At 40.9% G+C, this 144,179-nt stretch overlaps 1 protein-coding gene across 8 annotated transcripts; it reads left to right on the forward strand.

Moving 5' to 3' along the window:
* Nucleotides 1-31,611: 31,611 nt before the first annotated feature.
* On the forward strand, nt 31,612-105,574 carry AGFG1 (ArfGAP with FG repeats 1). 8 transcript variants are annotated; one of them, XM_030327233.1, is made up of 14 exons: nt 31,612-31,793; nt 49,756-49,849; nt 75,252-75,367; nt 78,608-78,770; nt 79,776-79,929; nt 87,623-87,742; nt 89,942-90,151; nt 91,702-91,882; nt 94,935-95,014; nt 95,225-95,317; nt 100,311-100,358; nt 102,189-102,347; nt 103,527-103,618; nt 104,214-105,574. In XM_030327233.1, exons 1-14 carry the CDS (start codon nt 31,627-31,629, stop codon nt 104,271-104,273), a joined length of 1,737 nt encoding a protein of 578 aa, XP_030183093.1. In that variant the 5' UTR covers nt 31,612-31,626; the 3' UTR covers nt 104,274-105,574. The 8 variants fall into 8 exon arrangements, with proteins under 8 accessions (XP_030183093.1, XP_030183094.1, XP_030183097.1 ...); XM_030327234.1 differs by having other exon boundaries at nt 103,533-103,618; XM_030327237.1 differs by having other exon boundaries at nt 91,765-91,882.
* The last annotated feature ends 38,605 nt before the right edge of the window (nt 105,575-144,179 follow it).

Here is a 144,179-nt window from a genome sequence, read left to right on the forward strand (position 1 = left end):
AGGGCTTGAACTCATGAACTGCAGTGTCTTGACCTAAGCTAAAATCAAGAGTCAGATGTTTAACCGACTGAGCCTCCCAGGTGCCCCCAAAACGAACAACATTTTGAAAAAAAAATCAGCTCTATTAATTGAGGTATAGTTACAAACGATGAAGTTCATGCATTTACGTTTGATGAACTTTGACAAATCATTTGTGTAATCATTGTAACCACCATGACAGTTAAGATATGAAACATTTACAGCCTATAGGTTCTCTCATTTCCATCTAAGAGTAAGTTGCAGACACAATGATTTTTTAAAACTATTTTATAATGTTTATTTTTGGGAGAGAGAGAGTGTGTGTGAGCAGGGGAGAGGCAGAGAGAGAGGGAGACACAGAATCCCAAGCAGGCTCCAGGCTCTGAGCTGTCAGCACAGAGCCCAACTTGGGGCTTGAACTCATGAACCATGAGATCATGGCTTGAGCCAAAGTTGGATGCTTAATTGACTGAGCCACCAAGACACCTCTGATGATCTTTTATTTCCTAAATATTTGTTTACATTTCCTTAAAACATGTATTATCTTGCATGACCATACGACAATGATCAAAATCAGGGAATTAACACTGAATCAATGTTATTATCTTATCTACAGACCTTATTAACTTTGTCAGTTGTCCCCACAATGTCTTATTTTATAGCAAAACAATGTGAAATTTGAATACAGTCATCTTCCTGTTTGGGGGGGGGGGAGGGCAAAGGGAGGGGGAGAGAGAGAATCTAAAGCAGTCTCCATGCCCAGCACAGAGCCTAATGGAGGTCTTGATCTCAGGACTGTGAGATCATGACCTGAGCTGATGTTTAACCAACTGAGCCACCCAGGCATCCCTGCATCCAGTCGTCTTGTCTCTTCCGTCTCCTGTGATCTGAGACATTTCCCCGAGCCTTTCTTTCTCGTGACATTGGTATTTTTGAAGAGTGCAGGTCAGTTATTTTGCAGACTGCCCCTTCACTCAGGTGGTTTGGTGTTTCCTCACGACTAGATTCAGGTTACACACTCTGAGTGGGGATACCACAGGAGTGACGCCAGGTTCTCAGACCATCCTAGCAGGAGCACGTGCTGTTGATTCGCCCCATTGTTGCAACGTTAATTCGGGTCATTTGGTGAAGGTGGGGTCTGCCACATTTGTCCACTGTAAAGTAACTGGTTTGCCCTTCATAATTCAAAAATACTTGAGGAGGAATATTCCTTGAGGTCCACCATATGATGATTCAGCACCCTATCCTCATGAACACTCTTCTCTGAAAACAGTACAATCTCAGCTGGGCAGAGTCCATGCAATGGAAGTTGTTCTTTGCTAAACTGTTGGTTGCTCCCTACCACCTGGGGAAAGGAGACGATTTAAACAATGTTTTAAAGCTGGCATCAGGAATTTATCTTTGCAAAAAAATATTCTAGGGTCTACCTGAGGTTCTGAGGACTGGTCTTCAACCTTAGCATCCACTGCAGTTGGCCGTTAGCATGGATGTTTTGATAACTCAGTCTTCAAGGGTTAACTCAACCACGATGATACTTGTGCTTAGAAAGTCAGGAAAGCTTGGGGTGCCTGCTGGCTCAGTTGGTTGGGTGTCCAACTTCGACTCAGGTCACAATTTCACAGTTTGTGAGTTCGAGCCCCGCGTCGGGTTCTGTGCTGACAGCTCGGAGCCTGGAGCCTGTTTCGGATTCTGTCTCTCCCTCTCTCTCTGCCCCTCCCCCACTCACACTCTGTCTCTCTCTCTCTCAAGAATAAATAAACATTAAAAAAAAAGTCAGGAAAGCTTATATATTTTAGTAGGAATTTCAGCAATTGATGTTAAAAGTGCTGAAAAAAAAATTCCCATTTCCTATTTAAACTTGAATAAAAACTTTCCACTCAGTCAAGATTCTCTAGCATGTAAGAAACTGTTTCATCTTTGACAAATATATTCCTAATACATAGTATTTGTTCCACACTTAAGTTTTTTATGCCTTTTCACATATATGTGAGACTGCATTAATGGATCATTAGATTTTTAACCACAATGATTTCCCTTGTCATTTAACCTTTGGGGTTAACTGTTTTTATTTTTATTTTTTTATGTTTATTTATTTTTGAGAGAGAGGGAGAGAGAGCATGAGCAGGGGAGGGGCAGAGAGAGAGGGAGACACAGAATCCAAAGCAGGCTCCAGGCTCTGAGCTGTCAGCACAGAGCCCGACGCGGGGCTCGAACTCACAAACCGCGAGATCATGACCCGAGCTGAAGTTGGACACTCAGCCGACTGAGCCACCCAGGCGCCCCTGGGTTAACTGTTTTTAAATGAACATTCCTGGCATCAAATCATGTGGTAATTAATGGGCAGGAATTATGTTCATTCTCTAAAATCATCTTCTACAACATTTATTTTGTTATTTCTTTATAAGAAGTGTGGGAAAATGTACTACACATGCTTCTCAAACTAGGTTGTTACCACTTTAACAAAAAACAAAACGTCCCGATTCTAAATGCTTACTCATCGCCCGCCCGCCCGGGAAGGCTTTTACAGCTTTACATTAACAGAAGCGCTGCTCCCCCCCCCCCCCCCCCCCAGTTTCAGATGCCTTCATTTTGTTTTGTTAAATAAGAAATGAAGACTTGACAGGATATCCGTCTGAGCATTAAGCATGACTGAGAGTCTATAGCTTCCTGTTCGTTTACATCCACTGACAGATTAGGAGAAGGAGAGAAAAATTTTCTTTCTCGAACAAAATCAGGTGTGGAGAACAGAGAAGCAGCAGTGAATTTGGTGGGGGAAGGGCATGCCTGGATGCTTATTTGGTATTCTCACCCTTCATGCCCTTCCCTGACTCCCACATTGGCTATGAATTACTCTGCCCTTGGCACTTCCCCATGGCCTTGACCAACCCACCATTGTCCTATGACCATACTTAGCCCCCACTACATGGAGAACTCTAATTCTTATTTGTGCGTAGGACCCCCAGATAGGTTCCTGAGACATGTCAGACAGTTGAGTGGACGACTGAATGCTTCAGAGGTTGGATTAATATCATATAATATTTTAGAAGCAGAAAGAGAGTTAAAATCATTTAGCACAATGCAATTTTTAATGGGAGAAGAAAGCAACTCCATGTATTTAAATGACCTGCCAATGTCACCAACTATTTATTATTTTTTTAATTTTTTAAAAATGTTTTTTATTATTTACTTTTGAGAGCAGAGAGAGTGAGAGTAAGAGGGAGAGGGGGGGAGAGAGAGGGAGACACAGAATCCAAAGCAGCTCCAGGGGCTCGAAGTCACAAGCTGTGAGATCATGACCTGAGCCGAAGTCAGACACTTAACCAACTGAGCCACCCAGGTGCCCCGCGTCACCAACTGTTTAGATGATAAAACACCATTAGGACTCATTTGGTACTTCTTCTTTCTCTTTTTCTTTTTTTAAAGTTCATTTTTATTTATTTTGAGAGAGAGATAGAGAGCAAGCGGGGGAGGGGCAGAGAGAGAGGGAGACAAACTCCACAGTCAGTCCAGAGCCTGACGCAGAGCTCCAACTCAAGAACCGTGAGACCTTGACCTGAGTCAGAATCAAGAGTCGGACACTTAATTGACTGAGCCACCCAGGCACCCCAACATCTGGTACTTTTTCCCAAGCAGTATGCATAAGTAAATTTGATTCTTACAGGACTGAGCAAAAACAAATTAGAGAGATTGTAGAGACTAGTCTCCCCATGTTCTTTACCTAGTGGTGATATAGCTAAGGTCCCTGGAAAAATTCACCTTTTGAGAATAACAGCCCTGAAGGTGACAGATAACCTCTGTCAACCTTGGTGTCCAAGCACTGTTTTCCTCGGGGTCATCTGGAACCTGCTTCATCTGAATGCCATTTTCCATTTTAGAATCTAATGCATGGATGACTCCCTGGCCATGTTGTTTCTGAATCTTTGTTCTCAATAATGTCTCCACTTGGAATGCATTCTACCTATTGATAATTTTCTGAGACATGGATACATCTGAAAATTTTTAAATGTTGAGTAAATAAGAAAGTCGTAGGGGCGCCTGGGTGGCGCAGTCGGTTGAGCGTCCGACTTCAGCCAGGTCACGATCTCGCGGTCCGTGAGTTCGAGCCCCGCGTCGGGCTCTGGGCTGACGGCTCGGAGCCTGGAGCCTGTTTCCGATTCTGTGTCTCCCTCTGTCTCTCTGCCCCTCCCCCGTTCATGCTCTGTCTCTCTCTGTCCCACAAATAAATAAACGTTGGAAAAAAAAAAAAATTTAAAAAAAAAAAAAAAAAAGAAAGTCGTAGAAGGATGGAGTATAGTATACAACAGCACTCAAATAACTTTTTTCTCTACTTTTTAGTTACATACGATAAAATACACGCTTTTGGGTGTACTGTTCTGTGGGTTTTGACAAATTCATACAGTTATGTTACTTCTACTACAATCAAGACACAGAAGAATTTCATCTCACAGCCTCTCTAAATTTGCTTCTGCTCCCTCTTGGTAGTCAAATCTCACCCTACTCCCCCCAAGATCCCTCCACGCTCTGGCAACCACTGACATATAAGTTGTCACTATAGCCTTCTCCAGAATGTCCTATCAATGGAATCATAGAGAATGTAACCTATTAAGACTGGCTTTCCTCACTCAACATAATGCCCTTGAGATGCTCCAAGTTGCTGCACGTATCAAGTTATTTTTTCATTGTTAGGTAGTGTTCCACCGCGTGGATAGATATTGTTCTGTTTACCCATCCCCCAGTTGAGAGGCTTTTAGGCTATTTTCAGTTTTTGACAAGTATAAGTAAAGCTGGGGTTAGACATTTGCACACAAGTTTTTGTGTGAACATAGATTTTCATTTCTCTTAGGCAACAGCACAGAAGAAGGATTACTGGGCTGTATAGTAAGTATGTATTTAACTTTATAGGAAACTGTTACAGCAGTTTCCCTGTCTAGGGAGTTCTAGTGGTGCCACATCCTCGCCGGCACGTGGCATTGTGAGGCTTTGAATTCTAGTCGTTTGAATAGCTATAGTAATATTTCACTGTGGCTTAATTAGAGGTTTTTTCTTTTTTTTTTTTAATTTTTTTTAACGTTTATTTATTTTTGAGACAGAGAGAGACAGAGCATGAATGGGGGAGGGGCAGAGAGAGAGGGAGACACAGAATCAGAAGCAGGCTTCAGGCTCTGAGCCAGCAGCTCAGAGCCCGACGCGGGGCTCGAACTCACGGACCGCGAGATGGTGACCTGAGCTGAAGTCGGACGCTTAACCGACTGAGCCACCCAGGCGCCCCAATTAGAGGTTTTTTCTAATTACTAACAATTTGAACATCTTTTCAAGTGATTATTTGCCATTAGTATATCTTCTCTTGTGAAGTATTTTCCCAATGTTTTGCCCATTAAAAAAAAAAAAAACTAGATTGTTTTCTTACTGTTGAATTTTGAGAGTTCTTTATATAGTCTATATAAAAATCCTTGTCAGATGTGCAGTTTGCAAACACTTTCTCTTTTTTCCTTTTTTTTTTTTTTCATTCTCTTAAAGGTATCTTCTGCAGAGCAAAAACTTTTAACATTGATGAAGTCTAATTGATCACTTTTTTCTTCTATGGATCACTACTATTTGCATCATATCTAAGAACACTCTGACTAACCTATATTGTTCTCAAAAAGTCTTATAGCTTTATATGTTATATTTAGATCTATGACCTATTTTGGATTTGTTTTTGTAGAAGATGGGACATGTAAATGTTTAAACCACAAAAATACCACTAGGTAAACAAAAAATAAATGTGATAGACGGGGTAGGAGAGAAGACCACGGAACTGAGTAGAATTTACAAAGAAGTGTTCAACATGAACCATAACATTTTATTTCCATAAAAATAATGAATCTTGGAGTTACAGGTACATGTGATTTTCCCAATTTCTTTAGCCTAAGTACAATTATAATACCTGGGCATTATATGTAAAACAAACATAAGACTCTGCGGGTGCCTGGGTGGCTCAGTTGCTTGAGCATCTGACTCTTGGTTTTGGCTCAGGTCATGATCTCACTTTTGGTGAGTTCAAGCCCTTCATCAGGCTCACTGCTGTCAGCATAGAGTTGGCTTCAGATCCTCTATCCCCTCTCTCTCTGCCCCTCCATTGCTCAGGCTCTCTCTCTCAAAACTAAATAAACATTAAAACAAATTTCTAAAAATTAAAGCAAAACAAAACACAAAATTAAGACTCTGAAAGTTTGGAGAGAAGGCAGACTGGCTAGGAGCCTCAGGTCTCCAAGAAGGACATAGTGCTAAATCTCTGGGTTTTCTTTCTGTCCCATATATATTCCAGAGAAATCCACAATTGTATCTGGAGACTTCAACACTCTGCTCAACTATTGTTAGCACAACTTAATAGAAAATTGGCCATGGGGGAAGCCTGGGTGGCTCAGTTAAGCATCCAACTCTTGATTTTGGCTCAGGTCAGAATCTTGTGGCTCATGAGTTAGAGCTTCAGGTATGGTGTGGAACCTGCTTGGGATTCTCTTTCCCTCTCTCTCTGCCCCTCCCCTGCTCTCTCTCTCTCTCTCTCTCTCTCTCTCTCTCTCTCTCAAAATAAATAAATAAATGTTTTAAAAAATGAACTGTTTAAAAAAGAAAGAAAGAAAGAAAAGAAAATCAGCAATGGTGTAGAATTCAACACTAATAACCAACAAGATTTCACTGGTATTTATAGAACCCTCCACCTAATAACTTCAGAATACACATTTTTTCCCAAGTACCAATGGAACATATACCAAAATAGATCAGATCCTGGACCACAAAAGAGAGCTCAAAACATTTAAGAGAATTGAAATCGTACAGTGTGTTTTCCAACCACAGTGGAATCAAACTAGAAATCAAACATGGAAAGATAACATGAAAATCTCTAAATATTTGTAAATGAAACCACTGTGAAATGTCTTAAAGGAAATAAAAAGTTACATTGGCCTTAATCAAAATAGAAATAATATAACATAAGAACATTTGTCCTGGTGAGGATTATATGATTTTCTATGTAGAAAATCCCAAGAGAAAAACAAATCAATCATCAATCTATCAATCATTTCCTAGAAGTAATAAGTGTATTTAGCAAGGTCATAGGATACAAGACAAACTTACCACAATCAATTGCATTTCTATATAGTAACAATGAACATGTGGATACTGAGATTAAAAATATAATACCATTCACAAGTGCTTTAAAAAATGAATTACTCAGGTGTAAATCTAATAAAACATGTATAGGACTTGTATGTGGAAAATTACACGATGTCGATGAAAGAAATCATAGACGATCTACTTCTTTGAGAGTCACAGTGTGTGTGTGGATTCAATACTTGACATAATGATGATGTCAATTATCCCCAAATTTACATGCAGTTTTAACATAATTCCTATCAAAATCCCAGCAAGGGTTTTTGAAGATTTAGGGAAGATTTATATTGAGATGTATACAGAAATGTGGCCCCTGGGTGGCTCAGTTGGTTAAGTGTTTGACCACTCAGCTCAGGTCACGATCTCACGGTTTGTGGGTTTGAGCCTTGCACAGGGCTCTGTGCTGACAGCTTGGAGCCTGGAGCCTGCTTCGGATTCTGTGTCTCCCTTTCTCTCTGCCCCTCCCCTGCTTGTGCTCTGTTTCTCTCTGTCTCTCAAAAATAAACAAACGTTCAAATTTTTGTTTACACGGAAAGGGGAAGGAAGCAGAATAGCTGGAACAATTTAAAAAAAAAAGAATAAAGTGGGAGTAAGTAGCCTACCTGATTTAAAAACTTACGGTACAGCTACAGTCATCAAGATCGTGCGGTGTTGGTGGAAGGGTACACTTGTAGATCAATGGAACAGAATAAAGAACCCAGAGATATGCCCACTTTATGTTCGATAAGAGTGCAAAACAGTTCAATGGAAGAAATACAGCCTTTTCAACACATGGTGCTGAAACACTGAGACATCCACAGGCAACAATATGAATGCCAACCTAAGTCTCAAGCCTTATAAAAATTAACCCAAAGTTGGGGCCCCTGGGTGGTTCAGTCGGTTGAACATCTGACTTTTGACTTGGGCTCAGGTTGTGTTCCCAGGGTTGTGGGATTAAGCCTCACGTTGGGCTCCATGTTGAGTATGGAGCCTGCTTGGGATTCTCTCTCTCTCTCTCTCTCTCTCTCTCTCTCTCTCTCTCTCGATGCTTAACCCTTTTCCCCACGCTCACACTTTCTCTCCTTCTCTAAAATTAAAAATTAAAAAAAAAAAATTAACCCAAAGTGGATCATGGATCTAGTTTAAAATGTAAAGCCAAAGAACTTTTTGAAGAAAACGTAGGAGACACTCTAAAGGATCTAGAGTTAGGCAAAGAGTGCTTAAACTTGACGATAAAAACTCAGTCCCTAAAAGAAAAAATTAATAGATTGGACTTCATAAAATGAAGAATTCTTTCTCTGCAAAAGAACCTGTTGAAAGGAAGAAAAGAAAATCTACGGAGTGAGAGAAAATCTTTTCAAACCACATACCGGACAAAGAACTAGCACATAGTAGGGGTACCTGGATCAGTCGGCTAAGTGGCCGACTCTTGATTTCAGCTCAGGTCATCATCTCCTGCTCCGTGCGTTCAAGCCCCACTGCACTGTCAGTGCAGAGCCCGCCTGGGATTCTCTCTCTCTCCCTCTCTCTCTGCTCCTCCCCCTACTTGTGCTCTCTATCTCTAAAAATAAATGAATAAACAAACAAACCAAAAAAAAGAACTAGCATATTGTATATATAAAGAGGTCTCAAAACTCAACAGTGAAGCAAACATAAAACAAGCCAATTAAGGAAAAAGCAAATGACATGAAGGGACATTTCACCTAAGAGGATATACAGATGGCAAATAAGCATATAAAAAGATATTCACCATCAGCAGTCATTGGTGCATTGCAAATCAAAACCCCAAGGAGGTATCGTTAAATACCCGCCAGACTAGCTCAACTACAAAGTAGTGACAACATAAGATGCTGGCAAGGATGCAGAGTAACTTGAGCACTCATCAAACTACTGGTGGAAATCTCAGATGGCACAGACTTTCGGGAATAGAGTTTGGCAGTTTCTTAAAAAATTATAAGCGCAACTATTACAACCCAGTGACTGCACTCCTGTGCCTTCATCCCAAAGAAATAAAGGCTTACGTTCACACAAAAACCTGCACAGGAATGTTTGTAGCAATAATTATGATAATGGTTATTAATGATGGCCCAGAACTGGAAACAATCCAGATGTCCGTCGATGGATAACAAGCTGAGAAATCTGTGCACCACGGAAGACTATTCAGCAACAATGACAAAAGAACTACTAGCACACAGAACGGCTTGGATGAATCTCCTGGGAGTTAAGCCGAGTGAAAAGCAAATTCGGAAAGGTCACGTAGGTATGGTTCCATTTACATAACGTTCGGGACACGAGGAAAGTATGGAAATGGAGAACAGATTAGTGGTTTCCAGGTTTTCAGGAGAGGTCATAACGGGAAAGATGTTTAGTGTGGTCATAACAGGGCACCATCAGGGATCTTTGGGGCAATGGAAACGTTCTGTGTCTTGACTATATCAATGTCAGCGTCTTAGCTGTGACATTGTAGTATAGTTTTGCAAGATGTCGTCATTGGGTGAAACTGGGTAAAGATTACATCTCTCATATTTTGCAGAACTGCATGTGAATCTACAATTATCTCAAGATAAAAAGTTTCATTAGAAAAGTGGGTCTGAAGCAAAAGTGGCAACATGTTAGTATTTATTAAAATAGTACATGAGTGCGTATTATATAATTTTCCGTGTTTTTCATGTTCAAAGCTCCTTTATTTGAAAAAAAAAAAACAACACTTCAAGACTCAGGTCAAATGTCACCTCTACTCAAGGCTACTGTCAGTTAGAATTACATTAATTGCTCTTTCTCCAAGGCTCTATGGGGATAGAATCAGAATGAGAGCATCTTATGTCTAGCCCTGGCGATTCATCTTTCTTTACACCCCTTCTTAGCCCTGGATTTAGTCCAGTGCCTTGAATATGTTATTCTTACTGATACTGTTGTTATTATTATGCATTTAGCTGTGTTCCAGGGTTCTGGATTAGTAGGAAAGAAAAAAAAAAACCCACATAGTTTGAGTCTTCATTCGATAAAGAAAACAAAACAGGCCAAAACAAATCCAATAGAAGTTGTACACAAATTCAAAGAAACCGTAAGGTACTGCAGAGTACTCGCAGTGTGCTTTGTTTTTCACAGCAGCTACTTTGCCCGAGAGGACAAAATATGGTTTGTGGGGTGGAAATTCTGTTTTTGTTCCTTTGCTGCTGGCTTCTCTATCTTTGTATCATTCCGAATGCTTTCGGTGTCAAGCAGCAGACGTTGAACTTAACGGGCTTAAACAGCAAGTAGCTGTCTTGGCCCACAGGACTGGGGAGCTGGTGCGGTGTGGTCAAGGTGGCCGAATCTACAACTGTAGTTCTAGTTCCCCAGGCTCTGCCGTCTTTGTGGGCTGCCTTCATTTGTAGGCCAACACTGAGAAGTTCTGGGTCTTGTATTCACCGTGATGATGACTGGAGAGAGAGGAGAAAGATCTTGTTGTCTTCTCAGACAGAGAAGCCTTAAGGGGGGCTCTCCCCTCACCTGGGTTGCTCACTGGCCCTTTGCTGAACCAGCTGCTGACAGCAGGGTTGAGATTCTGAACATATCAACCAGGCTCTCTGCCCATGCCGGGCTCCTGAGGACCTAAGTATTGTCTTGAGCAAAACTGGGGTTTAGGAGGGGCGATGGAAGCTATTTCCCTATCAACCCTCAGTCAGGTGGCATTTATGCCTCTCTCTTGCTGCAGATTTACTGTTTTATTTATTTTTTAATGTTTATTCATTTCTGAGAGAAAGAGGTGAGGGAGGGGCAGAGAGAGAGAGAGAGGGACAGAGGATCCGAAGCAGACTCTGGGCTGACAGCAGCGAGCCAGGTGTGGGGCTCAAGCTCATGAACTGTGAGATCAAGACCTGAGCTGAAGTCAGATGTTCAACCGACTGAGCCACCCAGGTGCTTTAACTTGGTTTTATTTCTATTGGTACCAACGGTTCTGGACTGATTTGAATTTAAGAGAAGGGAGGAACTTTCTTCCACATGTGTTCTGTCCATGAGGATATATGTTAAAAGGCCCCAGGCTAGGGCCAGATGGGGCAGGTTACCCACTAACCATTCCAAGGAGGGATTCCCCAGGCTTGGGGAGAGATGACTCAGGCGGACCCAGGTAGAGCTCTGATTCCATGTGAATAGACAGCCAGAGAATGCCTGGCAGGTGGCAGGCAGCCAGGAATCTGTCACCAGGTGGCAGTCCCTTAGTGGCTTGGGTGAAGTTGGTGAGTTTCCCTAAGAGCAGACTGGAGGCCAGAATGACTGTACGAAGAGCCTTGGGGGCAGGCTCAGATACAGTAGTGTGTTTCTGGTATGTGTTTAAAAGCACAAAGGTTCAAGGTATGTCCGGGGGGAACAGGAAACTAGCCAGGAAGATGGCTGGGAAAACGATGCATTCCTGCTTTAGGATTTAAAGGGAATAGTTAGGGTCCTGCCTCTTGAAGTAACAAGATACTCAAGGTCTATGTGTCCGCTAATGAACATCCCAGTTCCACACGGTCTCCTTCGATTAGCAGGATGATGTTACTTTCAGGCTCCACTGCGTTTCACTACATGAAGCCCTTTTTGTAATTAAAGAAAAACAGCTACAACATTCCAAGTCAACTTGGGAACTTGGGTTAAGAGCAGATAGAGAGAGAACTCACTGAAGGCTGGAGACAATGTTATTTAAAGCCTTCCGTTAATATTAAGAGATTATTTTCTCCAAATATCTCTCTCACTTATTTGAAGTAGCTTGAGTTATATATCCCAGGGACTGGCCTGGTAAAGGCTTAGTGGCGATATAAAACACTGTGAGTTCTGGAAATAAAAAACAAAAACAAAAACGAAAACAAAAACAAACAAAAACAGAGAGAGAGAGGGAGAGAGAGAAAAGGAGTTGGGACACAGAAAAAAAAATCATTTTTTCTCTCTTCTCTCTGAAAATTTCTAGGAGAACACACGAGGAACTAGTAAGTGCCTCTTTCTGAGCAGTGGGGCTGGAGGTGGGGCAGGTAGGGAAGGGCAGGGTAGGGGCAGGTTGCTTTCACTACCGCTTTGTGAGATAGGCATTTTTTCATTCACCATGAGCTGAAATGACTATTGCAATTTGTAGAAAATAAGTAAATCAGAAAGAAAGGAACAGAGCTTATTAAGTGTATTCTGAGTTTATGGAGAAAGTTAGGACTGGATTTTTCAATTCTTAGTTCTGTTATGACCCTCCTATTGTCTTCCCTGTAAAGAATTCATGTTTGAAGTATCCTGGGCGGCCTCATTCAGTAGAGGAGGAATGTAAGCAACTGATTTTAATAACAATAAAGGGCTAAGATTCTAGACTGTATCCTTTGTAAAGATGCTTCACGCACTAAATATCACCAGGATGTCTCCGCTAAGCCTTAGCTGCACGATTGTCATAAATACCCCAGGAAATGCCCAAGGATCAGACACAGTTCATTAGGAAATGTAACAGAGTTGTAACTGAACGCTAGTGACAGATTTTAATTCAGCTTAGCCCAATAGTGCAGAAAAGTCCACCCTTGATTCTGTTTGGGGCAGGGGAGGGGACAGAATGTCATAACCAAGGCACAATTTCAAGGAAAGAATGACTCCTTAATGGGTTACTGAGTAAATGTTTTTAATGTCTCCCGTGGGCACATACTATTCTGCTACCGGCATCAAAGAGTTAAACAAAATTCCTTGTATTTCACAAGGATTTGCAAGGGATCTGGCTTGCTTCTCACACTTCCAAAACATCTGAGCTAACCTGGAATTTGTAACAGCTCTTTGGTCTTTGAAAATATAAACTCAGATTCCCCAGACAAGAAACTCAAAGCAAGCAAAAATATTGACAAGCTAGTGTATTTCTAATACTGCTTACCTTTTTGATGCTAGTGTTTTAGTAACTGTTCATAAGGTAAATTGTTTTACCTGTTATTTCCCCCTTTAGAATGTCACTGACATCTACATTACATTGAAATCTACACTGCAGATGAGAACAAGGCCAGGGCTAAATTCCACAGAAAGCTGGAGACCCAAGAGCCAACCAGGAACCTTTGGGCAGCCAACGTCCTTTCAAACCTGGAGACACCAAACTTTTAGTTATCTTTCTACTTTCCTTTTATTTCATCTTTCCTTCCCTTATTCTACCGCTCCCTTCTCTCTTCTCTTCTCTTTTCCTTTCTTTACTTCCTAAAAAAGAATGAAGGCTGGATATGATTTGGGGTGAGGGCAGGTGATACAGTGTCTGTGGAATACTCTTGAGATATTTGTTTGCTACCGAAGGGTTGTCACTTAAGGTTTGACTTTGAAGATCTACCCTGCCTGTCAAAACTTCTGTTTGAAGAATACATAGAAACAAAAATATAAGTTTCTGATTAACAATAGGACTCTAATGATTTAGGCAAGTATGAGGGTTTCTTTTTCTTTACATCTCTTTAATGTCAGTTACTTGATCTGGAGTCCTATGAAATTCAATTCGTCTACTGCTAGAAACAGTCTACCTCTTGAAATAACTAGAAAAGGTGCCTTTGTTTCTCTGTATGATTTTTCATACTTGCTGAGGTTGGGACTAAGAACCAGAGTTAGTAGGAAACTAAATAGTTTATTTCAGAATAACGTGTGCTCCTTGGAGCCACGTAACCAAGGAATTGGCTTTGCTTGGGGCTGAGTGAACAGTTAGACAACAGGCAAAAAAGCTTAGGAAAAAAGCCTAAACCAGTTTTTCAACCTTGGCAATAATGACATTTGAGGCCAGATAATCCTTTGTGGTAGTGTTGGGGCGGTAGAGGAGGGCCCATGCAATGTAGGATGTTTAGCGACATCCCTGGCCTCTACCCAATAGATGGCCGAAGTGCCTTCCCCTCCCCCAAGATGCGACAACGGAAAAAAAAATTTCTCTAAATATTGCCAAATGTCTCCTGGGGGACACAATTGCGCCCCCCCCCCCCAAGAACCACTAACCTAATTCAGCAGTGGAACTGTTTTATGGACAATCTCTGGGAGTCATTTTGGAAATTTAAAATAATTAAAAACTGTAGCAGAGTAAAACTGTACACGCCTCTTCATTTTCCTTGGTCATTTGCCTAAGGTGACCTGTCACAGCCTCTCCCAGGGGACACAGACCCGCGCCAGGAATGGGTTTTGATGACCTAATAGATCTTTTCCTGTCTCGGTATTCTGGCTAATGACAGCATAATCAATGTGCTGATGCTGAAAACATGCTGAAGAAACAATGGGAACAGAGTCAAATTCCCCTGAAGAAAGATTTTTCTTTTTTGTCTTTTTTTTTTTTTTTTTAGTAGCCTGGGCCAAACACAACATTGCATGGTACATTTTTCAGAAGGCAGAAATCATCAGAGATTCTAGGCAAAGTGAAAAGTCGGCCCTTTTATTGTGGTTCTGTCCGGCCCATATCTGTACGTAGATAGAGCTAAGATATAGTGGCAAAAGCAGAAATCTTGAAATATGTAACCAGGTGGCTTAAAATTCACAGCCAAATCTATATATTCAATTTGGCAGGAAAACACCTTCTTTCCTTTTTTGGGAGAGATATCACACTATGCCTCCCAGATTCTGCTGAATTATGAAATGCAGAAATTGAGACGCAGGGACAAAAAAGAAACCACTTTTCCCCTACTTTTCTTCTTTCCTTTTTTTTTTTTTCCCATTATAGTGTTCACAGATATAAGAAAAGTTGATTCAACACATCTGGATTGTGAAATCAAGCACGAGGCATGATGTGTCAGTCCAAGTATTGCGTACTTTAATGTTCGATTGAACGCTGAAAATCAAGCAGCTGCCTTCCTTAGCAAGCTCTGGGAAGGGAGCGTGGGTTTTGCTATCTTCTCTGTAGCTTGCAGAACTTTTCATGTTGTACAAACCAAGGACAGGTCTTTTGTTGTAAAAGTTAAACATGATTCCATGAAATGTTTCCTAGGGGGGTGCCTAGCCAACCGTCTACACCACTCATGTAGCTTGAAGTGCCTGGAAACTTCTTCTGCTAGGAGAGGTAAGGGGGTGGTCAGACAAGGGACTGGCTAACTGATGAGAATTTCACTTCATTGAAAATCGTTATTATTTTTTTTTTTTGAGAGAGAGAGGGCACAAGTGAGAGAGGGGCAGAGAGAGGGAGAGAATCCCACAAGGGGATAGAGAGAGAGAGAGAGAGAAAGAGAGAGAGAGGGAGAGAGAGAGAGAAAAGCGGGGCTCACCTGATGTGGGACTCGAACCCACAAACCATGAGATCATGACCTGAAATGAAGTCAGATGGTTAACAACTGAGCCACCCAGGCACCCTCAATTCATTGAAAATTATTAATGTTTTCTAAATCTCAATAACAGAATTTGCCATTAAAAGCCTGACCTTCAAGCATCCTACACTATGAACAAATGAGATTCTCCATTCTCTGTCTGCCTCCTGCGTTTTCCCACTTCTAGCTTTAACCCTGGTTGTTTCCTTTGTCTGGGATGGTCTTTTTCCCCGGGGCCAAGTGCCCTCCAAACCCTGCCCATCTCAACTGCCACCTCCTCTGTGGAGTGTTCTGTCCCTCATCCTTTGAGACCAAGGAAGTCATGCCTTCCTTTGAGCTGCCTTAGCACATTATCTCCCTACTCCTGTGACACTTTGCCCTTCCAGCAAAAGATCTGTCTCTGGTTCCTTGCTCTATTTCTCATACCATGTGGCTTAGGGCACTGTATTCGGGAGATAACATGTTAAATATATGACCCTTTAGATACCTATCCATGTCTGATATTTGTTTGATTCTAAGTGTGTCTGTCTAGAGGTCAAGATAATGGGGTCAGGCTCCCCTGTAACACCATCGGTTGAAGAAACACAAATATGGGTTTTAGTTCAACTTGCTGGACTCATGTTGCAATTGTTCCCTGTGCAAACATGTGTAAGCGTTTTTGCTACCATTCTGTCTACAGATCTGTGATGAACAAACTCCCTAGTAAACACGGGCTGCTTCTTGAAATGGGGCATGTTCCTGAACACACACCATTCTTTTTCCTTCTCTGTTGTATAACACGCCAACGTGCTCATTCATATTTAGAAATAGAAAAACAATTATGTCACCTAATCCAATCCCTTTTCAGGGATGCCACTGTAGGACAGAGGTTGAAATGATCCCATGCCTGACCTTTCTCAAAGATGAGAAGGAATGTTCTAGAAGTGAATTCTTACGAATGAGGAAGGACGATGTTTAGAGTTCCTAAACCCATTGGCTTGTTATTTATATAAATCGATATTTGGATTAAAGGAACTATTTGAGCTGAATAATTCTCACCACGGAGTGAGAATTAGATTTCTTTAACTTGGCCTGGCTCTGAGTTTCTCTGTCTTCCTCCTTTGGAAGAACTGAACGCTGGCAAAATAGTTTCACGTTTTCTGCCAACTTGTGGTCATTGACGCTTTTGCGGTATTTGAGATTCGCACAAAATTTATTCTGTCTCCGAATATTGTGCGGTTGGTTGGGTCTCAGATGGTACTGGGGACAAGGTAATGGTGTTCTGGTGGGCAAAGTCCTGGTTCTGCCACTATTGGCGACTGGTTTGGGGAAAGGCAGTTAACCTCTCCTACCTCCAGTCCCCTGTTTGGGAAGGGACAACAATAACAATGCAAGCGAGCGTGCGTCGTAAAGTTGTTCAGTGCTCTGTGAGTGCCAATTCGGGTATCACCAGACCCTGCTTTCCACACATACATCCATCCCAACACCTTCTCCCCATGCGCAACAGGCATAGCGAGCGAGAGGTCCTGACCTTGCCTTTGGAGGGCATTTAATCTAAAACTGAAGTTGAGGAGACGGGTGAGTTTGGTCACGTTTGCTTTGTGAAGCTGGAAAAGCAGCTTATCTTTTGTGAGTCATGGTTTCTTCCACTGAAAAGAAAAGTAGTAACACCGACTTTTCGGAAACAAATTAAGACCGTACACACGAAGTATCGATCGAACCAGAGAGGGTGAATGGAGAACTCAGGATCTTCCTCTCCTGGGAAGAAGCCCTGTAAAGAGGAGAAAGAGGCACGGTCAGAAAGAAATGGTGTGTGATGAAAAAACTTAGGGATGAAAGGGCCAGAGGGACAAGGGTTGGCACAGTGGCCACAGACAGGTCTCAGAGAATGGCCTGGCATTGAGCCTGTTGACACCTGCTGACTTTGAAGGCAGCAAGAAGGAGGCCTCCAGGTTTTTCAGATCCAGGCCAGACTTAAACACAGGGCCTGGGTTTTCTTAGGAGGCTATCTTGGCTAAGAAACCAGGGTTACCCCCTTCTCTGTCCATGAAATGCTGCTAACCTTGGATTTACACCAGCGACTCACCTAAAAAGCTTTCTTTAGTCACCTCTCGTCAAGTCTTAGCAATTACATGTACTTTTTTAAAAGGTTAGGCTTGCAATTTTGTTAGGCCCGCACAGTAGGATGCCGTTGGGTTCGTGCTGAAGTAGTCACGTCGGCATCTAGATTGTGAAAAGTACTTCGGCAAAGTACATTGAAGGAAACAAGGAAGGCCCGTCAAACTTTAAAACCCAAACTGCTACAAAAATGTACATTTTCCTTAAGAAGCATAAAATCTCTGAGTAAATCTAGTTTGTAACGCGATTTTGTATGAGATTACCCCCCCCAAATTCAGAGCTTTATGGACACGATCTCATTGGGCCTCGAGTGTCGGGCTTTCTTTTAAATAGAATCATGATGTCTTTATATACCCCAATATTGCTGGCATATAGATTCAAGGTTGCTTCCTCTGCAGAAGTTAATTGGATGGGACGATGGTTATTCACTGTTAATCCATTACCCAACCTTAGTGTTACCCTTGGGCCTGGCGTTTCATTAACAGTCCAGAGAGCATGTCTCACTAAGGCTTTTTGGCTCATCACATGAGCTCACCTCTGCAAACTTAGAGACACTGAAAGGTAGCGCGCATAAATTATTCCATCATTCAACCACAAAAGCAGGTTCCTTCGGGCAAAATATTTATGACTTTTAAGTCACTTCCTTGTACGCACATTTCTGCTTCCCATCCAATGAAGCCAAACCTGACGTTCTGTTAGAGTGATCTAGGCAACACTTTGTTTTTTGCCCCAAAGACCCAAAGATCGGCTGGGAACGTCTTTAGTTAAAATAAATAAATAAATAAATAAATAAATAAATAAATAAATAAATAAATAAAATAAAAATAATAATAATACTGTAAAAACGACTTTCTGGAAATTGTATGTTTTTCCTCCTATCAAGATATGTAAATACCACCAGTGAGTAATATGCGAAGGACAGTAATAAACGCCATCATTTGCATTCAGCCTTTCTACCATGTTGATTTTTCCCTCTGTTTCCTTACTTCAACAACTGGTGGGGATGTTTTTGCAACTAATCAATACTCATCCCAGAACAAAGGCCTTATTCACTCATTTGTTTATTCATTCAACCCTTTATGCATCAAATATATATATATATATATATATATATATATATATATATATACATGTATGCACATAAATATATTTAAAGTTTATTTACTTATTTTGAAAGAGAGAGACAGAGAGCAGGGGAGGGCTCAAGAGAGGGAGAGACAAAATCCCAAGCAGGCTCTGTGCAGTCAGTGAAGAGCCTGAGGCGGGGCTTGAACTCAAAACTCACAAACTGTGAGATCATGACCTGAGACGAGATTAAGAGTCAGATGCTGGGGCGTCTGGGTGGCTCACTCGGTTAAGCGTCCGACTTCTGCTCAGGTCACGAACTCGCGGTTCGTGAGTTTGAGCCCTGCATCAGGCTCTGTGCCAACAGCTCAGATCCTGGAACCTGCTTTGGATTCTGTGTCTCCCTGTCTCTCTGTTCCTCCCTCTCTCCCTCTCTCTCAAAAATAAACATGAAAAACACCCAGGTGCTCCTATGCATCAAATATTAATTGAGAACTTCTTAAGTGCCTAGCACTGTTTAGGGCACTTGAAATACATTCGTGAAAAAGAAAATTAGTAAAAAAGATGCCCGCCCTCTTGGAGCGTACATTCTCATGGGAGATCGTTGCATAGTAAACAGTAAACAGAGTAGTAAGAAGTGCTCTGGGAAAAGTAAAATTAAAAATAAAAACAAAAAGGAGAGGAGGGAGGGGAGGGCTAATGTGGATGGTGTGCAGGTTAAACTGGGCTATCAGGAGAGGCCCCGTAGAGAAGCGTGGGAGACGGGCAAGCAGTATCCAGTCTAAAGCAGAGTGAGGGCCCCAGGGAGGAGCCTGGTGTCTTTCTGATGTAGGCAAGAAGGTCAGAGAGGCTGGGGCAGAGAAGACAGAGAGGAGGAGCCTTGGGGACAGGAGGACAGAGCTGGGGATGGGGGGCAGGCAACACGGGATTTTGAGTGGCAAGGGGACATGATCTGGCTTAAAGCTTAAAAAGACCCCTCTAGCATTTGGTTGAAAATGGACAGTGGACGAAGGTGAACATAGAAGCAGGAAGACCAAACCATTTGTTAAACAGAAATCCCAACAGACAGCATGAAAACCTCTTCGATTTGCATCTTTGATTTGATTTTAAACCAGATTTTGAACTAGAAGGCAAAAGACACAGCACCCCTTCCGGCTCGGCCCCTCTCTTGCCCACCCGTCTCTTACAGGAAAACGTGGCCGCCCTCCTCAACACGGGCTGCAGCGTTCCTAGCACGTGGCTTCTTCCACTGTGGCGAGCACGACATTTAGGCTAACTTGGTAGCTCCCTTTGGGGGCAGTACAGTTATGCCACAGAAGACAAATCATCAGTCAAGGGGCACTCAGGCAAACATAGGGTTGGAAAGTTCCAGAAATAGTTCTGGAATGCTTGGTGATGCAAGCAAAGAACAGAATCAAGAAGGGGAGGGGGGGCCTCCCCTGAGCTGTACGGTCAACATTATCTAAGCTGTTAGTGGGTTAGACTGCTGGTTTTCTTTGATATTTCGAGTGGCAAGACGTAAAATACCATACCGTTCCTTACTCTGTCATTGCCTTTGAATTTCATGAGGCAACTTAGACTTGTGTCAGTCTATTTTTTTCTTTTTATTTATTTTAAAAATAATTTATTCTTTTTAGTAATCTCTACACCCAACGTGGGACTCATGACCCTGAATTCAAGAGTCATATGATCTTCCGACTGAGCCAGCCAGGAACCCCTATTTTTTAAAATATCTAACATTAAGGATGTCATCCAGATTGGCGGGGGGCGGGCAAGGAAATCATTGTTACAAAAGAAGGTACCAAAAATTAAGACACAAGACTTAGGAGCAATAATGACGTTGGACGTGAAACTTCTGAAGAATTGTCTTCGTAACCTACGTAAACATAAGGAAGTCAGCAAGAATTCTTAGGGCTCTCTTCACTGTTTCACATGACTGAGAATGTAGGAGCACAGCTATTAGAAGAAGTCCCAGGAGAGATCACTGCCCTAGAAAGGGAGGTCTCTGGGCCTCTGCTGAACCGGGTAAAGCCATCAGGAAGTTTAAATGGGACCACAGGGAAATATCTGCTCGCGAGGGACGGGAAACCGTGTCGGAAGGTCATTTAGCCATAGAATGGCAAATAGGTTGCAGACCTCATTGCCTCCTGGGAGTAACTTCTGGAGTGCTGAGTGGTGAAGGATTCTGAGGCCACCCCTGGTACTGATTTGGACACGGTACCGCGTGGACCAACGATGCCTGCCCCAGGCAAAGGGAGTGGGAATGGTGTACATGGACCACGTGTTTATCATTCCTGACTCACTGGTCCTCTTGCCTTCATATTTGTCTACAGTTTAATCATCTTAGGGGCGCCTTGGTGGCCCAGTCAGTTAAGCATCCCGCTCTTGATTTCGGCTCGGGTTGTGATCTCACGACTCATGGGGATTGAGCCCCTTGTCAGGCTCCACACGGGGCGTGGAGCCTTCTTGGGATTCTCTCTCTCCCTCCCTCTGCCCCTCTCCTGCTCATGCTCTCTCTCTCTCTCCTCTCTCTCCCAAAATAAATAAATAAATATGAAAAAATTGAAAAGAATAAATCAGCTTAGAAAGATGAGGTGCTATTCTATTTTTAAGAGGTTTGCAGAGGACATTATATAAACTTCTTTCAGAAATGGAAATGCAGAGATTGTTACTTAAAATAAATTCTCCTCGCATTATCCAGGCTTTTGTTGCTCTGATGTCAAGTTCTTTTCCTTTGTTTTGGCCTTGGTGGACAGTGGAAAAGTGCTCTGTCATGGGAACCCACCGTGGTGTCCGGTCTCCACGTGCACCTATGGTGGAGACCTTGGACTCTCCCGCTGCTCTAACCATCGGCCACCTTCAGTCCAGGGTTTCCCTTCCCTCGGTGCCCTCTTTCCCACCTTTGTCACCCCTGCTGGCAAACTGGGCTCTTCAGACCGAGACAGAGAGAGCCTCAGGGAGACGGCATGTCATGGATAATCTGCACTCTTTGACTGGCTCTGCCCACAGATCCCTTTCAGGCCTTTTTTGCTTTCTCTCTCAGAGCCTGCTCTTCCCCGTCTGTAAAACAAGGCAGATTTCAACCTAGGCACAAGGACCGACCTGAGATTATAGTTTGTATGTTCGGTGCACAGTTCGGGGATGGCGGCTTCTATCAGATTCTCAAAAGGAACTGTCACTCCCACATTGTTAAGAGTCACATGCATAGGCGATTTCTAACATTCTTGCCATCTGAAACCTGGCATGTGAAAATCCCTTTTCCTGTATGGATCACTGTGTCTCATGCTCACAGCTGCAGGATGGGGCAAAGCACTCTCCCATTTCTTACAGAGAATGGACCCATCTTAATACTAAAGGACCTATATTAATCAAATTTGCAGAAAATGACTAAGGTAGACCAAAAATGTAGCCTGTGTGAGAAAGAGGAACTAGCGTTGTTAAAATGACCCTGAAAGCCCATAAGTTATGAAAAAGGACACATTGTTCTAGAGGATTCCAGTGTCTTCTAAAGGTCGTCAACCAGAGGCAACGTTCACGGGAGACAGGAGATGGTCCTTGAAGGACCCGGCAAGAGGCAGCGGCCGCCGATCCTCTCCTGGCCGTGGTCCGGGGGAACTTTGGTTTTACTGACTGTGTTTGTTTTTAGGGCTGTTAGTTTCACACACTAGGTAGCTGAAAACAACTGGAATTTATTCGCTCACAGTTCTAGAGGCTTGGAGCCCAAAATCAAGGTGTCAGCAGGGCCACGCTCCCTCTGCAGGCTCTAGGGAAGGATCCTTTCTTGCTTCGTGCAGTTTCTGGCCGTCCTGACAGCATCACTCTGATCTCTGCCTCCTCTGTCACATGGCCTCCTCCCTGTGCGTCTTCGTGTGTCCTCTCGTCTTCTTATAAGGGCACCAGTCACTGGCTTTAGGGTCCACTCTAAATCAGGATGATTTCATCTTGACCTCCTCAACTAATCGCATCTTCTTAGATCCTACTTCTAAATAGGATCACGCCTGAGGTTCCAGGTGAATGGAGGATGCGATTTAACCCCCCACGCCAGCATTGTTGGAAATTTTTCTACAAACTGAGCTTGTACTCGTGGGGTACTTAGGATAGAAAAAACCAAAATGAAACAACAACAAAAAAGAGTGCATATGTATACACACACACATGAGATTTGCTCTCTGACTCTGGCTGAATTGCAGGTGAGGTGGTTGATGGGAAGAGAGGAGAATAGAATAATAATAATACCTAACACTTGTAGAGTGCTTACTATTGGCCAGATACTGTTTTAAGTGCTTTTGCATATTATATCACTTAATCTTCATAGCGATCTTGTACAGCGGGGGAGAGTATCATTCCCAATTTACAGGTGGGAAAACTGAGGCACAGAAAAGTTAAGTTACTTGCTCAAGCTCCAGGGGAAAATCCAGGATTGGAACCCAGAAAGTCTGACTCGGAAACTGTGCTTACAACTGCCCCCCTGTACTGTTTCTTCGTGTGTGCAAGGCACACATAGGAAATGTAGGTCTGATTCAAGAAGCTCCTCACCACTTCCTAAACACATGCAGACACACATACTCTCCCTCCCCCTCCAAAGAAAACAGTAATAAATGAGCACGTAGCTTCTCTGGTTAGATGTGTTTGCAGCATTTAAACTGCAGAATCCATTGAACCAGGGGCAGTCAGACACATACTCGGGACAGATGAAAGCTAGTATGGACTGGGTAAAATACAGCTGTTCCTGCACATCACCGATGGCCTGGCAGGTTCCTCAGACCGCGGGTGGTTTCAACCAACCAGAATGTGACATCGCACTGGTCCAACAGTAGCCACACATCCAGGGCGGGGTTCACTTTTAGCAGCTTCTAGCAAATTGCTGCTACTCTGCACTTGTGGTCGACCTGGTGCCTCACAAGCCAAAACACAGAGGGAAGAAAAGGGAGTCGAGGGAAGAAAAGGGGAGTCGGTAGGCCTATTTAAAATAAGAATGACTGCAGTGCTTATATAAATGCCAGGTGCTGTGCGGAGTATCTCGCCTCCTGCAATCCTTACCACAACCTTCTGAATCATCCATAGCCCCAGGGCTGGGATGGTGACTAATAATACAGTGGTAGGTTATCCTGATGATAAAAATGGCTATGGGCTTGTTCCTGTAAACTTCCTCCAGGGGCTGTCCCACCTCCAAAGTGGACTCAGCTCTATGGTGCTGTGCACATTCAGTGAGGACAAATCTGTCCAGCAACAATTACCCAAATGAAGACTAAGGACGTTTTCACTGTTGCCGTCGGAGCTCGTGTGTGTGTGTGTGTGTGTGTGTGTGTGTGTGTGTGTGTGTGGCTTTTCAGGTAATTTTTCTTATCTAAATAACTTCTTGAGAGGAAACAGGTCCTTCAAGTGTGCAGCCTGGAGCTCTGGGCAAAGGAGGCAGCCTCGGAAAGCAGAAACCTCAGGCTAAACCAGCCCAGTTATGGCCCCCGGGTGCTTGTACCCTCAGAGGCTAAATCAAGACCAGGAAAGCATACATACAGCCTGACTTCTGCTCTCCTGTGGGATCGTGCTTGGTTGATCAGAGCATCCCACAGACAGTGCAGTGCTCACCATGGAGGGTATTAAATCATGGGCTCTGGAGGCAAACGCCAAGCTGCAAATCTCACTCAGCTCCATCACTTTCCAGCCGTGTGACCTTGGCAAAGTCCTCAACTCGGGAGCCTTAGTTTCTTCATCTGTAAAATGGGCACAGGAATAAAACATACCACCAAAGGCTGGTGTGAGGCCGAATGGAGTTACCCTGCGGCATGTGCCCTGCAAGGGGCTTGGGGCTCAGGGCCAGGAAATGTTAGTCATCGTTACTGGGATATCAGCAGTGGAGTTCTGTGCGTTGCTTCCCTTCTCCAGATGAAGTGTGGTGGTGACGTGGTTCCACTGGGCTCCGTTCACCTCCTGTTGTATAAGGAGCCATTACCCACCTGCCAGCATTAGGTGAGAAAAAGAAAAGGAAGAGGAGTCTTTGCAGAGACCCACCTTTTTTTTTTTCTAAGTTTATTCATTTATTGTTTCTGAGAGAGAGGGAGAGAAAGAGAGTGAGTGGGGGAGGGGCAGAGAGACAGGGAGACACAGAATCCGAAACAGGCTCCAGGGTCCGAGCTGTCAGCACAGAGCCCGATGTGGGGTTCGAACTCACGGACCGCGAGATCATGACCTGAGCCGAAGTCGGGCGTTTAACCGACTGAGCCACCCAGGCGCCCCCAGCAAGACCCACTTTTAAAAATGTCTGCGTCTGACCCCTTCAAAACAGAGGGCGGATGGGGAGGGTCTATCTTCCTTTTCTGTAAGTCCCACAGGCCTTGCTGGTATTTCTTTCCCGACAACAAGAGCAGGTTTCTCTCCCCACAGGGGCCCCTTTCTTTCCCCTGAACCAGAAGGGAAGGTCCCCTTTCTCTCCCCAGTAACGGGCAAGAACAACGTCCCATTGACAACGTGAATGGAGCGTCTCTTACCCTGAGACTCTTCCTGCTGCAGAGGCAGAGGGACCTTTGCTCTCTGGCTTGGCTTCCCAAGACCATGATTCCAGTTCTCTGGAGGCGACCAGGGCAGGGCAGTTCAGGATGTCTGATTCCGGCCCAATCCGACCAAGGAAGGGAAACCGCCCAGTTGCCCAGTCTCCACAACAGGCCATTTTACAGGCACGCCATGACTTCCGACGCGTGCAAGTTCTAGAAATTTCCCTGTGACACCTGCCTCTGGGCCTGCCTGCCCTGACCACCCGGTAACATCCCCTCCTTCCACACCACCTTCCCTTGCCCTGCTTCATTTTCTGTCAGAGCGCTTAGCGTCACCCGGTCCATTTCCACGAACATGTTTATGGTTTGTTCTCCCTCCTGTGGGAACACAAGTTCCAGGCGAGTAGGGACTCTGTCTCGTTCATTGCCGAATCCCTAGTGTCTGGCAGAGAGTAGGTGCTCGGTGGATATTTATTGAATGAACGGATGAATGAAGTCCGAAAGGTATTTTTGCATTCCCTCTCCAATCCAGTAAATGCCTGATAAATGGGTAACTGAAGTCTAGTTGCAATTGTCCTGGGCTTCCAGAACGGCCTGCGCTTGGAGCGGTCAACCACCTGGCATGATCCTTTTATGGCCTGGCAAACTAGAGACGCAGCTTATGACCTGATCCCTGCTCTCTGAGCAGACAGAATTCAGCTGCTGAGACCAAACTCACAAAGGACAGAGTAAAGTGAACCCCAGCAGAAGAGAAGGTCTTCAACAGCTGGGACAGCTGCTGGGGGTGGCGAGGGGGGGCAGGTCTGCCACCTGTTTATCCTGGCACCTGTAGGGAGGAGGAAGCCAGGTGACTGCCTAGTACTGAGGGACTAGGGTCCTTCAGCTGTCTAGTTTCTCGCAGCTCTCTGCAGTCTACCCAGAAACCACACCAATGTTTCCAGGAAGTATGCACTACGTGTCGTCTATAGGTTCCAACGCCCCGCCTGCCGTCTTCTTTTTCTCTCTCACTGCTTCTTGCAAATTAAAAAGTGAATCAGAAAGCAATGTTAAAAATAATCAAACCACAGCTAAAGGAAGGTGCTATCAACAGAAGAAAGGCGGGGGGAAAAAACCCGAGGTGAGTATTATTCCGCTGTGCTTTGAACACAGGCCCTGTGATTATTCATTCTGTGAAACCCCTCCGCGGCGGGGGGCCCAGGGGAATTAATGGGGCCACAATTACTTGCCTTTTGCATTACTTAAACGGGCCATAAAAATTAGCATTGGTTTCTGTGGCCACCAGCTGGAAAAAGTCAAGAGGAGGCAAGCTGTCAATAAAAAGGAAAACCCACTGCTCCAGTTTTCCCAGATTGTAGACGCTCACTGTCATCAGGTAACTCCTCTTATAATGAAAGTCAGCTTGGAGCATCAGGAGGTCCTGATGGAAAGATAGGAGGACCCTAAGGATGTAGAATCGAGGCTCTCCAGCCCGAAACTGGGTGCCAGAGGGAGGACAAAGAGCTTCTGAAAGGTCAGCTCTCCAAGTTGGGGGCTGGGCAGAGACCTTGGCACTCACCTCGGGGAGGGTTCCTGCCACATCCACGTTTTCAAGGCTCCCCGTAGATTAAAACATGACAAGCCATCAAAATGGGGCCACGAAGACTGTGGTGTGTTTAAAAATAATTATACTTAACAAATCAGGCCTTTTAATACGCAAGCAAACCAAGGAAACAAGATGGCGGTGCTATTCGCAAGGCAAATCCAGGACTCACTCCAAGCAGGAATTCGGGGTGTGCCGCAGGGGGCCAGGATGGGCATGGGACACGCGTGCGCGTCTGGCAAGAACTTCTTTCTATTCTGTCGCTGGGTCACCTTGACCCCGGGGCTAATTCAGTTAGCGATTATTGTCAAGTCTAAATCTGAGTTCTTCCTGAATGGGAATCCCTCTCCTCTCCTCACTCAGATGCTCTGGGCCACGAATCCACTGCCTGTTCTCCCACGGTATTTGCCACTGCTTGTCCTGCTTTGTGTCAGGGAGGGCAGTTGAGGGGCCTCCTCTCTGGGTCTCGCTTGCAGGTGCTGAGGGTGGGGTGGCCTGGCTCCTTGGGGCCTCTCCAGGACATTTTCTCTGAGTCACCCTTGGGGATAAGATAGGCTTGAGCTGGTTTTAGGTTCCTCCCCTCCGAGGTTTGATTTCGGAAATTTGCAAGTTCTTTAACAACACTGTGGTAGCTTTGACAGAACTGGAATCATTCCGGGAGCCAACGCAGCAGACAACAATGAACAGAACCCTGAACCCATGGCGTAGGATTGAAGGGAGCTTTCTTCTCTGCCTCCTCACTGCTGCGTTGATTTATTCATTCAACCAGTATTTACTGAGTCCCTTCCAAGACCAGGCTCCATATTCAGGAGGAGTGATTGTGAGGAAACACAGACCTAGCCCCTTCCTGGTGAAGCTCGCCACATAGTACGGGTCTAGGGACCCTAATTGAAAATCACAAAGCATTGTAAATAGCCACGGCAACAAGTGCTCTAAAGCAGAGGCATGTGTTACTATGAGCACCTATTACGGGGTCTAGCTTAGTTAGGCAGGACAGGGAAGGATCTCTGAAAACCCAGACATTGAGCTGGATCTGAGGGATGAGAAGGGAAAGAGAAGGAAGTCCTTTTTTGGAAGCAACAGTGCATGTGCAAAGGTCCTGAGGTGGGACAGAAGAGAATATAAGGCCCCGAGAAGGAAGTGGGGCTGGAGCAGTGTGGCAGAGACTTAAGGTGGTTCCCCGGGGCACACTGGAGCTGTGGCAGGGTGTGGAGACCTAGCATGGCCTGCGGGAAGGAGGCCCCTTTCAAGGAGCTTCTGGGCCTCCCAGATTTTCTTTCAGCCTTAGAGCAATGGGACGTCACTGAAAGGTTTTAAGCAGGGGGAGGAGTCTGGGGAGGCCTGAATCGCATTAGCATTTTGAAAAATCACTCTGGGGGCGCCTGGGTGGCGCAGTCGGTTAAGCGTCCGACTTCAGCCAGGTCACGATCTCGCAGTCTGTGAGTTCGAGCCCCACGTCGGGCTCTGGGCTGATGGCTCAGAGCCTGGAGCCTGTTTCCGATTCTGTGTCTCCCTCTCTCTCTGCCCCTCCCCCGTTCATGCTCTGTCTCTCTCTGTCCCAAAAATAAATAAACGTTGAAAAAAAAAAATTAAAAAAAAAAAAAAAAAGAAAAATCACTCTGGCTGCAGCTTTAACATCTCTGAAGGTAATTTCTGCTTCAGAAGCAGGGTCAATATTCAGTTACGGGAAGCAGAAGGTGGTGTGGCATAGCCCAGTCTGGGTTTGAATCCCAGCTTCTTGCTTCATTTCCAGCGTGGCCTTGGGCAGGCCAGCATTTCAGAGCCTCAATTTCCTCAATAAAATGGAGATAATAATACCTCCTTCCGCGTTGTTATGAGGGATAAGGAAATTTAAGTAAATAGTCTGGCCTGACATGCGGCAAACTTCCCTTGGGATCTTTTAAAAGTGGAAACCTGCGTGGATGTGACACAGAATACGAAAAGGCCAAAATTCAGCCCATCATATGGACTTGCAACTTTACTTGGAGAAAATATTTCGGACTTCAACTTCACCTTCCATCCAGATGGATGGTCTGGAAACACCTTCTCCTGCTCCTTTGAACAATGAGATAGCGAAACAACCACTTATTAAACTGTTTGTAGAAAGGTGCTGCAGCCACGCCTTGTGACTCTGACATTTATCGGATGATAAACCATAGAAAGATGAAGCAAGCCATTGGCTGTGGGTTAAGTGCATTTGTTGGTGATGAATAACAGTCTGCTGGGTGTCATATTTGGCCAAAGTGACGCTGGTAAGTAAGCCTCTGTTTTGATCAATCCACGCTTGGGCATTCTGGTGCTGTCATCTCCCAACCAGCCCAGGCCCTGCTGTGATGGCACTCCAGATGACCTTAAGTCAACAGTCTTGGTCGGAAACACTCAAGGGCCAACTTTCAGAGGCTCTTGCCGGCCGGTGATGAGACTACGTGAACACCCAGGATATGAAATATATCAACTGTGCTCCAATTCTCGAGTTGGTAATGACATTGACAAAAATACCAATCGCACACAAAAATATTGATCACCGTTGCAAGGCGATAGGAAACCAATATATTATTTTGAACATCTGTGTATAAAGGACAGGAATCAAACATTGATCCTTTGTGACATAAACTGTGCCAGATACTAGCTGAAATCTTCCAGCTGACACACGGAGAAGGAATGACAGAGTTAGATTATCACCACTGTGTAACCCTTAACGTATGAATGAATCTAGACATTAATCATCAATGGCTGCTAACATCATAAAAAGATAGAAAGGACAGCCCTCCCTCCCTCCCTGCATTATGTGCCTCCTGATGGAAGAACACAAACAAAATTTTGCCAACAATAACAAAAAAACAGAACTGGAAACAAGTGAACTAGACCCAACCATAAATTTTTAGGAAATAGAGAGGGTAGAGGTGTTAAATAACAAAGCTTATTAGAAAGGGCGCGCCAAAGGGCCCAGTTCCTAAAAAAAAGGAATTACAAGGAAAAAAGGAGATAGAGGGGAAACCCACAGGCCGTGCAACCCATATATGACCCAATGGCAATGTGGGGATTAAAATAAACTATAAAAATCTTTTAAAAATATCAATGAGAACCTTGAACACCTGACGGGCTATTGCATGATTTTAAGGAATTATCATTAACTTTTTAGGTGTGCTAATGCTATTGTGGTTAGGTTTAAAAAAAAAGAAAGTTGCTATTTTGTTTTTTAGCAACCCAAATTAAAATACGTGCAGATGAATAGTGTATGTCTGGAATTTGCTTCAAAATAACAGGAGGAGAGAATGGGAAGATGAGGGCAGAAAGCACATTAGCCATGAGCTCGTGATTACTGAATGTGGGCCCCAGACTCATGGGACTTTGATATTTTCCTTAACAGAAAGTTAAAAAAAATTCCATTGACCGATCCAAAACCTGTTGATCACTTTAATATCTAGCTATTATTAACAGTATTATATTAACATGAAGTCTCACCTGTGCGATGCATCCAGGCACTTTCATGGGAGGTCTGGGGGCTGGTGGGTTCTAGTCTTACTCTCCCATTCAGGAGCTGAGTGATTTTGGAACTTCACTTCTCTGGGTCTCCCTGTACTCCTTCAGGAACCGAGGAGCAGGGGTGATTTCTAACATCCTGCGGGCTGTGTGCTTAGAGGGACAAAGAGATTTGGGTCCTACAGTCTGACTGTCTGGGTTGGAATCCCAGTTTCCCATTTGTATCCTACGGTAAATTTGCTTAATGCCCCAGAGCTTTAAAGATGGAAAGAACAATAATACTTACCCCAAAGGGATCCTGTGAAGATTAAATGAGATACTGAATGCATTCATTCCATGAACGTTGGGCACTTTGCTCCCAGCTCTGGGAAGGGGGGGGGTGGGTGGAGTAGTGAAGAAAAGGCTGGGGCCAGGCTGTTTGGAGCCCAATGGGAGGTCCCAGACGACACCCAGTAAACACTAAATAAGAAGCAGGACTTCAAACAGCTACAACTATGAAGAAAACCCAAAACAGCGATTTCATGGAAGGCTGCTTTCAGGGAGGTGGGTGGCAACATTAAACGGGTAGGTTGGGCTGAGGAAGGTTGCCTGCCTTACAGGCATAAATCAATTGATTACATCTCTCTCGACCACGGTTCCACATTTGGCGATGTCTGAGGATTTTTGGTGGCCGCAACTGGGGGTGGGGTTGAGGGGGCGTTCTGACATCTAATGGATAAAAGGCTAGGGACGCTGTTCAATATTCTCCAATGCAATAAGACCGCCGCCTCACCAAAACATTATCAAATGCAAAATGTGAATAGTGACAAGGCCGAGAAACCCGAATATAGAGCGGACAGCAGGGTAAGGGTCCTGGGTCAGAAGGCAGCTTGCGGTGTCTGGGGTACAAACGGAAAGCCAGCGTGGTGGAGGAAACCAGGATGGGGAGAGAGGCAGGTTGGGGTAGCTGAGGGAGCACCTTTTGGAGCACGGTGAGGAAGTTGGAATTATCCCCAAAGCAGTCGGCAGCCCCTGGGAGAGTTTTGAGCGGGGGAGGAAGTTAACTCAGGTAATAATGCGCTTAGCACATACAAGCTCTCTAATAACTACAGTCCATCGCTACCATCACCTGCGTATCTTTGCTACTTTGCCCCGGCCCAACTCCAGGCCTCTGCGCGGCCGCAGTAACTAACTCCTCCTGGCCAGCAGAGGGCGCCGGCCGCCACTTGGCCTCCGGCCGCCCGGGGCGGGCCTCCTCTTGCCGTCCCCCTTCCTCCTCTTTTCCCCTCAGGAGAAGTCGGGAAGGTGGCGGCGGCGGCGGCGGCGACGGCGGTTGTCCCGGCCGGGCCGGTTGGTGTGGCCCGTCAGCCCGCGCTCCGCAGCGTCCGCGCCGCGCCCAGCGCAGTCGAGTCGAACCGAGGCGGCCAGGTCCGGCGCGGGCGGCGCGCGCTGACGGAGGGCGGCGGCCGCGGCCAGGGCGGCCCGTGGGACCGCGGGCCCCCGGCGCAGCGCCGCCCGGCTCCCGCTCCCGGCCCTGCCGGCCTCCTCCCTCGGCGCCGCGGCCATGGCGGCCAGCGCGAAGCGGAAGCAGGAGGAGAAGCACCTGAAGATGCTGCGGGACATGACCGGCCTCCCGCACAACCGAAAGTGCTTCGACTGCGACCAGCGCGGCCCCACCTACGTGAACATGACGGTCGGCTCCTTCGTCTGTACCTCCTGCTCCGGCAGCCTGTGAGTGCCGGGCCGCCGGGCCGCCGAGCGGGGGTGGGCCCTTCCCCGGGGCTGGGGGCGGGGGGAGCGGGGGCGCCGGGCGGCGCGGGAGGCCGGCGGGGGCGCCCGCTTGGGCCGGCGGTTGGGGCGCGGGCTGGCGGGGAGGGGCGCGGCGGAGGCCGTGGGGCGGGATGCGCTCGGCCCCGGCCGCCGGGCTGGGGATGCGCGCTTTCGGTTTCTCGGGCCGAGGGTCCCGGCCCGGGGCAGCCTTCGTGGGTGGGGCGTGGGCGAAGGTGGGGTCAGGAGGGGGCGCCCGGGGCGAGCATCTCTGCGCCCCGCGGAGCCGGCGCCGTCTCCCTCGGGCCTCTGCTCTCCGGGGCGCTGACCCGATGGGGCTGAAGGGGAAAGACCGGAGGAGGCTGGGGAGGGCCGTGCGGGTCTTTTGTGTGGCCCGCTTGGCGGCGGCCGGGGCGCGGAGATCCCCGGCGAGGCACCTGCCGGGCGCCCGCAGAGAGGGGGTGGGGGTGGGGGGGAGAAGCTAGGGTGGGAAAGAGCAGGGACGCTTAGGCTGGGCTTCCTCCCCCCCTCCCCCCGCTCCCCGGGTCGAGAGAACCTAGGTCACTGGGAGAAAAGCAGGCACTTAGGCGGAGTAGCAGGATTAAAATGTCTTGGTGGCAGAGATGTGAATCCCAAGGGAAGAAGTTCGAGAGGCTTAATTGCGAGAGAGGGAGGCAGAGAAGCAGATGGGAGGTGGTGGGGTTTTAGTTTTATGGTCCAAAGAGAGTCTTGAGTTTGGGGGAAGTTTGAATGCAAATAAGGTACCGACTAGAAGCTGTGTCATGGTATCTGGAAGACTTGTCTATCAGTGTCAGTATCTGGCTGTATACAGACGAGAGAGGGGACGACAGCATTTTGTTGGAAAAACGGAGACTACCTCTTGAATTGTTTGGGGTGGTTTGTATTTGTTCTTCTTCGCTTCATTAAGCTTTATTTTGATAAGGTTTTTGTTACTGTGAAATTTCCTTTGGAAAGTTTGCAGATGATTGTGGAACTGCCGAGCTGCTTTTGGGTACTAATTATCTTGGCAAAGTGGTGGTCACTAAATACTCTTAAAACCTTTGTTGTACCAAAACATCCACTTGAGTTCTTCATTGGTAGCATTCCTTCAAGTAGAGTAATTTGGACCCCATCCCCCCCCCAAAAAAAACACCTTGTAAGATTAATACCGAGGCAAAGTGTATAATAGATGAGAAAACTCATGTTTAGAAAATGCAGGACGTGCCTAGCAGCCCACAATTCGCTTTTTTTCCCCCTTGGGCAACAAGATGTTATTAGCCTTCCATGATGTTAATTCTTCAACAGACATTTATTGGGTGCCTACTGTGTTTTGTGTGAAGCCTTGGGGTGTGCTGATGAATACAGCAAAACCACTGTGCTTTTGGTGCTTACGCTGTAGGGGAGATGGTAATATAAGTAAATGAGAGAAATGTCAGGGGTAAGTATGCTAAAATGTATGTGATAGGAGAGACCTTGTTTGAAACGTTACTATTTATTTTTAATTTTTGTTTTTAAAAAAATTTTTAATGTTTATTTTGAGAGAGAGACAGAGTGTGAGCAGGGGAGGGGCAGAGAGAGAGAGAGAGAGAGAGAGAGAGAGAGAGAGAGACCCAGAATCTGAGAACCCGTGTATCGTAAGATCTTGAACTGAGCTGCAGTCAGATGCTTGCTTAACCAACTGAGCCACCCAGGTGCCCCGAAAGGTTACTCTTAGATTGTAGTCAGAGAAGCACTCTAAGAAGTTGGTAAACAGTAATATTATTGAATTACACAGAATTGTAGAGCTGGGTGGTATCTAGAAGAAAGTCTGGTTCACACTTCGCGTTTACAGATAAAGTTAAGTGACCTGTATTGGGCAACTTTGGTTCTAAAATGAAGGCCCACAGTCTGGTGATTTAAATGTATTTGGTTTCTCTTATGTGCATAATGTAAGTATGTTCTGCTTTTACTAAGCACGAGATCGTTTGGTACATGGGAAATATTTGGTTTGGAAAAAAAATGTCTATATTTACTGTTTTGAATTTCTGACATTTCTCTGTAGTCCTTCATAAGTATAGCAGGGCAACATTTAGTCTAGGCAGCAAATGTTTAAGATCAACAAATATTTACAGATTTCTTCCTAAAAGCCCACATTTCAGAAACATTCTATGTAGAAGGATATCTCACTATGCTGACAATTGCTTATTTTAAGGAATTTAATCTGTGATAGATAGGACTTTATATCTCCATTCGCAGGTGATTCTGCATATATTTATTGCTCACTTGGTCTGTGTCACATACATTATGGGAGGCAGTGGTGTTACTTGGAGCCTACTGTCTTTAAGGCGCTTGTATTCTAACTGTGTAAACGTAGTGATGATATGTTGTAATATTTCCTTTCTCTAAAAACTATTCATGAAATATGTAAATGGATAGAGAAAGCTTCACAGAAGATTTGATTTCTGAACAAAGACTCTTAAAGGCAAGATCCATGTGGCTGGCTGCTTCATGGTGTTGAAAGAACAAGTACTTGTGAGCTAGATAAACCTGATCTTGAATCCTGGCGCCATTTATTACCTGTGTGGTATTGAGAATGTCACTCAGTCTCCTTGAGTTTGAATTTTCTCATCTGTGAATAGTGAGAGTAAAGTTTACCTTGTAGATTTTGGATGTAGATTAGTCTTCAGTGTTAGAGATAACCTGTTTAACATCTCACTTGATGCCTGGTACATAGTAGCTGCCCGGTAGATAGGAGGGATTAACGTGGGGGAAAAGCCATTCCGTGAGTGGCAAACAGTATGTGAAAGACATTGAAATGAGAAGCACCCTTATAAAAATCTATCAGTTTGGATTCTTCAGATGTGACTCAAAACCTTTGTTCTGAAGGGAGACTTTTTCCAGGGGCTCGATGATGTTGCCTAGATTTCTCTCAACCAAAGTTGGCTGCTCCCAGCCGCTGCAGCTGGGTACTGCCTTAATTCCCGTCAGTGTCCCAGCTTTTCCAGAAGTTCTGCCATTCACTCGGGCATGTAGCTACCTTGAACTGGTGCCCTCATTGGACTCACTATCCACAGTGACTTCACTGGGACAACAAGGGTCCCCAAATAGAGTCGTCACATCAGAAATCTGGGATTCTTGGGAAGGAAAGAAGAGATGCGGGATCTGATGGCTACTGCAGAAATATTGAAGGGACAGTAGCTCCTAAGGATTTCTGTCCTTGAAAAGCAATGATAAAGGAAAATCATTTGAGGAGAATAAAATAGCTATTGAGTTTAATAATTATTACATGTTTGCTATGTAGGTGACATGGTATATTTGGAAGAATACGAATTTTGAAATCAGATTCCGACACTGCCACTAGCTTTGTGACTTAGGGCAAGGTATTAAGCAAGGCGACTGTGTGCACGTTGTCCTGGATCCTTTGGGAAACCTTGATGTGCCTAGAAAATGCTGATACGCAGTAAATGGTATCTACTGTCATGAATTCTAAATTTTAGAGGTTAGTCACATACCCTTTATTATTCATTTAGTGGCATCTTTGTTTACACAAATTGAATAAGCATCTTATTGTTTATATTGCTAGACCCTCAGAATCTTTTCTTTCCTGATGATTGTCATATACCTGTTTGATGCTCATTCAGAGTATTTGACAATTCAAATTGTGAAACTTTAAATGTAGATGGTTATACTATTTATTACTGAGCTAGAATGGGGGTATTGTAACAGATTGATTTGTCACTTTCTTTCTGTTCCTACCTACAGAAATAATTAAAATTATGAGTGGACACTCCATTACAGCCAACAGTCAAACATTGCCTTCATGTTAAGGAACTTTTAGTTGATTTAAAGACTAGTTTTAGACCAAATTGGGGTGGCTGGGTAGCTTAGTTTAGCGTCCGGCTTCAGCCCAGGTCAGGCATGATCTCAAGGCTTGTGAGTTCAAGCCCCACATCAGGCTCTTTGCGATCAGCACAGAGCCTGCTTCGGATCCTCTCTCTCCCTCTGCCCCTTCCCTGCTCATGAGCTTTCTCTCTCAAAAAAAAAAAAAAAAAAAAAAATTAAAAAATTTGGGGGTGCCTGGGTGGCTCAGTTGGTTAAGCAACTTGAGCTCAGGTCATGATCTCACGGTTTGTGAATTTGAGCCCTGCACCAGGCTCTGTGCTGACAGCTCGGAGCCTGGAGCCTGCTTCAGATTCTGTGTCTTCCTCTCTTCTTTGCCCCTCCCCTGCTCATGTGCTCTCTCTCTCTCTCTCTCAAATATAAAATAAAACAAAAATTAAAAAGACTAGTTTTAGACCAAATTATTTAATATTGGCATAATCAGTAAATAAGAATTGTTCGTCTTTAAAAAGTAATTCATGTTTTTCAAAAGGGTTTAGATAAGATAAAAAATAACATTTGAGAAATACTCTGTCCCTTCTAATACCAGCTATTTTATGTGGACAGTGTATTTAAAATGGGAATTTCAATAGGTGTATACATGTAGCCTGATACTAACTTATACTTTATTAATTTTGTGTGCATTTTGACTCATGGTGAATATTTTAAAGTTAGATGAAAAGGCATCTAGTTTGTTTTTATACAATTATTAGCATTAGAGTGGATTGCAATCAAATAGTCTTTTGGAGCTCTGTTTATAATAGTCAGGATCTTACGAGATTACAGTGGGCAGTGATTTATATCTTTAATTCCTTTTCCATTTTTTTAGTACTCTAATGTGGCTGTATTCAATGAGATGTTTTGAAAATTTAGGACAATTTCAAATTAGTGTAAGTGGGAAGACCATGAGATACTTAAATTATGAAGGACACGATGTTTTTAAGCAAATATTCATTAGGTTCCCAGCACTAGTACATGTGTTGGGGATACAATTCAAGTATTTGTTGAAATAGAAAATGTAATAATAATAATAATTATTAGTAACATTTATGGAGTGCTAGCTGTGTGTCAGGCAGGATTCTAGTAACAACATGAGGAAAGTACTGTTAACGTTTATCATTTATTGAGAGCTGTTTAATATAATAACTGGGTAATCCAGTTGGCATGGTATTTGGTAAATATATAGTTTAATTGAAGATTATGTAAATAATGACACGTGAATTGTTTCGACTACAAATTGTAAAATTAGCATACATTCTTTTTTTTCTAAAATATTTTAATGTTTATTTTTGAGAGAGAGAGAGAGACACACACAGAGCATGAGTGGAGGAGGGGCAGAGAGAGAGGGAGACACAGAATCCAAAGCAGGCTCCAGGCTCTGAGCTGTCAGCACAGAGCCTGACGTGGGGCTCAAACTCACAAACTGCGAGATCATGACCTGAGCCGAAGTTGGAAGCTTAACCAACTGAGACACTCAGGCGTCCCTAGCATACGTTCTTAGTGCTTTGTTGTGATACTTTGGTTGATGATGGGATCCAGAACTAATGCTGAGTCCACGCTAGCAAATGTATAAAGGTTTCCCATGGATTATTGTAAACTGTTTTGAACTCTATATTTTGGGGATTTAAATGGTAGATTTTAACTTCGTTGGATTTTAAAAGCAGGACAGTTTATGGATGTATCATGCATTTTTACTTCATAGCTATGCTTTTCAAAAAAACTTAAAGGAACTTAGTTGCAAATGTGTTTTCCCAACTTTGAATTTTGTTCAGAAACTGCTGTTGTGTATTGTGAGTGTAATGGGAATATGGTGCTGTTTTGAATTTGGCCTATCTACACTGCCATGAATGAATTCTCTTACTATTTTCTATACCTGAATTGTAATGAAAACTTCCTATCCTATGCATTTAGGATTGATAGTGATTAGATTCATTAAAAATCAATTATGTATGTATGTGTGCATATGTATATATGTTTTTATATACTTAGTTTTTTTTAATGTATAATTGTTAATTTGTCAGAGTTTTTTGTAACACCTAGACTTTTCTTTGAATGTGGTTCCACTGACTAGATTCTTTATCCCTTTGCTATAACCCAGACTCACATTGTGTTGTTTACAGTATTTAGAATTTTTTTTTTTAATGTTTACTTTTGAGAGAGAACACAAGCGGGGAAGGGGCAGAGAGAAGGAGACACAGAATCCGAGGCAGGCTCCAGGCTCTGAGCTGTCAGCACAGAGCCCCATGCGGGGCTCGAACCCACGAACCGTGAGATCATGACCTGAGCCGAAGTCAGACGCTTAACCGACTGAGCCACCCAGGCGCCCCACAATAACTTAGAATTTTAAGTTGCTTTTAAAGCAAGTTGAGTGCGGGATTGTTCTCGATCTTCAGTCTTTTACAATTCTTGTCTACAGTTAAACAACAAGTTTTCATAGTGACTCAATTAAGTCTCCAAAATACTTTGTTTTTATGGAAACAATTCTCATGTGTCGTTATTTTACATAATCTTTAATTAAACTGTATATTTACCAATTACTGTGCCAACTGTATTACCAAGTTGTTATATTAAACGGCTCTTGATAAAACATGAAACTCAGTTGGAAGGAGCAGGAGAGAGCCGGCCTCCTTGCTGGGAATGTTTGTTGTGCAATAGGCATTTGCTGTAGGTAGGTTGTTCAGCAGGGAGGAGAAACATGGATTCCTCCAACAAATTGATGAAGGGGGGCTGTTCTGTAGTTTTGTGAGCATCTTCTGTCCTGGGAAAACTCATAAGCATATATGGTATGGTGGCATCCTATTTTCACCCTTTTCTAGACGACGTGCATAATGCTCATATTCTTGAGAAAGTCCTGTGGAGATAATCAGAACTAGGTGCCGTTACTCTTCCCATTGATCCCCTGACTTCTTAATGTATTTCCCACTTTACACAGTCAGAGTGGTAATTGGTTAGGAATACCCACCGTGGATTCCTCTAAGGTGTATAAAAAAAAGGTAAATCACTCATAACCTGGAGTAATTAGTAGCAGGTTCCTTGTGACATCCTTTACAGGCCCACACCTGAGAACTCTTGTCTTAAGAGTTGGATGATTGGATGTGATTAGAAGGAAATTCATAACTTGCTTTACGGTAGCGATGGGAAGCTTGTTTGAGTTGTTCGAAATATGAGGAATGACAGTTTTTTTTAAGTTGGAACATATTTTTTCAGACTCCTGAGTAAGATGTAGTCTCCTTTTGATTGGAACCATACTGTTTCAGAGAGAGGGAAGTCATAAATACACCTTGCTTTTATTCTGGTTGCTTCTTTTAAGAGGTACATTAACTGCAGCATGCTCTAAGGAATTTTACCAGGATGATAAGCAGATTTAAAACTGCAGGAACCAGAAGTAAAGACGGGTGGGTTGGGGAGCTGTATATATGGTCACTGTCTTTGAGTAATTTTAAGGCCTGTATGTGGAAGAGGTAATAAATTTATTCTCTGGGAGGAAATGGGAGACGTGTATGGAAGTTATAGAGAAGCATACATGTTTACAAAAGGAAGAGAGAAGTTTTTTGTAATTGTCAGATTCTAAGAATTCTGTTCTTCCACCATGTTTTGTTAAACTGTGCTAGCTCTTTGATGGGGAGAGTATTAAAATCACTACAACTAATAATGTGGGAAAACATGAAAACTCTTCCTTGTTTCTGTCTTCAAAGCTTTCTCTCCTACACAGTGAATTTTGGTAGTTCTAAAACAGTTGTGTTCAGTAGGTACGTCTATAAAAAGATCGCTAGTGTCTAGTAGAGAGACTTGATACCTTTGAAATTTAAAAAATTCCTCAAACTTTTTCATCAAAGAAAACAACCTGTAAATTGTATGTCAGTTAAACTTGGCTTTGAAGAGCAAGGGCTCTTTGTATCGATTCTTTTTTTATGTTTCATTTTTAATTCGGTTTTAATGTTTATCTAAAGAATACGTGCACATAATGTAAAAAGGGAAAGGCTTATAACGAACAAGTCACCTGTTCCCTTCCTCCATTTCAGATTGTCCTAGACCGTGACTGTGAACTCTTGTCTCTGCCCTCCTTCTGTGTTTATCTTAGTATTTCTAACTAACATAGTTACAGCTATTGGGAGGTTTTTTTTTTTTCTAGTGTTGGCTTTATATATTCACTTCTCTGCTGTACAAAGAGGAAATAAGGATTTGGTCCTCAGCACTTCTCTCTCCCTTTACATCTACTGTTTCTACCTCTTCCATATAATGTTATCACCGTTGTTGGGTAAATCATTATTTAGTGTTTGCCTTGTTGCAAGTATGTACGTATTCTCAGGTGAGACCTATAGTATATTACTACTATTATTTTCTTGCTTATACAAACTTTTCCCTGAAGTTTGTAATTGTTTAGTTCTCTTCATTTGTTTTCCATGTATGTATCATTAATATATCCCCAGATAAATAATATCTGGCTGAGGCATAAAACTTCTTTCAATATGATCAGACGCATCAGGTACCTTTTTTTTTTTTTATTGATAAATCTTTTCTGGGCACTTCTGTCATCTTCTGGCCTGGTCATGCTTCTCTCTAGACCTACTATGCAGTGGTCATCCTGGGACTTTTCTTCTGCCTTCATTTTGGAAATTTCTTTTTCATGTTTAACCTGTGTTAGACCCTCTGTTTCCAGGAGCCCACATCTTCATTAGCCTCCTGATAAAGATCAGTGGGAGATAGTTTTGGGAGCTGTATGACTGTAAATGTCTTATTCTGCCATCATTTTTAAATTAATCGTTTGTCCCCATTCATAAGGGTGGAAATACTTTATCCTTGCAGTTTGAAGGCATTGCTTAATTGTTCAGATCCTCAGTATTGATGTTAGGAATTAGGAAGTCTTATGGTATTCTTCGTATTCATCAGTAGACTGATGCAGCCTGCTGATTCTTCGTGTCCCATTTTCCCCCTCCCTCTTTGGGAGTATATGTGATCTTTTTTTCTCTTCTCTTCTTCTTTTTTTAATCCCTGCTGTTCTGAACCGTACATTGAAGTATTTTGGTCAGGTCTTTTGTTCATTATTTTAGCCATTCTTTTGGACTCGTTGGTTTGGAAATCATGCTTTTTTAGTTCAGAGGTATTTTCTCCAAAATTGTTGTTGGTGACTGAAAAAGAGCCTGGCTGCCATTTTTCTAGGATCCAAGTTGAGGAAGAAGACTAGAGGCACATAATCTATCATTCAGTTTGTAGAAATCCCCAGTTTAGTCCCTGGTTTTTAGCATGGTACCTAATAGCAGTCCTTAGTCTATTTGGATAGTCTCTGCAGATTAAATTTTCCTTCAGACTTCTGCCTAGGGCCTGGTAGGGGTAGTCTTGTGGCTGTAGTGGAACTGGGAGTTTATTTTTGACCCTATGTAATCCCCAGCCCCACCCCCGCCAGCCTGCCTGCGATTCCTTTTGTGAATCTTTAAGGGGTTCTATAGTGGGAATGAGCTTCTAGTTGGCTTCTCTCTGAAGGAGATTCTGTTTTGCTTTTCTTGATTCTGCAAAGTCAGTTACTGCTGTTATATTCACTTTTTATCTTCCAAATTCTGTTATTAGAGAACTATCGTATACTTTTGGCCTCCTTTATTCTCTGTTCCTCTGTCTCTTTGTGAGTTAATACCATTTTATTCCTTTGCTTTCATTTCGGTGAGGTTTGGAGAGGTTTGTGAAGACATTCTTGGGTTTTGTCCACTTTTAACTGGATACCTTAATTAGGTTTAAATTGTTACTTGAGTATTATTTTTTTAGATGTTTTGCATAAGTGTTACAAGTACCTTTTACAGACTGTATTTGTGACTTTCACCCCCCCCCCGGTAAAAAAAAAAAAAACAGGTGTGGTTTACATCGTGTGTGTGTGTGTGTGTGTGTGTGTGTGTGTGTGTGTGTTTTCAGTATTTTTAAGTTGGGTTCTGGATAGACTAATATTTTGGAATATCCAGTACATGTTAGTGCCTTGGCATCCACAGTTTGTAGAATCTCGATAACCTGTTAAAGTTGTCTTCCATCTGCTGTAGATTTTAAAGGTATAATTTTTTTGATATGAAACATTATTTATATGTAATATTTTTACTACATAACTAGGATTGGGATAGATCTAAATGTCATATTAACTTTATTACTTTATATCAATATTAGCAACTGCATAAGTTTCCACAGGCTATTAAAATATTTTAACCAGCTTTTCCCCCAGGGGGAGAAAAACAATTAATAAAACTGAATAAGTGTTCCTATTCACCCAGCACACATTGTTATTTGAGTTGAACAAATGGCAATTTGCAAGATTGTTTGAGGCATAGTTAAGAGCAGCATACTGGTGGACATACGGAATGAGTCACACCATCTGGTTACAGTCATACCTGGGTGGTGGTCGTTAAAACTAAAGCTCCTGGGGATCTGCATATGACTTAATTATACTGTGAAAACATATTGGGCTCCACCAGTAGGTGACTGGAACTTCTTGAAACCAATTAACTGGCAAACATGCTTTCAAAATATCAATACTGCTGTTATTAAATGAGTCATTACCTAATTTTTTTTTTTGCACTAAATTGGAGACTTAAAATGTGTATTTTAGGATTTGCAATGGGTGGTACTTCAATATTGGCACTATAAAAATAATGTGGCTTACTTGCTCAACACTTTCATCCAGTAGTTATGACTAATATCATTACAGTAAAATGTTTTATAAACACTGAATTCACATGACAGCTAGACTGGGCTTAGCAAAAAAGGGAAGTGGCAGCAGCTTTCACAAATCTACCTTTAAAGTGACTAGATAAATAATTCAGTTTTGATCAGATTTCATTCATTTAAATGATCAAACTTGGTAAGTAGAGAAGAAGGTAGGTCCACTAATGAGAAAAAATTTATTTTAATTAGTGTAAAAGTTGTGGTTACCGTGAAGAGTAACACGGAATTAGGACTATGGTGTTTTATTTAAGTTAGTGCACATCACTGTTAACACTTTTGGTGTGAGTCTTAACGTAAGGGTAGATTCCTGTCACTACTGCCACAATCAGCACACGGGGCTGTTCCACCATCCCCAAGACTCTTCTTAACCCTTCTCTGTTCCTAACCCCTGCCAGCTGCCTGTAGTTCTCCCAACACTGATTTTTCTTTCCGATAATGTCAGGTAAATTGTATCATAAGTACATAACTTTGTCAGATTGTCTTGTCTTCGTCACTCAGCATCGTACCTTTAAGATTAATCCAAGGTAGTTACATATTCCAGTAGTTCGTTTCTCCTGATTGCTGGTTAGTATTCCATTGCTGGGTAAATAAAAGTGGGATTGCTAGGTCATTTGGAAAGTGTATGTTTAATTTTTTTTTTTTAAATGACAGTTTTTCTTTTGATTTTCCCTTTTTAAAAAAAAAATGTTTATTTTGAGAGAGAGAATGGCAGTGTGAGTTGGGGAGAGGGACAGGGGGAGAGAGAGTCTTAAGCGAGCTCCATGCTAAGTGTGGATCCCGAGGTGGGGCTCGATCCTATGACCCTGGGATCATGACCTGAGCAGAAATCATGTGTCAGACACTCAACTGACTGAACCACCCAGGGGCCCCCAATTTTCCCTTTATACTATTTGGGAAGCTGTGAATTCCATGTACTTTTATGGTCATCATTGAAATTTTGTTCTCCATACTGACATTCTAGAGTTAATTTTAACCTTCCCCTAATAACTTAACAAGGTCTTTGAAAATACAGAGTACCCTCACATAAGGGGTATTGTTGATGAGATGTTAAATTTGTCTCTGTTCCACCTCATAAATCAGGTGTGGTTTTTGTGTTTTTGGTTTGTTTTTTTTTTTTTTTTGAGATTTACCTACGTGTTTACCAGTATCTTTGCATCTCAGGATCTTCCTGGCATCATTCTTCTTTTTAAAGTGTATACAATATGCATTTCTTCAGTGAGAATCTCCTGGGGGGTAAACTCTTGGTTTTTGTTTATGTGAAAATACTATTATTTTGGTCTTATACTTCAGAGATAGTTTTACTGGGTTCACAACTTATTTTTTCTCACTACTTAAAGATAATGTTTGTTGTCTTTGGTTTCCATTGAGAAGTCTACTTTCAGCCAGATTTTATCTTGACCTTTTCTTTCAGACTGCTTTTAAGATTTTCTATTTTTGAAATTTAAACAAAATGTTTCTAAGTGTGTATTTTATTTATCTTGTTTCTGATGAGCTGTAATTCCTATATTTGTAGATGCATGCCTTTTATTGGATCTGAAAAATCTCAGCCATTATCTCTTCTAATATCCCTTCTCCTTATTTTTTCGATGTTCTCTTTCAAAAGTTAAGAGTATTGATTAGATATGTCAGACCTCCTCGTATCCCTTTTTTTCCTTTTTGTCTTTTTTTCTGTCTCCCTGTATGTCTGTGCTGCTTTCTGGGTGGTTTGTTTCCTGTCTTCTAATTCACTAGTTTTATTCTTTGGTGTATCTCATCTCTCTACCTGCTTTGTTGAGTTTTTAGTTTCTACATTTATAATTTTTCATTTCTAAAAGTTCTGACTTTTAAGTTGCTTGGTTATTCTGGTAACTACACGTATCTTGTTTATTTTTATGCCATCTTTTATTTATTTTGATGTTTCTTATATACTGTATTTATTTTCTGTTTTGTATTTGATCACTCCAGTATCTAAAGTCTTCGGGAGAGGAGGTATAAACATGTCATTTCTTACCGACAAGCTTAGTGGTATGTTTTGTTGTGTGATGATTTTTATTGTAACCTCATAGTTTATTGAGCTTAATATTTCCAAATACCGATAGTATAAATTGGAAGTGCATTGCTCCTGAGAGGATTTGCATATTCTTCTGCTGGGACCCTGGGATACTACACCTGGAAACAGTTTTATTTCTCTGCCAGGGTCTTGAGTTTAACAGGTCTGTCTCCGTTTCAGCTCTCTCATCTGGCCATAGCTCTTGTTGATTGGTGTTTGCCTTCTGAGCAACACTGCATTTTGTGTATGACATGGGTCACTTTTCTGGTTTCAGCTCAATTTTTAATTTTTTTTTGCCTTTTTTTGCCTTTTGGAAGGAATTCTTAGAGATTTTCTTTCCTTTCTAGAAAGCTCAACAATGGATTAACAGTTAGGGTTTTGTTTGTTTGTTTGTTTTTGTTTTGTAACTTATAGAGTATCTATCATATTTTAGCAGAGGAGACTTTTCAGAATATCCGGTCTGCCATACTATTAGAAGTAGAAATTGGATGAGATTAAATATGCAAAGTGTCGGGGCGCCTGGGTGGCGCAGTCGGTTAAGCGTCCGACTTCAGCCAGGTCACGATCTCGCGGTCCGTGAGTTCGAGCCCCGCGTCAGGCTCTGGGCTGACAGCTCAGAGCCTGGAGCCTGTTTCGGATTCTGTGTCTCCCTCTCTCTCTGCCCCTCCCCCGTTCATGCTCTGTCTCTCTCTGTCCCAAAAATAAATAAACGTTGAAAAAATAAATAAATAAATAAATAAATATGCAAAGTGTCAGTATAGGTACTTTATAAATATTAATTTCACTGTGCCTTATTTAACTTTTATTTTACCACCAATTTTGTCAGCATGCTTGACATAATAAAGTTGTTTTTTTGTTTTTTTGTTTTTTATTTTTTTGGTTTTTTAAATTTTTTTTGGTGGATACTTTCCACAGTCTTTTCTAATTTAAATTTAATATATAATATACACATTTTAAACTGCTATATTTATTTTGTTACTTATCACTTCATAGGAAAAAGTATTCATTTCTATTTTCTGTTTTTCTGAAAATATGATGTTAAGGGAAGATTTAACTTTGTTGTTGTATATGGGGGAGAATGTCTTATGGAAGATTAAACCTGTAGGGGTGCCTGGGTGGCTCAGCCGGCTAAGCGTCCAACTTCGGCTTAGGTCATGATCTCACAGCTCGTGAGTTCAAGGCCCGCGTCGGGCTCTGTGCTGTTAGCTTGGAGCCTGGAGCCTGCTTCAGATTGTGCCTCCCTCTCTCTGCTCCTCCCACACTCGTGCCATGTCTCTGTCTCTCAAAAGTAAATAAACATTAAAAAAAAAAAAAAGATTAAACCTGTAGAAATTGATACTCAATAAAGATCCAAAGAAATTCCAGTAATTTCTTTTGCTTGGTAATTAACATTTGGCATATGTAGAGCAGTGATTCTCAACTGGAGGCATTTTGTGCATTAGGGGAGTTTTGGCAATGTCTGGAAACATTTTTCATTGTCCCTTGTGGTTTGAGGATGTACTGATATTCAGTGGGTAGAGGTTGGAGATGCTGCAATCCTACAATGCACAGAACAGCCCCCTCACAATAGTTACCTGGCCCCAAATGTCAATAGTGCGAAAGTCGAGAAAACCTGGACTTAGAGAAATAAAGTGAAGATAAGGTGTTAATGCTGGTGGTATATTTGGGAGGAAAGGCTTTCCAGGCTTTTTTTTCTTTTTTCTTTTTTTAGAAAAACTGAAAGAAAGCCTTAGGAACACTGTTTTCTCCTTCCCATATTTTCTTTCTCTAATTCTTAAGCACTGGCATTCACATCTATACAGCAAGGACTCAGAGTCCAAACTTTTTGACTACTGCTACTAATCAGTTGGACTCTCTCATTATTTCTTGCTGTTTTTTTCCCCTATTATAGAATAATACATATTCATTGTGGAAAACTTGGAGAGAATAGGAAATTATAAATAGAAAAAAAATCATCCTATCATTTATATGCAAGGACTGTTAACATTTGGGGGTATTTGGTTTGTCTGTTTTCTTTGTAGATAGATTTTGTGTAGTTCTGAGAATACTATGTAAGTTTCATCTTAAAAAATTAAAACATAACCATAAGTATGAATAATGTTTAGTGTTATTGTTATTTATGTAACCACTTCCCTTTGATATTGTAGTGTTTCTGATGTTTTCTTATTATGAATAATGTTTGATGAACATCTTGTACGTAATTAGTTAGCTGTGTTTCAAATTCCTTCTTTAGAATAGATACTTAAAGGGTACTTATGGGTCAAAAGGTGTGAGTGAGGTTCTTGCTAACAAATTGGTGAATTTATCCTACCATAGTGTATGAGACCACCTGTTTTCATTTTGGACTTAATCACTTTTTTTAACCAAACTATTACATTAAAAAAATTGTTTTTAATGTTTATTCTTTTTTTTTTTTTTTTTTTTTTTTTTTTTTTTTGTGAGAGAAAGAGAGACAGAGTGTAAGTGGAGGAGGGTCAGAGAGGGAGGAAGACACAGAATCTGAAGTAGGCTCCAGGTTCTGACCTGTCAGCACAGAACCCCTCGCGGAGCTTGAACTCATGAACCGCGAGATTACGACTTGAGCCCATGTCAGACGCTTAACTGCCTCAGCCACCTAGGCACCGCTAACCAAACTATTTTATAAGCCTTTAATATCTATACGAAGCTTTTGGAGGCCAAAAGGGGAAAATCATTGTATATCCTTGCATTGAGACTAGAGTTAATCTGCCTGAGTCAATGGAATATAAAAGAGCAATTAGAGAAATCAACATGAACACGTGTAAAGTTTCCTTGGAGCGACTCAATTTATGTAATTATTGTGGCCTCGCAAAATTGTATCTTCTAGTTGTGCAAATTAACTCCTATTTTAAATGCACTGAGTCAGCTCACTTAAAGAAGTCCTAGAGTAAGTGTTGTTAAGTAGAAAAAAAATGTCCTTTCATAGTTTGGTTATGAGTTCATTGTGGTTGTATTTGTTTCATAAGTTCAAAATTTTGTCACTTATTTAAGTAAAAGGAATGCCTTCTTCATGCATAAACCGACCCTGTGATACCATAGGGTCTTGAGATCTGGGAATGAATTAGCTATACACTGTACTGTCATGAGATTACGTCTGTAAAATAGAACTAAAAACGAGCTTTAGAAAGAAAAAAGAATCGGGTTTCCACATTTAATGAGTTGAGAAATACAGGAGTATAATTCTTGAAAATTTTCTTATCCAAAGCATACCCCCTGGTAAGCAGTGTTTGACACTTCCTCATTAGGAAATTATTCCTTTGCCTTTTCCTTTTTTAAAAAGGATACTGTAAGGGAGGTGGAAAGGTGAAGGGTTGACTGGAGCAAGGACGGAGGTATTAGCAAATAAGGGGAGACCAAGTTGCTAAGTGAGAGGGAAGGAGTTGTGGAACTTAAGAGAACAGTAAGTTAATTTGTTCTTAAATTATTTTGAACAAGGTGGGATGTAAATACACATCGTAAGTTAACACGCTTCCCTGAAAATGGTGAATCTAGTCTTGTTCTCATAATACAGATGAATCGGAAAACAAAGCGTATTGCTTTACATGAATAATGACTTTCCTACATTTTCACTTTTGGAAATTTAGGAGATGTTTTTAAACCCTTAATTTGTGATTACACATTTACTTGAAACTAATTCATACTGTAGTTGTTTCTTCATTAGTTAAGTTTGAAAGTTTTACAAGGATGAAATTGCTGTGTTCAATTTCTCCTACTGTGCAGTCCTTATTTCTGTATCTTATGACTTAACCAAGAGCTAGAAGTAAACGAATTAGTTTAAAACTTAAAAACAGCAACAATACCCAACTTAACGTTTCCCCAACTTCAAAACATGAAACCTAAAGTGCTCTGTCGTAATTCAAAGCATGATTTGAAAGATGTGCCATCTATCTCTGACTGTTCTGTCAGGGAGCGAGAAGGAGCAGGACGTGAAAATTGAGGAGCATCTGTTAATTCTGAGTTCCTTACTGTTTTGGCTTATAATATTGTGAATTTGTAGGGTTGTTGTATAATATTTAATTATTCGGAATGTTTCCAGGTTACTTTTGAAAGACTTCTGGCTCATATATTATTTTACATCTTTGTTAAATCTCTCAGTATAGGAGTCTGCAAGATGACTGTGATAAATTATGTAAAAATATGGGGCGCCTGGGTGGCGCAGTCGGTTAAGCGTCCGACTTCAGCCAGGTCACGATCTCGCGGTCCGTGAGTTCGAGCCCCGCGTCGGGCTCTGGGCTGACGGCTCGGAGCCTGGAGCCTGTTTCCGATTCTGTGTCTCCCTCTCTCTCTGCCGCTCCGCCGTTCATGCTCTGTCTCTCTCTGTCCCAAAAATAAATAAACGTTGAAAAAAAAATTAAAAAAAAATTATGTAAAAATATTAATAATCTGCTCTAGACCCTGGGTTCCAAATGAGGCCTTTACCGGAGGACATGACTCAAACGTAATTAGATGAAACTTTGCATAGATTACTTGTTACTTTGCATAGATTATTTAACCCTTATTTTTGTGGGTTGAGTAGGTCACTTTGGGCAAAATGTAAATAGTTTTTATTCTTCTTTGAGTGCATTTCTATTCAGTTTTTTAAGTGCATTGTAAACATCAAGAAGCGCAGAGATAAAGTCCTTTTAAGGCCACCTATGCAGAAAAGACTTTAAGGTTGTAAAAGAACTTAACAGGCATTTTTAATCTTGAGTCCAGGCATTTCTTGAGTCCCTTTATGTCTCTTTGGTTTCGTCTTGAATGCTTACTGCCTTCTGAGATGATTGAAAATATCCTTTTATTATAAATTTTTGTTTGAATTGATGGGAGAGGTGGGACTTCATTCTTACAGGTTAATCATTTCCAGTTTTCTTGGGTTAGTTTTCAGTTTTCAAATCAGCCTCAAGCTTAAAGGTAGTAGCTATTTGATTAGAATATTTGTATAGCTCCAGACCTCTAACAAACCATTGTCATTTTCTTAGGAAATGTGAAAATATTTAAATGATTAATTGCTTTTTGAATTTTTACCATAGAGCTCTTACGTAGTCCTGTCCTTCCATTAGAAACACACTAAAGCAACTTTTGTATTTCCAAGAAGCTCATGTATTACAGGTACTATGTATTCCTAATTAGATAGTTACCTGAATTTATCTTTAAATATATTATTTAGTGTGAATCTGACTTATCTTGACATATCTATTGTGGAGATTAATAATAAAATAATTTTTAAATACTTTTAGTTTATGGAGTGAACTGTTCTACGTTTAAATGCACTAATTAAACATGTTTTACATTGATGTGTAATTTTTAAGATATAGTAACTTTGTAAAATATTTTATCTTCTAGGAGAGGGTTAAATCCACCACACAGGGTGAAATCTATCTCCATGACAACATTCACACAACAGGAAATTGAATTTCTGCAGAAACATGGAAATGAAGTAAGTGTTTTTACAATTTTTAACTTTCTTGTTGGCAGTCGTTTTAATAAGGTTTAATAAGTTGTTTAGAACGGTGGATTTCACTGTGGAGGGGTGCCTGAGTGGTTCTTGTCGGTTAAGTGTCTGACTTCGGCTCAGGTCATGATCTCAGGGTTCGTGAGTTTGAGCCCCGCATCGGGCTCTCTGCTGTCAGCAGACACCCTGCTTCACATTATTTGTTCCCCTCTCTCTCTGACCGTCCCCCGTGCTCGCTCGCTCTCTTTCTCTCCAAAATAAACAAACATTAAAAAATAAAAGATGGTGGATTTCACTGTTTAAAAAGTTATTTTCACACAAAAATAACTTTTAGTAATGTACTCATTTAGTACTCATTTAGTAATGTACTTAGAATTAATATCTACTGCAAAAATACCTTTATCCTGAGGTGAAACATGTATCTAAAGTTCATCAGTGTTGAATGTAAAAGCCATTTTTGGAAGACATCTAGTATGGGGGTAATTGTTAGTGTTTACTTTAAAAGACCAAAAGAGTAAACTTTTGTTAGGCCATTGTGTAATCAGCTTTTGCTTGAGGTCCCCTCCTACATTTTTATTATATGTTGAACTTTGTGTTGAGCAGGTGCTGGGTAGGGAGGAGGCTGGCAGTGCTGGGGGAGAGCCCAGCACGAAGGGGAGCCCAAGAAGAACTTGGAGAGGAGCTGTTTCATTCTAAGTCTGTTTTAATGGGCTTCCAGCAATGCCATTCTGTTTTGTTTGCTTTCTTGTTTTTAGTTCTATGTTTTTACCATGTGTTCATGAAAGTGGTGATCTGGCATTGAAAAAACTATAAAATTGACCCCAAAAATTATTTCATTACTTCATGGAAAGGAAATAATTACTTTAGTTACCCTATTCTGTCTGCATATTTTTGATATAAGAGACAGAAAAAAGTTGTTTTAGTATTTTATTCATTTTAATTGTTCACCCTCAGGATATATGTAGGCATTTTTACTTGCCTCTCTTTCTTCCTTAAGCAAGTAATATCTTAAACTTGCTTGCCTACTTGTTTCGCACATCTGATTTTGGCTCTAAAACGGCAAAGAGGTATAAATTCAAGATTATGAGATATTTTTAAACGCATGATTCAGAGAAGTGAGCAGACTTTGAAGTCTCCCAAATTTTGCTGATAAAAAATTATTTTGTGGAATCAAGTTTCAGACTGACGTGGGAAAATCTAAAGCTAGGAGAAAGGGCAGAAGATTTGTAATGACAGTACAGAATAGTATATTTACTGATTAAAATATAATTTGAATTGTTTATATAAAGTTTGGGATTAAACTAGCAGTGCAAACTTTTAATTACACTCTTAGAATGTTGGCCTAGTATGGAAAATTTTGGATATCTGAAATAGGGAGTCAGAAATAAAATATTATTGTTCTTAGATGAAAAATCTAATGATCATAGGTAACGTCAGAGAAATAGAACTAAAAAGGTGACAGTCTATTGGAGAGGCTAGGTAAAAACATCTGCACCTGTCAGTAAGTAGCTAAGGTTAGGTGAAGATCGGCCTCAAAATACAAGATTGATTGTGATAAGAACATTCAACATAAGATCTCCTCTCTGAAAACAATTTTAAGTGTCAATACAGTATTCTCACCTGTAGCCATAGTGTTGTACATTAGATCTCTGGAACTTACTCATCTTGTATGAATGAACTTTATACCCACTGCATAGCAGCTCCCCATTTCCCTTCCCAGCTCCTGTCAACTGCCATTCTACTTTTTGCTTCAGTGAGTTTGACTGTTTTAGATGCCTCATGTGAGTAGAATCATACGGTATTTGTCCTTCTGTGACTGGCTTATTTCACTTAGCATAGTGTCCTCAAAGTTCACCCATGTTGTTGAATATGGCAGTTTTTAAGATGGACATCAAAATAAATTCAGAATATAGGCAAGGAAACAATTTTAGGCAACTCATATCAAAAAGTGGAAACAGGGATGCCTCGGTGGTTCAGTTGGTTAAGCGTCCAACTTCGGCTCAGGTCATGATCTCGCGGTTCGTGAGTTTGAGCCCCACGTCGGGCTCTGTGCGTACAGCTCAGAGCCTGCTTCGGATTCTGTGTCTCCCTCTCTCTCTGCCCCTCCCCCACTCACAATCTGACCCTCTCTGTCTCAAAAAAAAAAATTGAAGAAAAAAGTAGAAACAAAATATGAATGTTAGAGATGACTGGAATGGGTTCATGGATTTTAAATCCCGAAAAGAGCCATGCGGACTGACTGATAGGCCACTTAAAGCCCTTGCCAGGGCAGTCACCGTGCGAGGTGCTGTGGGTGTGCGAGGTGCTGTGGGTGCAGTTATGGGTGTGTCTCAGAGGCTTAGCTGACATAGAGCTTACAGTGTAGTTGGAGAGGCAGATATGTAACAGTTATAGCATATGTTAGATAACTAATGACAAGAATAAGAAGGATCAGAAATAATCTGGAAGGACAGATTCAAACTGGGTGAAAAGGAAAGAATTGGGAAGATCTCATAGAGGTAAAACATTTAGGACCTGAGCTGGCAGGAAAAGAGATTTGTTCGTTTTTAAGTTTATTTCTTTCTTTATTTTTAAGTGATCTTGACACCCGATGTGGGGCTTGAACTTATGACTCTAAGATCAGAAGTTGCATGCTCTTTTGACTGAGCAAACCAGGCGCCCTGTGGCAGGAAAAGATATTGAAGGCAGAGCAAACACATTGCACAAAGAGAAAGGGAAATTTACTATAGTTCGTACTGTTAGAAAATATACCAACCTTTTAAATACTTGTTAAGGAAGAGACACATAGTTTCTTGTGTCCCTAAGAACATCTTAGAATCAAAGTCTTGGGCTAGGTATATTTAATTCTTACTAATATTAACAGTATCTGTGTTCTTAAAAACTTAAGAGGTGCTTACTTAGAAGGTAAGGATTGATACTATAAAGTGCAGGATGGTCAGCACAGCCTAGCAAAAACTTGATAGACTTCCAAGCGCAGGTGCTCTATTATCACTTTATCTTATGTAAACATTTAAATATTAAGTTTAACATGCATAGAGAAAGCATGCAAATGTTAATTTTTCATTTTAAAACATGTTGCCATATTCCAGCTGTGTGTCACTGTGTTTGAGGACCATCCTCAATCACATATATTTTGGATTAAAAAGGCCCTGCCCGTCTTAACGTAATGTGCATGAAGGGGTCATACCTGAGGATGAGTGTTTCATCAGTTAAAAGAGAGTATATTGACTGGCGGCGGTCCTGGGGTCTCCTCCCTCCCGGGGTTAGTGTTCTGAGGGTCAGTTAGCTGGTCCTGATTGGAGGGTGCAGGCTTACGCAGGTAAGCACGGTGGTTGCTGAATGACTCAGCAACCCGTGTGTTGAACAGAATTCACCTACATTGCACATGCTTTCAGTGTTCCTCCAGACATTTCTATGTGGGAAAACCTGTTTACAGTCATCTGAGTGTATAACTTCAATCTGTTGTAATGCTTGCATTACAGTTGTGAACAGCTTGCCAAAGGAAGTCATGCTGCCAAATTCAGGATAAAGAGTAGGAGGGGACTGCCAAGTTACAGGGCAGAGGGCACGGATTCAGGGAATCCGTTTTATTCACCATCAGCGCAGTGGCCTAACACATGTGCATCTCTAGGGAAGATTTCGCTTTTCATTCAGACCCGTGTTAAGAATTGTTCATTGGTTTTGGAAAATCACAGAACTGATGGCAGCACCACTTACAGTATTTGAGTGATTAATAAAGTTCATCTGTCTTGGTCTGCGAGCTGTGGTAAGCAAATACTGTTATTACCGTTTATAAATGTGTATCAAGGACATGCTTAATATTTATTACATTATATCATTAGCTTCTACGGATGTGGTTTACGAAGTACTTGAACATTACTTTAGTGTTCTGAGACTCCTGCGGAGCAGATGTGTATGTTATTATCTTATAGAACATAATGTGCCAGATGTCAGTACAATATTTTTCAGCAAAGCACCTTGTATTTATTATTTGCAGAAATACTTTTGACATTTTTTTCAGAAGTAAAGTGTTTTACAAAAAATTTCTATATACTGTATTTACCTAGTAGCACTTTTCTATCATGATGTTAACTTAAAAAAAAATCTTTAGTTGCTTCCTCCATATGTCCTCTTTTGTGATATTGTGGGTAATTTATGGTCCTCTAGCTGAGGGAATTTCACTACTGGGTTAAATCCTGATTATCAAAGTTAATGGAAGCAGGGCTGGTGATCAGTGCTCTAGAAATTCAATAAAAAGAAAATGTATTAGTAATTTTATTTTGAAACATCAGTTTTTCTTTTCTAGGAGCAAATTAACTCTCCTTAATTTTGTTTTAGGCCTGAGAATAAAAGAGTCACTATTGATGCTCCACAGGCACATACAGTCTACATGTAGAAATAAAATCATTTAATAGACAATATTTGATTATTTTTATGCTAGATTATAAAAATAACCCCCAAAACAAACTACTGCTTTAAGAAAGAAAAAAAAAAAACCAAACTTTCTAAAACAATTGGCCCATAAAGTAAGGTGCTCTTTTCTCTCTGTTCACATTTATGATGGATTCGTTTTTCATTTATGGTGCTCTTTTCTCTCTGTTCACATTTATGATGGATTCGTTTTTCGTTTTTTTTTTTTAAATTTTTTTTAACGTTTTTTTATTTTTGGGACAGAGAGAGAGCATGAATGGGGGAGGGGCAGAGAGAGAGGGAGACACAGAATCGGAAACAGGCTCCAGGCTCTGAGCCATCAGCCCAGAGCCTGACGCGGGACTCGAACTCACGGACCGCGAGATCGTGACCTGGCTGAAGTCGGACGCTTAACCGACTGCGCCACCCAGGCGCCCCTTGTTTTTCATTTTTAAGAGAGATTTATTAATCACCTGCTGTGTACCAAGGACTGTCCTTGGGTGCTAGAGATAGAGTGACAAGCAAAAGCAGACAGGACTTGCCCTCATGTAAAGCTTGGAGTTTAGTGGGGGGAGACAGACAACAAAAATCATTTTTTGCCAATTCCATTTTGGTTTAAGACAGAGAGGGCTTCAGTGGTAGTTGTAGATGCTCTGGGAGTGTGGAGATGAGGATTTTTCAGGACGTTATACTTATGATTAAATAGGCCTTAGTTTATGAGATAAGCTATTGAGAGTTTTTGGGCAATTAAATTGCATCTTTGGGAGAGATTGGGGCCATTTATAACAGGAAACAAACACTGTCACACAAAAAATATTTTTGTTTCTAAAAAAATTTTAAATTCCAAATTCACATGCTCGGACAGTTTTTCTGGAATATCCAGTTATCATTTTATGATACGTTGTGTGTACTCAGTCTACTATGGGTTAAACAGGACACCTCGTGTCCTGTAAACTAAATAAGTGATGGTGATTCTCCACACAGACTCGTGGACTCTGAAAAGTGGAAAGCCAATATCACAAAGAGTTTATGGGACGTTATCAGAGTAAAGACCGTGAACTTTTTTTTTTTTTAATTTTTTTTTTTTTAACGTTTATTTATTTTTGAGACAGAGACAGACCATGAACGGGGGAGGGTCAGAGAGAGGGAGACACAGAATCTGAAACAGGCTCCAGGCTCTGAGCTGTCAACACAGAGCCCGATGCGGGGCTCGAACTCACGGACCGCAAGATTGTGACCTGAGCCAAAGTCGGCCGCTTAACCGACTGAGCCACCCAGGCGCCCCAAGACCGTGAACTTCTGAATGAATCGTGAATCAGTGTGTGAAGATACCATGTCGTTTCAAAGTGTTGTAGTCATTTCTTTAAAGTTTTGCTAAACGCTAAGCGGTCTTAACCCAAACTGTAACTCTCTAGGGAAATAGATTAAATTTCATCTGGATTTGTTAAATACTTCTTGAAGTGCAGTGGTCTTGTGCAGAAAGAATGGGCTTTGGACTCGGCAGGCTGAGAACGTTGGACAGGATGCCTCTGAGACTCCATTTCTACCAACTGTAAAATAGTGACAGTACAATCTTTATATAGAAAGGCTAAAATACTTTGAACTTGAGCAATCTGCGAAAGTTCCGAGTGTAGTTCTTGTTGGATAATGTAGGTATTCAGATGTTTATTGAATCAGAATCTAAGGTAGTAGAAGTTACAAGGGAAGGATTATCAATATGTATTTTTGTTCCTTATTAGAGGGATTTTTTTAGTTTTTATAATGTACAAAAGTGTCATTTACATTAATGTTTGGGTTATGTATTTAAATTCTTGGGACATTTTAATTTTTATGCTGATCTTAAATAGCAGCAACAATTGGCTGTGATTTTAATAACAGCATATTAAATGTCATGATTGAGTAGAGCTAAGTTACAAACTCAGTACTCCAGGATCTAGAATTAACCTTGTTGCTTTTAGCAAGGTTGGCAAACTGTTTCTGTAAAGGACCAGTAAATATTGTAGGCTTTGTGGGCCACCTACATACAGTCTCTGTTGCATATCCTTGTTTGAATAGAGCATTTTTGAAATAATCCTTTAAACAGCTGTAAAAACCATTGTTAGAGCAGGGGCAGTGCAAGAACAGGCCAGTGGCCCAATTTGATCTGCAGGTGGTTGGTTGAAGACCCCTGGTCTGTGGCATTCCAGAGTTTTCAGTTCTCAATATAAATCCTTTTATAACCTTCCTAGTTAATCTTTTTCTTGCTTCATTTCCAGCAGAAATGTTTAAACTGTAGTGATCTCTGTTTTGTTTTCCATATATGCTGTCCGTATTCCAGTTTTCTTGCCATTTTGCTCATGATGTTGTATTTATTGTGAATCTTTTTTTAAGATTCACATTTTTACTCCCCTATCAAATTTTTACTCTCCTGTGAAGTCTTCCAGGAGTATTGGAGCTGACAGGGACTATATAAACCCCCCACTCATACTTCAAAAAAAATTTATATTTATATTTAATTTATATGTATGTGTGTGCATATGTGTATATATATGTGTATATGTACATATATATACACACACACACCATGGCATTCACTCTAAGATATTGCACTATATATATATATATTTTTTTTTTTTTTTTATTTCATAGTTTCTTCTGTATTGGTTTTACTATCCTCAAAACATTGTAGACATTTCTATATCGTATCTTACATACTTTTTCATTACACTTATAGCGGTGAGAGTGTACAAGAATATATATCCAAGGGAGTTTGAGACTTTGGATCCATGTGAATTTCATCCAAATTACTTTTAGTAGTTGTTAAAATTTTTTCTTATTTATTTATTTATGTATTTATGTATTTATGTATTTAGTGTGTGTGTGTGTGTGTGTGTGAGAGAGAGAGAGAGAGAGAGAGAGAGAGAGAGAGCTCTCCAGAGATTCTGACTGTGAATGTATGGTAAGTATGGTGAGGTGAAGGGGTGTCTGTTTGCATTTTTAGCCAGAACCCCATTGTGATTCTGAAGCTGAGGGCTACAGGCTACCATTTGAGAAAACCACTATAGCAGCTAAAGGCTCCAGACTAAGACTCAAAATAATTTGTGGTCTTGTCACTTTGGGCAAACTACTTTTCCCTGAGTTTCATTTTCCTTTGTAATCTGTGAGAAGTACCTGTCTTGTGCCTTTGATGTGAACATATTGTAGCATGGTCTTTTTGAATGGTGACTGAAAACCCAGATTGTTGTAAAGGAGCTAGGTGCTAATTTGTAACGAATGCTCTGAGCGTTTAACTTTTTCTTTTGCACTGGTATCTTAGGTCACGTTGTTTACTTCCTTCTAGCTTATTTGCCTCAGCCATTGTAGCTTCCTCTCACCTCTCAGCTATTTTGTTTCTTTTTTCCTGTTAGTGAGTTACCATTTTAAAAACTTACTTGGATCTAATTGAAAATAGAAATTGTCAGTCTTTTTTGTTCCTTTTATAACTTCTTCTTATGGAGATATTCATATATCTATACAAGCACATAGAATAATATAACAAACTTCCACCCATTCATGGTCTTCTTGTCCCTTCTTTATACATATCTATATAGATATTTTAAGTGTATTTATTTTGAGAGAGACATTGTGAGTGTGGAAGGTGGAGAGAGAGGGAGAGAAAGAGAGAGAGAATCCCAAGCAGGCTCCACACTGTCCATGCAAAGCCCAGTGTGGAGCTCAAACCCACAAAGCCATGAGATCATGACCTGAGCCAAAACCAAGAGTCGAACGCTTAACCAACTGAGCCATCCAGGCACTACCCCCGCTTTATTTTTTGAAGCAAATCTTAAGACATACAATTTTATCTGTAAATTCATCAACTAATGTTATCTCTGAAAAACAAGGGCTTTAAAAAATACATAATCGCAATACAATTTTCATGTCCATAAAAATTCGTAATCTAGTTAGCAATGTTCAGTTTTCTTTCATTTCCTAAGTTTCATTTCTTTTCCTTAATGGTTTGTTTGAATCAAGATGCAAGTAAGCTCCACTTACTTGCTGTGAGTGGTTAATATGGGTTTTGAAACTGTACCTGCTGATAAATGGTCAGAAGCTAGATGATCACAGTCTTACCAGGCAACTTCTTGGACTGTATCGCTTGGATTGTGGGATAGAGGCCAGGTTTGCATCAGGAGAGTTGGGGCTTCAGATCACTGGGGCTGGATGCCCTGTAGTCCGGGGTAAGTCCTGGCCATCTTAAGTCTCTGGGAAGCCTGACAGCTCAGATGACTTTAGACCTAGCAGTCAAACATGCTGCACAAGTGCCCTGTGGTGCACATCTGCGTTCTAGTCCTCCACCTGTGTCTCTTGTGCTTCCGCATCAGCTGCTACTCAGGCTGCTCACGATTGGTGTTGAGTCTTACCAGAGCAGGAAGTCTGCTTGGCTTCTAGGACAGCACCTGGCATTCATCTTGGCAACGGAGGATGCCATCTGGTTGTGGGGTGCTTTATGAACTGGTAAGAAGAAAGCTGAAACAGGCTCTGGGCCCATGGATTTTTGAGGAGTTGGTGATGACATCGAAGAGTTCTTGGTTCTGTTTCCGGAAATTAAAGCCATCCTGCACAGGCAGTATCAGCTTTGGGTAGGAGTAAGCAAAGGCCACACCCAGCAAGAACTTCTTACAGATTTAGATGATGTCTTGTCAGTCTTCTGCTGGACTATGGGCTCCACCAGCTCCCCAAGGAAAACCTCATACCAGTCTGTGATTCTGGGATCTTTGCAAGGATGGGGTGGTGGTGAGCAGTTACCTTCTGTTGCAGCTGCTGCTGTAGGTCTCACTGCAGGCAAGGGGGGGGTCTCTGGTAGTGTGAGTGGCTTGCAGGTTGACCTACATGCTGCACTGTCTCTCAGAACCCCTTTTCATGGATGCCCATGGCAGCATCGTCTCAAAGCCATGGCACGATGGCCAGATCTGCCTGTCTTCTGCCCCCTCCACCTCCCAACTTATTTATTTATTTATTTATTTATTTATTTATTTATTTATGTATTTATGTATGTATTTATGTATGTATGTATGTATGTATTTATTTATTTATTTATTTTTGAGAGAGAGAGACAGCGAGATAGAGTACGAGTGGGGGAGGAACAGAGAGAGAGGGAGACACAGAGTCCGAAGCGGGATCCAAGCTCTGAGCTGTCAGCATAGAGCCCAATGCGGGGCTTGAACTCACAGGTGTGAGATCATGACCTGAGCCGAAGTCGGACGTTTAACCGACTGAGCCACCCAGGCGCCCCCCCCCAACTTTCTATTATGAAACATTCAAATATACATAAAAGTTGAAAAATTGTGCAGGTATGGTAAACATTGTGCTGTGTTTGCTTTCACACATGTCTGTGTATCCATCCATTAGTTAATTCCACTTAATGTTTCTTACGCTTCAAAGTAAGCCGCAAACATTAGTTCACATCACCCCTTAAATCCTCAGGAGATCATTAATTCGAATTCAGTATTTGTTAAAAATTGAAGTATAATTGACATAGACGGAAATGTAACAATCTTACCTTGGGAAGAGTTTTGATAAATGCATCCCCTTTGGTAACCCAAAGCTCTGCAAAGATAAAGCACATTGACATTTCTTCTTACTTAATGTCTCCCCTCTCCAGAGGCAACCACTGTTTTGATTTTTATTTGTATTTAATAAAGTGTGCTTTTTGCATAAGACTTCTTGTGAGAGTTATGCATGTGGATACATGTAGTTTGTTCCTTTTTTATTACCTAGGACTGTTCTATGAATATATCAGAATTTGTTCATTTTTCTTCGTAAGACTGGTTTAGTGAGTATTTTCTTTCAGTCTGTGGCTTTCTCATTTATTTTCTTAGTGTTTTTTTTTTTTTTTTTTTGACCAGCCAAAATTTGTCTTTTTTGATGAATTTTATCAGTTTTTAGTTTTATAGTTTCTTCTTTCTCGGCTCTAAAGAAATCTCTGCCTACTGTCATCATCACAATCTCATTTTATTTTAGAAGCTTTGAAAGCTTTAGCTTTTACATCTACATCTATGATCAGTCTCAAATTAATTTTAGTATATGGTGTGCTGGAGGTTGAGGTTCGTATTTTTCTGTGAATATATACAGTTGTTCCAGCTCCATTTGGTAAAAACACTTTCCTCAATGGATTACTTTGGAACCGTTGTCAAATACGAAATGACCATGTAAGTACGAGTATGTTTCAGGGCTCTTTGTTCAGTTTCATTCATTCATTCATTGCCCTTTATGCCAGTAGCATACCGTCTTGAAGTCAGTCTTGAGGTCAGGGAGTGCAAGTCCTCCAATTTCCCTTCTCTTTGAAGATTCCTCTCCATATTGTATATCAGGAGTTGGCAAACTGTGTACCTGCTCCCTGCCCGCCCCTTTCACTCCCCGCGCCAGCCAGATTTGGCCTGTTGCCTGTTTTTAAAAGTCCCACTTGGTGATGTACTGTTGTTTGACATGGAGACCCCTTCCCCTGTTGGCAGCTTCTGCTACCAAGTGTTAGAATCTTATGTGGGAGTTGATGACTCAGTCATCTTTGGCCAGCTGCTTTAGTTGAGATGACTGGGCACTTTAGAAGGACAGAAAGAGGAACACTGGGATCTGAGTGTCACTGGGGCAGAGAGTGAAAGTGATCACTGGTTATTAAGATTATCTGTTTCTTGTATCCGTTTTGATGAATTGTATTTTTCAAGGAATTTGCCTAAGTTGTCATATTTATTGACAAAGTTAATGAGAGCCTTCTTTTAAATGTCTTTAGTAGCTTCTATAATTTTGGTCTTTGTTTTTTCTTCTATTTACTCTGGGTTATTTGCTCTTTCTTTGCTTAAGATAGAACCTAAGATCACTAATTGGAGAGCTTTCTTTTCTAATCTTTTAAAGCAATCAATTTCTCTCTAACCTCTGTTTTAACTGCTTTGCACAAATTTTGATATGTTGTATTTTATCATTCGGTTTAAAATGTTTTCTAGTTTCCCTTATGATTTCTTCTTTGATCCATGGATTATATAGAAATGATTAATTTCCACATATTTGGAGTCTTTCTAGATCTCTTACTGTATAATCAATTTCTAATTCTGTTTTTGTCAGTGAACATTCTCTATATGTTTTCTCAACCCTTTCTTATTTTTTGAGTCCTGTTTTATGTCCAGCACATGGTCTCTCTTGGTGAACATACTATGTGCACTTGAAAAGAATGTATTTCTGAAGTTATTGGGTATAGTGTCCTATAAATGTCAGTTATAGGTTGTGATTGATAGTACTGTTCAGATCTTACAGGTCTGCTTTACTGATTTCGTGTAGGTAATTTATCAGTTAGAACACTTAACAAATGATTGTGGATTTGTATATTTTTCCCTGTTTTATTGTTTGCTTTATTTATTTTGAAACTTGTTAGGGGCCAATATTTATTATTACTATGTCCTCCTCACAAAGGTGACATTCTGTCATATACAGTCTCTCTCTCTCTCTCTCTCTCTCTCTCTCTCTCTCTCTCTCTGGTAATACTTTTTTCTTCTTTGAAAAGAGCATTATCTGATCTTTATATTGTTCTTGCTCTATGGCAATAGGCCATCTTGAAGCTCTTTTTTTTTCTAGAATATAACTATGACGTACCCATGAGTGTTTTATGAGCGTGTGCGTGTGTGTTTATCCTTCCTGGCGTTTGCTAAGCTTCATTAATCTGTGAATTTGTCTTCATCAAAATTATTTTAACATTTTGACCATTTTTTCTTTAGATACTTTTCCAGTTCTAGGATTTACATTTGATTCTTTTCTGTAATTGTTCCCTTTGCTGAGATTTCATCGTTTTATTCATCATAAGCTCTTGCACACGGGGATACAAGTTGCTTTAAATCATTATCTACCAATTCCAAAGTCTTTGTCACATCAGGTGTGTCACTACTGATTGCTTTTTCTTTTGATTGTGGGTCACACTTTGCTGTTTCTGTGTATATCTAGTGATTTTGGATTATATCCAGAAGGCTGGAAATGGTGCATAGTAGAGCCTCTGGATTCGGTTTTGTTCCTTCCAAAAGTGTTGGTTTTGTTTGTTTCTTTTGTTTCCTTTTTACTGTAGCAAATTCTGCTTCTCATGGAAGATACCAGTTAAAATCTCCACTTAGTTCTTTTAGTCTTTAATTGAGTTGGTTTGGAGTCAGCCCCGCACATGCCTAGGTCAAGGGTGAGCCAGAGACCTGGGCAGAGTTTTGTGGCTCCTACTCTCTGATTCTCTCCTTCCTTGGATTTGCTGCTCACTTTCCAGTTTTTGTAGTTGCTGCAACTACTCTGATTGTTATTGACCACGTCTTTAAAAAAAAAAAAAAAACAGCAAATGCTTAATTTCCTTTCCAACATTCTGTTTGCTTTGGTTGTTCCCTAGTGTCTTCTGGTAGTTTTTATAATGTACATAGAGATTATAGTTATCTGTTGGAGAGTTGGGTTTTAATGTGAGCTATTCTGACATTACTAGAAGTGGTACCTGCTTTGCTTGCCTGTTAAATCTTTGTTTTCTAGGAATTTCCCCTCCGGTTGTTTACTCCGGTTCTCTCTCTCTTCCTCTTTCCACCTCCCCTGCCCTCCCCCACTCCCCTTTTCTCCCTTCTCCAGCCCAGTCATTTGTTCAGTAGTTTCCCACTGTTTGGATTTTGCTGATTCGATCCGTATAGTAGTGTCGGTGTTCCTCAGTCATCGTAGTTACCAGTAAATTGGTAGTTGGATCTAGTAGCTTCTTAAGATTCGTGTTTAGTTTGGAAAAAGAGGAAGACCTGGTGTTTCACGGGTTGGGTGTTGTGTTCTTTCATGGAGAGATATTTTGGTGGCACGGTTATGTTAGGGGCTGTTCTTGTAGATCTCTGTTCCTATATCCATTAATTTGGGGTTGTAAAGTGGTGATTTTTAACTAAGTGATTTTCCAGGTGCACTCTGGGGATCTACTGGAGATCCTGGAGACCTTTTCAGGGATTCTGTAAAATCAAACATTTTTAATAGTAGTTTGAAGACTTGATTGGCTATTTTTACTTTGATTCTCATGAGTGTATGGTGGAGTTTTTCAGAAGTTACATAACATAAAAATGCAGAGGCAGATGAGAAATCAGTTATCTTCTATTTAATCAAGTATTCATGAAATTTGCAAAGATGTAAAACTTTTTCACTAATATTTTTGGTTTTAGAAAATACAGCTATTTTAATAAAATTTACATTAATGTGCAGTACTTTTATTCTTTTTTAAGTACATTAAAACTAGTCATGAATATCAGGTATATAGTGTACATAAAGCTATATGTGGTTCTCAATATTTAACTGTTTTCAAAATGAGTTCCAAAACATCTTCCAACAATGACCAGTTACATGTGGTTTTTTTTTTAAATATTATGAAATTATTTGATGTGTTTCAGTCTGTTGTAGTTATTCTTATTGGTGGTCAAATTGTTCCCTTTGGACATTGAGATAATCTGTTTTGGAAACCTACTTAAAACTCCCCTCTTCTGCACATCTCATTTTTACTGACAAGAGCTTTGCCTGAATATTCCTTTTCCTTTTTTCTTTTTTTCTTTGCTTTTTGATTAACCTGTGGGCCACCCATGTACTCACAAATGTTCAATGAAAACGAAATGTTTTTTTCTTTTCCTCATGATTACTTCACATAGACTGTGGTATGGATCAGGTTTACTTCCGAGGCTTGTTCTGCACTTGGGCTGCTTAGTCTCTCTGTTCCTCAGCCAGAGGCTACATTCCCAGCCTCAGTCAGCTGCCTGGCAAATGCAGGCTTTGAGTCACCAGGACAACCAGACAATCGAGTGTCAGTACAAATCCATTACTATCGTTAAGCTTTCGGTTGAGTGAAACAATGAGTAGTGTTCCTGTTAGAGGTGATTCACTGGTATTGGTGCTATCCTTAAGCCATCGATAATCCACAAACAGTTCTTATTGCATATTGTGACGAGTAAATACAGTTGTACTTCATATTCAGTTCTGAAGGAAATGTGATTAGGTCACCTTTCCCATTCTGCTCTCTTGCTCAGTACCTTGTTTGTTCTTGTTAATATTCTGGAAAATGTCAACATTGAAAACTTACTCTGTAGAGAGAAAGAAACGTAAACCTGTGGTTAATCTTCCCTTTTTGGCAGGCTTGCTTATAATATTCATAACTGTCTTTGGGAATGAGAACGCTGTGCTTTAAGATTTATGAAGGCTTCACAATTTAAGTGTAGAACAATTGGAACGAAGACACTGGTAGGAGTTTTCTACTCCTTTTTAGATAATGATTCTAAAACAAAGAAGTAAAATTATCTGGGAAGATTTGTAAACCAAAGAGTAATAAATAGGATTGGCTCCACTTAGACACTAAAAAATATCTCTGTGTTTATAGGCAATAATTTGCAATATAAACTTGGAGTAATTACAACAGTCCGAAACTAGAATAGGCACAGATCTACAGACTAGATCCTTAGACGTGCTATAATCTTTATATATATTAAGTGTATAAAGTTACTGTAAATAAACACATTTTAGCAGTTAAGTATGGAAGGAATTGGTTATTCAGTAAATGGAAAGTCTGAGTGTTAACTGATGTGGTAGACCAAAATTAATTTCAGAAGTATTTTAGGCTTAAAATTTTAAAGCACAAAGAAAGCAGCAAAAATATAGAAAATGTCTCATAGGATCTCCCTCCAAGATACTTAATCCCAAAGGGAAAAATAGTGACTTTAGTATGAAGAAATCTGGCACATGTCAGTTAACATCACCTAGGAATGGGACTGATTGACATCATGTGTCTCCTGATACAATTCACGGAAAAGGATACAACATCACTTAGGTTGTATTCCTTGCCAAAGTGTATAACATAAGTTTAGTCATGAGAAAACCTAAATAAAGGAGCATACTACAAAATAATTGGCCTATACTCTTCAAAGATGTCAAGGTCATGAAAGACAAAGACGCTTGTAGGAAGTGTTCCAGATTAAAGGCAACAGGACAGTTCAGATTCTCTACCCGGTGAACCTTTTTTTTTTTTTGTTCTAAAGGACACTATTAAGATAATTGGCTAGTCTGTGGATTAGAGAATAATAAAATGTAAATTTCCTGATTTAGATAGTTTTGCTTACATTTATACAAAAGAATGTCTTTGTTTTTAGGAGGTAGACATTAGGAAGAGAAGGTTCTAAACCATTTAAAGCTTAGAAAAAATTTTATCTAAAGAGCATGATAAAGTAAATGTTAACATTAGAGACTGGGTAAAGGGTATATGGGAGTTCTTTTTTACTATACTTGCAACTTTGCTGTAAAACAAATTATTTTATAACTAAAAAACAAACTAAATTGTAGTGTTTAAAGATGTAAGCTTGAGGGTAGGTAATAAAAAAACATAAGTGATTACTGTAAAATTTAATAGAAAATATAGCTGACTACTTAACATTTGAACGTGTAAGGACTTTATATGCTAAAAGCAATGGAAAACCACAAAGTAAATATTGATAAATTTAACTATCTAAAACTGGGAAGCTTATTAAAGGCAGCATACAAAATTGAAAGAACAATTGTTTTGTTACCCATACAGGGTAACTTACATAGTCATACTAGTTTGAGAAAGGAGGACAATTGATAACTTACTTGAAACCAATGTGACTTCACTAATACAATAAATTTTATATTTATAAAGCTTTTTATAATTTGCAAAGCGTATTCATGAATAACATGTGTGTTTAGGTTTGGGGAGTGCTTACCAAAGTTCTCATGCTTTGCCGAAGGAACAAAGGGGGAAGACTCCCTCCCTGCCTTGGAAAAACCACAAAATAAAGACAGAAAACACATAGCTTATTGGACCAGGAATGGACAGCTAACCCTGGGGGCCAGTGACTAATCTGATCCTCCCTCTTATAAGAAACTGAATTAAGGTTCACAGAGGCTAGATTCAAATGATGAATCACTTAAACCAAGAAGACAGGATGTACTTGGGCCATGTGCAGTCTTAACAAGTTAAACAGAAAAAAAAAAAGTGTACTAAGATAAGCAAGAGCAGGGATTTAGACATAGTGTGAGAAGCAAAAGTGATCAACTCTGTGTTTGGGGGGGTGGGGAGGAGAGGGGCTTAGGAAACAGATTCTCAGACTACCTAGGTCCCAAATGGCTTTTTCTGTTTGCAGCTCAGTTTCCCCTAAAGTTTTTGTTTTCTTGGTGTTGCTGTATGCTTCCTTGTTTTATCTGAACGAGCGTGGCTGGGTTTTTGTTCTTGGCAACCTCTCTGGAACACGATTTGATGTTAGAGATGTTAAGTGAAATCAGGCATGGGAGTGTGCTGTGCATTGCATATACTGCCCTTTACTAAGTTGCACGGTAAGTTTCTGAATTACAGCTACTGGTCTCCTGCACAAACTGCAGATTCTTGCAAGTAGGTTTTACTGCTCTTACCACTGCATTTAATTTCTCTCTAGTGTTTGAGTATTTGCTGCTTTTATCTCTTCTATTTGTTTGTACTTGTCAGTTATGTAGAAAACAAGTGTCAAATACATTAATCCTTACCTGAAACTTAACTCTGGTACTTTTTCTCCTTTATTCACTAGTGAATGGGTCCATAGAATAAACTGGCCCTTACATAGCCCTCATTCTTGGAGAGTACTTCCTCCAGGGAAAGGCTTCTTTCATGTTAGTTTCATCTCTGTTACTCCCCATACACATTATAAAACCTGCCTCAAAAGCAGGCTTTTATTTATTATCCTGTTTAAATCGTTATTACTTTTGGGTGCTGGGATGGTATCATAGAACGTCCATGGTTGCAGTTAAAGTCAGGGGTTGGCAGACCTTTTTGGTAAAGGGTCAGATAGTAAATGTTAGTTTCTGTGGACTGTACTGTCCTTGTTGTAACTACCCAACAAAGCAGCATAGACAGTAGGTAAACGAGTGGACGGGACTGTGTCCCAGTGAAACTTCAGCTGCTAACACACACCAAAGGCCAGGTTTTAGCTTGTGAGGTGTGTTTTGCTAACAACCTCTGGTCTAGACAGAATGTGAGAATTCACATCAGTGAATTTATTACTTCTGCATAAATAAGTTAGTATGCTAAGTGTTCTAGGTCAGCCTGTATATTTCAGATGGAACTAAGGGAAAAAAGAATTTCTTAAGTACCTATATTTCAACACTGTTAAGAAGTTGCTTTCGTTCATGCGCTAGGTTATTTTTTTAGTGTCTGCTATGTGTCAGACTCCGAGAATACAAATAGTGGTGAATCAGAGAAGGTTCCTGCCTCGTACATTTAGAAGCTGTGAGATAAAGGGCATGAAAATAATATGTTGTAGTAACGTACAGGTGAGGTTTGGTGTGGGAGATGTTGCCCCCCACCATGGGATTGGCTTTTGAGGGAAGACTTTCTGAGGAGGCCTGTGTGGCCTGGAAAGAGTAATGATAGTAAAGGAGTCTGGAGAGGTAATCAGGGGTTGGCTCATTTGGGGCCTGAATAGGTGAAGGATTTGATTTTTATGTTAAGGAAGCCATTATAAGGTAGTTTATGCTTAGATTAAAAACAAAACCCCTAAGATTAAATAAATTGGATTTGATGGAAGTCTTGCTCCCTCATGTATCCATTTATATGTCTGGTTCACAAAGGCTCTGGTGCCTTACTGATGTGCACATAAAGCTTGTGTGTGCCCGTTTTCAGTGAATCAGTTGCATAGGTTCTAATTCTTGCACATTTTTTAAAACCAAATTTTAAGATGGACTATAACATACAGTCTGAAAAAGATACATACATGGAGAACTGTTTCTCTTGCATAAGGTGTTTGGATAGTGTCCTTTTTTCCCTAAGCGTTATTGATACACATCCTTCAGATAGGCTATAACTGGGAAATACCGATCAGTCTAGAAATATGAGCACAGTCATGCTAATGGAGGCTGAATGAATGTAGGAAATGTTAATAATGTGCTTTTCAGTATTTAACTTGGGTCATGACATATATTTGGGATATTTTTCTGGTTTTGGATGTTTAGGGCAAATTAAGGCAAAAACCTGATTGTTTTTTCTTTTAGTGCTAAATAATATGTTGCTGTTACATGGTATCTCTCTAGAGAGCTTTTAATTGTATTTCCTGTTCGTATTTTTTTCTGTGTAGTTTTTCTTTGTGCTTTCAAAGAGTGGATGTTTGTTACTTGTTCATGAATTTTTCAATTCTGAGGCCTCCAGTTATTTGTTTCTGTATTTTCTGGGCAGTACTAGCAAGTGCTGCAATTGTATCTTAGGGAGTCAGTAACCCTCCACGTCTCCACTAAGGAGTGAGGGCAAAATAGTCTGAAATCTGGCTGGATATATGTAGATGGATTTAATGAAAAGAGGTTCTTTAATTCCAGAGCATCTTTCTGTCATTTCCTTCTTTTATTAACTTTATATATTTATTTTGAGAGAGAAGAGAGGCAGAAAGAGCGGGAGAGAAATCCCAAGCAGGCTCTAGGCTCGAACTCAGAAGCCATGAGATCATGACCTGAGCCAAAATCAAGAGTTGGATGCCCAGCTGACTGAGCCAGCCAGGCACCCCTCCTTTTCTTATTTTTTATCTTTTTACCTAGAGGTTGCAAACAGAATCCAGTCACAATGTTTATTCTTTATCCTTTTTATGAAAACAAGGGTTTGTCAGAATAAAGGTAAATTGCCACTCACACAAATTTCTGCCCTGTTTTGCTGTCCCTGAGAGGATTAGGCAGCTGTAATCTCTACCCTTATCTATTTTCCTTCTCAAGCCTGGTGCAGCACCGTTTCCTTACCCTTCCTTTTTTTATATGAGCAATTGAGAATTAGTATGGATGTTTCCTATCTTTGGCGTCCGTAATTGAGTTTGTGAAATTGCTTGCACCACATGTATTTATTATCGTGATTTAGGTGCTGTGCTGGATGGCTTCCATCTGCCCTTCTAGCTCTGGTCTCTACCCTGCTCTGGCTCCAGGCTGCTCATTTGTCTGGATACACAGATGGGCTTTCTTGACTCTTGGCTTCCAGTTGGGTTTAGCTGATGGGGGAACATTGTCAAAGCAAGAAAGGAAGGGGGGAGAGGTTGAAATATTTACTTTCTTCTTCCATGTGGGATTTCTTGTCTCCTTTCTGCATCCTTCCACTGAAGGTCAGACTCCCATCAATTAGCCCTCTTCGTCTTAAGGTTACCTCTTCCTCTCCTCCTTCCCCTGCCAGTGGGTGGGGTTGAGCTGTTACGAATGAGGGGGAACCGTATTCTCACGTGTGAGTTCCTTACAGCCTGCCTGTGCTTTGTAAATAGTCTATTAAACTTTCTTTCAAATTTTTTGAATCGAGCATGCCACCTGTTTTCTATGGCAACCCTGACTGATACTTTAAAGTATTTTAGATTATGTCAGTGGCTATTATGATTACAATTCTAAAGTGGATTAGCACTAGAATAAGGAAAAAACTATTCTGAAAATTTCACAGGCTTATTCTTGTTGGCTGATGTGTAATTTTAAAATAAATAAATGATAGGGGCGCCTGGGTGGCTCAGTTGGTTGAGCGTCCGACTTCAGTTCAGGTCATGATCTCACTGTTGGTGAGTTTGAGCCCCGCATCGGGCTCTGTGCTGACAGCCCAGAGCCTGGACCCTGCTTCTCTCTCTCTACCCCTCCCCTGCTCACACTCTGTCTCTTCTCTCTCTTTCTCAAAAATAAATATTAAAAAATTGTTTTAAAAAAATAATAAATGAAGTGTGTTTTTCAGCATTATTGGTATATTTATTGAACACTTAATGTGGCACAACCCATTATTTTAAGCAATGTGGGGAATTCAAAAGTAAATGAGACACATGTGCAGTAATTCAGATATGAGGCAATTGGTAATGGTAAAGCCTCATGTAAGACATGCTATAGAAGTGCTATAGAAGTTTGGAGGAGGGAGTTGTGTGTTGTTGTTTTTTTTTTTATCAAGACCACTTTGATTCTGTCTGCAGCAGGATAGAAGGGAGACCCATAGTTTCCTGTGTTCCTGAGGAGACCTACTTCCCAATGCTTGCTTACCTCATTATTCCATAACCCACCTCTGAGAGTAATAATAACTGGTACTAGTTAAAGTTCATTATGTACCCCTGTTCCGGAATGGAAACCGCCCCCCCCCCCTCCTACTAACTCCTTTAACCCTTCCACCATCCCTGTGAAGCAGGTTCCATTACTAAACAGAATTGGGATTCAAATTCAGGCTGTCTGGTTCCCCTTGTCCAGGCTCTGAACTACCCCAACCATCACATTATTCTATAATCAGAACTGATTATCCACCTCCCTAAAAGAGATTATCAAAACCAATTCCGTCATGAGTGCAGTTCTTTCAGATGATGGCTTTTAGGTATCATTCTTGCTCCTCAGTGGTGTTTCTGGTCCCCCAGCACCATGTTTCTCGTGCCAGTAGATTTTGTCACCTGCTGTGGCTTCTTATTGCAGTCATACCCCTCGTTCATTTTAGATTTTAGCCCCTTATGTAATGTCTTCTTTCTCCTAGTGTTAATCATTTCTTCTAGTCTCACTGTCCGCATAGATAATCCACATGATTATCATAATAATAGATAATTTGGTCTCCTGAATTCCTCGACCTCCTACCTCCAATAATCCTTCATCTTATTGTAGACTTTTTATTTATCGATAACTGAATCACCTCTCAGAGTTCAAGTTGAAGCATCCTGGTCTCTGGCCACCTCCACTTCTCTCTTCCCAGCTCATTCCCTCTTAATTTCTAAATCCCAACAATTGTGGCACAGCCGTCAGGACTGCAGCCCACTGAGGCTAAACTTCTTGGCCATCATCCTCACCATATCTTTGTTTTTCTTACCTTAGATTTCATGGTCTGTTATAACCATTCCTTTTTAACTTGTCGTATTTTACCTTGAAAGCCGTCACTCAACTACTTTGTACCTAAATAGCCAGATGAGGCTGGAGGCAAACACAACTATTAAGACTAATTTCACTTTACTACTCATCTCCATGAGTCCTCAGTGCTGCTTGCTGTGTTAGTAATTCACTCTCCCACTCTCCTTCAGCTTTGAAAAACTGTTCCTTTTCAGGTGATCCTGTTTATTATTTTACTAACGGAACAAAAGGAACAAAAAGAACTGTATACTTTTCTTTCAGCAGATCTGGAAACCTGAAAGAGCAATTTTAGTAGAATGGTTGAAACAGAAGCCAGCTTTTCAGGGATGAAAATATGAATCGGTCTCAAAGAGATGGACATTGTGTTTTCCTGGATGTGTCCCTGGAACACTGTCTCTGTTAAATGAATCTTGCCCGATACCAGGATTAGTGATTTCATAATTTTGAGAAATAACCGGAAACCGTATGTAGTATATGTATGGAAAGAAAGTTTCCATTTGCTGGCCTAGATTTTACTAACGCACCAGTTTGCAAACTTTGACCAATTTCACAGTCCCCCAAAGGGTTTGCTGAAACACACATTGCTGGGCACCACCTCTTGAGGTTCTGATTTCGTAGATCTTGAGTGGGTCCTGAAAGTTTGCATTACAAGTTCTTAGGTCACCTTGATGCTGCGGATCCAGGGACTTGGGAAGTCCATTTTGAGAGCCGCTTGGCTTAGGTACAACTTAAGCGGACATGAGTGGCAGGTACGGCTAGGATCTTGAGCAATAATAGGAAATAGCTATTATGGGGTAACATAGTGAGAAATAAGAACTAAAGATTTTTCCTGTCAGAGAGCAGGGACAGAACTGCAACAGTACAGAAGTTTGAGTGATACCCACTGGCTGCTGCTGTCAGATGCCTGTAAAGGCTACCGCCAAGCACTTCATCTTTGCTTCGCATACCCATGATGAATGAGTGCCAAGACAGTAACTCAGGGATGTGTCTTCAGCCCATCTCCTTTTTGTTTGTATGTTTATTTGCTCACCGTTTGTTTTCAGTTAAAAAAAGTTACATAGGGGTGGCCCAGTCGGTTGAGCGTCCGACTTGATTTTGGCTTGAGTCATGATCTTGTGATTTGTGAGTTCCGAGCCCCACTTCAGGCCCTGTGCTCACTGCACAGAGCCTGCTTGGGGTTCTCTCTCTCTCTCTCTCTCTCTCTCTCTCTCTCTCTCTCTCTGTCTCTCCTGTCTCTCCTGTCTCTCCTGTCTCTGCCCCTGCCCTGTGCTTGCATGCGCTCTCTTTCTCTCTCTCAAAATAAATGAACTTAAAAAAAAAAAGTTGTATATGATAGTTCTTAGGAATTTTTAGCGCGCAAAGACTAAATGTCATGAAGTGTCCTGAACTAATTGTGTCAGTTACAGTTAATAATTCTTTGGCTTTGGGCAAATAATTACCATGTCTCTTGTTTTCTCATTTGGGACTTTTTGAGAGAAAAGAACTAGAAACTTCCAATCCCCCCTTTATAAATGTAATTGCAAAGCCACAGAATCTTTCAAAATTAAATTTTCGGAGAATCATCAGTCAGGTTTCTAAAGAGAGTCCCATGTGGTTCTTTTTAAGTTGCTAAATAGTCAGTGGGGAAACTGGCCCTGTACAGGGTTGACAGCATTTCTGGCAGTAAGTTGCATTACCATTTCTGGGTGTACTTCTTGGGCTTTGCCACTGTACTGCTTTGTGCCTTAGCCTGGGGCTCGTGTGTCACCTACACTGCCTTAATGATGTTACAGTATCTGCACTGAGCCTGGAGTAGGAGGGAAAACAAGAAAACAAGAAAAATTGTTTTGAAGCATGATTGGGGTACGGAGAGAGGAAGAGGGCAAGTCCTTCTTCTGGTTCTTCTTTCTCTCTTTGCCATTTCAGTGAGCATGTACGATTGAGAGGAATGCTCCTTTTTATTTATTCTCTGATTCCTCGAGTTTTGGGGGGCTTTTTGAAGCTGGATACTGTGTGCTTTTCACAGTGTCATAATTGGTTAATTTTTAAAATGATACAAGTTTGGAAGCTTGTGGACTGGTTTCTTATAGCTTTACTGAGGAATAATTAATTACAATAATTTGGATATATTCAGAGTGCACAATTTTGATGAGTTTTGACCTATGTGAAACCATCACTATAGTAATAAGTCAGCATACATTTTCATTATCCCGAAGAATTTTTTTGTGCCCGTTTGTAATGTTTGCACTAATCTGCTTTCTGTCACTATAGATAAAGTTGTACTTTGTAAAAGTTAAATGGGGGGGGGGGTCATACAGTATGTACTTTGGAGGGGAATCTGACTTCTCCACATGTAGTTGCTTGTATCAATAGTTTATTCCTTTTCATTGCTGAAGAGTATCCTATTTGGATATTCTAAAATTGATCCGTTCAACCTGTTGATGAACCCATTTGGGTTGTTTTCACTTTGGAGTTATTATCAGTAAAGCTGCTATGAACATTGGTGTACAAATCTGAGTGTAGACAGGTTTTTTCTTTTTGTTGGGTAAATAACTTAGAAGGCATGGCTGGGTTATATGGTAGGTGTATATTTAACTTTTAAGTAACTGTAAACTGTCTTCCAGAGTGATTGTACCTTTTTAACCTTCTTGAGAGTTCCGGTTGTTCCAAACACATGATATGGTCTGTCTTTTTATTTTGGGCCTTTTAGTGGTATCTGTGGGTGCCTGTGTAGTAGGTCTCGGTGCTGATACTGGGCTGCTGTGTATATCTTTCATGAGGTGTCTGTTCATCTTCCCTGCCCACTCTTACTGGTTTTTTATAGTTGAGTTTTAAGAATTTTTAAATGTATCTTGGATTCAAGTTCCTTTAAGTTCCTATCACATTAGATCACAAAATCTTAACACATTTTGCAAATAATTTTTATCAGTTGGCTTCCCTTTTCATTTTTTCTTAAGTCTTTTGAAGAGCAATAGTTTTGGGTTTTGTTTTTTTTTTAAGATTTTTAAGTAATCTCTACACGTGACACGGGACTCGAACTCACAACCCCAAGATCGAGAGTCATATGCTCTACTGACTGAGCCATTGAGGTGCCCTGAAGAGCAAGTTTTATTTTTATTTATTTATTTTAACTTATTTTTATTTTTTATTTTAGAGTGTGAGTGGGGTAGAGGGAGGGAGGAGGGAGGGAGGGAGAGAGAGAGAGGGAGGGAGGGAGGGAGGGAGGGAGAGGGAGAGAGAGAGAGAGAATATTTTAAGCATTAAGAATATCTAAGCACAGAGCCAGACTTGGGGCTTGATCCCAGGACCCTGGGATCATGGCCTGAGCCGAAATTGAGTTAGACACTCAATCGACTGAGCCACCCAGGCACCGCCAAGAAGAGTAGCTTTAAATTTTGAAGTCCATGTTATTAATTTTTTTCTTTATAGTTCTCTGCTCTTTGTGTTCTGTTTGAGTTCTGCATCATTTCATTTCTTTGATTTTTTCTAAAATGTTAAATATCTTAGATTCTTATTTTTTAGCCATTAGTGGGAAAAAGCATGGGAGGTACTTACAAAGCTAGAGTTGTATCTGCCTTGTGTTTTTGTTATTATTATTATTGTACTTTAAGCTCAAATTGTTTATGATTCTAGTACTTTTTATTTGTTTTTGTTGTTGTTGTTGTTGTAGATTTTTTTTTTTGTTTTTTTGAGTAACCTCTTTATCCAACATGGGGCTCAAACTCACAACCCCAAGATCAAGAGTCACATGCTCTACCAACTGAGCCAGTCAAAGCGCCCCTGTTTTGGTTGATTTTTAAATTTGTCAAAGATCCATGAAATTGCTCCTGGTCTGATTCCTCTGTTTTATGGGGTGAGGGAACTGAGGTTTATCAAGGTAACACAACTTTGCTCATGGCTTACAGTTTAAGGTCATTCCAAGACCAAAAAGGCCCAGATCCATTCAAATCCCATTTCCCTATGAGGTGTTATTCTTTATGATGCTGTTGCTAAGATTTTACTGCATACTGGAATATATTAAAATAAATTTAGTTCATTCTTTGTGGTAATATTCTCATTGAAAGCAGTGGTATTAAGTAGGTTAGCTTTTTGAAAGAATCATAATTTTCCCTTAAAATTTCATTAAGTGAAGATGTTGAATTTAACACTTTTGTTTTTTTAATTCTTTCCAAAGGTCTGTAAACAGATTTGGCTAGGATTATTTGATGATAGATCTTCAGCAATTCCAGACTTCAGGGATCCACAAAAAGTGAAAGAGTTCCTACAAGAAAAGTATGAAAAGAAAAGATGGTGAGTGAATAGTTTGTATTTAGAACAAAGGCTCCCAAAAATCACATTAATTATGGGTAAGATTAATCTGACATAAGGAAGGAAGAAAGGATGGAAAGAAAGAGATAGTTATATAGGAAATAAGGAAATAGGTATGTAGGTAGATAGATACTCCTTATATTTGGGCATTTTATTGGATTTGGTTTCGAAAAGCCTTGACTCTACTTAAGTCATCTGTGCCCAGCAGCAGCCGGTTCCTCATTCCCAGGCCTCCTACCCTTTTTGGAAAGCGAAGGATCCTTCCTTCTAATCCTTCTCTAGCCCTGCTAGCTTCTCAAGACATTCTAGTTTCATATAGCCTCTTTTCTTAAAATCTTCATTCATTTTGCAAGTATTTATTTAGTATCTTTTATATACTAAGCAGTATGCTAAAGCTCTTGTGTAGTAATCCATCCACATAATTGCATTTTGTGGTAGGTCTTTGCCCAAAATATCCTCACTTCTCACCCAAGAAATGATTTTACTCCCTGGTTAAGAAGAGAGCGTTTGTGCTCCCCTAACTAAATCCATCAGATGTTAATTTTTAAAAAGAAGTTAAAACAGGTTGGACATATGGCTAGTACAGCCCTTTAAAAAGCATAGCAGGAAATGTGTCTGTAAAGCTACCTTGGACTCTTCATGTTTAGTTATATGAGCACAATTTAATTCAATTTATTAAGACCTATTATTCAGTAGTGTATATTTCCTTCTTGGGGGCTTAAGAAAATAAAGGAGAGAGTCACAGTAAAGGGAATAGATAAGGTGGAAGTGAATGGCTTAACCCCGGGAATACTGAAGGACTACTTGGCTGTGGGTTATAGGTGAGATATCTCCGCCTTCATTCAGTGAGCAATAGAGAGAAGTTGCTTTAATTCGTTTCCTCTGCAAACTCTGTATTCTTAACTGTTCTCGAAAGGAGACTTCTTTTTGCCAGGCAGGATCAGCTGTAGCGCAGGCTACGTTTAGCAGCACTAGGTAGTGTTAGGTATGAATGCAGATAAAAGCATGCTCGTAAAATTTTAGTTCAAGAAAGAAGAAAATCTTTGAGGGTGGGGTGATAGTAGAAACACGGTGGCATAAAGGATTCTCTTAAAATGAAGTATATAATTAACTTTCTGTCCTTTCAGTTCTTAATTTCCAAGACCTTGTATCCTATACTAAGACCTTTCTCCATACATAGCTATAGCCTAATTTTTTATTTTCCCAACAGTTTTACCAACTCTGCAAGTTAGTTGGAATAGAACTTAGCTAAGATTTTACATAGTTTATCTTCATTTAGCAAAAGAAAGTGTGTTTGAGTAAGAGTTGTTAGATTTAAAACCATAAATTTCCATCCCTTGCATTTATAATGATGATGCTGGTCGTGATGATGATAAATTATTAATTCAAACTATAACTCAAATAACTGTAAACCTCAAATAATTACAATTTGTGTTGTTTTTCTGTCCTGAGAAACAGGATAGTAATAGCAAGAATAATACAGTTACAAACTTGAATGCTCGGCATGTAGAGGGAGTGACCAGCATTCAGGTGGACCAGGTTCTGTGCATTTTAAGCACTTGCACATACCTGTGACATGTAACGAGAGAGCAGTGCAGTGGGTTTTTAACATGATATAAGCACTGTCCAAATGCAGTCTCCCTGCAAATCCTCAGTTCAGGCAACTGTATTTAAAACATTGAGACTATTGTTGTCGTAGATCTAAAGGGGTTTTGAGATTGTATGACCAGTTTTCAAACTCACTTCCTGTGCAATACAAGCTTCACTTCTCTACTTTTAGTCAGGTGAGTGTTTTGAACTAAATACAATTATCTGGTTTTATCCTTTGGTAAGACTTGACTGTGCTCAAAAATTGATCCCATCAGTGAATATACCAAGTTACGGCAAAGCAGTTGTATTGTTTGTCACTGTCATATAATTGAAAATAGCTAACACTTGTGTAGCTAATACATGTGTACCAGGAACTGTTGTAAGTACTTGAAAAATAAATGTTAACTCAGTTATACCTCATAGCAACCATGTCTCCATTTTATAGATGAAAACTCGGAGGCACAAAGGGTTGGGGTAGTTTGCCCTAGGTTTCATAGCTAGGTTTCCAGGGGTAGAGCTGGAACTTTAACTCTGTCTCTAGAACACGTAGGTGCTCCTTAACCACTTTGTTTTCCTGTGTCCCCTAAGTGATCTCGGGGTGGTGTTGGGGAGAAGGGCAGGGTGGGACAAAACCCAGAAATAGAACAAAAACTCTTACGTGATCCTAGCTCTAGAGATTAGTGTTGCCAGTGTTTGGGCATTATGTTCTTACTGCCTCTCTTTATGTCTCTTCACTCTCTTCCTCCAGTAAATCCTGTACTTACGTGAATGAGATCAAACCTGAAAGACCCTAAAAGTCTTAGGGACTTCTTTCCTTGTCCAGAGTGGCTATGCAGTATTCTGTTATACAGATGTTAGCATAATCTGCTGAATCTGTTGAATATTTCTCTCCTGATGAATGTTTGATATGTGGCCAGTTCTTTGAAATTATAAAGAGTGCTGTGATAACATGCATGTACATGTATCTGTGTGCACCTATCCAGTTAATCCCTAAGGATGAGTTTCTGGAAGTTGTACTTCTGAGATACAACATACCTATTTCTGTATTTTAGCGGGCAGTAACAAAATTTAAAAATTTATGCTCAGAGCAAATGTGAATGATATATTAATTTGCATTTTTATTAGGTTGCAAGTGTTTTCATTTCTGTGTCCCCATTTGTGAATTGTTTCTGCTTATTTAGAAATTGACTTGTTGATCTTATTCTTCTAGATTTGTAATATAGACCTTTGTATTTTAGATTACTAACTGTAATGTAATAGAGGTTTTCTCTTTATTTTGCTCTCTTCGCAAATGTTATTCATGATCTTATACTTTAGTTTTTAAAAAGTAGAGTTTTAACTGTTCATCATGATTAACTATAGGCCCTCTGTTGTTAAAAAAGTTATTTATGATATATATATTTTTTAGAAAAATTATAAGTAAATAATTGAAACAAGTTTTGCACATAGTCTGTATCAGCCTTTCTGAGTACTTCAATTAAGTGCAGTCTTAAGCTGTCAATTCTAAGAGGGTTTTGAAGTAAGAGTAATGTCGACATAGTCTGACAAGAAATTAAAATTAAGTTTATCATTTTTTAGTATTCCCTACAGTTTTCTCGGTTAAGTGCCTGTTGAATTTTTCATATGTTTTAGGTATGTCCCTCCAGAACAAGCCAAGGTGGTGGCATCAGTTCATGCGTCTATTTCAGGGTCGTCTGCCAGTAGCACGAGCAGCACGCCTGAGGTCAAACCCCTGAAGTCTCTTTTAGGAGACTCAGCACCAGCACTGCACTTAAACAAGGGCACACCTAGTCAGGTGAGTGGTCTTCCATCTTTGCAGAGACTTCTGTTCCAGGAGGATTGAGTATCACGGACCTGAGAATTCTTTAGGACAGTAGCTTTATGTCCTAGTGGTCATATACAGTAAGCTAGTGGTTCAGATAGTGCATTCAGAGAGTCTTGGTTAAGTGGTTGGGAGGTGCATATTTTTGCTCTTTTTGCTCTTGAGTTTCTTTGAATGCTCCACAGGTTTGCAAAGGTACACAGGAACACTGTTAATAGCTGTCTGTCCTGTAGCTACATTTAGTGAAACAGGACTCTGGGGACCATCAGAGTTAGAACAGTATAGGCTCTGTGATGTCCTTTTACAAGAAAGGATTTCTTAAGTAGTAGAATTTTTCCCCTGCCTCATTGTGAAGCGTGCTTATCATCGAAACACAGGTGGCTTTGCATTACATACCTTATTTTAAAAAACTAAACGGGCTGAAGGCTTTTTAGAAGTTGGTGAAAAAGCTTGTGCTTCTGCACTTTGTGACAGTTTTCTGAGCTGTGACCGGTTTGTTGATCTGGCACGACAGCGTTTGTCCTACACAAGAATGGTTCTGAGGCACAGTACTGTTGGAATGAAAGTCCACCCCTTTTACTAATGCATACGAGGACATCTGGGTCAAATTGCTCAGTTGTCACAAGAGGTTTGAGTGAAAGCTGAAGAGAAAGGCACTGTCCCCACATAGAAAGGATGTGTTCTGTGAAAGTCTTATTATTGCTCTCCTAGCAGGACGTCTTGCTTGTGTTCTGAGGTGTAACAGCTGTTACAATACAGCATTTCTTTGTCTTTGGCTCTGTATTTAAAATTGAGAGATGATTTGGGAATAGATGTGGAAAATTTGTGCTTTTCAAAAAATACCAAGGTATTCAAAACTACAGATAAAAGATTATGTAATCTTTCAACTGCCTTTTAAGCTTGGTGAATTGGAAAGAGTGTTACAAAAATGTGGCAGATCTGACTGGAAGCTCTTCATCGTTAATGTGTGGTGTGCAGTCCCCTGTTGTAGGTCGCTCTCAAGGGCAGCAGCAGGAAAAGAAGCAGTTTGACCTTTTAAGTGATCTTGGCTCAGACATCTTTGCTGCTCCAGCGCCTCAGTCAACGGCCACAGCCAATTTTGCTAACTTTGCACATTTCAACAGTCATGCCGGTAAGTGTTTGTTCTCGACAGCTTTTTGCCAGGCACGTGTATTTAGCACCAAGAGACATCCATTCTTTTGAAAACTGAAATATCGGTAAATGTGTTGAGGGTGTGGGCCCTCATGGCTGTTGAGCTGTCATATGTGACCGTGTGGCCGCGGCCTTTTTAATCCCAGAAGAGATTATACTTAATGCCACATACTGACATGACCTCTTTCCAAAGAAAAATGAAATTTTTTTTTCACCCTTTTAATGTGGAGAATTGCAAATATTCAAACATGACAGTATAACCCTCGTGTATTCATTGCTCATGGCTAATCTGGTTTCATTTCTCATTCTTCTCATTTCCTCCTCTTATACTATTTCGAAGCAATTTTAGACATAAGAGTTTATCCCTAAATATTTTGTATTTATAAAACAGAAGAACTTTGTTAAACATCACCATTGTAGTGATATCACTCCCTTAAATAATAGCAGTAACAATAATTATTCATTAGTCACTACTTAGACTTTCTATTCCACTTCAGACGGACACACATACACACACACACACACACACACACACACACACACACAGTTTACTCAAATCAGGTCTACATGCTACAGTTGTGAGCTACATCACTTACTCTGTGGGTACTTCCTCCATCCCATTTTTCTCCTCTGCAATTTATTTGTTAAGAAATCTGGTTATTTGTCCTGTGGAGTTTTTAGCAGTCTGAATTTGTTGATTGCACCACTGTGGGGTCCCTTAACAGGTTCCTCTGTCCTCCGTATTTTCTGTAAATTGATAGTTGGATCTAGATGCGTCATCCATCACAGGTTCTTTTCTTGAAGGGGGCAAGCCTGCCACTTAAGGTTTAAGCACGTAATACCAATCGTTTCTCTCTCTCTAATGTGAGCTGTTGATACTCAGTGCCTGGATCCATTATGCAAAATGTTGGTATTCTGAATTTATCATCCCTTCATTTATGAGTTGAAATATTTCTTTAAAACTCTTTGATTACCCAATGGTATAGTTAGTATAATATGTGTTAGTATAATATGTTAGTATAATAGAAAGTTAATATGTGATTGATTCTGGCCACATATCAGAATGAGTTGATTCCCTACCACATTTTAATGGTGATCTGTTTTTTTTTTTCTTTCGTATCATTATGAATTCATAGATTTAACATTTGCTACATCTCAAATCTGTTGTCATTATCTTTATTTTTTAAATGTTTATTTATTGATTTTTGAGAGAGCACAGTGGGGGAGGGGCAGACAGAGAGATGGGGGGAGACACAGAATCTGAAGCAGGCTCCAGGCTCCAAGCTGTCAGCACAGAGCCTGATGTGGGGCTTGAACTCACGAACCATTAGATCATGACCTGAGCTGAAGTTGGGTGATAAACCTACTGAGCCACTCAGGTGCCTGCCCCCATTATTATCTTTGTTAATTCTCAAACTATCTCATCTTTAGAGTAGCAATATCTTTAGGTTGGCTGTAGCAGATATAACTTCTTTTTTACTCTCAGATTTAACATGTTTGTTACAGGGGCGCCTGGGTGGCTCAGTCGGTTAAGCGTCCGACTTGGGCTCAGGTCATGATCTCGCGGTCCATGAGTTCAAGCTCCACGTTGGGCTCTGTGCTGACAGCTCAGAACCTGGAGCCTGTTTCAGATTCTGTGTCTCCCTCTCTCTCTGACCCTCCCCTGTTTATGCTCTGTCTCTCTCTCTCTCTCAAAAATAAAAAACGTTAAAAAAAATTTTTTTAACATGTTTGTTACAAAGAGCTTAATGCACTTCACCAGAAATTAGAAATTATGGAGTTTTTATTTTATGAATGAATGTAAAAACCTTGCAATTAACTAGGTAATATTTAGAAATTATTATTTAAGTATAGATGTAGTCATTGGTGTCTCTAATTGTAATAGTAACTAATTGTAATGGACAGAGAAATGGCATAATGTAGTGAAAAGAATGGGCTTTGGAGTTAGAATGAGTCCTTATAGTTGTTTGTTTATGCTTTGTTCTACTTTTTTATAAGGTCTGGTGTAAATGATCTAAAAGCCTACATTGTATTTATATCAGAGATATGTATGAAATACCTTTTGGATGCCAGTAAGCTTTGATGTGTATGTCATAGAAAGTTTATCTAGTATGCATTTGTGAACGGTTGAGTAAGCATCAAACCAAATGCAGAGAGCACTAAAATTAAGAATTAGGTCACTTCGTAGCCATTTTATTTGACCATTTGAAACTTTGCTTTATATTTTTGCATGTATGTATAGGGGTATTGGCTAATGTTTATTATTTCTTTGTTGCTGATTTTCTTAACTTTAATTATATAATCAAGAAAAACTCAAGACTCTCTTTCTAAAACATGTATTTCACTATTTAATGCACATAGCAGAAACCAGTGCTTACAGAATTGATTTCCTATTTGTATTTTTGAACTTATTTTACTCACCTGTGAGATTGTGATGCTGTCCCTTCTTTTTCTTTCAATTTGAGGACTTGGTTTATAGTTGGATCATGATGGTATAAAGTGAATCATATATATATATGTATACTCACACACACACAAAATGTACTGTTTAAGATAGTTTGAAAAATTATGGAAAAGCTGCTCTTCGGCCACATTTCTTTCTAGCAAGCATTAAAGGAACTTTTTCTTTTAAATATTCGAGTATTTTCTAAGGGCGTACTGTGGAAGAAAATTACAGTGTAATTTATATATGTTTGTATGTTGCGTGTGTTTGATTTAAAAGGGGATTGTAGGGTGGAGAGGATCTCTTTCTTAGCAAAGATTATGCTGAGGAGGGTAAGAAGTCAGGAAGCTGAAGTTGTTGGGCCTGTGGTAGGTTTCCCTTCTCCTGTGTTAGCCGAGCAGCGAAACATCCAGGAAACCTGGAGAGACTCTTTCCCTTCACCTTCCAGGTGGGCAGCCAGGCTCCTCTGACCACACAGGAGTCTCAGCTCTCTGTTCCCACCTGTTGTTTTTGAATGCTGGCAAAAGGGGCTGGAGAACCAATGAATGTAGAGGGGACCTTCTGTAATTCATGAATAGTTTTCATTTATCTCAGTTTTACACTTGCTGAAATAGGATTTGAAATGACTGATAAGTAAATACCAAGCTCTTTTGTACATTTTCAGCTTATTTCATGTTTTCCTTGTGTGTTTCTTTGTCTTTAAATGTAATTTGCGAATATTCACCATTCAGGGAATTAATGCTGTACTCTTCCTTGTAGATTTGTTAGCCAGGCGTGTTTATACGCGTCTACACTGCAGCTGCACGGACTACTTTGTACCATGATGGCACGCGTCCTTATCAGTAACTCCCTTGGAATTCTCTTTGAAAACAATAGCCATTATTTAATTGTAGAATAGGTTAAAAAAGGAAAGAAAAGAAACCTATAATTTTATCAGATTGATAGAGGAAGTAGATCTTAACAATTTTGTCTCTTTTCCACATTTGGTGGGTGGAGATGGTAGGAAAGATGAGTCTGTGCGGCTTTTACTAGTCCTGTCAATTAGATCAGGTTGCCTAAGAGGAGTTAGTTTTTTCAGCCTGAAGTTCTTATTTACGAATGCACACTCAAGTCAGCTTTTTTTTTTTTTTTAAACTTCATTGGATTCAAGAAGAATAAAATATATACACATACTGCAAGAAGAAGCTAATAGAGTTAGTCACTTATCTTCTCTTTTTCCATTCTTTGTCTTTTTCTCCAGCCTTTGCAAGAACCCTGAATCTTTATTTTTCCGTGTATGGTTCACAAATACAAAGTCATTGACAGCTCAGTTCTCACCCTGAAATTTTCATGTTTTTTTTTTAAGAAGTTTTTAAGTGAGAATATTCTCCTGTACAGATTGATACGACAAATGGAACCTTTAATTTCAAATGATAATTATTTAGAAATGCCAATCTGGTTAGCATTATTTTGTAGGGAAACCTGTTATTTTGCAGATCATTTAATGGCTTAAAAGCCAGAAGTCTTCACCCTTCATCTGAACATTCTGGCTGAGATGGTATGTGAGGATATGTATCAGTGGTGAGGTTATTACTGTGTTCAGGAAAAGTCATCTTCTACAGAAATATTTGTGCAGTTAGAAACATGATTAACCTACAGAATTTAATAGTTATTTTGCTTGGTAATAAACTCCACAGCCCTATGAACTGTAAACTGTAATTGATTTTTGTCACACCTTACTGGGGATCTCAAACTTTTAATTGTCTTGCCATCCAGTCAACACAAATGAGTAATATAACGCAGTGTGGAAGGAACCGTGTGCACGGGAAGGTGTTCTAATCTCCTGTTGCCACATGGTCAGTCAGGCTCAGGATTACTAGATTCACTGATTTTCTTTTAAGAAAAGCAGGAAATCTTGTTTATTTAATGTGAGATGTTGTCTTTTTAAATGTTGGGTTGATGAAAAAGAATTTAAACATGTAGGTGAAACGAAGTGTATTTGTCAGCTGAATTCATGATGAAGGCAGTCAGTTTCTATCTCTCATCCCTACGTTTATCTCCCTTTCTCAGGAGTACCTGTTTCTCACTGAAGAGGAAAGACAGTTCCCAGCTAGATTCAGGCTGATTAACTTGGTGCCTTAAATTCTAAACTGAGGTTACTTCTTTGTACTTTAAAAAAAATTTTTTTTAAATGTTTATTTATTTTTGAGAGAGAGAGACAGCATGCAAGCGGGGGAGGGGCAGAGAGCGAGAGGGAGACACAGAATCCCAAGCAGGCTCCAGGCTCTGAGCTGTCAGCACCGAGTCCTACCCGGGGCTCCAACTCAAGAGCCATGAGATCATGACCCGAGATGAAGTCAGATGCTTAACTGACTGAGCCACCCAGGAGCCCCACTTCTTTGTACTTTTTGAGATAAGATTATTTAAAAAGCATCTATTATTGTTTTGTCACATTCCGTTTAGTTGATCTTTCTTTGTATGGTAGTTGCTTGAGGTGGTTCCAGACAGTAATTTTCACATTATTGAATTTATTAGTGTTTAATTTCCAAAGTTGTGGTTACTAAAGTTTCATTCCACGGTACTTAGAAATTTTAAAATTTACCATAACCAGTTGTTGAAGACGCTGAATGGATTTAGTGTCTCCATATAAAGACTGAAAGAGGTATTACAAAGTCCTGTTTTGCTGTAATGAATAGATATTTGATTAATGGGTTTGGTGCTCTGGTTGGAAACACCAGTGTTTATAAATTTGATAAAAATAGACTTGACTAACAAAATGGATTACATTGACCTGATTTCTTAATGATGATGTTTGAAACACGTTAAATGTATATTTCTCCTGTAGTGTTCTAAATATGTTAAAAGTAGAATATATATTATTATAGGCTACTTATTCACTATATTTGAGATTATAAGTGATAAAGCAGCTTAGGGACCCAACTCCTGTTTCTCCAAGGGATAGATGTATTTCATTTGTTCAAGTAAAATTTCAGCCTATAAGGAAATTGAATTTTATCATGGTAATAAGTAAAAACAATAACAAAAGATTTCAGAGTATCCAGAAAATACAGAATTTTTTTGTGTTAAGCAGTAAGCAGCCTTTTAATTTAGATACGTCTGTGTGATGTTTGAGAGAGAGGACAAACGTCTTTAGAAAAGGTTTTCAACAGTGCGAGCAGTGATAGGTGTATGTAGGATAGCACTCCACCTGTCACAAGTGCTGGGTGTGAGGACAACACAGGGAGGGAGGTGTCACAGGTGTCTAGTAAAAGGAGGACTATCTAGTTCAGGTGCATTTCCCCCTATAGTCATATACCCTTTCGGATATACACAACATAGTAATTACATAAAATGCTGTTAGGTTTTTTTGATCATTTCCCTAGAGTAATGTTTTACTTCATTAGTGGAAAATTTGTTTAGTAACTTTTTTTTCGTTGATGTACAGTTAGAATACATATTCATTGCAAAAGCTTGGTAAACTATAACAAACTGAACTATAACAATAACAATAAACTATAACTATAGTAAACTATAACAATCTGAAAACTCACCACTACAAGTTAATGAAAATGCAGATTTTCTGTGCACATGATACCATGCTGACAAAATCGGCAGATGAAAATGTATTTGGCACTTTTTGGCCTGTTTATCTTGATATACTTCATCATAAGTATTTTTGAATAGGACTGTATCTTCTATGTGATTTTTTAAATGGCCGCATTGTATTTCTTTGTATGATGTTTCATAATTTAAGCGATCCCTCATTGCTGGCCATTTGAGTTTTAAATTTGTTTTATTATTTTAAAACAAATCATTTAGCTATTAGATGCAGCCATACTCATTTGCAAGATTATTTCTTTATGAAAGCTTTTTTTTTTTTTTTTAATTTTTTTTTTTTCAACGTTTTTTATTATTTATTTTGGGACAGAGAGAGACAGAGCATGAACGGGGGAGGGGCAGAGAGAGAGGGAGACCCAGAATCGGAAACAGGCTCCAGGCTCCGAGCCATCAGCCCAGAGCCTGACGCGGGGCTCGAACTCACGGACCGCGAGATCGTGACCTGGCTGAAGTCGGACGCTTAACCGACTGCGCCACCCAGGCGCCCCTATGAAAGCTTTTTGAAGTAGAATTGCCTGCAAAGGATTTAAAGTAGCTGACTTGTACTATGTTGATGGCATTTAACCTTTATCTTTTGGGCATGCTTTTCATTCTTACCACTTAGCATTCTCTTTCTTACATACCAACCACTTCTTATTATATTCTCTATAAAAATCTCAATTCAGCATCTATTGTAGCCTTTAAAAAAAAAACAACCTTTTGAATTGTTGTATTTAGTTACATATTTTAAGTTTAGGGAAGCCTAAAAAATTGTTCTTAGGTTAATGACAAGTGGGAAATACCAGTTGGTCTTTTTCACTGAGTCTGAAGTACACTAATGTCACAAATTTTGCTATTTTCATTTCTCAAATTTTAATATGTATTAAAAAGAGCAGGCTCCCCCCCCCCCCCTTAAGAGAGCATGAGCAGGAGGGGGCAAAGGGAGAGGGAGAGAGAGAATCTTAAGCAGGCTCCATGTCTGACTCGGGGCTTGATCTCACAACTATGAGATCATGACCTGAGGTGAGATCAGGAGTCAGATGTCACCCAGACTCCCCAGAACAGCAGCCTTCGAAGAGAATGTGACTATCTGTGATTTATTTGGCAGTCATGTCCTTGTTAAACATTTAAGTTTTTTCATTTTTACATGCCATGATGTGAGATGGTTGTAAACTTAGGAAAAAAAAAAACCCAAAAAGAATATTAATGAAATTTAAACTTCTTTGTATCATTATTTTAGATTCACAAAGCTGATGAATCACTCACCACCATTTTAAATCTGAGTTTCCCAGAATGTAATCTATATCCTACATCTCAGTTTGCTTTACTGTAACTCATATATTTCATGCTCTTAGAGTTTCCTTTAGTAGAGTCACTTTTGCAGTACTATTCCGGAGGTCACTCAAAGGGTATTGTGTCACACAAATTTATTGTTGTACAAAGTGTTTTGGGAAATTTTTGGCTACCCTTTAATGAATTGTTTGGCATTGGGTTAAATCAGCACTGGCAGGATTTAAAATTGGATTCTGAATGAATTCTCTTTAAAGTGAGTTGTGAAACAGAAACTTCTCATAAGATTCTTAAATTCATTTGTCATATTTTTCATTTATAATTTTCATATTCATTAACATATATTGTTCCTTACCATTTACAGCTCAGAACTCTGCAAATGCAGATTTTGCAAACTTTGGTGCATTTGGACAGTCTAGTGGCTCGAGTGATTTTGGAGGTTTCCCCACAGCAAGTCGCTCTCCTTTTCAGCCCCAAACTCCAGGTAGAGCTTCTCCGCGTCACGCGTAAACGTTTTGACATACAAAACTCTCTACACGTAGTTTAAAAAATTATTCTAAACTTAAATTCTATAATTATTTGATTTAAAAATAGTTCTATCTTACAAAGCTCTGGGGAAACCTGAAATCTTTATTTTTTTCTGTGTTCATCTGGTTTTTTGAACTCCTTGGTGTGTTGTCTAATTCACGGTGTCTGTTCTCTTCCTTTTCCTGCATATGAATCTTCCTTAAATTTCTTAGGCACAGGAGCGTTACAGTCCTCAAAATTTGTTAGGTTCACAGAACACATTGGTTTAGGCTTTGAGTAAAGGAAGCTAATTGATTGCTTCCATAGAAATAAAAACGTAAGTAATTTTCAGGGCAGCAAGCTTGAGACAATAAATATTGTCAGTCTATTAGTCAAGAGTAGATTATTTCACAGTCACTTTAATCAGACTTGGAAGTAGTTTTCTGTGCAGGAATTGGGCTTTGGACAGTGAGTACTCTCCCCTGAACTAAGTATTGTTTCCAGAATCCCGTTGAACCCTTGTTGAGATCTTTGGCTGATGACTTTTCTTTCAACTTTTAACTCTGTGTATTGTCTTATAAAGCCTTTTCTTTCACTTTTCTTTGTTTTTTTCTTCTTTAAATTCCATCATTTACATAATTTCTGGCTGTCCAGCATTTAGAATGCTTTCATCTAGCTGCAGTTTTGGTGAATTTACTTCAGCTTTTCCTCTCCAGGCTTCCAACAGTAAGTTGTGTTGTCAAGTAGGCATCTTTTACTGATTTGTATGTGTTATGCTTTTCCATGGATTTTTCGATTATAGAATGTTATTCATCTTTTAATAGTAATCATTCTGAAACTCTCATTTCTGTGTCTTCACTGTTACTAAGCTCAGACTTAGCACAATAGTGTACAGTTAAAGAGTTGATTTAATAGTTCAGTTTTTAATAATTTGAAATAAATTTCATCATAAAAATTGTGAAAGATTAGTATTGTGTACTGTGTTCACCAGCTACTTGTAACAGACCACGGTCTTAAAATACCAGCACATACTACTTTTAATTGCAAAGGACTGGAGTTTATTCCTGGAAGAAATTTTATCCATATTTATTTTAGAGTGTCTGTAATCCACTGATTGATGGGAAAGTGTTTGTGTTCTCTTTTTTAAAATAGGGCTGTATTCTTTCTGCTTTTAAAATATCTGTTAATTGTGCTTTGCTGTTACTTTAATACATAGCTGTAATGTATATACTGTTTTCATTGCTGAAACTAATGTGTAGGTGTAAAGAACTAATACCAACAGTATAGCATCAAAAGCATAAAATGAAATATCCTGGCTTTAGTCTTTTGGTAGTGCTTTAGGAAAGTCTCTGGTAACCAGAACAGTCTTCAAAATCTTAGCAGGATGTACAATAGACCATTAGATGAATTATGATCTTATAAGTCTCAAAAGATTATATATTGTATGCTATAATTTTTATTCCTTGAACTATATAATAGAGTGCGATTTTACTGATACTGTATATATATTACAATATTATTATGTGGAATTAAATATTAACTCTTCAAGTAAAATAAGTTCCAGAGCTCAAAGACCACTTTTTAAGAAATTGTGGATCAAAACAGTACATCTTAAACATTTTAAATCTCTGCTCTGGGATTTGTTGCCACCAGATCTCCATTGGAGCTATAAGAGCTTATAGCATAAAATACTTTGCATCTTGTCGATGGAAGTCCATTTAGGGAGAACTAGTAAAAGGTCATAGTAATATATATGTGTGAGAGAGAGAGAGAGAGTGTGTGTGTGTGTGTGTACACGTATATATGAATATTAACATATATACGTGTAATGTGTATATATACATATATATATGTATATATGAATATTAAGGTAACTAAGTCTGAAACCCAGCAAGCATGGAGTTACTCCTCTGTGAATTATAGTCTTCACTTCAGGGTAGATAATTACACATAGAAATTTGTTACGCTCCATGTTGCCAGGATCTTTGAAAATCTAGTTCCCCAAATTACAGTCATACGTAAATAGAAGATTAAAGTTGAATACCATTTGCCAGTTGTTAATTCTAAGAATGTAAGATTGCTTATAGAACACTTAAGGAAGAAATGATCATATAATCTATCAAAGGATTTTGGGAAAAGTCTATAAATTTCAAGTGTTCTGTTTATTCTGTTACAGGTGGAAGTGCTGGATCAGTAAATGCTAATTTTGCTCATTTTGATAACTTCCCCAAATCCTCCAGTGCTGATTTTGGAACCTTCAATACTTCCCAGAGTCATCAAACAGCATCAGCTGTTAGTAAAGTTTCAACGAACAAAGCTGGTCTGCAGACTACAGACAAATACGCAGCACTTGCTAATTTAGACAATATCTTTAGTGCTGGGCAAGGTATTAAGCTTTACACAAAATAAATACAAATTTGTAATAACATAGTCCTCTGAATTCGGTTGTGTTTATTGCAATTTAAGGTTGTTATGCTTTTTTTAGTTGTAAAGAAATTCTGTGTACACTAAATGTTCATGACCATTCGGCACATTTTTGATGTGAAATAATAATAGGCCTTTTGGAAGGCCTAGAAAACTAGGAACTATTTGTAAACTTCTAATTCTAAAAGAAAATAATTGACAAAATTTAATTTTGTCTTAGAAAGCATGCTTCACTGTTCTGAGGCTATAGAGGGCCAGCAAATCCAATTAATAATGCTGACTGGAGCGTTATTTGGTTGTTTTTTATAATATATTCATTTTGAGCTATATTTACTATTAATATTTTGGTATTAAAAGCCATTCGTTTTACAGGATATTTTTATACCTGGTTTTGATCTTAAGGCCAGTATTTTGCCTCTCAGAATGCATAGTGTGGTAGGGAACAGTAGAGGTCTGCTTTTGGACTGGATTCTGCATCTGAATCTCTGTAGCTGTTTTCTCATCTCCAGTAGTAATAGGGCAGTAATAGCATTGAGCTCATATGTATTATCACATCTAAGTCATTTAGAACAGTGCCTGGCACATAATAAGTGCTGTGTAAATGTTTCCTTGTACTACTGTCTCTAATTTTTTTCATGGAAAACCCTGGGAAGATGGTATTATTAATGGATTGTTATCATTAGGTCTGGGATTTTAGAAATTTTTATGTTCACTTGAATGACACGCACCTGTTTTGGAGATGTTAATGTAGCACTTTGAGAATTTGCTCCTTATGCATAATTTAGACAATGGTACAGATTCTTTGCTTTTTGTTTTTCAGTTTATTTATTTTGAAAGAGAGTGCGCGCAAGTGGGGGGCGGGGTAGAGAGAGAGGGAGATGGAGAATCCCCTAAGCAGGCTCCGCATTGTCGGTGTAGAGCCCAACGCAGGACGCAGGGCTTGAACTCACGGACTGTGAGGTCATAACCTGAACTGAAATCAGCAGTTGGATGCTTAACTGACTGAGCCACCCAGGTGCCCCACCTTAGTTTTTGTTACAGAAACTGTATCCTGTCTTTACCACAGTGGTGTGTATAGCAATTAATCTTGTCTAATAGTTTGTAGATAGTTTATTAGATAAGACTACAGAATTCTTGTCTATTTATTCGCTTAGCATTAAAGTAGTTTTAAATTTACATGTTTCAGGGCACCTTGGTGGCTCAGTCGGTTGAATATCCCGACTCTTGATTGCGACTCAGGTCATGATCCCAGAGTCGTGGGATCCATGTGCAGCATGGAGCCTGCTCGAGATTCATTCTCTCTCTCTCTCTCTCTCTCTCTCTCTCTCTCTCTCTCTCTCCCTCCCTCCCTCCCTCCCTCCCTCCCTCCCCCTCTCCCCTGCTCGTGTGCTCTCTCTCTAAAATTAAAAAATTTGAAAAATTAAATTTGCATGTGTTTCATGGCACATGTGGTTGGTAAATTGAAAGCATAATAACTAAGTTTTCGGTGTAATTGTTTTTGTTTGTTTATAGGTGGTGATCAGGGGAGTGGTTTTGGGACCACAGGTAAACCTCCTGTTGGTTCTGTGGTTTCAGTTCCCAGTCAGTCAAGTGCATCTTCAGACAAATACGCAGCCCTGGCAGAACTCGACAGCGTTTTCAGCTCCGCGGCCACGTCCAGTAACGCGTATACTTCCACAAGTAACGCTAGCAGGTACCTTGTCTTTGTCCGTGTTCCTGCTTCGTGTCTTCTCTTTTTTGTTTTTTAATTCAACGCTGAATAATGATGTTAAATAATGGCTGTTTGGGGACACATTTTTAAAATTCTTGAATATTTTTGTAAGTTTGCAGAAACGGAGTTTAATCTGCTAATTAACATGTAATCCTTGAGTGATTGCCATTTTATCTTACTTACGCAAAGGTTTTGTTACTTCTCTTCCTTGAACCCGGAAGTGTAATTGAGAGTATGTACACGTCTCAAAATGGAGAGTTATATACGGATTTAATTATACTGAGCAGAGAATCCATTTAGCAAATTATATACTTTTAAGGTACAGTTTTCAGTCATGAAGACTAAACACTGGAAGTAACATGTAGCTTTAGTTGTAAATAAACATTTTTAGATATGTTTGCAAGAGAACTCAAGACCCCGTTCTGTATCTCTTCGGTGTCCCGCTGGTACACATAGCGTATCCATTACTGTGCTCAGATTCGTGGGGAATGAAGGAATTCTAGGCAGCAGGAAGTCTAACACATTTTAACAGCAATAGATCTTTAAAAACACTTCTAATTGTAACTTCTTCATTTTGTAGTAAGGAACAGACCCAGAAGTATAGGTGACTTAGCTGTGCAGTGTTTTATCCAAGTGTTTTCTGTCCTGTAGATTGTCTCTTCTTTCTTTTGTTATCTGAGGTGTTTTTTTTGTTGTTGTTGTTTTTTTTTAATTTTCTTTTAGCATCTTTTCTAGGGAGAAGTGGGAGGATTGTAACGCTAATGACTTGGACTCTCTAGTAATTAATTTTACAGCCAGATGGGAAAAATTGAATCCAAAGAACAGTTTAGAGTATTTATTATTTTTCTTTCATTAAGATCGTCTATGTTAGATAACAGTCGTGACCTATTGCAAGGTAACCATAGAGTCTGGAAACAGAGAGGTATATTTAACAGATGGTTTATTGGTATTATATTACAGCATCTTAGTGGTCCACAGTGTGGTCCATGGAACATTTGGGGTACCTGAGACACTTCCAAGGGGTCTGTGAATTTCAAACTCTATTCATAATAATTCTGAGGGGTTAGTTGTGTTTCCAGTATTTGACATTTGTATTGATGGCACAAAAACAATGGCAAGTAAAAACTTGGTAGTGCCATAGCACAGACTAAGGCCATGACACCAACTGTCCTAGTCATGTAATAGTCACTATATTTCTTATACCACTTTCAGTTTTACTTGTGAATAGTCTTGGTTGTTTTTCTTCTGAATATTCTTTTTCTAATTTTTTTTATTGAGGTATAATTGATATTTAACATTGATTTCAGGTGTACAACATAATGCTTTGATACTTGTATGCACTGGGAAATGATCATAGTAAATGTAGTTCGTGTCCATCCCCACACAAAGCTAACTTGTAGGATTTACTCTCTTGATAACTTTGAAGTAGGAACTACAATATTATTGACAGTAGTCACCATGCTGTACATTACGTCCCCATGACTTATGTATATATTCTTACAAATATTCTTGATGAAACAGTAAAGAAATTTAACTTTATTAAATCTTGACCCTTACATAATGTTTTCTTAACTTGCTGTGTATTCAGATAAGGTATACATCACGTGGTTCTGATGCATATTGAAGTATGGTAGGTAGCTTCCGGAAAATCAGCTTGTGTGGTTAAATTGTGGAATGAACCAGCCACTTGTTTTATGGAACGCCATTTTTCCTTAAGACTGATAAACCATGGTTATTCAGATTTGGATATTTGGCACACATTTTCTCAAAAATGAAATAATTGAAGTCTGTCACTTTAAGGAAAATAACTGATAAAATTCACACTTCCAAAGCAAATATTAGAATTTTGGAAAATTTAGGGGCGCCTGGGTGGCGCAGTCGGTTAAGCATCCGACTTCAGCCAGGTCACGATCTCGCGGTCCGTGAGTTCGAGCCCCGCGTCGGGCTCCGGGCTGATGGCTCGGAGCCTGGAGCCTGTTTCCGATTCTGTGTCTCCCTCTCACTCTGCCCCTCCCCCGTTCATGCTCTGTCTCTCTCTGTCCCAAAAATAAATAAACATTGAAAAAAAAAATTTTTTTTAAATAAAAAAATAAAAAAAAAAGAATTTTGGAAAATTTATTGACTCCATCATGAACTCGACAGCTTTACATTACTTTTTGATAAGATGAGCAGTGATAGTTTTTGATTTTGTATAAGGAAATTGTTAACATTTGGAAGATTTGTATCAGATATTTTCCCAAATGATACAAAAACGGTAAAAGATTCATTTAAAGTGCAAGATAGATTAGTAGATGTTACTTCAGAGAGCAGAAAGGAGTTCATTGATAGGATTTCAAATTCCATTTTGTAGCTAATCTTTAGGAAATTATCACTGTCGTTTTGGCTGTGATGTCAAGGAAAATATTCACAAGTATCTGAAGAAACTATTCAGATTCTCCTAGTTTGTTTAGCTAGGTGTCTATGAGAGCAGTTTTTTTCATACACTTTTACATAAACGACATATTACAGGAGATTGATCTTCTGTTAAGCCCAGCCATTGAAGGGATTTGCAAAAATGTTGTGACTCTTAAGTTCCTTTCGTTTTGGAAAATATACTTCTTTATCCTAAAAATGCTACTTACGTTAGTGTATAATGGCTTTATAGTTAATTTTAAAAGTACGAGATTTAAAAATTTTTCCATTTTAATTTCTGTATAGACGTATTGTTAATATAGCACATTTAAACAAAGACTCTTTGGAGTTCTCGGTAACATTTCAGAGCGTAAATGAGTCCTGGACCTCCTGGCTGGCTCAGTCAGAAGAGCACGCGGTTCTTGATCTCAGGGTCCTTAGTTCAAGCCCCATGTTGGGCGGGGAGCCTAGTTTAAAAAAAAAAAAAGAATGTAAATGAGACCGGACTCCAGAGTTTAAGAACAGCTGTGATACATGATGTGTTCAGTATTAGCCTGTTTCCACATTTTATGGCCACCCTATAGGTAGATTAGCCTTGCTTTAAAAAATAAATAAAAAGAACTCTTTCTGTATTTATTTTCAGCAATGTTTTTGGAACAGTGCCCGTGGGTGCTTCTGCACAGACACAGCCTGCTTCTTCAAGTGTGCCTGCTCCATTTGGAGGTATGTGTTTCCGGTGTATATACCGGATTTTCTAAAGAGCCTGTGTAGACTGTAGAACATTTTCTTACGGGTACTGGAAGGCAGTCAGAGCAACAATTTATTATCCAAAAGCTCTAGTTTTCTGGTCTTCATAAATGTATGAACAAATATTTTAAATGACTGAATACAAATATGTTAGGATTTCATAGCATATTTTCTAATTTTTTAAAGCTACGCCTTCCACAAATCCATTTGTTGCTGCTGCTGGTCCTTCTGTGGCATCTTCTACAAATCCATTTCAGACCAATGCCAGAGGAGCAACAGGTAAGAAATAAATATAGATTATAGAACAGAAAGCTTTGGAAAAGGTATTTATTACAAAGACATCATGGGAAGAACATCAGAAAATAAAGCTCTTCTTTGTTACTGTAGTGAATGGGAAGTGGATGGAAGAGTTTGTCCATAAAGACATACACTAGCTGGGGGCGCCTGGGTGGCTCAGTCGGTTGAGCGTCCGACTTCGGCTCAGGTCATGATCTCGCGGGTTTGCGGGTTCAAGTCCCGCGTCGGGCTCTGTGCTGACAGCTCAGAGCCTGGAGCCTGCTTTGGATTCTATGTCTTCCTCTCTCTCTGCCGCTCCCTCACTCACGTTGTCTCTCTCTGTCTCCCAAAAATAAATAAATGTGAAAACATTAAAAAAAAAAAAAAAAAAAAGGACCTACGCTAGCTGAAAGTTTATAAAATCCTGGACTTCTAATATTTGGGAGGAACCCTAGAAATTCTCTAGCGCCCCCTGGTCCCCATTCCCTGCTTTCATTCTTCAGGTGAGGAAGCCCAAGTGTGGAGGCGAGGCCTCCTTAGAGCCCTGCGCCCTGCAGCCACTTTGTGACCAAGGTGGGACTTTGAACACCAAAATTCTGACTTATTTGGTGATCGGGTTTTGGAATTACTGGTTACTACTCATTCAGTCTTAATAGAAAAAACTTACGAGAAGTTGTTTTGTTTCTTATTTTCCTCTCCACGAGATGGCAAGGAAGGAATGAGCTTTGTTACATGAGGTCTTAAAAATCACGTCTTTTCCAGTGCTTATCTCTTTTAGAGTGTTCACGTTTTTTAACTTACACAAACCTGATTTGATTTAGGGAATGGTATTTTAATATTTTCTCTTGATAATTTTTTAATCCTCTTTATTCCTTCCCTTTTTTTTGTTTTTGGTTCATACTGCAAGCCAGCCACATATTTTTTTGTATTGAGCCTCTTTGATTTTTGTCTTATCAACCTGAACACCAGAACTGTTTGCCAGTACCTTGGAGCGTCAGCAAGTGTGTGTGGAGTTGCTGGATACCCAGTAAACCTCAAGTTGGCCAGCTCTGTTTTTGTGTATGTGTCCCGGTGCATTTAGAACTAAAGCTTTCAGCGTATGGCATATATTGGTGTGGAATCTGGAAAGAGTAAGGTGCTTGTAACATGATTTGTGCCGTAAGAATTGGTATTTACTAGTAAATCTCTGTCATAGGCAAGAGTAAGAATTGTGGTATTAATGGAGTTTGAACTATAACTTTCCTTTTACGTAAATGTCTTTAGTCATAATTTGTTGGTATCTCGCATGATCGATGTTTAATAAGTATTTTCACAGATAATTTTTAAAAAATGGTTTGTGTTTGTTAGAATTCAAGTATACCTAATCAGTGATTGTTTTCGTTTCTATGTGTTTCAGACAAAAATATTCATCAGTTATGATACATGTAACATTTCCGTTTCTTAGCATGCTATTTTGACTTGGCGGAATGAATTTGTAAAATGTCTCACGTCACATAGGGATTTGTGCACTGTGTCGTTTAATCCTTTTAGTTCTCATCAAATAAATGTTTTAATCACTCCTTGACAGCTGAGGGAACTGAGGCTCAGAAAAGTTAAGTGTGGATATGTTTTGGGTACAGCCAGACTTGTGTTCAAATCCTGATTTAGTATTTACTTGCTGGGTGATCTTAAGATGCTTTTTATATATTAGTTGTGTGGTGAATAAAGATGATAGAAAGATGTACTAACATTTGTTGAGTGTTTAAAATTATTGACAAGATACTGTTGAAACATTTATAGCTATCATAACCCCATTTGACAACAGAAAGATGGAAATTCAAATTGTGCCTTGGCTAAAACTTGTATTGATCTAACTTCTCTGAGCCCTATTGTTGGCCTTCTCTATAGAATGTGAGTAATATTCTCCTATTGGCAGGGTTTTTGTGAGAATTTAGATGCTACAAATCATCTTTGCATGGTGTTTGCATTGTCCTGTATGGTAAATCATTCCTATTATTTTCCTTTCATGACTACCTTGAAGTTAGTTATGTCATTAGCATTAAGGGCTTTTTATTTTTTATTTTTTTGCTTATTTTATGTAGAGTATGAAAGTCCTTTAAAGTTAAGGTTCTATATAAGATGTACATTAATATAAAACATACAGTATATGTTCAGATAATATAAGGTAATTTTAGTATTAGGCTAAGAAAAATTTATTGAAAGGTAAATCTGTGTCCATAAATTTTTATTTCAAGGTTAAAAAATTTCTCTTTATAAACTGCTTTGATTTATCACATTGGTCACCTTCATTAAATTGTTATAGAATTGATGAAAAGTAAATGTTAGCTATATGTGTTTCTATTGAAGTTGAAATATGAGCAACATTTTGACAAATACACTATGCTCACTATGCTCAGGAATTTCCAGTGTCAAAATTAATATTCTTTAGGGAATATTTCTTGTTGCTTTCAAATATATTGTTGAATTCCATTTGAAGTAGCTTTTGTAAGACGGATTGCATAATAAAAGGTAAAACACTTTACTGATAACATTTCTTTCTTAAAATATATATTTTAATAATTTTTCTTCTGCATCTATAAAGCTTCGAGGCTTTAATTTTCTTCTGCCATGTTACATAGAAACTTTCATTAAGATATCAGCCAGTATGGCCTAAGACCTTTTTTATTTTAGGATTCTGTAATAGCATTTTTTTAAAAAAAGAGGGCTCTTGAGACCTTAAATCTAACAGATTTAATACAGTTTTCAATTATTATGAAATTCTGTTAAAACTCTTCAATCTCTCCTTTGCTGTGGAATGAAAAGTCTTTATTATTTCCCTAACTTCATTTTAATGAATGATTTTTTTAAAAAATAATTTTAGAGAGAGTGAGGGGAGAGGGGCAGAAGGAGAGAGAGAACCTTTACACAGGCTCTACATGCAGCTCCAGAGCCCGACGCAGGGCTCGATCCCACGATTCTGAGGCCATGACCTGGGCCAAAATCAAGAGTCAGATGCTCAACTGACTGAGCCACATGAATGAATGAACAAAGATTTTAAAGATTTTTTTACCCCCCAGGAGATGAACTTACTAGAGATGTAGAGCTGAAAATCACAGTAGCATCTAGGCTAGTGTCCTTGTTTTATTATCTAGGGGGAGACTGGTTTGATGGGTTTGCCTTAATAAGGGTTCAAAATTAATTAATGGCACAAATATTTGTACCTAGAACTCTTCTAAACTAGCATAGTTTCCACTGGTTCCACCCATTCCACTCATTAAGAATATAGCTAAGAGAAATGAAAATGTATGTCCACATAGAAACTGGCGCACAGATGTTCCGTTGCAGCATTATTCATAATAGCCAAAGGGAGGAAACAACTCAAAATGTCCATCAACTGATGAAGGGGTAGACCAGATGTGTTATAATCATACAATGGAATTTGCTTGATAATAAAAAGTAATGAAATACTGACGAAAAATAATGAAGCAGACATGCTGCAACATCAGGCTAAAATAAAGGAAGCTAGTCACAAAATAATGTGTAACTTGTGATTCCTTATACATGGTGGTGCATCCAGAATGGGCATTACAGCATTCCAGGGCTAGAACTTGAGAGGGCATCGTTGTTGCAGGCTGAGGCAGCAGCAATTAATATTGGTTCACAGTCACTGTTGACTAAAGGTCAGTTTTTATCAGAGTGTATTTTGTACAGCATGTCTCTCGAGATGTTATCAAATACTTCATGGGAAAGGGTTCTATGCTCAGATATACATGGGAAATGCTGGTATAAACAATTTAACCTGCATTTTATTGTAGAACTTCTCAAGAGATTTAACGTGCTGTACGAAAGGAGATAAACATAAAGTGACCTACCTTATTTATTATAGAATCCTTCCCCCGAATTACCTCTTTGTTGAATTCATAACACAGTACTGGTGTATCTTTTAAGTACACATCTTTTAAAGTGATTTGCAAGTAAAATACATTCATTGAATATTTACATCATTTTAAAAATTTTATTGTTAAATTTATTTTTACTGCAGCTTTGTAAACAAAGAAGGTATTGTTATCCCTGTACCTGTACCCTCTATTTGCAAATGAGGAAACTGAAGCCTGTAGAGGTTACATAATCTCTTGTAGTTAGAAAATGACAGAACCAAGACTCACAACCACTCTTCTCTCCCAATTGCTCTGTTTCCCCAAATTTAATTGGTAATTTGCTAATGTAAAAAGCATACATAGATGGACCTGTATTTTAGAAACAATTCCACTCCAGAAGGTTAAAACAAACAAAAAGTTTGTAGTACTTAACAACCTAAGCTTGTTTTCTGTTCATTACGTTTATTTGTATGTAACCTCTCTGGCCTCAGTTATGCCAGGTAAGATTTGCAGAAGATGCACTTCTCTCATCTCTCTTTTCAGCCATTAACATTTTCAATTGAAAGTTGCACTTACCTTTCTAATGAACTGCATTGAATAATTTCTCCCTTTCATAATACGTAGTTCGCTTGAGTTATCTTTATGTATTTTTAGTTAGTGTACAGAGTTGTAAAGAAAACAGTCAAACATCATCCAGGTGCTGTCTGCAAGATCCGACTTTCTAGAGGCAAAAGGTAGATTCTAGATCATTTTAGATGATCCTGCGAATAGCAATTTGGGGTGTAATTCATGAGACCTACAAAGCCTTGTTATGGACACGGTTGTATCTTGATACTTAAAATACGTTAGCATTTATTTAAAAGTGGATTTCATAAATGTTTTTTTTCATTTGATATTTATTTTTCTGGTATTTATTATTGGCGATCTCCCTTTTACTTCAAACAGGTTAAATATTACAGTGTCGTGAATATAGTTGAAATTAAAAAAACTCTTGGTGGATATGTTTTTATATGTATTCTTATGCTACCTACTTTGTAACAGTGTATTCTAATTTTAAAAGTTTTTAATGAAACAGATTTGTTTTGACAATAGTTAACCATAAGTTAATTGACATTGGTCTCTCTATGGCTTTCCGTAAGGCCTTTCTGGAGCAATGCATTCTCAAGTGTTCCCTCACGCTCATTTTGGTAGGTGGCCACAACTAATACCTAGATTTGTGTGGCAATCTGTCTACCTGCTTGTGGAAGCTTCTGCTAGTGTTCTGGATCCCTGCATGTGGAATTGAGTTTTTTCCATGTTTTAAAATGGAGTGGGCATGGATGTGTGGCATCGGGGTTACATTATATTTAAAGTTACATGAAAATTGTGGTGATTTGTTTTTAACGCTGAAAAGCATTGTTGCTTACCTCCATGGTCACATTAGAATGTTAATAGCTTTTTTGATTATTTTTCTTGAGTTTGATTTCATAGTACTTTGACACCTTTTCGACACACCAAACCATTTTACCACATTATTCCATGGAGTTTGGTTTTGCTTAACTGTATACAAGTTGCGCTTTTTAGTGCTTTCTTAAAAGTGATTTGTCAAAGTTTGTCAGTGCGTTGTTGTCTGTTATGAAACCCTTCTGTTTCCCTTGCAGTGTGCTTATTATTCTTTAGTTCACTTGCTTCCTAGTGGCTTGTTTTTCCTTTTTGTCATCAATAGTAATTTCAAGAAATTTGGCATTCTAATTAGGTTCATTGAGAAAAATTGCCTTGATATAAACAATAGGATTATGAAGATTACTTTGGGCAGTATCTGTAACATGACTCTCAGGTTTTTTTCAATAAAATATAAGTCTATGTGACATTTTTAGTTATTAATTCCTATGCCTTAAATCAGAGGTCAAATTGGTAAGTTTTTTTATATCAGGAAATTCAGTGAATTGCCACGTTTTTGATAGCATCATGCCAACACTATTTCACTGTTGTAATTACTAATATTCCGTATTAAAAGCACCATTATTGGCTCTTACTTTACTGAGACTTTTTCTAGGACATTATTCAGAAGGTTCTGTTTTTAATCTTCACTAGTAGTAAGTAATAAATTGTTTTACTACTACATGTGTTTCTGTGATGCAGATTCGATTATAAGTAATTTATAAGTGGGGGAAGGATGGCAGCATTACCACATATGTACTGGTTGTTCACACATGGATTTCAATGCGGTATTGATCACAGTGCTCATTCACCCTACATCCATCTTTTCTAAGAATGCTTATTTCACTTCATTTTCAGTCTTTGTGCATTTTGCCCCAATTTCTTTAACTCAGCAGTCCTAACCTTAAACCCCGTATCCAGAGCAGTCTGTTTATCTTCCAAACAAGAAATGGGTATCCATATATATTTCTTTTGGAATTGATGTATTGGGAACCTCACATATTCTTTTAATTTTGTGGGTAGTTTTATTAGAGAAACCCCTCCCCCTCCTACCCTTTTTGGGCTCTGGTTACAAAGCTGCATAGGTCTTGAGTGGCCTGCTTCTAACCCCATTTCTCCTATAAGTCTTGTTAATTTTGGTGAACTATTTTTTAGAGGTCTAAAAAAATTTTTTTCAGAACATACCTTATTACATTATAGTAGTTCAGTGGACAAAACTAAATTTTGGGCCATTTTACGTATATAGCAAAATGAAACTAAAAAATGTATGCTAGGATACATGTGAATTGCATCATGATTAAAAGTTGACTGCTATTTATTTAGACTTGAACTTTCTATAATTATTTTGAGAAGTTTTCTTGTGATTTCAAATGATAGTTTTATTCTTCGTTGGGTTTCAGGAGAACAAAATGTTATCGATTGTGTTCAGCTGTAGAGTGCTAAAGCTTCCTGCTAACTTTGTTAAGAGTTTTGGAATTTAAAATGCCTTTAACGTGCACCTTAATATTTTTCGAGGCAAATTATTCTGTAATATGTGGTATGAGAAACAAAGCCTGCTCTGTTGTGTGGAAATGATCAGCCCTTGCTTTCTCTGTCAGCTGCGACCTTTGGCACCGCGTCCATGAGCATGCCTGCGGGGTTCGGGACTCCTGCGCCCTACAGTCTTCCCACCAGCTTCAGTGGCAGCTTCCAGCAGCCTGCCTTCCCGGCCCAAGCAGCTTTCCCTCAGCAGACAGCGTTTTCTCAACAGCCCAATGGTAAGATCCAGCACTCGACTAGCTGTAAGTCCACCTCAGATGGCCTCCGTGTATCGTGACGCTGTATGTTTGGACAAAGAGGCTCGTCTAAAGAATGCCGTGGTATTGGCATTGTCTGCTAACGTTTACCACGCGAATATAGACGCCCTTGGTGATTTGGGCCTTGGAAAGTGGAGTGATTTGGTGAGATCTTGTAACCAGGTTATAGATTTAGGGGAAATCAGAGACTCTCTAAAGACTACCCCTTCTTCTCAGAATCCCCAGTGTCTGTCTTAATAGTATATCTATGTTCTGATGTTCCTCTTGATTTTAAAAGACCTTGCGTGTGTATTTTTTGTATAAATTATTTATTTTGGTGGTGTAGACCAGATTTCCAATTAGGTAACTATAGAGTTTGTTACTTGTTTTCAGGAACTTTCGGTAGAGACCAGGGTTGGTTTTTTTACCCATTAAGTTCATTTGCTAAAGTTTGAAAGTCCGTAGATTTGAAGATTATTCTTTTTTTTTTTAAATTTTTTTTTTTTTCAACGTTTATTTATTTTTGGGACAGAGAGAGACAGAGCATGAACGGGGGAGGGGCAGAGAGAGAGGGAGACACAGAATCAGAAACAGGCTCCGGGCTCTGAGCCATCAGCCCAGAGCCCGACGCGGGGCTCGAACTCACGGACCGCGAGATCGTGACCTGGCTGAAGTCGGACGCTTAACCGACTGCGCCACCCACGCGCCCCTGAAGATTATTCTTAAATTATAAGTGTGTGTTTTCTTTTTTGAAGTCAGGTAAAAATTGGGTCCGGGTCCATGGCAGAGCCATAATGATAAAATATTTCCTAAGGAATACTGCGCTGTTCACACGAAACCATTGTGTTGCACTCAGAGCCCGTCTCAGATAGTCCGTCCCAGGCTCATCTATTAACTCCATCCTTTGAAATGGCAGCAGTTGACGTAGCTGAGAAAGATTAGAATTAACCATTTCTGAGGAGCTGTGTGAAAGCTCTTTTGAGATGTGCCACAGGAAGTTCTGTCTCTGGTATTTGAAAGAGCATGAGACTCAACAATTTCATATTGGTACTTTACTATTGCCCTGGTGGGAATTCCTCTGAAACTCCTTCTGAAGTTTTACAAGTTATCAGATTGTCTCTTAAAGGTATGGCTGATAATTGGTGGTTCTGTTTTAACAAGGTGCAGGTTTTGCAGCATTTGGACAAAGCAAGCCAGTGGTAACCCCTTTTGGTCAAGTTGCAGCTGCTGGAGTATCTAGTAATCCTTTTATGGTAAGTGAGACACAGTTTTAAGCACTTGCATAAGTTGTTGTGTATTATTTGCAGATTAGGAAAAGCAGGATGTGACTCTGCTAGATGCTGTTATTCTATTGATGTCATGTGATGAGATTTTACAGATTGAGACGGCTGTCATGCACGATCCTTTTGTGATTTAAAAGCCACACATTAATCAGTTGCAGATCAAAACATGGACAGTAAATAAGCTATTTTAGAACTTGAGACTTGTCTGCTTTCTTGTCAACATAACATTTTATGAGTGGCTGTAGGTTTAGTGAACAGTATGAAAAGGGCTTGAAGTCGGAGGTTTGGTTTGAATCATAAATGCATTTTCTTAAGGGCCAAGTCCTTTCTGAGAATCTGTTATGAGAGTTATATGAAGTAATGGGTATTAAAGACCACCTAATAGTTTTATTATAATATGTTGCTGATAACAGTAATGAATAAATGTAATTGCCAGTAGTTATAAAGGAATTTCTAATGTAAATACTGTTTAATTAAATCAGAGTTAATCAAATAAAGTTTATTTTCCTATTTTCCCCACATACACCACTCTTACATGTCTGTTTCATCTTATGTTTTCCTTTAGACTGGTGCACCAACAGGACAGTTTCCAACGGGAAGCTCATCAACCAATCCTTTCTTATAGCCTTATATAGACACTTTACTGGAACGAACTTTTACGTGGTCACATTACATCTCTCCGCCTCTTGCACTGTTGTCTTGTTTCACTGATCTTAGCTTTAAACACAAGAGAAGTCTTTAAAAAGCCTGCATTGTGTATTAAACACCAGGTAATATGTGCAAAACAGAGGGCTCCAGTAACAACTTTTAACCTGTGAATTGGCAGAAAAGGTAGCGGTATCATGTATATTAAAAATTGGCTAATATTAAGTTATTGCAGATACCACATTCATTATGCTGCAGTACTGTACATATTTTTCTTAGAAATTAGCTATTTGTGCATATCAGTATTTGTAACTTTAACACATTGTTATGTGAGAAATGTTACTGGGGAAATAGATCAGCCACTTTTAAGGTGCTGTCATATATCTTGGAATGAATGACCTAAAATCATTTTAACCATTGCTACTGGAAAGTTACAAAGTCAAAATTGGAAGGTTTTATTCATTCTTGAATTTTTCCTTTCTAAGAGCTCTTCTATTTATACATACCTAAATTCTTTAAAAATGTAGAGGGATACCTGTCTGCATAATAAAGCTGATCATGTTTTGCTACAGTTTGCAGGTGAAAAAAATAAATATTAGAAAATATGCTATCGTTTTTGTGTTCTTGCTGCAATGCCTTTACCAAAGTGGCCTTAAAATATGAGTAGTGAATTGAGAACATCTTGAATTCTTAAATTAGAATTTCAGAAGACTTCTAGTGACTAACTTTTATGTCTAAAAGAGAAAATTTTATAAAAAGGCCATGTAGAAAATTTATTAAAACTACTATGACTGCTATATTCAGGAATATGTCAGTGGTAAAGCATTTAAATGTAGCTTGTCAGATTCACCGTAATCCTTCTAATTTCTTTGCAACTTCTTAATTTTGTGAAAATTTGTATATATGAAGAATTTGCATGTATGTGTATTTACAAATTTTTTTAAGTATCTTGAATTCTCAGACTGCAGAAGTCCTATTTTAACTATTGATTTTTAAACAAAAATATTGTCTTTGAATGTATTGGAAGCAGACATGCATTAACTGTGACATGATTGCACCTCATTTTTTTTTCCTTTGTTTGGATAAACTGATATTGTTAAAATAGGACATTTATTTATGTTCATTTCTGGGGGGAAACAACCTGGAACCCAGTGTTACCTTAAAGTTATAGAATACTTTGTTTAAAAAGGAAACAATACTAATGTTAGGTTATATCTTTTTGTTAATACTCAAGACATGAACTTGTTTAAATATTTATGTACAGTGATGCCTCATTCATCAGGTCATAATCTAGAAGCCGCCTCAAAACCGAACACAGCTGAGAAACTTGGAATTTTAATTTTTCTTAAATGCCTTTGAGCAACGCACAAGAGTCACAGAGTCTCTACGTGTTAGAGCTCATGCATTTGTTTTTATGCGAAAGTTTGATCATTTGATTTACCAGCCCATAGCATATTTAAGTTCAGAAGTGGTGGTTTGGAAGGATACAGAAAAGCTGTGGAAAACTGTTGACCATTTAGTATAAGGACAGCTAGGCCAGCCTAGAGGATGTCGCCGTATGACATCATCATCTGACAGTGGTCTGTCACTAGGACTCTGTGTCATCAAGAAAAGGTAACATCACATATACAAATATGTAATACGTGTTTGAAAAGTTTCATCTTACAATGAGTGAACGTTTCGGAAAAAGCTTTAGTATTAAAAGAAGTGAACGTCGGTTTCTTCAGACAATTTATTTGTGTCGAATACCTTTTCCAGTGGTGACTACATGAGTTGTTGCACTATCTTAAAGTCTGTGTGGTGTTTCAGACTTGCCACAGCATTGCTGTCCGTTGTGTCTCCAACCGAACGTGTGGTTGATGAGCAAGATGGCTGGGAAATCCCGGCCCCTTTTTGAACAGTATGCCTCTTCGCTTAGAATCGAGTGAATGTGGCAAGAGTCTAGGTGTGTGCGTGGGGGTGTATACTTGGAATACCTACAGTTTGGGGTCTCCCTCCAGCCCCCCTTTCATGGAGGGAATACTTAGGAAATGTCTTTGAATTTCTATGCTTTAGATTGTATTGGGTCCCAGGCAATTCATATGTACGAAGTTATGCTATATAATTGTAGGCCATTACCAAAATAACCTACCAGGCTTTCCATCTGAGAAATAAGTAAATTAAACAGTTGTTATTAAAATAATTTTAAAGACTGTTTTTTTTTTTCTGGGTAAATCTTGAAGTTTGTAATGAAATGAGAACTCTCAGTTACTGACTTACTACTTTAAATGAGTGCTTATAAAACCCAAATGCTTAGCTTAAAAAGTGATCCAGCTTTAATGTGGATTTAAATCCACTTCTGTTAAACCTTCATATTCAGATTTGCTTTTGGTTTTTTGTAGACCATCAGAATTGTGTTGAGTGCTAAAGAGGAGAAAATCCTCGAAAGCGACGAGGCTGAAGACCTACACGTTTTCTGGCTTACTGGTTGAATCAGATCTTCTCTCCCGTCTTTGCTCTGGGAAGAACATTTTCTTTTAGGGTGCAAACATTGTCGATACAGTTTAAGGGCATATTTTATGCTCGTTTTTGTGACCACAGAGATGAGGCAATCACTTTGTTCCTTAAAACCATCCCTTTTGGCAGTTCGGAGAAGCGTGTCAGTGCTCTCCGCCTGTGGGTTGCCCTTGCTGCCAGGACATAACCGTCTTCGGCACCAGTCCTAGAAGTTGGCACAATGGAGAGAAGAGGAACGGGCTGCCCCACCGTGGCAGGACTTAACAGTTCCCAGACATTTTGGTCTCAGGACCATAACTCGTACAGTTTTCAGGACGCCCAAAAAGCTTTTGTTTATATAGCTTGTACCGATCAGAAATTACCGACCGTATTAGAAGTTAATGCTGAGGCACCTAACAGACGTGTTCATTCATTTAAATATAACGATGATAAACCCATTGCATGTCAACATAAATGCCCTTTTTTAATAAAACATTGTTGTCTTCCAACAACAGTTAATGAATGAGAAGAACATTGTTTTATGTTTTGCCTATCTCTAATGCCTGGCTTAAGAAACCGTGAGATTCTCCTACTACTTGGCATTCCAGCTGTTTCTGTATCACGTGGCGTGCGGGCGCTGGGAAACTCCACTGTGCACTTGGGAAGTCATGAGTGAAACAGACCTAGAACGTCTTCGTATTGTTAGGAAAATAGTTTTGACACTTGGCTCTTGGGGACTTTGCACAAGTCCTCCAACCACACTTGGAAAACCGCTGCGCTACACTTTTAAATTTCTGTAAGCATACCACTCCTTAAACTTCGAAGTGTTTTTCTTTGCGTGGTGGGAAAAATGGAAATTTGAGGTGAAACTGCAAACATTTTTAGTGTTGTTTTCTGGATTTTCTCCTATTTTTATTTGAAATCGTTTTAATGATGATGAAATTGGTGAATATTTCCTTGAAGGATATTACAAATTCAGATATTACAAGTTATGGATGTTTATTTTGGAATCATTTACTATTCTGACCACTTTGAAATTGGGTAATTGCTTTGGGGGACTATCAAATAGCTATTTAAAAAATGTTTTAAATACTTTGCTGAAGAAAAATTCAAAGTGAATAGTTTTTTATCTCTTATGTTTATAGTTAATAATTTAGCTATAGTTAAAGAATTTTTTTAATGAAAAGTAGATTCCTCTCACTACCCTCCAAGAAGTGCACTGTTACAATTAAAGGAATATGTTTACTGATTAAGAAAGAGGTTTGCTATGGTTTTCCCACCGGTGGCTTTTTATACCTTGTTCGTTTTTAAAGAGAGCACTGGCTGTTGCTTCTCATTTAAACAAAATGTTTTAAAATTCATTTGAAGTGACTTTTTAAAAGATGGTTTACAGTAATTAGTCACCACCAACTCTGGCTTTGTTGCTGCTGCTGTTGGCATGCTCTAAAACATGCTTTTAAAAAAAAAATTTTTTTTAATGTTTATTTTATTTTTGAGAGAGAGAGAGAGAGCGAGCGTGAGCAGGGGAGCAGCAGAGAGAGAGAGGGAGACACAGAATCTGAAGCAGCTCCAGGCTCCGAGCTGTCGGCACAGAGCCTGACGCAGGGCTCGAACTCACGAACCGTGAGATCATGACCTGAGCTGAAGTCGGACCCTTAACCGACTGAGCCACCCGGGCGCCCCTAAAACATGCTTTTTTGAGATAATACCCCATTTCCATTTCCAAGCAGGCCCTGTGCCTTGCTTCTTGCGCCCTCTTCGTCCACACGTTTATGCTCCTTCTCTGAACTGGTGTTCAGAATGACTCGCCTCATCTTTGGCCTCCACTGACAGTTTCAGACTCCTATCAAAAAATCAATCCCTAGGAGAGCGTTGTGAAGAAGGTCCGCTTTTAAAACCGTAATGACTTCAAAGTAATGTGGTGGTTTATTGAGCCCTTTCAATGTATGAGATGCTCGCTGAGTGCTCTTCACGTAGTACACGATCCTGGAAGTGGATGCAAGGAGCAGGGCACAGGGAGGGTAAGCTGATGACAGGGCTGTTGCTCCGGGGAGCAAATACTTCGTTGCTGGGTTGAAAGGCTGTCATATTTGTGTGTGAGTAGCCTTTAAAAAATTCTTTTGGAATTCCAAGAGCATGCGTGTCTACATCCCATATACCTAACACAGCTTCTTAATTTGGGTTGCATTCAGAATTTGATGAAATCAGCATACTTGACTCTCCAGGCTTTTTGGTAAATTTCACAAGTAAATTAATGAGGTAATTAGTGGAGCTTGTTTTAAACTGGAGAGGCATCTGAAGTATCACAGTGATTCCTATTTTGTGAAGCATTCCAACTTGGATGGCTAAGGTTTGTGCCCTGGACAGTTTTAACATTTACTGTCTAAAGGATGCTGTTACTAAAATTTGTGTAAGGTTAGCCTATCATACCGGATTCATCCTCGTTAATTTTTTCTTTGTGTATTTTAGCACATTATAATATCCTCAGTTAAAATTTTGCAGTGTGTATTTGAGCAAGTGAATATGTGACCAAGATGGAATTCTTAGTGTTGTGCTGGTGAGACTTTTTCAAATCTCGTGAAAAAGGGCCCTGTTTTGTCCTGTTCACTGATATTTGTGGTGGAAATGGTCTCGCTGTGGCTGCTGTCGCCTCTCCGTCCGACGTCATAAGCTTGGAGTTGGGAGGCACACAGCCGGCGCCCAGGCCTTTGCGAGCCGGCTCCGGCTCGCCTCTCGCAGCCCACGGCCCGTCTGGTAAATTTGCTGGTGATTGTAGCCAAGATTTAAAGAGGCTTTTGCTTTCTATTGTTAATTCAGCAAGCATACGGACACTCGCCCTCGTGTAGAAATGTTCGGGGCACTGACGCATTTAATCTGGAAAGACCCAAGTACTCTGAAGCCTGAAGCCTGGTATTGGAAATCCAGTCACTGTGCTGGTGGTAGGGCTAGTACGTTCATGGCGAAAGTCTGAATTCTGTCTGCAGTCCTGTTTTGTTTGACCAGCACAGTGTCCTAAAAACTTGGGTTTTGAGTGGTTTTAAAGGGCATCCGTTCTTCCAGTGGTCACTAGCCTGCCCGCCCAATTTCCTTAGCCTCAAACGTTCAGATGTGTTTGAAGACCCTTAAAGCGATGCATCTGTGTCTGCGTGAGAGGTGCTCATGACGCCGCTGCACCGGTCGGATTTTGGAGTCCCGTAGGCTTTGAATCGATGGTGTTATTTTCCAGGCAAGACTTTCACCAACAGCGCGTTTCTTTTCAAACTTGTGGCCTCTATGTACTCTGCTGATTTTATGCCCCTGGATCAGAATTCAACGTGTGTTTGAATGTACTTTTGAAACCTGTGCTTGTCCAACTCAAAGGGCTGTGGAGTTTAATGAAAAGAGAATGTTGTGACTCAGGCTTTTTGTAAAAAGGAAACATGATCCCGGATAAAATATTTAATGAAGTGATTAAAATACCCATATTTTCGTTGGTTCTCTGGAATCTTGAGTAGGTGTCATCCTGGCTACAGCTCAAGCAATGAGAGTTAAGATTTAAACTCTAAATTCTCAACATTTTCCCTCAATCTTGAGTGGAGAGCTAGAGGAGGCACACACCCAAGGAGCCTTCTGATTTTGACGAAATGACCATTAAGTGAAAGGCATTGAGGGAAACGACCGTTAAGTAAAAGGACTGTAAACTGATGCTGTATAGTCAATGTTTCATAGAATGCTGTGGGTACAATCAGGTTTTTTAAAGACTTTATCTTTTTTTATACGTTATGATACATGCTTGTGATTTTTAAAAATTATGCAATATATAAAGGGTATAAAGTGAGAAATTACGTCTCGTCTCCTTCCTCTGGCTTCATTCCCACACCACAGGGGAATATAGTTTCTTGTATTTCTTGTATAGTCTTTGAGAAATGTTATTTACTTCATACGCCTCTATTTCCATATATACTCCTCTCACTGTCCTCCCTTATTTTAAATGTACAATTTTGTAACTTGGCTCTTTTTATTTAACTTGGTTATCTTTACATATTAGCACCTCCAGCTCTAACTCATTATTTCGATGGCTTCAGGGTTTCATTATATGGATATCCCTTTTGAAGAGTATTTGTATAGATTTTTCTACTAAAAAATATTATTAAATTGAGACTATCCTTGTGCATATATGAAGATAAGTCTTGACTCTGCCTGACTGGAAACTCAATAAAACAGACCTCATTCAATGTTGAGGCTCGCCAGCTGTTTATTATCTTCTTCCATTTAGGAAATTCTTCCGTTTAAGGGGGTGGGGGCGGGGGAGAATCCCTCGGATTGACTATGTACAGATATTTGAAAAATCCTACGCTTTCTAACTGAACTTTGAAGGTTTTCTTTCAGTCAGTTCTTTAAGAGGTTGTGCAAGTTCATTCCCATTTTGCACCATAAGTTTTCCATTGTCCCCACCCACGACCCTGAAAGTTTCTAAAAGTGTGCTTTGGGGCTATTTTCTGTTACTACTTGTTGGTATTGTACCTGTCCTTACACATTGGCTTAGAATGTACCTTATATTTAAGAAGAAATGGTGTGGGTTTACTATAGCAAAATCTATTTTGGTACCACCACATATGTATTCTTCAAAATTAGTTCCCCTTTGCCTTAGAGAAGACTTGGGAAATAACTGAAGGTTCTGAATCTCACTCCTCAAAAGATTCGATTCCAGAGAATTTCTTAACGTCCACTTACCATTAGTCAAGACAGGACTTGCTTCCTGGAGTCATTTGTTTATGAGGAATGATATCAGCCCTGCTAACTGATGGTGAAGGGTACCGTAGCACCTTCAGGCTAAGCCTAGGGAGGGGAGAGGACTCCGCGAGACCTCTGAAAGACGGGAGACCCTTAACGCCAGCCAGCCAGGCCTTGGAAGGGGTGTGAATATGCTGACATTTATGAAGAGCAGTGCAGGAGATGATTTTAGGAGTTGGACGAAAACTCACAGGCTGATTCCGTCCCCATCTCTAAAACCCTTTGGTAGGTGAATTTGGTTAATAAGTTTCTGTTCATTGTGAAATATTGTTGGAAGAATTTTTTCAAAATAAAGACTCCTCAATTTGTGTACCATTTGAGAGTAGCCTCTTTAATTGCCGCATAGCATGAATTGTCTGCAAAGCAGCTCCTGCATCTACTTCCAGCTTAATCTTTTTATTAATGACACATTCGTGTTTCTCACTTTGTCTACACATTGCGAAACTTTTTTTTTTTAATGTTAGCTCACTTTTTTTAAGTTTATTTTTGAGAGAGAGGGGGAGAGAGAGAATCCCAAGCAGGCTCTGCATTGCCAGCATGGAGCCCCATGTGGGGCTCGAACCCACAGAGCGTGAGATCATGACCTGAGCCGAAACCCGAGTCAGACGCTTAACCGACTGAGCCACCCGATGCTTAACTGACGGAGGCCTGCAAAACATCTTTTTAAATTTTTTTTTTTCAACGTTTATTTTTTTATTTTTGGGACAGAGAGAGACAGAGCATGAACGGGGTAGGGGCAGAGAGAGAGGGAGACACAGAATCGGAAACAGGCTCCAGGCTCTGAGCCATCAGCCCAGAGCCCGACGCGGGGCTCAAACCCACGGACCGCGAGATCATGACCTGGCTGAAGTCGGACGCTTAACCGACTGCGCCACCCAGGCGCCCCTCATCTTTTAAAAGCACGTGTTTTTCACTGAGTTTCCAATACTGATTTTTCGCCCCCAAAAGACATTTTTTTTCTTGAGTCACGTGTTGATCTAGCTTGGTTTTAAGACAGTAGGTATTGTAATTAGGTTTTACCGACTCTATTACCTATGGAAATATAACAGGTAAAATCGTGAACTGCCTCCCAGCTCTTTACGCCCCAATCCTCCTGGTAGGTAGTCATTATTATTTGCTCTGTATCCATCCTGACTATTGTATACATTTCTGTTTAAATTGTTGTCAACCATCACCAGAACCCAGAAGAAAATTTCCTTCCCTTAGAGTCGGTATTTCCACCCTGACCACCAGTATCCCCTCCCTTCCTCCTGGGGGAAAACTAATGTTTATTTTAGTCTCACTTAATGGGAAGAGATTACAATTCTTTTGTCCTTTTTTTTTTTTTTTTTAATGGTATGTTAACAGTCTTTACTGAACTTGATTTGGGATCTTCGAAAAGAAATCCCCTAGAGCCCTTTCCTCTGTTCAGATCTTAGGTTCTGCCATTAACTGACTTTTGGGCCTGTGATTTAGACCCTTCAGTTCCTCAACTTTAAAATGAGTTCTCTTCCAAATGGTGATGTAGGATTCCCTCAGCCCTGGAATACATGGTTAAATTAGTAATTAGCCTTGGGAACTGGAATTCAATGTTTCGGAATAATAGTTGTTGAAACTGGTATTTTCATAGATTCAAAATACCAGGTGTCAGCATCATACAGTTTAATATGGCCACTATTTGTTAATTACTATTAATTTTGTGACATGCATCTCATAGAATTGGTCTCACTTACTGGTCACAGCAACTGTTTCCAGGCAGTATTTGTGACCAAAAAGTGGACATTCAGGTGTTTACTTTGCCAAGACTGTATTTAGTAAGCGGCAGGAATACACTTCTGATTTTAAAATTCATCCTCTCTCCTATATTCATACTTTGAAGCTTCTATTCCAGAAGTTGTAATAGAAGTGTGAGTATTTTAAAAACCTATTTCACAAACATTAATGGAAATTAAAAAAAAAAAAAAAAGTCTTACCCAGTTTTGGATTTTTTTCCCTTCCATATTTGCTTCTTGCCCATAGCAGATCTTGCATTGTGATCATGGCCAGTTAATTTTTAAGATACTTTTCTCACAATTGTTTTCTTCCAAACTGGAAATATATTTACTATTTTTTTCTGCTTGTCAAAATAATAACACCTATTGTAAAAAATCTGAAAATGTAGAAAATTATTCTTTTTAAAAACCCTCTAATCTTGTGTAGATACATTGTAAGTACTTCTGGGTTCCATTCCATATGGAAGTAAATACAGAGACCTCTTCCAGAATGGAATCGGGCTGTGTTCACTATTTTATAATCTGCCTCAATATATCATGGCTTTCTTTCAACTTCAAGTATAGATCTACGTTCTCTGACAACGATTTTTCATTGTGTGCGGTGCTCATCCCTGTGGTGAACATTGAGATAGTTTCTAATTTTTCAACATCAGAAATTTTACCTACACTTTTACACACTTAGGGTTTGACGTCATCATGGTTTCTTAGAAATGGAATTAGTGAACAATGTATATCTTGGTCATTTATCATTTTTCACAATGTTAATTAAATATCTCGCTGTGTGTGATGTTTCGTTTGTGCTATTTTTTGGAATAAGTTCTTCTAAAATCACACGCATGGCTTAGAAGGATTAACATTTTATCCTCTCAACTAAATTGCTATTTAAAGGGATTGATTTAATTTTTACAAATACCAAAAAGGCACGTGGTCCATTTTTACTTCAGTATCCAGTTGCCACAGGGAATTCCGATTTTTAATGATTGCCAATTTAGGGAATATGAAATAACGCCTCATTTTCCTTTCTTTGATTACTGGTGAAGTTGATTTTCCTCGTGATTTCCTAGTTGCATTTTCTCATGTATGGATTGTTTTAAAAGTTAATCTAAAAATATGAATTAGGTCACCTAAATTTATATTTTTATTTCATCGCATTATATATTTGGGGATTACAGAGACACAGAGGAGAACCTTTCTAATGCTAATGATGTCATTTAGTTTAGGATGAATAACCTTGTCCATAATGGGATTTCGAATCTAGATAACTGCCAAGGTTCCTTCTAGTTCCCTATTTTTTTTTTTTTTTAATCAGAGAAGAGAATTACTTCTTTAGATCCTCTAATGGAACTGCTCATCATTATTCAGGCTCACAAGTGCATCTTTTCTCCTTTCCCTGTATTTGGTACATGCAGACATGGCTCTTTTGTGGGTGCATTAGTTTCACTGTGATGTGGCTGGATGTAGGTGTTTATTTTGTGCCTGGAATTTGATGGGCCTCAAGTCTGGATTGCTGTTTTCACTAGTTCTGCAAGTTTCTCGATCATTAGGTCTTTAAATGTTACTTCTGCCATATGGTCTTCTGCAGTAACTTTTAAGGTTTTTAAGATTTTGAAAGAAGCTACTATGACTTTGTCATAAAGCATCACTTCTTTTAGTTCTCAAACCTCACTTAAAAAGTCAAAATTGTTGGGGCACTAAATAAAATTCTGTGTAATCCTAGAAGAATTTTAAACATTAAAATTTTTATGATTCTAAATACCAATTCAGACTATATTTCCAGGAAATTATCACAGAAGAATGTTGTGTACTTATAGAATACATTAGTTATGATTTTAGGACAATACAGTTCCTTTCAAGGCTTATTTTCAGTTAGTTACTAAACGTATTTGGGTAGGTCTCTCAGAGAGAGAAGTGAAGAAATAACCACATCTTCCAGGGATATCCAACATCCTAAACTATGGGGATTTTACAATAGAGAAACTTGCAAATTTAGGGCCATTCAGAAACTCAATATTTTGAACTTTTATTTAGACATAATACCTTCAAAATACGTAACAATTTTGACTTAAATTGTTTTGAGGTTTATTTTAAGAGAGAGTGTGAGTGGGGGAGGGCAGAGAGAGAGAGAGAGAGAGAGAGAGAGAATCCCAAGCAGGCTCCACGATGTTGCAGGGCTTGAACTCATGAAACCAAGAGTCTGACGCTTAACTGACTGAGCCCCTCAGGTGCCCCAACAATTTTGACTTTTTAAGTGAGGTTTGAGAACTAAAAGAAGTGATGCTTTATGACAAAGTCATAGTAGCTTCCGTTTAGCATTATTTTGGTGCCACTTTGCTGAATGATTTTTAAACATTATTTTCTATAGTCCTCACAACCTTGGATGTAGGGCTGACTTCTGTTTTACCGGACAAAACTGGCTTAGAGACGACGGTTTACTTGCTCAAGTAAGGGGAGTGGCAGAACTGAGCTTTGAACCCAGCTCTGACTCGAAGCGTGCTCAGAACCACTTTACAATGCACAGAAGGAACCCTTCGTCCAGACCCGGGAGGGAGGAGGGAGGCTGATGGGATAATAATCTGTGCAAGGACAAGGGCAAGGACAAGGGGCTCTGGAGAGTAGGAAAGATCTCAACCCTTCCCAGTGTAGACTTAACAAAGGAGTAGCAGCCTTGACAACAGAATTTAAGACCGAGGAGGAAGGATGAGCAGAAGCTGAAGGAAGCCGGAGGAAGAGGGGTTTCTGTTGTGGATACTCTATAACAGTGGGAAAGCAGCTTGGCCAGTTCCTCCCCCCCCCCCCCCCCCGGATATCAGAGCATTTTTAAAGGAGGGGGTGTGTGGGGAGAGAGGAGTGTAGAAATACTTTCCTTTGCAGAGTAGTAGTAATTTGGACTTCTCTCAAGCGTGCATATTGCACCTCTTCATTAAAGATGGCTACGGGGGCGCCTGGGTGGCTCAGTCCGTTGGGTGACCGACTTCGGCTCAGGTCATGATCTCGCGGTCTGTGAGTTCGAGCCCCGCTTTGGGCTCTGTGCTGACAGCTCAGAGCCTGGAGCCTCCTTCGGATTCTGTGTCTCCCTCTCTCTGTCCCTCCCCTGCTCACCTTTCTCTCTCTCTCTCTCTTTCTAAAAAATAAACATTAAAAAAAAATTTTTTTAAAAAAATCTGATCACAGTCATTTGCAGCTCAGAGTGCGGTCTGGGGACCCAGGCCAGATGCTGCCTGGGAGCTGGCTAGGCCTGCAGAATCTTATCCCTTGGTGGTCTGTCAGCATCTGCCTTTTAACAAATCTCAGGCGATTCGTACACATATTGAAGACATCAAACAAAGTGCACTGAGGCCCTACCTACGTTAGGTAAATAATTTTTGTATCTAGCTTTTTAAGTCCATACACATTTCTTGGGCTAAAATTGCTCTAGAGAATCTTCAAACGGTAGATTTAAGAAAAACCCCTCAAAAGAAATGATGTAAAAGCGCCTGGGAATGAAATTTCCTCTGAAACATGTTCCGTGTTCAGTATGTTTCTAGCAATGAGGCATCAGGGCAGAAGGTATCTCACCTCTTGACAAAGGAATTAGTAAAGACACGTGCCAGCGCTGAGCTCCGAACACCTAAGGGCGTTCGTTAAGCGATGCTGTAAAATGCAGGTGTGTGTGAGCGAGGGTGTTTGTGGAGGAGGGCGATTTGAAGGACCCAGGTTTCACTGTCCCCTGACGCCAGGCAGTGGAAGGGGAAGGAGGCCTGCAGATGACAGAACACAAGCACGGGAGGACACCGCAGTGTTTCCTGGTGGTGGCAGTTGAACCACGTCGGAGCAGCTGGCTCAGAACAGCGGCGGAGAGGACGGTGAGGGTGTGCGTGTCACTTCCCCCGCTGGCCAAGGTCTGGCCGAGGTTTGGCCCCGGGCTGGCTGGCGAGGCAGTGGTTCCCGTGATGACTTTAAAGAAATGATTTTACTTTTTTTTTTTTTTCTTGTACCCCAGCCATTTACCTTTGCAAATTTACAAGGAGTCACATCACAGATCTATTGTTTACATTGTTTACAAAAGTAAAATCTGTTCATTGAAACAAACCTTACAAGAGCCCCTCCCCGTCCAAAAAGTAACCTCATCACCCTGAGATCACCAATAGCAACATTCTGGCGTCCAGTTTTCCCAATTGTAGCCGTGGGGTTTTTTGGGATACAATTTATATAAATATTTTATCATCTACTCTGACGTTTTAACAATTGGCAAATACTTTTCCCCATCATTGATGGTATATAAAATCATTAAAAAAATTTTTTTTCACATTTATTTATTTTTGAGAGAGAGAGAGAGAGAGAGAGAGAGAGCACAAGTGGGGGAGGGGCAGAGAGAGAGGGAGACACAGCAGGCTCCAGGCTCCAACTGTCAGCCCAGAGCCCGATGCGGGGCTCAAACTCACAGACCATGAGCTGAAGTCGGACGCCCAATTCGACTGAGCCACCCAGGCGCCCCCCTATAAAGTCATTTGAATGGTGGTAGTATCTGTCTCTCTAGTCAGACCATAAATTTCTTTTTATGCTGTAGGTTGAGGGTCCGCACACTTTACTTAAAATGGCCAGAGAGTACATACATATTTAGACATTGCAGGCCATGTGGTCTCTGTCCCAACTAGTGGGTGTTGCCCCAGGAAAGCAAGAGCAGTCTTAGATAAATGGATGAGTTGGGCTGTGTCCTGGTGAAACGTGACTTACAAAGCCAGACCGGCAGGTTGCCCACCGCCCTAGTTGAACCTTTAGGCTGTTAGTGTTCCCTAATCACCAACCAAATTTCGGCATCTTTGCTCAGCTGCATTTTCCGTAAATTAATCTCTGCAATGGATATTGGGGATGCGTATATTCCAAGTAGGGAGAACATTCCTTTACTAAACAGTTAAGAAACATGCTAAGGATGTGAATAGACAAATCCCCTCGCCCCCCCAAAAGGAACTAGAGCCAGCAAATAAGACTTGGGAAAATAGCTTTTCTAGCAGTTTAAATACAGTTTGGGCAATGAGATACCATCTTCTGCTTATAATAATACTAAAGACTACTTAAAAATCCCCCATCAACAAGGATCAAGCAAAATGAACATTCACATCCTGATGGTAAGAGTATAAACTTGGTAAAAATCTCTTGAAAGGCAGTTGGGCAATAATTCAGTTGAATCTTGATCGATCCCAGTAAGCCTACTCCTGGAAATCTTTCCAAAGGTAACACCATATATACACACAGATTTATATATAAGGATATTTATTAAAATATGTATAACTAACACAAACTGGAAACACACTAGGGAAATGTTTAGTAAATTATTGTGTATCTACGTTATGGAATACATGCTAAGTATTTAAAATCTTGTTTTCCCAATATTTAGTGACATGTGGTTCAATATATGTAGATAGCCTGTCTGAGTTCAGGCTGCTATTAACAGTATTTTTTCTAATTGTTTATCAGTTGAAAAAGTCATGTGGCCCGTTCACAAATGAAGCACTTAACTCGTGCCTGGATTTCATGGCAGTTGAGAAATTATTTATTTTCCTGTAATAAAGTGTAAATGTATTTGCACTTTTTTTGTTACTATCTTATCTAAGAGTTGTTCGAGCTTTTAACACACCTTATCTTTTTATGATAACTGCGGCTAGAATTTAATTTCCTAAATATCAATGCATAAAAAATTAATTGAACTTGAAAGACAAAAATATGCTTCTATATGAGCTCTAAACATGTATTTCAAACTTCGTAGAACATAGTGTGTAAAACATTTCTTTTTGTACTTTAAACCATTTGGAGCGACTCTTAAAACTCAACAATAAGAAAGACAAACAACCCAACTAAAACATGAGCCAAAGATCTGAGCAAACATTTCTCCACTGAAGATATACAAATGGCCAATAAGCACATGGAAAAAAAGTTCAACATCATCAGTCATTAGGGATATACAAACCACAATGAGACACTGTTTCACAACTACTGGATTGGCTATAATAAAAACGATGAACAATAGTGAGTGTTGGCGAGGATGTGGAGAAACTGGAACCCTCATATACTGCTGGTGGGAAGTCAAAGTGATGCAGTGGCTTTGGACAATGCGTTAGCAGCTCCTCCGTAAAGTTCAGCATGGTTACCATAAGACCCAGCAATTCCACAGCTAGGTGTATGTATACCCAAGAGAAACAAAAACATGTCTACACAAAAACTTGTATACGAATGTTCATAGCAGCGTTATTCAGAATAGCTAAAAAGTAGATACCACCCACATGCCCATCAACTGATAAATGGAGACATAAAATGGTATAGCCAGACAATGGAATATTTTTCAGTCGTAGGAAGGAGGTACTGATTCATGCCGTCACACGGATGAACTGTGGAAATATTATGCTAAGTGAAAAAAGGCAGACACAAACCCTGTTTATGATTCATTTAGATGAAGTGTTCAGACTAGGCAAATCCATATAAAGAACAGAGAGTAGCATAGAGTTACCAGGGCTGGAAGGAGGGAAGAATGGGAACAGGAAATGATCACTAATGGATGTAGTTTTCTTTTTGGAGTGATAAAAAATATTCTGACATTAAATAGTGAATTTTGTGAATATACTAAAACCCATTGAATTACATACTTTATTTCTTATTTTTTTAAAAAAGTTTATCTTTGAGAAAGAGAGACAGCATGAGCAGGGGAGATGCAAAGAGAAAGGAAGCACAGAATATGAAGCAGGCTTCAGGCTGCGAGGTGTCAGCACAGAGCCCAACATGGGACTTGAATTCATGAACTGTGAGATCACGACCTGAGCCAAAATTGGACCCTTAACTGACTGCGCCACCCAGGTACCCCTGAATCACTTTAAAAGGCAAATTTTAGGGGCGCCTGGGTGGCGCAGTCGGTTAAGCGTCCGACTTCAGCCAGGTCACGATCTCGCGGTCCGTGAGTTCGAGCCCCGCGTCAGGCTCTGGGCTGATGGCTCGGAGCCTGGAGCCTGTTTCCGATTCTGTGTCTCCCTCTCTCTCTGCCCCTCCCCCGTTCATGCTCTGTCTCTCTCTGTCCCAAAAATAAATAAACGTTGAAAAAAAAAATTTAAAAAAAAAAAAAAAAAAAAAAAAAAAATAAAAGGCAAATTTTATGGTATGTGGATTATATCTCAATTAAAAATTGGAAAAAAAAAAAACCCCACAACAGTCCTACGTATGGCTAAGTTATTCAAATACTTAACCTCCCTGATGGACTAGAAGACTTCATCTGAATCCATAGCACCAGGCCAGCACCTACTAGGCACTCATGTTTTTCTTTGAGCGATTAAACAAGTGAGCCAAATACATACATTACCCTAAATTGAATTCCTTGGACTCATTTCCCAGGGGTGATAAAATTGGGTCCCTGTGACTCATCTCCTTGTGATGATGTGGTTGCTTTCCCTGCTGGTGATTCCACTGCTTTCCTTTCTGGCTTTAGCTATCAGCCACTTACCAAATAATATCCACTAGCTCAAGTGATGTTGTATGAGCAGTCTGGTCCTAATGGATTACGTGCCGGCACTTTGTTAATGATCATTCCAAGATTTCACATAAGATGCCATGGTTGCCTGGATGAAGAGACTAGATGGGATATTTCTGCAGTGAAAGCATCTATCACCATGTCAGGTAATAAGGGTTGAGATGTTGTGGGAGGAGGAAGAGAAGAGACAAGTGGCAATGAGAAAGGAAGGGGTGACTAGCATAGGTATAAACGGAACATGGGTCCTGGCCCTGAGTGTAGAAGGAAACTGATAGGTACTTTTCTCTGCTTTTATTTATTTTTTTTAATTTTGTTTAATGTTTGTTTATCTTTGAGAGAGAGACAGAGAGAGACAGAGCACGAGTGGGGGAGGGGCAGAGAGAGAGGGAGACACAGAATCCGAAGCAGGCTCCAGGCTCTGGGCTGTCAGCACAGAGCCCGACTCGGGGCTCGAACCCACGAACCGTGAGATCATGACCTGAGCCGAAGTCAGATACTCAACCGAGCCACCCAGATGCCCCTCTCTTCTACTTTTAAAGTGATAGAGCACTGGCATTGCTCAAGTCAAGAAACAGTTGAGTTGTCCTTCAAATAAATCCTGATAAATTGATTTTCCTCGTCCAGAAAGAATGAACAATGCTAATAGTTACTGCTAAAATATGCAAACACGTCTAGGCATCACCAGCCACCATTTGACCTTGGGTGTCCAGCCATTCACCATTCCCATCTCTCTGCTGGTGTTTACAGCGAGGGAACTAAAAGCATGGGCTGTAGAATCCCTCAAACCTGGGTTATAGTTCCAGCTCCACACCTCAGCAGACCCTGCCTCTTTGGCAGCTTACTTAATTTCCCCGGATGTTTCTCCATTTGTAAAACGTGGATCGTGATATCCATCTTTTAGGATTGTCATCGGAACTAAGTTACTTGGATGCCTGTGTGTGCTCCATAGGTGTTAACTATTATTATGTCTTCATTATTAGCATCGTGGTTCTAGTTTCAAGTTTTTACTTGTTTAGAGTCCAAATTTCTGGTAGGTCCAGCCTAATTCTTAAGAATAAAATTTGGGGGCGCCTGGGTGGCGCAGTCGGTTAAGCGTCCGACTTCAGCCAGGTCACGATCTCGCGGTCCGGGAGTTCGAGCCCCGCGTCGGGCTCTGGGCCGATGGCTCGGAGCCTGGAGCCTGTTTCCGATTCTGTGTCTCCCTCTCTCTCTGCCCCTCCCCCGTTCATGCTCTGTCTCTCTCTGTCCCAAAAATAAATAAATGTTGAAAAAAAAAAAAAAAAAAGAATAAAATTTGGGTCTATATGCTAATATTGATTTAAATTGCAATTTTAGCATTACTTGCTTAACCTCTTATCATGAAAATAAACAATATATTCACACATTAATTGTATACATCCAATTAATAGGAATGAGTCTTCAATTCAGAACAAATAAAAATAACGCGTTTTCCACTCTTCAGACAGGTGAGTCATTCCCTAAATAAGTATATATCGGGGAAGTACTTTCGAGATAAAATGATCCATTCTGCACCGTCGCTGAACTCACCGACGAATTGAACAGCTGCCGGGACCCTTGGGAGAGTGTGAGCCAATGTTTACAAGGGAAAGAAGGGCTGCTTAGAGAGGTTCGGTGACTCATCGAGAGGCAGACAACTGCCCAGTGATACGGACAAAACCAGATCACACGGTCCCCCCTTCCCACTCAATGCTCACTCATCCCGAGGCACCAATGCCCACGTTAAGGAAAAGAGTGATACTGGTCACTTGCCCTTAAGGTTTTCTCTTACTGTTTGTTGTCTTCAGTTCCCTGTTCGGGCTCCCCAGTGTACATCTTCCCCCTCTCACGCTGTCCTGACCCCATTCTAGTTCACCAGCCTTACAGCCCCCAGGGTCCTTTCTGACCTCCAGTTCAAAAGGTTTTGTAGAGCCTCCAGTGCGAATGACAGCCTCCCACACTGTATCCCTACAGTCTGGTGAGCAATTTCAGAGCTGCTCATTCCTGGCTAAAAATACTCAGCCCCATAGCCTACGGCCGGCATGGAGAAGTGTTTGATGAGAATTTGGTCTTACCTGCTGGCTCCTGGTGGGTTAGCAATGTTCCCCAGACACCTGTTTCATGTCCCCTTCAATGGCTCTTAGTTTCTAGTTCTTTATTCTGTTCGGTGTCAGAATAACTCAAAGGGAAAAGAATAGTCACTAACATCCTCCTTGAAAAATAGTTAAAAGCCAGTTTGAAGACACTGGGTCCCAGGGAATTGGGTGTGTTGCTTTGTTCTTGGTCCTGCCGGCCAAACTTTGTACCCCAGGATCGAGAGGCTGATGAATGAACTGAACAAGGGCCCTGGGCCCCGGGGGTTGTGTGGCTGGGTGCAGCGTGGCCTGCAGTTGCGGATGGGTGAGAGGCAGCGGGGAGAAAGTCTTCTTTCTGGAGGCTGAGTTTCCAGCCTGTTGAAAACTAGCCATGACACGTGGATAGAGGGTGTTACACAATCTCCACTAGGACTAGTTTAGGTACCTCATTCCAAAGGTTTCCTTTTTATTGCCTATTTGGCTTGGGTTTGTTTTGTTGTTTTTTTGTTTTTTGGTAGCTCAGTTTTGCTTGTTAACTAATTACACATTTTTGTAACAAGCAATAAAAGCCACAATAACAATAAAACTCTAGATGAATTGCGGGATCGTTTTAATGTGTTTTCAAAAGAGTATTAGCATGATCTCATAATAGCACAGATTAAAAAAAAGGCATGTCTGCTTTTAAGGTGACTTTTTTCTGTGAGTTGCCATCCCCCACTCTGGGTACCGCCCAGAAGCTTGGCAAACCCCAGAGGCCACTTGAACATCCCTTTTGAAAACCATGGATTTTAATTTGAACGAAATCTGATGTATTATTATGGGGCTTTTCCTTACTCTGCTCTTTTAGATGACGTGCCTTTTAGAAAAGTGTTTCAATTCAAAATATTCCTAGACGAGAGCATCGTGGTTTAGGCTTTCTGGCTTTGCCCTTTTTTGGTGAGTTTCCTGGGAAGCGTATCTTTGGCCAGAAGCTTAATGACACAGCCCCATTGTGCACTTTAATGAGAAGGGAAATGTCAGGTCTCCCGTGCCTGACCCCCACACCTCACACAAGACACGTTCAATATCCATCACCACTGGCCTTGTAAATGGCTTTAAGTGGATCGTTGGTGACGCGACCACCTGGTGTCAAACCCTGGAAAGAGGGTGAAGTCATTCAGTCATCAAATATTAATTGATGCCTTACACAGTGAAGGAGCCTGGGAAGGCACCACCAAGCACGAGGGTTCCTGCCCTCAAGAACTTCAAGGGCTTGTAAACAGGCACGTGCATGACCGCACGAAGGTACCAGTAAGATCACGTAGAAGGCAGGTGCTCGCACAGGTGAGGGAGTAACTGACTCTGACCCAGGAAGAGGAGAGAGGCTCAGAGAAAGCCCCACAGAGCTTCCTTTTATTAACACAGTGGGTCTTTCCTGAGGACGCGCCAGGCACTGCCATGAGCAGCGGGAACACGGCCCTGAGAGTGTAGATAATGCAGCCAGAGTTCACCTCTCTTGGAGAGAGAGAAAAAAAATAAAGAAGGGCCAAGTGACACGCAACAGTTGGGTGTTGACGAACAACCTAAGAGCTGCTTCCGAGCCACTGACCAGAGAAGATCACTCTGAGAGGGGTGAGGTTTGATTTCAGAACCTCAAAGCAAAATGGAAGGCTTTTTCTGGCAAGGCGAATATCCAGTTCTGAGCTACCTGATCCAGACAGCGTTCCAAGCGACCTCAGCAGGAAGAGGTAAAGGCTTTCCTGCACAACCCGGAGCACAGCTGTGGTCTACCTCCGAGGTCTTACCCGCCACCCCCCCCCCAACTTCTGCAGGCAGAGGAGAGGCCCTCTGCTCCTCTCACTGGTCATTGGCTGACCAGTGCATGCTGGGAAGTGCCTCTTCTCCAGGGCTTTCCGACTCCAGTCCAGGCCCCTTGCTCGCTGGGTCACATGCAGTCCTGAAGCACAGACCATGTGATTGAAAGCCAAGTCTCAAAGACTAGAAATGGAGACAGTCACAGTCTTGGGTGCCGTGAAGGAGGCAGTAGGGCGTTCAAACAAAAGATTCAGAAAACAGTATCTGCACAGTTCATGGCAAGGATTAAAGATGAAAATCGAAATTTCAACCATGAAAGGGGTTCTCCAACAGCCAGGGACCGGGCTGGTTGCTTGGAATGGAGACTGACATAAAAATCCAATTCTTTTGAGGGTCTGTACGTGGTCATTGGCAGAAAACATGATAGAACAAAATGTGTCAACTTCTTTCTTTTGAAGATAGCTCTTAAGGCAAATCTTGAGGTTAGCGTCCATTCTCCATGGCCCTGCTTGTTCAGCTCCCCCGGAGCTTGAGGGGCCCTGCGATTGGCCCGCAACGCATCTCAGTGCAACTATGACCGTAAGGGACACGACTCTGACAATCGGGGACATTCTTCCCAACAAGCGTTTCTTTATTTAGCTTGCATGAATTTATGGAGCACAAAAGATCCTTTCATAGCAAGACAACGAATGAAAGTAAAAAAAAGAAATGTTAACCATCAATGTATGGTCCATTATCCTATCTGTGCACTTGATTTTCAGCAGGACAGAACTGCTGGGCATGAGAACATAGTGGAATTGGCACGTAATGTGAGGGCATGATACAAGCAAGGCACTGAAGTTGTGGGAAAGTATTTCAGAAAAACAAAAATAAGTGAGTAGCCATGATTCCACTTTCAGTCTGTTCCACATGTGAATTGACTCCAGCAGCTGGGCCGACTCTTGTTTTCCTAGTTCTTGTTCACATCACTAGCAGGGTCCATTGAAGTGATCGATTTGTGATGTGACAGAGAGGAGAGTCTCAACTTCCAGCTCCGAGTGCCCACGGCTGACTGCCAGGTTGTGGGAAGAGAAATGGGGAGACTTGGAGAAAGTCTGACCCACAGGCAAGCGCCGTCTGGGCGCATTCTACCAGAGCGGGGCCGGATGGCCGGTAGGGCACTGCTTCTTCCAGCCGCCCTTCCCGCAGCCACAGCCACGGCAGCCACGGCAGCCACCACAACTTCCACAGCCACCGCACCCCATGGTGTCAGTAGAGAGGACTTGGCAGAGGTGAGGAGAAGAGGGAGACTCGGGGCGAGGGAGGTCTGATGTTTGCCGCTTCCCTGGGGGCCCTTAAAGACTGTATCTGGGGGTTTCGCACAAGATACTGCTCACTCTCCCTCCTTGTTTTGACCAGAGGGGTGTTTATTTCCTGTTACTTCCTCAGGAGCAGACACGACTTAATTCTCCTTCAATTTCAGATAAATTACCTTTGCTTTCAAAGGAATCAGAACTGAAATAGATAATAAAACACTGCTGTCCCCCCAATACATCTGCCTGTGAGTGCAATTCTTTTTTGTTGTTTGTTTTTTGCTTTTTTTTTTTTTTTTTTGTAAAGAGAGACAAGTGAGGGAGGGGCAGAGAGAGAGAGTGAGAGAGAGAGAGAATGGATCCCACGAAGGCTCCACTGTAAGAATTTCTTACATATTCTTGGCACGGAGCCTAATGAGGGGCTTGATCCCATGACTGTGAGACCATTACCAGAGCTAAAATCAAGTGTAGGATGCTTTATCTACTCAGCCACCCAGACCCCCCTCAAGTAAAATTCCTTTGGTTAGTATCAGATGATCTAAACCATGGAGATTCATCTTTCTCTCTTCTTTGGCAGATCTTAGCCTCTCTGGGAGAGATACCCGACTGGCATTTTTTCTTATCTTTTATCTTACCCTAATTATATGTATTTTATGTACATTATCTCGTCTAATCGCTCTTTAAAAGTCCATGAATTTGGTATATAAAGTCTCTATTCAAATGGGCTTTATATTCAAATAATCTAGGGTGTGCTGTACTATGTGTCTCCATTTGGGAAATTGGCACTAACATAGCAGAGGTAATTAGAAGTCCTGGAGGGGAAAAAAGTTTGAAAAGAAAGCAAATCAATTTTCAACAATGAAAGAATTTCTTACATATCAAATAGAAAATGTAATTTGAAAAATCCATTCAAGGGCTCCTGGGTGGCTCCATCGGTTAAGTGTCCAACTCTTGACTTGGGCTCAGGTCATGATCTCAGTCATGAGATTGACCCCTGTGTCAGGCTCTGCGCTGACAGTGTGGAGCCTGCTTGGGATTTTCTCTCTCTCTCCGCCCCTTCCCTGCTCACGTGCTTTCTCTTTCTCTCAAAACAAACAAACAAATATTTCAAAAAGACCCATGCAAAATAGCAATAAAATTATGACAGTGCTTAACCCCAAAGACGTGCAAGATATTTAGAAAGAAAATTATTAAATTGTGTTGAAGGACATAAAAGAGGAAATAAATGGAGAAACGTCCTAGGTTTATGGATGGGAATTCTCAATATCTAAACAATGTTGTGATGGTCAGTTTCCTGTATCTCCTTGCTTGGGCTAAGGGATGCCCAGATATCTGATAAGACATCTTTTTCTGAGTGTGTTTAGCATTGAGATTAGCATTGAGAGTAGTGGACTGAGTGAAGAAGACAGCTTCATCAGTGGGTGTGGGCATCATGCAATCCACTGAGGATTTGGCTGGGACGCAAAGGCAGAAGAAGGGTGTGGGGAATGAGCTTAGGAATTCCCTGAGCTTGCACCGATGGGTTAACAAGGCAGAAAGTAAGAGAAAGCCACAGGATGTACGCATCCAAGATTAGGCAAGCAAGATTAGGTAAACAGGGCAAAGGCCCCCAGTATAGGACAAAGGTATAGGAATAGGAAATCTCAGGGTGAAAACATCCAAGATGAGGTCAACAAGATTAGAGATTCAGGGCAGAAGTGCCCCCCAATTTAGTACAATAGCAGAAATCTGCTTTCACAGGAAGGAAGGACGAAATTAGGTGAACTGGTAAACAGGGCTATAGACCCCTGCGGGGCGAAGTTGCCCAGAGCGGAGCGAATTAGCAAAAGAAAGGTGCCTTGTTGACCCAGAGGTAGCATGTTCCGTCTGTCTTGTCCCCTAGGCAAGTTTAGGTAAACAGAGGTGGCGCCTCACGTCTGCTGTTAACAACCATCTGCCCGGCACCAGGACTTTGTTGTGTATTGACCCAAACCCCTAACACCACATATCTTCAACACCCCCTTTCCCTCACACCCGTGAGGTAATGTTCACAGTTTCATTGTCTCTTTGCACACGTCCATCACGCTTGTAAGCCTTCTGATCTTAATAAAAACGGAACAAGGACCTACTTGGGGCACTTGTCTCCTCCTGGACATTAGCCTCTCTCGCATTTCTACCCTGCGTTAGCTCTCTTGCTGGACAAGAGAGAACCCCAGACCCAGAGTCTGCGACAGAAGGGCAAATTTGCTCTTTGCTTGAGCTGGGACATCCATCGTCCCCTGCCCTCGGACTTCAGACTCAGACCAAATGACATGAGTGGCTCTTCTGATTCGCCAGCTTGAGGGTGGCAGATGGTGGCACTTCTCAGCCCCATGTGACGTGAGCCAATTCCTATAGTAAATCTATGTGCCTGTATCTACACCCAGCTATCCTATTGGTCCTGTTTCTCTGCAGAACATTGATGAATACAGATGTTACTCCTTCCCAAAGTAAGTAACAAATTCATTGCGATTCTGCTAAAAACCCTAAGAGATTTTTTAACAGACCGAGCCACCCAGGCGCCCCTCCTAAGAGATTTTTTAAAACATGGTCTCTTTTCACCGTTTCTTTATTCACTGTTTTTATTCAAAAAATTTTTTTAGTTTATTTATTTTGAGAGACAGCACACACGGGAGAGGGGGGCAGAGAGAAGGAGAGACAGAATTCCAAATAGGTTGTGCACAATAAGCACAGGGCCCGATGCAGGGCTTGAACCCATGAACCTTGAGATCCTGACCTGAGCCAAGATCAAGAGTCAGATGCTTAACTGACTGAACCACCCAAGTGCCCCTCATTGTTCACTTTTTTAAAAAAAATGTAACAGCTTCTCCTAAAATCTGTTTGACAAAACAAAAGGCAAAGAATGTCAAATATAGTTTGTTTGTTTGTTTGTTTGTTTGTTTGTTTTTAAGAAGAATGAGGAGAGAAGTTCACCTATTAGATATTGGGACTAATTCTAAAGCTATGATCATTAAAACAGTATGATATTCTGTTACTGAGACAGAGAGACTAGTGGACATGAACTGAGAGCCCCGAGATGAAATCACACAAATTTTGGAATTTGGTATATGGCAGAAACATTACAAATCAGGAGAAGATCCTAGCCATTCAATATTGGTACTGAAATACTAGGCTATCCATGTGGATACAAATAATATGAGGGTCCTTCATACTATACATTAAAATAAATTCCAGATCTGGGGCACCTGGGTGGCTCAACTGGGTAAGCCTTCAGCTTCATCGGCTCAGGTTATGATCTCGAGGTCTGTGAGTTTATGCCCCACGTTGGTCTTGGTGCTGACAGCTCGGAGCCTGGAGCCTGCTTCAATTCTGGGTCGCCCCCTCTCTCTGCCCCCCCACCGCTCGCTCTCATGCTCTCTCTCCCAAAAATAAATCAACATTAAAGAAAGAAAAAAGTTCCAGATGATTTTAAGATCAAAAAGTGAAAAGCAAAACTTGACGTTTTCGGAAGACGTGGAAAATTCTCTTTATGACTTCAAATTAGTAAAGTATTTCTTGAAATATAAAAGGAATAGATTGATTGAGGACAAAATACATGAAAAAGAAGAAAACGTCTTTACAAAATGATGCTGAAAACAAAAGTCAAAACCAGTCACAGGCTAAGGAGAAAATCAGTTTTAAAAAGGGAAACAACAGAAAATGCGTAAAGGATATTAACTGAGGAGTCACAGAAGACACAGCTTGACATGTGATAAGAAGCTCAATGCTACTAATGATCAGAAAGGTAGAAATTAAGGCCACACTGTGGTACCTTTTGTATCCACCTGATTATCAAAGTGTTCAAGTCTGATAATAGCAAATATCAGTGAGGATGCTGGAATTTTCATACAACATTGGGTGGGAATATAATTCACTACAACCAATTTGCAGAGCAGTTCAGCAGCATCTGGTCAGGGTAAAGATGTACGTTACCCGTTTATTCATTTACATCAGTGTGATTTCATGGGAAGAATGATCCTATTCTATTCAATGAGGTATCATCTGTTCCTGTCATCGTTCTGATGCTCAAGTTGTCCTACATTTTTTTCCAGTAGCCACACCTTCAAGCTGGCTCTTGTACCTTTTAAAAATATCTCTGTCATTTTCTGAGTATCAACTTAGATTCTGGCACAAGATGTTCACAGCCCATTTCATCCTTTCCCAGCCCCAGACCCGGAATCAGCCTTTCTTCCAAAGAGTCTGGTTCCTTTTATTGGAGAATGGTGTTGAGAATCCAAGATCGGGGCGCAGGTATGACCATTGCTAAGATATTTTTCTAGACCTACAGTCATTTCTGCTATAACACAACATGTGTGTTCCACCAAATTGTAGAGCTGTACAAAATCACACGATTAAAAACCACAGGGCTTATGGGGTTGGGGAACAGCACTCAAAAAACTTAATCAGTGACTTGTTTTCAAAAAAAAAAAGCTTAATAAAAATTGTACATGATTTTACACATATGTTTAAAGTATATAAATCCTGGGACACCTGGGTGGCTCAGTCGGTTAATCGTCCAACTTCGGCTCAGGTCATGATCTCACAGTTCATGAGTTTGAGCCCTATGTCGGGCTCTGTGCTGACAGCTCGGAGCCTGGACCCTACTTCGGATTTTTTCTCTCCCTCTCTCTGCCCTTCCTTGCTCACACTCTGTTTCTCTCAAAAATAAACAAACAAAAAAAATCTATAAATCCTATCAGAAATGTGGCACTCTACCTTGAAAAAGACGTGAAATTTGCTTGTGGAAGGGAGGTCTGAGAAGGATTGCGGCTTGTGTTATTGTCAAGGGATGGAAGGGGGAAGATCTGAAATGGGAGGGAGAGTTGGGACTACAAGTGTGGATGAGTGTAGCTCAGGATATAGGGCACCCAGGAGGCTGGTCATTAGTTGTCTGAAGTGTGTGTGTGTGTGTGTGTGTGTGTGTGTGTTAGCTGGATGCAGCCTTCTATATTTACTTGGCGTTTCTTATGGGCAAAGCCCTCCAGAGGCAAAGAATTTGCATTCTGCTCAAATTATTCCCTCATGTATCAATCTCCTTGGAATAAACTTCTTCCAGCCCTATTGAGGTATAATTGACAAATACAAAATTATGTATTTAAGGTGTACAATGTGATGATATGATATATGTACACATTGTAAAACGATCACCATAACCCAGTTAATTAACACATACATCGTCTCACTTAGGTACCTTTTTTTTTCTTTTTGCGTTGAGAACAGTTAAGACGAACTCTTGTAAGCAAATTTCAAGGACGCAATACAGTCTTATTAACTATGGTCACCATGTTGTGCATGAGATCCCCAGACCTTACTTATCTAACTGAAACTTTGCACCCTTTGACGAACATCTCCCCTTCGTCCCCTTCCCTCGGCCCCTGGAAACCACCTTTCTATTCCCTGCTTCCATGAGTTTGACTTTTTTAGATTCCGTACTTAAGCGAGAACATGCAGTATTTGTCTTTCTATGTCTGGCTTATTTCACTTAGCATAATGTCCTCCTTGGAACAAATCTGCATTTTTAAAACAAGTGTTATAGCAGAACTGACTGTATTATATACCAGGACTGATGCTAGGTGTTGGGAATTTAATGAACTGATCTTCTGTATGTTTTCCGCTTGGCCTTCTGTTCTAGAGCTTTTCATATTACATTATTATGGGTTACTTCTGTCTCTTTTTGATGGCCTTGACAGGCTCCGTTAAGAGCAGTTTTCCCTCTTATTCACCTCACTCCCCCTGACGGCTACACAATGTCTGGAATGTAGGAGACAATTACTACACTTTTGGCGAACTGACCCAAAGAAGGATGAAGGGTGGGCCTTTCTTTTGTGGTGCTGTCCATTTAGAGCTGGCTCTTCACTGAAGTGGCCGTTCACCATGTACGGCAATTTAAATTTAGATTAATCGAAATTAAGTAAGTCAAGAAGGTTTGTTCTTCGGCCTCATTAGTCGTATTTTAAGTACTCAGCAGCCACATGTGGTAAGTGGCTACCATATTGGCCAGCCTCAGAACAGAACACTTCCTTCGTTGCCAAAAGTCTGTTGGTCAGTGTTGGTCTCGACTCCGGTGGATAAAGAGTTGTAGCTCTCTAATTATCCAGATCACTGTCAGAAGACCTGGTGATGCCCTCCACCTTCCCATGAAAGTGAGAAAAAGATGATCCCACATTTGGGAAAATATTACTGAAAACGTTTCCGACTGGGGGTGCCTGGATGGCTCAGTCGGTTAAGTGTCCGACTCCGGCTCAGGTCATGATCACAGGGGTCGTGAGTTTGAGCTCTGCATTGGGCTCTCTGCTGTCAGTGCAGACCCCACTTCGGATCCTCTGTCTGTCTCTCTCTCTCTCTCTCTCTGCCCCTCCCCCACTCTCTTTGTCTCTCAAAAATAAACATGTAAAAAATAAAATAAGAACTATAAAAATATCTGATTTTTCTGAAGAAGACTTTTAGCCTGAAATGTTTTCTCTTTTTTTAAAAAATGTTTATTTTTGAGAGAGAGAGAGGGAGGGAGGGAGTGGGGGAGGAGCGGAGAGAGGGGTGGGGACAGAGGATCCAAAGTGGGCTGTGTGCTGACAGCAGAGAGCTCAGTGCGGGGCTGGAACTCGTAAACCGTGAGATCATGACCTGAGCTGAAGTCAGGCACTTAACCGACTGAGCCACCCAGGTGCCTCGGAAAAATCAGACTTTGTTTTTCTTCATTTTGATTTTTTTTAATGTTTATTTTATTTTGAGGGAGAGAGAGACAGAGGGAGGGGGGAAGGATCCCCAGCAGGCTCGTGCTGTCAGCGCAGAGCCTGATGCAGGGCTCAATCTCATGAACCGTGAGATCATGACTTGAGCAGAAATCAGGAGCCAGAGACACTCAACCGACTGAGCCACCCAGGTGCCCCCAAAAATCAGATTTTGAAAGAAGGTTGATCTATGTAATTAAACGTACAGCATTCAACAAAGGAGTCAATAAGCTATAAAGGAAGTGACCTTTTCTGGAAGAGACAGCACCAAGGAAGTCTATACGCCGACTCTCGAGCCTCTCGAACAGTCATGTTTTGCAAAGTAGACTTGGAGGACGAGTGGCAAAATGACTAGGAGAGAAACAGAACCTTGCCTCACCGATGCCAAGAGAGAAAGGCGTGTCAAGAAAGAGTGATTTGCCAACTGCCCAATGCTGAGAAACATACCTTGGACTTAACCACATGGAGACCATCCAGGACTTGAGTTAGAGCATTCCCAGTGAAGCTGTCCTCTAGGGAGGAGTGGAGAATTTCTGGAGTCCTCGGTGGTGGTATTTATTGATTATAGTAAGCGAACACACCGTAACACCCAGGATACATCCTATCATCCCCAATTATGTTTTTGAATAATGCATATGCGTATGCACAAAGTTCTGGAAGAAAATTAGAGTGAACAGTAGTTATTCCAGTAAGGTGTGACGGTGGGTAATATTTATTTTCTTTGTATTTCTGCGCATTTTCCAAACTTTCTACAATGAACATGTATAGCTTTCATGATCAGAAAAAGCAAAAATTATATTAAATATGCATACATGTGTTATTAAGTTATCAGTAATTATGTTTAGCGAAATCATGGGTAATATTTTGTTTCTACATATTTTATGATTTATATATTAAAAAATATATAAATCTCTTATGTATTAAAAGATTGCCAATGCATTTTACTATATCAGAGGAGGATGGGATGGAGGGTCCCACTAGTTCCCAGAATGCCTTCCACAGGGGCGCTACCAGATCTCAGCCCCCTCCTGCGTCGCCATTGTCCTCCTACTCAACACCATTTCTGCCTGTTTTCCTTGTCTTGTTCTCTCCTTCCTTTGTTGTGATGGAATGAAGACACAGCCGAAGGTTGGAAAAAAGAAAGATCAGTTTCATTTGGAGGGATTGCGCAAGGCTAACACTTGAACTGTGTCTTTAAAAATGAACAGAATTTCAGGGGTGGAACTTCGGCTAACGACACAGTCACAAGGGACGTTTGGAAGGATAAAAGTTCAAGTAATGATTGTACGGCTGCTGTATTTCCTTAGTAAGAGCAAAAAGGTCTGAGTCACAGGAGGGATCTAGGATGTGCTCTGTGTTGCCACCTTCACCTCACGGGGCTTTTGCTCTGTGGATACGGTTCCTTCTTCTGCAGGGTGTTCCCTGCTGAGTCTTTCCTATTTCATTGCTCTTGTCTCTGTCTTAATTTCTAAGTGCTTCGCACACCGTGCAGCACATAGTGCCTGCACCATAAAGATTAACTACTGGTCCTAATGGTATTAATTCCCAAGCTCTCCCTTCTCGTGTAGGCTTGGGTTACTAGAGCCCCCGACAGACAATTAGGCTGCAAAGCAAATTGGAGTCAGATTGTTACTGGTGAGTCTGGACTTTAGTTTAAAGACAATCAGCCGAGGACTGTTGAGTAACAACAAAATGTGCACCACTGGAAAATATAGCAGCAGAAGGTAGGATTTTCTTTTTTTAAATATAGAAACAATAAAGTTTTATTAAATGGCATTGAGCCATTGTTGTACCATATACTAACCATGTGTAGGGATTTATTATACTTGATGAGGCTAAAGTCAATAGTTGGGTGCATTTTTAAGTGGTTTCTTTCCTCAGGGGCCCAAATTTTCCAAAGCTCTGTTCTGGCGGTCTTCAGTGTGTGGCTCAAGGACCCAGGCGGGGCCCTGAGGCTGGTAAGAGCATCCTTTTCAATTGCGCATCTGCGCGAGGCTGGGTCTTCTTTATGCATTTTGATCAAAACCACACCGTACAGGGGCGCCTGGGTGGCGCAGTCGGTTAAGCGTCCGACTTCAGCCAGGTCACGATCTCGCGGTCCGTGAGTTCGAGCCCCGCGTCAGGCTCTGGGCTGATGGCTCAGAGCCTGGAGCCTGTTTCCGATTCTGTGTCTCCCTCTCTCTCTGCCCCTCCCCCGTTCATGCTCTGTCTCTCTCTGTCCCAAAAATAAATAAACGTTGAAAAAAAAAAAAAACAAACCACACCGTACAACAGTTTCAACACAGAAGGTAGATAATGAGAATCCAGGCGTCTTTGACTAAGTCAGACATTAAAGAGGTTTGCAGAAGTGTAAAACAATGTCGCTGTGTTCACTAAATTTTGGGGAAAATGTAGTGCTTTCTCCCCCCCAAAAAAGTGCTATTTATGTGAGCAAGTCATGGGCTGTTAGTGTTATTTTTAGATTAATGCGAACACTCTGAGGTCAGCCAATCAGAGGAGGGAGTCTCTGGGGACAGAGGAACTTCCTTCTGAAAGCTCACCTCCTCGTCACCTTAGGGTCTGGTCTGTGACTGGGACTAAATGTACACACGTGACTCATGCACAGAGAATTAATCACAAGGCAGGGCGCTAAGGTCCCGAAGATGAATCCGGGGACCCTGGGCTTCTCCACTGAGAATGATTTTTCTAATTGCAGTCAGGCTTCCCTATCCCAGGTAGGAGAGGTAGAAGTATCTTCTAGTCTAGATGTATGTAGCCTCTTTGATCTGTGACATACAGACCAGGGGTAGAAAGAGTGGATGTTGCAAGTTTTTTGTTTTTTTTTTTTTTTAACATTTATTTATTTTTGAGAGACAGAGAGAGGCAGAGCACAAGTGGGGGGAGGGGCGGAGAAAGAGAGAGAAGAGAGAGAGACGCAGCATCCGAATCAGGCTCCAGGCTCTGAACTGTCAGCACAGAACCGGACGTGGAACTCAAACCCACGAACCGTGAGATCGTGGCCTGAGCCGAAGTGGGCCGCTTAACCGACTGGGCCACCCAGGTGCCCCGGCAACTTACCTCCTTTATTTAAGGTTCTATGTTCTCTTCCTCCCGCTGAAAGGACCCCTAAGAATTTTCCTGAAAGAGGTGTCAAGGGAAATTAACAATTCCCCTGCGGAGATACTAGCGAGCAAGGCGAACAGTGGCCAGATGGGTTTCCTCCGGCTCATCTATTCCAAGACCAGCTATATTTGAAAACGGGCTAGCTGGGTTCTTTGCTAAATATTTCCACTGGGTGAAACAGATAAATTTACTTAAACGGAAAATATGTGACTTAATGGGACTAAAGGTGTCAGGAAATAAACAGGAAGGGCCTGAAGTTTTCCTATAGGAACTGAAATAAACAACAGGGAAGTGGTCACATGTCTTCCCCCGCCCACCTCCCGGGTTGGTATATAAGCCCCTCCCCCAGCAGGAGGCGGCACCAGACCTCCCTCACCTCCCGAGTCTCCCTCCTCCCCTCTCCCGAGTCCTCTCTGCCGACACCATGGGGTGCTGTGGCTGCGGAAGTTGCGGCGGCTGCGGCGGCGGCTGCGGCGGCTGCAGTAGCGGCTGCGGCGGCGGCTGCGGCGGCGGCTGCGGCGGCGGCTGCGGCAGCTGCACCACCTGCAGGTGCTACCGGGTGGGCTGCTGCTCCGGCTGCTGTCCCTGCTGCTGCGGCTGCTGCGGGGGCTGCTGCAGCGTCCCCGTGGTCTGCTGCTGCCGCCGCTCGTGTGGCTGCGGCTCGTGTGGCTGCGGCTCGTGCGGCTGCGGGAAGGGCTGCTGCCAGCAGAAGTGCTGTTGTCAGCAGAAGTGCTGTTGCAAGAGGCAGTGCTGCAGCTAGGCGGGCGGGCGGCCTCACCCCTGCCCAGGAGCTGCGGGAGCCGCCCTGCCCTGCAGGTAAGACTTGGCCCACCCTCCTCCGTCTCCTTTCCCTCGGCCTGTCACCAGCTTTCCCCCTCCTCCTGCTTTGTCCTTCCGAGAACCTCCTGTGCCCACGCTGGCACAAATCCTCCCTCCCCGCCGCCGTGCAGCACGGAACCACGATGCAACCAAAGAGCTTGTGAGAAGACATCCGGGCAAAGTCCCAGCCTCCTGGGAGCCCCAAGGGTTTATTTGTGTGTCATGTTCCATCTCTGATAAATATTCGGGCCTGGCTTCTGGCCATTTTGGGGGTTTCTGCCCGCGTGCTGGCTCTTCTGTGGCTCTGTCTACATCTGCTGTTTTAAACTTCCTAATAAAGTGACTTGATGCACGATCACATCTCTTCGTTGGTCCCATTTTCTGTCCGTTCCTGTGTCGGCCACTCGGGCCGCTGAGCAGCAGATGGGGCTCTGACTCTGGCTCTGGCGCCCCGGCAGGGTCCTGTGGCCACCCCTGGACCCGACCCTGCACCCACAGCCCTTCGTCAGAGAGCCACACGGCCCCCTCTGCTGCTGCCCCGAAATGACAGTTCACCTGACGGGCTTCTGTGCTCAGATTGACAGGGGGGATTTTCCAGGTGGGGCGAGGGCGGTGGGGATTGGTGGTGGTGAGGGGGTGCTTTGTGTCTTGAAACGGATTTGGGAAATGAAGAGGGTCCCAAAGGGAGGAAGAAGGCACGTAGGCCCTACCCTGCGGTGCCAGGCGGTTTCTGGGGAGTTTGGGGAGCATTGGCCCCGCCGGGGAGCTTGAGTGCTCCGGACGGCTCTGGAAGGCTCTGGAAGGCTCTTGTTCTTGCTGGCATCCTTGGCTGTGCCTCCAACAGCCGTGTATTTCCTCTGCTTCTGCGGATTTCGGGCAGCAGCGAACTCACCCAGCAGGCCCTCGGGGAGGGAAGACCTTGCCTGAGCTGATTCCACTTACAGTGTCGACGTCGGGGCCCACCTCGTTGCCAGCCCAGCTTTGGCAGCAGGGCAACGGAGGGGTCCCCTTATTCAGCTCACGCTCCACCCCCATGTCCATTCAGAAAAGAAAGGATGGGTGGTGAGTTGCTGTGGCCCCCCCTCTACATGCATGGTTGCTTCTATTCCTCCCCATAGCCCTTCGAGGTGGGTTGTATTAGACCCATTTCATCGATGAAAGGACTGAGCTCGAGGCAGTTAAGAAATTCACGGAAAGAAATGCAGCTAATAAATCCTGACTTAATTCCAGGTTCTTCTGATGTCGAACCTGGCAATCCTATTTCTCTACGGTATTGATTCTCAGAGTTTACACGCGTGTCCTTGTTCATTTATTTCCTTCCCTTCTTTGTCTCCCCAAGCTCATGCATGCACCTGCTGTTATCTGGCTGTTCCTCACACCGCCAGGTGGTCCTTGAACCCTGCTGCCTGGGTGAGAGCCACATTCCAGCAAGTTCCTTCTCGGCACTCCTCAGAGGTATTTCTGGACCACACAAGGTCTCTGCTTATCCAGGTGACAGCTACTTAACTCACTACTGGGGGGTGGGGGCGGGATGTATCTGTCCACCAATGCTTACCGAGGGAAGGAAGAAGAGTCTCGGTCTCCAGAAGCGGTCTCGGAGTTGGTGGATTTGCTCCGGGTTTCTTGACAAATGCTGTGGGAGGTATACGTTTACCATCGTTACCTAGGAGACATGGGGCTGGGGCTGGCAGGACTTTAGCTATTTTTTAAGTCTTACTGCTTACGCGTCTTGAACCCACCTAAGGTCATGTACAGATGGCATGGTTTCAGCTTAAATCCCATCTTCCCCACTTGCCCACCCCTAGCCTAGGAAGTTCTTTGCCTCTGAGCTCCCATAACGCTTCCTTGTTTTTATAGTATCGGATAACGTATTCTGTGTCTTACTATTGTTACTTGTAAACAGGAGATGATGGTAGATAGACAGATAGATGAAATTGTATTTATAATTATATATATTGTTCTAATTATCTGTGTAATTTTTTAAATATTTATTTTTGAGAGAGAGAGGGTGCGAGCAGAAGAGGGCAGAAAGAGAGGGACAGAGGATCTGAAGCCGGTTCTGCGTTGACGGCTCGATGCGGGGCTCGAACTCACAAATTGTGAGATCGTGACCTGAGCCGAAGTCGGAAGCGCAACCCCCTGAGCCGCCCAGGCGCCCCTGTATTCATAATTTTTGAGGAACCTATCTATCTATAGATATAATTTTTTCAGTTCTGTCCCACTGATGTAACTGTCCAGTCAGGCTCCAGAATGGTGCTCACTCACTGTGCCTTGTGCTGTGCCGGATACTGGGGCTAGGAGACAGTGAACGATGGCTCCTGGCTTCGGGCTACTCACGTGATGAGGGACACAAACAAGTACATGGGAAATACTGTGTAATGTGACAAGTGCTGTGGCTGGGAGCAGCGTGCGGTGTCATAGAGATGCAGGAAGACCTAACCCAGCCTTCGGGTGGGGTGCCAGGGTCATAGAAAAGCTCATGGACGAAGTGACACTTAGACCAAGTCCAGAAAGGTTAAGGCAACCTCTGGGAAGAGGGCGTGTGAGGGGACAGGGCGCGGCTGGGGTCTATCTCAGGCAGAGGCACCTAACTGTGTGCAAAGGTCAGAGGTGAGAGGCAGCGTGACCAACGGGGGCAGCCCGAGTTCGGTGTGGCTGCAGAGTGGAGGGTGACGGTGTCACGTGAGGAGACGGGGCTGGAGAGGTGAGCAAAGTCCGGACCAGGAAAAACATTGCACAAATGGGCGGACGTTGTGTTCCACACTGTGCAAGATTCTTTGGAGGGTTTCAGTGGAGGAGTGATATACTTTGGAGAAAATACCAGTCTGGCAGCACAGGGAGAATGGGCGGAGGGAGAGGGAGAAACCCAGACAAGAAGCTGCCGTGGTGATCTGGGCACTGATGATGGCGGCTGGACCTGCCATACAATGGGACATTCGAGAAACATTTCGAGGTTGAGTGGAGAAGCAAATGGACTCAAGAATCCAAGAGTGGGGGCTCCAGCCTAGACAGGTGGGTGGACACTAGATGTGGCAGGTGAACGAACCAGGGCAGGTGGGGGAGCCGGGGGAACGGGTCGTTGCGTCACCCATGGAGCCAACGATATCGATGGTGGCCGCTGACATTTCTAGCAAGCCTCCTCCCATGTGGTCCACACGACAATCTAAGAGGCAGGTATGGAAATCGTCCCCACTTGTGTACGTAGGAAATCAGGGTTGTGAGGGGGAGTCTCTCAGCCTCTGTATGGCGGAGCCTGGATCAAATCCAGTCAGCCGGCTGCCGCGCTGGCTTTCTCAGCTCCCAGACGGTGCTGTAGAGCAGGTGTGCAGGTGGGAACCAGCTTTGCTCATCTCGGTGGCCTTGTAGAACCTGGCATGGCGTTCATGGTGGAGGCCTTTCTCCTGGAGTGATTAGAATTGGAAAGCTGCTCCAGGGGCAATGGGGTCTTAAGTCGTTTGTACTCGTCTGACCACACGTATCTTCCCTCCTGCCACAGTCTTTAATAGGGGAGGGTACGCCATGTTTGTGTTGGTAGATTTGTGGAGGCATTGAAAGAACTGGTCGGTATTAAACCGTGTTAAATGCTTGTGTAGTAAGCTGCGGGGTTGGGACGAGGGGAGGCCGAGTCGGGCAAGTGCGGTGTCCAGCCCTCTGTTTTGGTAAAATGGCGTTATGGTTTTCATCAGGGACTTCTTGCACCTACTTTGATTTTTTTTTTAAATATTGCATTAAAAATATCGTGATGAGTTCAGGTTTTGGGTGCCACCTTAAATTTTCACCCCAGGTGGGTGCCTCATTCACCCCACATTAGCCTTGGGAAGGAGCGTTACACGGATCCAAACATTCCCCACTTACTCTACCGCTGTTATTTCTATGCAGATACAAAAATAGATTTTCTACATGGAACAGTATTCATCTGTTGGAAAGAAATACCACTTTAAATTGGTTATTCGCAGACTGTGACTAGGCGCCCCTGATCCCAAAGACTGGTAAATAAATAGGAAAGCCATCCCAGTTCTGGCGATGGGAACAAAACAGGTTCCACGGAGGAGGGAAGTCAGTTGCAAAAGCTCAGAGAAGGGTGTGGCTTATTTGAGCGGGACAGAGAGCAAAAGAGGCCACCCTCGTACCCCAGTGCAGCTCGTCGGGGTATCAGGTCAAAAACAGTTTGCCTGTACTCAGAATTCCTTTTGGACTGAGCATTCTGCATAATCCAGACCAGGGTTTGGCAAACTTTTCCATCAAGGACCGGATGAATGTCACATGATCTCTGTCGCAATGACTCAATTTAGCCACTGTGACTGGAAACTACCATAGACAACACTTAAATGTGTGAGTGGCTTTGTTCCAATAAAACCTCGTTTACAAAGATAGGTGGCAGGCCAAAAGTGGGCCTTAGCGTGTTGACCCCTGATCTAGACGCTGAACTTTGAAGACAGGAAGTACAGGGTTGCGGCGTGGTTGAGAGGGCTGGCTCTGGGATCAGGCTGCCTGTGCCACTGTCCTGAGTCCAGTTTCTTTGTGGCCTTAAGACAATTAATGTTCCAGTGTCTTACTTTTTCTTCATCTGTAAACTGGGAGCATGGACAGTATATTCTTTGGAAGGTTATTGCAAGAATCAAGACAGATAAAATACTTAGAATTATTTCTGGAATATTAAAAGAGCTGAAAAAAAAAATAGGGGTGGGTGGGTGGCTCAGTCGGTTAAACGACCGACTGTTGATTTTGGCTCAGGTCATGGTCTCACGGTTCATGGGATCAAGCCCCGCATCGGGTTCCACACTGAGCGTGGAGCCTGCTTCAGATTCTCTCTCACTTTCTCTCTTTCTCTCTCTGCCCTTCCCCTGCTCATGCACATACACACACCCTCTGTCTCTCTCTCAAAATAAACACACATTTTATTATTAAAAAAAATTTTTAATGTTTATTTATTATTGAGAGACAGAGAGACAGTGCATGAGTGGGGGGGGGGGGGGGGGGGCGCGGGGCAGAGAGAGGAGGAGACACAGAATCCGAAGCAGGCTCCAGGCTCTGAGCTGCCAGCACAGAGCCCGACGCGGGGCTTGAACTCACGGAGTGTGAAATCATGATCTGAGCTGAAGTCGGATGCTCAACCGACCGAGCCACCCAGGCACCCCGAACTGTAGTCGCTTCTAAGACATAAGCCCATTGTGTTCATTAGTGAATGTAATATGACGAACAAGAATTTTAATAAGACGTTTGCATTTGAGATCCTTGAATTTTTAATGCAGGTGGAATTTTCTACCTAGAGTCATCTCATTGGTCTCTCTATAGGTTTTCGTCTTTAATTTATCCTACAAGCTGCTGCCAGGTACGTGCTCCTAAAATACCATTTCTAGGGGCTCCTGGGTGGCTCAGTCGGTTGGGCGTCCGACTTCGGCTCAGGTCACGATCTCGCGGTCCATGAGTTCGAGCCCCGCGTCGGGCTCTGGGCTGATGGCTCAGAGCCTGGAGTCTGTTTCCGATTCTGTGTCTCCCTCTCTCTCTGCCCCTCCCCGTTCATGCTCTGTCTCTCTCTGTCCCCAAAATGAATAAACGTTAAAAAAAAAAAATTAAAAAAATAAAATAAAATACCATTTCTACATGCCACATAATTCGCTTGCAAAAGAAACATCGAAGTCTCTCTGACCTACAGTTCAGACTTAGTTTCAACTTGTATTTGCAGCCTGAATACCTACTAATTCTCTGGAAAAAACTTTCCACTATAGGCACATGTACTTTCTTTTCTGCCTCCTGGAGAAGTCTTGTATTTTCCCTTACGACGTGCAGCCTACCTCGAAATACTCACGTTGGCTAACATTTATGAGGTCTGTCCCAAGCTCTATTCTAAGCGTTTCTGTGTATGATCATATTTACAGTCCTATGGTATAGGGATTATTATTTTCATCAGGAAATTGAGGTATAGAAAAATCAGGTCACACCGCTGGAGGTGGAGGGAGGAAGCAGCTCATGCAGGATGACCCCAGACTGTACCCCCACCCGCTGCTCCTTCCTCCTCTCTACCTGTTCCCATCTGGTTTCCCATTCAAGACTCAGTTTGAGCTCTGCCTGCTTCATAAAGCTTTCCTACTTTCTCTATGTGATTGGATTTAATTAGCCCCTCCTTGGAACTCTTGCAAGGCTTAATATTCACTTGGAACTTCATCAGCCCATACTCGGAGTCAACTCTTATTAGGCTATTATTTAAATCTTCTTTGTTCCTCAGTTTACCCAGTTATTTCTTCTCATCTCTCTGATCAGCTGGAGTTACTTAGAAGTACATTTCCTTGTGCTGCCCACGTGGCCTGGCACGTAAAATGGGTTCAACAAATGTTTGTTAACTTGGCTTGCTTTTGCTCAAGGGTTTATCATCCCAGGTAGAACTATAAGCAGGAAGTTAATTGATAGATGCGCTGAATGGTACCCTCTGTTTACAACAGCCACGCCTGGTTATTTTTAACTGGCATGCTTATGCATTTGAGCCAGGCTTTAGGCAAGAATTTGTGCTACTGACTAATGGGTCACACATTTGAATGCTCTCTGGTTTCCAATGACCAGGCTGTACTGCTGGGGAGTTGGGATTATTGTATCTCCCAACAGGATGAAGCTGAGCAGACGTTCCCATATCTAAGTTAATCTGAATGCGGTCACACTTTGAGATCTGATCATTGTCCAATGTTATTTTTTCCAGCTTTGGTACAAATTCAAGAGAAGCAAAGAACCCATTCGATGGTATCTGTGTAGGAGTCCTAGTCTTTGGCTAACTGTAGGGATTCCTGCACTCTTTTACAATGGAAAGCATTGTTAAGATTAAATATTATGGTGATCTTGGTGTACTCTGAGTCCTTATTTCTTTAGTCTCTGTCTTTTCCCAGCTTAACTAATTTTTCCCATCATCCCTTGGGCCCTGTGGAGTATCCCTAAAAGACATCCCCTTGCCACATCCAGTGACATCCATTCTTAACTCTAGAGTGGCAGGTGCAACTTTTCTGTCCTTTAGGAGGGAAAGAGGAACACCTTTTTACATAATGTAAAGGTCTCCTATCCTTTCACTAACAAAAAATAAGGGAAACACAGTTAAATGTTCAAGATAAAAACAAATCATTTAATTTCCTTTATAGACATTAAGTAACGTCATGCGGTGCTAATCCCTCCCGTGTCAGCCCATTTAAGAGCAGAGCTTCTGAATGACAATTTCAACTCCGTCATGATCCTGTCAATATCTTCTTTATTATTTGGATATCTTGTTTGAAAGATGGCCTGGAGAGCGGGTGATGGGGGCCCCAATGAAGAATTTCTCTAAACTTTTTCACCTTGACGTTCCACAAATACACTTGGAGCACATGTACCATATGCAGAAACTTACATATTCACCTAATGGTGGGGAGAATTGATACCAAAACAGGGAGCAATAGCAAGTATATGAAGGGGAAGGAATAGAGTTGACTAGCTCATTAAGCTAGAATAAGTAGTTGGAAAGCCATATGGGTCACCACAAATATTTATCAGTTCTGCGTTCATGATGTCACGTACATTTAGGCAATGACAGTCCCATCTGAGCCTCAGCTCTACT

This window comes from Lynx canadensis, chromosome C1 (assembly GCF_007474595.2).
Source record: "Lynx canadensis isolate LIC74 chromosome C1, mLynCan4.pri.v2, whole genome shotgun sequence".
NCBI lineage: Eukaryota > Metazoa > Chordata > Mammalia > Carnivora > Felidae > Lynx > Lynx canadensis.

Bases quoted from the DNA above. Each gene is read 5' to 3' on its own strand.
- AGFG1 (XM_030327233.1), top strand. From the start codon at position 31,627: ATGGCGGCCAGCGCGAAGCGGAAGCAGGAGGAGAAGCACCTGAAGATG. The intron at 49,850-75,251 runs GTAAGTGTTTTT...TTCTTTCCAAAG, and splicing joins TGCAGAAACATGGAAATGAA to GTCTGTAAACAGATTTGGCT. The intron at 79,930-87,622 runs GTAAGTGTTTGT...TACCATTTACAG, and splicing joins ACATTTCAACAGTCATGCCG to CTCAGAACTCTGCAAATGCA.